The sequence below is a fragment of the Spea bombifrons genome, chromosome 11 (assembly GCF_027358695.1).
Source record: "Spea bombifrons isolate aSpeBom1 chromosome 11, aSpeBom1.2.pri, whole genome shotgun sequence".
Lineage (NCBI taxonomy): Eukaryota > Metazoa > Chordata > Amphibia > Anura > Pelobatidae > Spea > Spea bombifrons.
In genome coordinates this window covers 12696431-12825909 of record NC_071097.1, presented here as the reverse complement: position 1 = coordinate 12825909, position 129479 = coordinate 12696431, and the positions used below count along the sequence as shown (strand labels likewise).

The 129479-nt window shown below is 40.1% G+C and overlaps 3 protein-coding genes and 1 long non-coding RNA gene across 4 annotated transcripts in view; 2 read left to right on the top strand and 2 right to left on the bottom strand.

Moving 5' to 3' along the window:
- The window catches only part of MICU1 (mitochondrial calcium uptake 1), an 85923-nt gene extending 51422 nt beyond the window's left edge, over positions 1–34501 (top strand). The window contains exons 8-12 of the mRNA XM_053451320.1: positions 659–856; positions 11009–11146; positions 17401–17509; positions 27656–27745; positions 33043–34501. Coding sequence (XP_053307295.1) covers positions 659–856; positions 11009–11146; positions 17401–17509; positions 27656–27745; positions 33043–33203 — 696 coding nt within the window. The 3' untranslated portion in view covers positions 33204–34501. The remainder of the gene's footprint in view (positions 1–658; positions 857–11008; positions 11147–17400; positions 17510–27655; positions 27746–33042) is intronic.
- Positions 34502–49994: 15493 nt separating this feature from the next.
- Positions 49995–74342, top strand: DNAJB12 (DnaJ heat shock protein family (Hsp40) member B12). The gene is made up of 9 exons (XM_053450067.1): positions 49995–50196; positions 62919–63096; positions 63793–63938; positions 70437–70616; positions 70847–70920; positions 71414–71523; positions 72558–72730; positions 73363–73504; positions 73651–74342. Exons 1-8 carry the CDS (start codon positions 50064–50066, stop codon positions 73482–73484), a joined length of 1116 nt encoding a protein of 371 aa, XP_053306042.1. The 5' UTR covers positions 49995–50063; the 3' UTR covers positions 73485–73504; positions 73651–74342.
- Positions 70970–112649, bottom strand: LOC128468381 (uncharacterized). The gene is made up of 3 exons (XR_008345825.1): positions 112494–112649; positions 72610–72710; positions 70970–71239 (listed from the first exon to the last, which is right to left on the bottom strand). It is a non-coding gene; the product is annotated as an uncharacterized LOC128468381 (long non-coding RNA).
- Positions 112650–129383: 16734 nt separating this feature from the next.
- The window catches only part of DDIT4 (DNA damage inducible transcript 4), a 2086-nt gene continuing 1990 nt past the window's right edge, over positions 129384–129479 (bottom strand). The window contains exon 3 of the mRNA XM_053450070.1: positions 129384–129479. This exon is cut by the window's right edge and continues 1047 nt beyond it. The gene's annotated coding sequence lies outside the window, so the exon portion shown is untranslated.

Here is a 129479-nt window from a genome sequence, read left to right as displayed (position 1 = left end):
GACATTCAGCTGGCAGAGTCAGACTTTGGTGTAAACAACATGAAAGCATGGATCCATCCTGCCTTGTATCAACAGTTCAGGCTGGTGGTGGAATAATGGTGTGGGGGACATTTTCTTGGCACACTTTGGGCCCCTTAGTAGCAATTGAGCATTGTTTAAACGCAACCTACCTGACTATCGTTGCTGACCGTGTCCATTCTTTTCTGACTACGGTGTACCAATCTTCTGATGGCTACTTCCAGCAGGATAATTCACCATGTCACAAAGCTCACATCATCTAAAACTGATTTCTTGAACATGACAATGAGTTCACTGTACTTCAATGGAATCCACAGTCACCAGATCAAATAGAGCACCTTTGGCACAGCCGACAAATCTGCAGCAACGGCGCGTCGCCATCATGTCCGTTTGGATCAAAATAACTGTATACGAATGACTTCAGTGGTAGTGCTAATGAGCATGTGCAAGACATTTACATACTAATGCTTCCTGGTTTCACTGGAGGAAACAGAAGTCTATTCTATTTGCATGCAATAAAATGTTTTGGTATCCCTGTAAATTAAACTCCAATGTGCATTAGAAATAACATAAAAAAATGAAAAAGTATGGACAGTATGTCTCTGCTGTCAGTTTCCTGATCTGACATTTTATTTTTCAGGTTCAAAGTATCATTCGATCTCAGACCAGTATGGGCATGCGTCACCGAGATCGTTCCACTACTGGTAACACCCTTAAGACTGGATTCAGCTCGGCTCTTACAACCTATTTCTTTGGCGCTGATCTCAAGGGGAAGTTGACCATCAAGAATTTTCTGGAATTTCAGAGGAAGCTACAGCATGATGTTTTAAAGCTAGAGGTCAGTCTCTAAAACCAAAACGGTATTGTTCCAAGACATGACATGATGTGTTCTCTTTCAGTTGTGGCCGTTGACAAAATGAGAACATTGTGAATTATAGAGTTCCCAAGCAATAAGAAAGTCCTGTGAACTAGTCCTGACCCCAAACAAGTAAGATCTAGAAATATAGCCAGTTTCAGATAATATGGAAAAGGAGACCTTGTAAGGCCAGTTATGATGAAAGGTTTATGGATATCCTTACTTGAGGTAAGATGGGTCCATAAAGTGCCTTTTTATTTCTCAAACAGCTTTTACAACCAGTGCTGGCAATATTGACCAACAGTAAAGATACAGCAGTTTCAGAATATTGCTAATACATGCCAGTATTTTCCTCGTGAAGAAAAGTGTGTTTGTTTTTTAAGTCTCTAATTAAAGTGTTAAGCAAAAATGTAACCTAGGATCTGGCTGCATATGCCTAAACTAAACATGCAAAAGATCACATTCATAATCCGCTCCCTTTTTCAGTTTAGACAAACTAGAACTGCTAAAGCGGTTTATTTTACGGATAGGGGCTTTTCTCTGAGTAAAAACAGATGGCGTTGTACTGAGTGCCTTTTGTAACCTGCTGAACTGATGAGTTTCCAAAAATAAGAATTATCACAAGATATGTGACTATATCTGGAAAGTCCTTTAGAAAAGTAGTATAGTGCTCTGTGTATTTTTCTGTGAGAAAAATTAAAATAAAAGGTCTGCTGATAGCTTTGTTAGCTTGGCTTTTTATCTATCCTGTATGTCACGTTCACCTCATGTTTTAATTCTTCAGAATAACTGATGAGACCCACACATTAATGATCTAGAATTTTTTTTTCCCCCAATATTACATTTTCATGGTCCACAAGGCATTTTTCCGGTTCCGAGTACAATGTAAAAGAATTGGTATCAATTGCAAATACAAAATGAATGAATGCATCACTTTGCTTGCAGTTTCAGGGACTATGCAAAATGTAATTTGATTTTAGGATTTATATGGAACATATACTATATATGTTTTTGTGTGTTTTAAAATAAAAAATAAAAAAATAAACCTCTATTCACTAAACACTCTTAGGACGGTCATTGTACAGGTAGAGACAACCGGGTAAACCAAGAGTTTACATGTTTATTATTTGTTTACATGTTTACATATACTTTGGCTCTCCTCTTGGTTTATAGGATTGCCAGATATTACACCACATTTTCTGTAAATTGCATTCCATTTTCAATAAAAAAACAACAAAAAACAAAAACACATGAGTACAGCTAATCTCCAGTCCAGCTTTATAATGATTATCATAAAATCAAGTAATTACTGTATATACCAATCGCTTTATCTCTTTCCAAGGTGCACTTAGTTAAGATGGTACAGCCGGTATAATGTCCCCAGTGAGGTGCACCAGCTTCTATACATAGTACGACTCAGACAAGGAATAGTATATTCTTTGTCTTAATACTTATTAAATAGCTATGCACTTATAAATGCATGCATGCTCTGGGGTTGTTCATATTCACAGTTTTAGCACTTTTTAGTGGTGTTTAAAAGGAAATCGTTTTTAAGATCCCCACAGAACAATTTTATAGCCAATTATATGCAGAACCATTGAGTCATTCTGACATAGGTTTTGAATATTCATTAATGGCCTTTATTACTCTATAAATATTTAGAGAGTCTAAATTCCAAGAGGACCCTAGCATTACATTTTCACAATTAAATAATAACACATTCTTCTGCCTCCAAAACTGTTACTTTGTCATATATATGCACTATAATTTTAGTGTTTAGTGCTGATTTTTGTTCTTTAAATATGATAACTGTATATGCACCATCTATGCCCTCTGTCCATTGGCAGCTTATGAGGTTTCCTCATAATGCTGTTCAGCCACATTTGATTTTGATCAGACATCTGCATGATTATGAGCATGCTGCAAGTTTATAAGTTATACTCGCTATAGCATGTTAGACAAGGACATTGTGTTTCTAGGTGTTTTATAGATGCTGCCATAAACAAATACTCTGCGAGTACACATGCCAAAAGAAAAAGAAATTATTTAAAATGTATAGCGTATAAACTGTAGGAGGCTTCATGAAGAAAGTAACAGAAAAGAGTAATATATAATAGACCTGGCAAATGGCTTATAAATAATTCTGATTTTTTGGTTAATTTTTGGGCCATTCATTTTTGGGCAGCAAATTAAGTTCTGTGCCCATTTGGTTCAGACGAAAATCGGAAGAGTTTCAATTTGGGAATGAAACTTGTTGCCTGGTGCCCATGTTCACTCTCTCATTCTCGTTCACTCTCTCACGCTCACCTGCCAGACACTTCCGCATCTTCTTGTTCTTCATCTTCTCTCTTTTATTTTCTATCTTCATCCACATCTCAGTGGACATAACACAAACTTCCACCAAAGTGGCGTCTTCTCACCTGATCCTTCTATCGAGTGGGAGGGTTTCGACAGACGTTTACCTTAGGGTAAAATGACAGCACTGTTGGTGAGGTCCTCTCACCCAATTGGAGGATCAGACATAACTTTGCCTGAATCGTGGTGCTTTTGGTGACATTTCCCCCGCCTGATTGGAGGATCCCGCTAGAGCACATCACTGGAAATGCCACCCTTTCTGTGGAAGTTGGCACAAGGTTTTGTCCAATCCCCCAGTCGGGTGAGTGGACATTACCAAAAGCGCCGCTATTTTCCCATAAAGTGTGAGAGAGGGTTGCGACTTAATCTCACTCCAGCAAGCCATTCAGTCAATGAGTCTTTCCAAGCAAAATGGATTAGCATACTATTGGAATGTGCATATAAATGAATGGAATAAATACATTCACAGAAAGGAAAGACAGGATGTTATATCCTCTCAATTACCAATTGACAACCAAAACACCAAATGTTTTGAAACAGACAATAAATACTGGGGGCAATATGGAGCAATATGGGGTGTCCAAAGGAAAGATCAAAAATGCAGCAGGGGTTAAAAAACAGAACACTAACTATTGTATAAAGAACACAAAAAGGGAAGAAAAGTAAACCCTGCGCAATGATGACCAGAAAACCCACCAATGTGCTAATAATAAAGTGTGCACTTACTTGTACTTAATGGCAAAAACAAAGTTTACCATATGGCAGATCTAATAATAAAATAATATAAAACATAAAATAATGTGGAATATTAAAGAAAGATGATCTACAAAAGAGGATATCAAAAAATAGCGTAGTGTGTTCTGTAGAGTAAGTATAAAATAAATTATAAGGTTGCACTCACGAAATAAGCTCCATATTAAGGCGTGGAGCAGCGCAGCATACGTTGATATCTCAAAAAAAAACATACGTCGATCCGAATAAAAACTTCAGATTCTTTAAAGATAGCGAAATAAAGCTTTATTAATATAGATCCGATGCTTTGAAATGTAAATCGCTGGAGAAGACGAAGGAGGTGTAAAACGAGAGTGCTCCAGTCCTATACGGTCAAAAACACTCCGTCTGCAGCATCAGGACGAGCTACGGACTAGAATTAACCTCGCTGATTGAGCCAAATGAATTGGTCTTTTTGGACCCAACGATAAAAACAACAAAAAAACCTCAATGGATCATCCACACCTCTACATCGAAAGCAAATAGCCTCCTCCATGTACAAAGTTACCATACAACTCCCCTAAAAAAGGGCTAATATCTAAGACTAAGTAGAAATAGTTTAGATGTTAAAGACTTTGAGGTCAGGGAGACCAAGTAGGGAGTAAGGGAAATCCAAAAAATGGCTGAAAAAAAGTCTGCCAACATGCCCTAGGAGACAACAACAAAGAAAGTCGGAAGATGAAGCGATTAGATTCATTGGAACTTATGCCTGGCCAGTAGAAGAAGAAAAAATCAATTGTTCATTACCAACTGAAACCCACCCCACATAACCCAACATGGCTGCTACTACCAACAAAGGGTGCTTTAGATTTGGCCATTGGAAAGCAAGCATGCGCAAACATTCAAGCAGCTAAAACATTCTTGATACAATCCAAGAATGTCCCATCAACTTTTTCGTAAATGTGTAGTATATAGAATAACATGCATATGCCGAAAGCAATATGTGGGTCAAACAATCAGACCCCTAAAAAAGAATATTGGAGCATGCGTGCTCTGTCAAAAATAAATCTGACACCCCAATTGCAAAATATAGCCTTAATTGTCCCATTATGCCATAAGTTTACAGGCATTGGAATGACATCTTAAGAAATGACTGGCATAGAAGAGTCTTATTGGATATATATACTAAAACATTAGCACAAACAGACTGAACAAGTGCTTTAACTATGTAGCTTTTATATAGATATATCTAAACAAAATATAATACTTGATCAATATATGAATGGTTATGGCGCTGCTATACACAAAATATAATAGTCGTATTTTTAGTGATACGATCTAACATCATAATCAAGTCTTTTTTTTAAATGTATTAAACATATTACAGTTTGTACGAATTCTTTCATGTATTTATAATATTTAATTGGGTTAAATGTATAATACTGTGGGGTATCATTTATAGTTTATTTGTAGATAATTTAAAAAAAAAATATTTGTACATAAATGTACATTAAGTTTGTAGGTATTTACGGTGTAACAATAGACAGTCTTAAAATCAGTATTTCTATAGGTCACGGAGAGGAGTTAGGTACGTGGAAGCTGAGCCATTTAGGTTTTATTTTATTTAATGTTTTACAACCTAGAAAATTCAGATTCCCCTGACAAAGCTAGCATGTTGCCAACAAAATACTCGTCAAGCTTCTTTTGCTAACAGATTGATTGAATGTACCAAAAGGTCTTACTTCCCTGGTTAAGGATTTTATGCCGTGCCACCATTCACAATGGTGTACTGAACTACACTGTAATGCCATAGAGCATGTAGACATGTAGACTATCGCTTTTTTAGGCAGGCAGGGTAGGAACGCAGGGCTGTAGAATTTAACTATGTACATCCCAGATACTAATTCCTCTGATGCCTGATTTTGTTCTGCTAATGGCAATTAGCCTCCTAGTAAAGTATGAGGGAGAGGTGTAAATGACCTTAATGTTCTCTGATCTGGCATTTTCTCGTTTTAGTAGTTTTATTAAAAGTTAAGTTTTATAGATTTTTTTTGTTATTTTCTTTGTAGTGTACTTTAGTGGGTCCCACTCCAACTCCATTATACAGGGAGTAAGGCTAGTATACTGTTGTGGCTTATTGTATGTTAATTGTGCCTTTGAAATCTACATCTTTACATAACCTCTTTAATTGCTTATTAAGATGAAGAAAATGTCCTAAAGGGTGAATGCATCTTCTTTATTTATATTTATATTATCTATATTTCTGTATTTGTCTTTTTATGCTTTTAGGTTGTGCACTTCCTCTTTTCTGTATACATTTTTGTAAATTGCTTGGTATTTGTACCCATTGTACAACGCTACAGAATTTGATGGCGCTATATAAAACAATAAATAATAATATTATTCACGAGGATGTGTTCCAAATTTTCCAGGTTACACAGGGAGGTTTCCTTTTTCTTGTTTTATATAATAATCACACAGTGTGTGTTCAAAATTTTATAACAAAGCAAATGGGCTACTGGTATTCATAACAACTGAGAAATCATCTCGTAATCTCACCTCCCAATCTGCATATGAGATCATTCGTCCAGCTGTGTCCTAAAAGGTCTTCCTACTTCTGGCGCAACTAAATTGAAGTGACCAAATGTCTTAATGATACATTGTCTAACATTTCTTTAGTTTTCATAATTGCAGTATATTTGAAGCGATTCAGCAATTGTGTTGGTTGAAAGCCCCACAGATCTACACAATGACACTGTGTACCCTGTCATGTATTGAGTTGGTTTAGAGATTTGGGGTCTCAAACATGTATTGGTTAACAGTGTTAGGTTTTGAAGACGCCAGAGCCATTGGTTTCAGTCATCCGGATAATTACCTGAGCAGAGCATGCTTTGTTGACTGATTTGGAAAAGGGTCCTAATTTTGTCTGTGTGGATTTACAGTATAAGAAAACCATCACTGCTCAGTCTCGGCGAAATGCAATTTATGTGAATTTACAATTTACCCAAATGCTTAATTAGCAACACACGCGATATCCTTAACATTATTTATAAACAAAATTCTTATTAGACTATATAACTGAAAGCAGAGAGACGTTATTCACAGCATTGTTTGACACATTTTACAAGCTGATTTTTTTTCATACCGATTACTGTATAGTGCTGCTCCCATTAAGGTGATGTAGATGCAATTCCCCAAAGCGATCTGTTTTAAAATACAAAATAACTAGTGAGAATAGGGTAACATTATAAACTCATTGAACCATTGCTTGGAATACACTTCTAACTGTGTAAATGCCTTGTATAAGATATAAAACATAGTTAAAGTGGCTATTAATTGGTTGTGATATACTGTAAATCATTGAAACAACTTCTGTACTTGTAAGCTTAATGTATTCCTTTAAAGACAACATTTATGGTAGAGCTTGGTTCATACATATTCTACTTCTGCTATATATATATATTTTAAAAACCTGTAGATCAGGAAGCTGACATCAGTCGTGTGATATTTTGGGGGCTCTACGCAAACACCATACTGAGCTGACTCTTTATGGTAATGCTAATGAAGCCTGTCCCCCCCCCCACACTCTTTATATTACGCAGTATGTCCATCTGGGTTTTAAAGAATGAGTCACTCTATTTAGGTAAAAAATTTCAGGAGAAACTTTGTTGTGTCTAGCTGAGAGGCAACATAAGAGAAAACATTTAAATAATGAGGTAAAACTATTTTTTTTAAGAGGATACAACTAGAACAGCTGTGAAAGAGTATTTGCATCAGGTATACAAGAGGTTACCATAGTAATGGAATATAAGCCTGTAGAACATAAGACAAGGTCAAGACCAAGTAAGATATGAGGTCTCACAAATTATGAAAGGTCATCTCATCTTTCTAGCCTGCATGTGAAAAAATGCTGTAAAGTAAGAATGCTTTTTAAAGAAAACACATTCTTTTAGGTACATTAGCACAAAGACAGGGATTTTGTAGGCATATAGTTAGGTGTATGATTAAACAGTTATAACAAACAGGTACTAATGATCATCAATTTAATATGTAGGTAAAAATGCAATCATTAACTGAAACAGAAACAGCTGTGTAGGAGGAATAAAACTCACTAGAAAGAAATTTCCAGACAGACAGGTTTTCAGATGTGCTAATCAAGCTCTTTTGAAGAAGCACAAATAAATGGGCAATGTTGAGGACCATAGACTCTGTGGTCAGCCAAGGAAACTTAGTGCAGCATATCAAAGGCACATTTTGATGGGATCGACCCCCCAGCAGTTTCCACCAGCTCATCCTTGGAGGAAAATAGTGGGACCCTAGTACATTCACCTACTGTCCAAAGAAGTCTGGTTAGAAATCTGGTCATTAATAGATATTTGTACTGAGTTTAGAAATACCCAGTGTTTTTCAGAAGTAGCATATTGCTATATTAAAACCATTTTTTATCATACTGTCATACTGTTCCCATGTCTTCTTTGGAACATCTTTGAAGCCAGCCACTTCGCTTCACTCCATTAATCCATATATTTTTGAAAACTAAACACCCCAGGGTATTTCAAATGCTGGTATTTTAACTCTTTCCATGCATTAATTCTCCCACCAGTCTTTGTCAGACTTTGTGGTAGTTAGTTTTTTTGCCTTTTTATTCACACATTTTACTTCAGGTATGAATTTACTGCTCCTGGTATCACCGTCAAACACCTCGACATGTGTTTAGCAACATCTCCTGAGTACGGTGATCCCACCAGTGCATAGGTTTGCTGGACTAAAAGGCCAGATTTGGGAAGTGCCCATTTTTCAAATTTAAATTTTGACATGTGGAAAATTCTCCCCCATGTCCTATTTGGGAGATCTTTGAAGCCAGTCAGTTCAATTTTCCCGCATCAAACATATATAACTAGACATTGGTGGTATTTTAACTCTTTCCAGGCACACATTTTACCACTACACTTTATCGAAATTTTCAGTAGTATTTTTTGAATAATGTGTTTTAATCCTGACCTGTAATGCCTATTTTAAAGATGTTTGACACTAAAACTGTGTAAATGCCAAAAAAATAGGTTTATCATTCCCTTGTGCCAATTATCATAAACCCTTCCAACAACAATTGATAAGTATTTAAATTCCTGGTAGATAACTGGACACAACAAATGTGTGTGCACTGCAACTGACAGACCTTATTTCTAGGGAAGCCATACATTGAGACATCCAAAGGAATTTCTGGTTGAATACAGATGCAGATGTGTTTATGATATTAACAAAATAACCTAGACAGAGGAATTTTGTGAATTATGCAAAATAGCATTTGCAGCAAGTGTTACTACACAACAAACTTGTATGTTTTAAGACCCTGAAGTTCACTTTTTCCCACATTAAACTATTTGTGCTGATCCAGGTGTGACCCTACCAACACCCTTTTTAGGTTCTTACTTTAACTTAAATCAGCTATAGGTTGTTGCAGTGAATTAAATTTGTTAAACTATAAAGCCACAGAAATATGGAATGTGACTGCAAATAAGAACCATTCAGCCCATCTAGTCTAGCCATTTTCCTGACGTAAATCCTCATTTAAGATAAGTGGGACATCTTTGTTAAGGGCATGGTTAGTGGGAGGGTGGGTCAATTCTTTTACAGTGGGGTTATCATTCATATTATGCATTTTTATTAACATCAGCATGTTATACAGGCTAATATGGACAAAAGCTGTTTAGCCCTACTTGCTTGATTTTACAGTTTAGTGGCTTTGAAAAATCAGTATTATCGGGGTTATGTTTACAGTGCAGAGTCTTATATGCTTTTACCTCCGGTATGCTGTAGAATGTTTCCGCAGATTGCTAGATTTACTGGTTTTTATCCACAACATCCCTGTTTTCAGTCTTGATAGCTAAAAAAAAAATAATGGTCTAATCGCTTCCAAACTTTTTAGCGATAGCACCTAAACATTTTATACGGTCTTATATCCTGTCTTCAACATAAATAAATAATGATGAATGAATCCTTAATGAGTAAAGGTAATATTTTAGTCATTTGAATTTACTAGATTAATGTACACTACTGTTCTATATTTTTTTATCTTTTTTTTTCTGCTACACTTTAAAATTTTATACAGGTTTATCTAGCAGTGTACAGATCGATCACACTAGACTTTTTAGTATCGGTATCTCATGAAGACAACACAGATAAACTAACACCCCATGTGACATGGGTAAATTAAAAACCATAATTACGTCTGACGGCTATTGCATTTTTAATTAATACGGTTATGGTGGGATTGCTATTTTCTTTATTAAGAAAAAAAATCTCATGACATTTGAGCTAAATAACATATAAGCCTTATAAAACGGTGTGTGACTATTGATAGTAAGGCAGGTGAATAAACTATAGTCAAGACTTCATTTGTGACTAAATGAAAATGTAGAACTGTCCAGGACTATAGATCCTTGCTGTCAATTCAGAACATAAGTGGCTCCGTAGGAATATGTGATGCACTGTGTTTACGTACCTCAGCAAGAGGTATCCCTTATCTCATGCGACCACAGCATAGCCATCTGTGCACTCTTAGTTTCAAATGCTTGCTGACATCAATGTATTGATTTTTCAACACTAAACAATGTGTTGGAAAGCTGATCTCTCTATGATTCATGACTGTAAACTTGGTGATACTATACAGGAAGAATAACTTTTTGTTCATTTGGGACCAAAATGATGTCCTACTAAAATATGTATATTGTAATATTAAGCCTATTTGCGGCTATTTATTAGATACACCCTAATATCAGTTATGTGTTTTTTTTTATTTACTACACTCATATATTTTCTCTGCAAAGGTAGTATAGGATTTGGTGTAGCGTTGTGCACTCAATGACAGCTAAACCCTTTTATTTTAGATAAATACAGTCGAAAGTAAGAAATATGTCCTTTATTGGAATGCAAATTTACATAGGCAGTGACGCAAATGTACTTTATTGGGTTTTTTTTCGCATCTGTATCTTCAGTAACCATTTTAGTAGACACGTCTAACTCCCACTAAATCCTTGCTATTTTAACTCTTTTTATCTTACTCTACAGTTTGAGCGCCATGACCCAGTGGATGGACGTATCACTGAGCGACAGTTTGGTAGCATGCTCCTGGCCTATAGTGGAGTGCAGTCCAAGAAACTTACTGTTATGTTAAAGCAACTGAAGAAACTCTTTAAGAATGGAGAGGTGAGTAACTCAACAAAGTTACAAACATATAACATTGCCATAAATGGTCTCCAATCAAATTTACATGTTAAAAAACAAACAAAAACATAGCACCTTCACTTTTGCAGTTCCACAGATTTGTTAAGGTATATTAGACAAACAGTATAATATAACACGGTGTCATTGAAATTTAGTGTCACCTGCTATAAAAAAAAAGGGTCCAGCAGGGTCCAGAAGATTTTTGCTGGTTGGGTTGTCGACTGTGACAGTGATTCACAGTGTTATTAATGTGACAGTGATTGAAAGTGTTATTGAATTATTAGTTGAAGTATACAGGTCCTGCACTCCAAATGTAAGTAGTGTCAAGTATTATTTTATAATAATCCAGATGGGCCCAACTGCTTAGCACATAACACGTAAGGCAGTTGGTCAGCCTGGATTCTTTGGCACTTAATTTAATAAAGTAATACTTGACGTTACTTACATTTGAAGTGTGTGATCTGTTTAGTTCTTTGTGCTGCCTCTGCCTCTGTGCTTTGGAGAGGTCCCGGGAACCTGCCCCCAGTGGTGTATTCTGGGTTGACAATCCTAACCGATGGATTGCAAGAGTGAAGAGTTTTCATTAGTTGAATTATCCTCTAATCTGTTACATTTTTGTGTTAACCTGATTAGCCTTCTACATCATATATTGATTTATTTTGTTGCACAGATTATTCTTGATAAAGCAATAAGTATATATTAATGTACCATTCTTAATTTCTAACTATGCACATATCATATTCTTTTACTCTTCAGTACTCTACCTCTCCACCTTTCCCTTAATACCCTAAACATCCCCATCCCCATATTTCACTTATGTCACTTCAAAGTAAGCAGGGGACCAAAGTAAGCAGGGGAGCAGGGGTGTAGCCACTTGTCAAACATTGCTTTTGGAAGATCCTGGTTCACTTACCATTAATGGAAGCTCTTGGAGCTTATTCTGAAGAGAAAAGGTAATATTGTTAGAATTTATGGTTTCATATAAGAGATGAATGAATAAGTGATACTTTCCTGAACTCCAATAACTCAGGCGATTGAATATGGCAGTTACAGGGAAATAAAAATGTGTGTCTTGACATTCGGTAGCCTGGGGTCAGACAGGTTTGTTTCACATCCTATTTATGGATTACGATAATCCCTTTTATGTGAAAGCCTACAGCTTGATGTCCTTTTGAAACCTTTTAAAATCTGAAAGCTGCTGATATTACATAAATATGGAATTAGATTTCATTGCTCTCTAAAGTTATTATTATGCTTTAGGCAAGGAGGACTGAATAAATGTATGAAAATAGATATTCATAGTCTTCTGCTCAGTACAAAAATGGCTGTTTTGCACAAATAATGAAACCTTGACTTCTAAACTTTTAATCCTTCTAGAGGCAGGATGTCTGTGTTTCCACGTGTTAGGATGCCACCCTGCCAGCCTGGACTATGTAATATAGATACCTACTGCCATTCCTATCTGCAGCCACTAGTGGCCACCCTACTAGAGCCCTGCGCAGGACTGCTTTTTTAATCCAGCTCCCGCTGATTTTTTGCCCGATCCCGCCCGCAATGTGGGTGTTCTGCTGCCGCCACATTTGTGGCCAATCCCGCCCGCTCCTGCCACATTTGTGGCCAATTAAGCCCACCTCCTTACCTGAACTTCAGATTTCCTGCACAGTCCCGCAAGGCTGCCCTCGAGTTGCTCCCTCACAGCGTCTCTCCTCTTGCTCCGCCCAGGAACAAGGCGGAGTCACGGGAAGTGGCGTCACATCACGTGACTCTGTTTTGTTCCTGGGCGGAGCAAGAGAGGAGACACTGTAAGGGAGCAGCGAGAAGGCAGCCTTGCGGGATTACCGGGACCTGCTGGTACAGTGCCTGACCACCCGCTCCCGCCCGCAACCCCATCAAGACCGCCCGTGCCCGCAACTTTCTTGGCGAGTCCTGCGGGACCCACCTCCCAATTCAGTCCTCTACACCCTACCCTCTCTGGAGCACCCACAACTAAAATCAGCTGAGACCTGCTCTGCCCTTCAGTCTGGCCCTTTGCATTGTGGTGTATTACGCTTTGCTGTTTCTCTGCTTCCTGGCCCTGTTCTCTTCCTGGCAGTTCTCTGTTAAATGCTACCTGTTTTGACCCGGCTTGTCCTGATCTTTATCTTGGCTTCTGATTTGTCTCCTGTGATCTCCTGGTGTTGACCCGGCATGCCTGACTACTTGTGCCCTGCCTGAGGGCTCCCTGCCGTGTGCCCTGCCTGAGGGCTCCCTGCTGTGAGTCCAGTTCCCTGCCTGTGGTCTACAGGCTGTGTTCCAGCCTTGTACTATGTCAGAGGTCAAAGTCCGTTCTGTGGTCCCATATCCTGTTGTGGTGCCTCTGCCTTTTTCACACTTATTGACCAGTCTTGTTTTTCCTGTTCTGCCAGCACACTCCAATATAGATATGCAGCCTCTTGTAGACAGGATGGTGGCTGAAAGTGTTACAAGGAAAGGTTGTATGCTCCTCGAAAGAGGTGGGCTTTCAGAGTGCTTTTGAAATTTGCAAATGATGGCGAAAATCAGAAAACAGAACGGAGAAGGGAATTCCAGATAAGGGGTACAGGACGGGTGAAATCCTGGATGCAGGAGTGGGAAGAGGAAATCATGGTAGAAGAGAAACTAAGGTCATGAAAGGAACAAAGAGGACGGTTAGGAAGGTAGAGAGATAAGAGGGTGTGGAGTTGTCAAGGGCTCTGTAGGTCAGGAGTTTGAATTTGACTCTGAAGGGTATGAGGATCCAAAGGAGTGATTGGCAAAGACTAGTGGAGAATGAGGAAAGGTGACGGAGAAAGATTAATCTAGCTGTAGTGTTGAGTATGGATTAGAACAGTTTGATGGGGAGACCAGTTAGTAGAGAGTTTGAATAATTCGGACAGAATATCAAAAGGGAGTGGATTGGTATTTTGGCCGTTTCTTGTATAACGAATGGGCAGATTTGGGAAATGTTTTTCAGGTGAAGGCAGCAGGATTTGGAGAGGGTTGAAAGAGAAAGAGTCAAGCCATGGTAACAAATGTATTCACTATGGTTACCCTATTGCTACATGTTTGCCAACATACACTTAAAGCCTGCACAGTATGATATCATAGTGGGTATTGAGAAACTGCTTAGTTTAAGGTGACCTGATTTTTTAATTGGCAAATGGTAAAAAAAAACCCTATTTTGTAAGCATATTTTCAGTGTATTTGGTATGTGTTTATGAAGTGATAACACACACCCTAGGACAGGCTCTGCCACACTGACAACCAAACACACACCAGGACAGGCTCTGCCACACCAACACCCTTACATAACATAAAAAAGTATTTTCTACACTGTTTTGTCATTAACCCCCCTTTTATATTTTTGACCCTTAATGCCCCAGCCAGGCTTCCCTTTTGTAATGATTAATGTGTTCCCCCACACCTTTGTGTATTGATTTTTGTGAAGCCCCCCCATCTAGACCCCTCTTAGTATTGATTTATGTGATGCCTACCAGCAGCCAACCCTCCCTTGTATATTGATGCCCTCACCCCTTTTGTATTGGTTAATGTGATGCCCCCTATACCATTGTGTATTGCCCCAGCCAACCTCCCCTTTAGTATTGATTTATGTGATGCCCAACCACCCTCTTGTTTATATTGATTTTGTAATGCCAAAACCCAGCCACCTCCCCTTTTGTATTTAATTTTTAATGATGTCCCAGGGCAATTCCTTCTCCCTCTCACTTGAATATGGGTCCCCTTTCCTCTAACCCCTAACTATTTGTTTTTGGAAATACTTCTGTGAGCGTCCCATCTTGAAAGGGGGGTTGGGCAAAGAGACTCACTGAGGCACTGCACGCCGGCCACTTCAATTTTATTAGGTAGCCGGCGGAGGTGGTCTTATGGCCGCTTTGAATCTCGCCGCGCGACGCCCGCTCTGAATGTTGGTATGCCGGCCCATCCGGAAATTTCCCCGTTTCCTTGTGGGCCAGTCCGGCCCTGTATCCGGGGACATAATTTGTCCGGGGAAAGTGCCCTCAGTCCGGGGACTGTCCCTGGAAACCGGGGTTTGTCTGGTCACCCTAGCTCAGTGGAAGGTAGGGTAGGTGTTCTGCTATTTTCCTCATAGACACCAGTTGCCTGTATTTTATCTTTTGCTACACAATTTATTCCTACTGTTGACTTCTTTATTAGAGAAATGTCTGTCCTTTAATAAATTATCCAAAGTGATGACCTGTTCTGAAAAGTATTTTTTCCAGTGCACTCTGTGTTTATTCCTTGCACATGGATCTATAGCTTCATAGGAAGTGCAAAGTATTATCATTCATACTCCCCCCAAAAAACAGCTGATTTTAAACATGAATCCCAATAGTTTTAAATGTCTGCGTAGGCATAATAGGAGCTGTTGATCTAGTAAAATAGCATTTCTGCTACTTAAAAAAGAGTGATTGTGTAATTATTATTACGTATTACTTATTATGGATATAATATTGGAGCAAATTACCATATATACACAATATTGTAATAATAACACACAGTATAGAACTGAAATACCAAAACCTTGCAAACAATACATAACTCTTATTTCCACCATTTTTTTCTATAGATATTTATATAGTCAGGTGGTTACATAGCAATGTGTGCTAATTAGGTTTTTGTTCATATAAGCAAAAAAGCCTACAATAAAAGTTTGCATAGGTGATACCAGTGTGATTTACTGTACATTGCGTTGTTCGCTGCAGTTGTGTGTTGCCTTTCTTAGCCAGACATCAGACACTCAAGGACGGTACTAGCTGTTTTCCTTCACACCATATGTGAAGCTAGACTATTGTCGCAAATTGACACATCATGCTATTTTTGCTACAATACGTGGCTTGCGTGAGGATGTTTGATGTTTAGGGTTGTGTAGTTCTGTGACAAACACTACCCAGCAAACCTGACAAGATATAGGCTTATGTAACCAACAAGGGCTCCTGAGTGCAACTGGGTAATGGAACCCATCTCTGTAGAGCAGAATTAAGTTTCCTATCAGACTATAAATCAAATTATTACTTAATCCTGTTTTAACAAGCTAAATATATTTGTCAAATTGCCTTGAAAGGAATGAGGAGTGAGTAAAATGTGGGTGGTGAGTGGTTAAACACACTAAACTTGGAAACCCATCAATAAGTTCTCTGGTATGCAATTCAAACGCGCGCATGGAAAAAGTACACTGTAGTGTTGGAATAACTTAACATATAGGGAGTATGTCTGTAACTAACATATGTTACTGGCTAATAAATGCATCACTGTCAACCGGGCCTTGGGTCTGTGTTCACTCTCACTATGTCTTGCTCACTTTCCCACTTTTCTTATGGGCCATACGGATTTATGGATACTAGGTTTACTGACTAAGCAGTGTGTTCTAGGCGACACTATAAATTCAACAATGTCACCATCAGGACATCAATTTATTAACACATTGGGGATTAGTCCTGGTACTTTAAAGACAGTTTAAAAAGCAAAGACAGGGTTGCTCACTTTATGGACTGCAATAGTTAAATTTATAAGTTCATGAAAACTCCAAAATTTCAGTAAAATTAGATAACCAAACCTGATTGCATAAATATTAACTATATTTAGTTCCGACAATTAGTTTAAAAAAATAAAATTATATCAATTAAATACTAAGAGGTCCAATCAGTTTGGGCAATCCAGAATATTCATAGAAAATGCAGTTTTTGCCTTTTTAAAAGAATAGATGGGCATTTAATATTGTAAGCATTCTGTTTGTTATTCCAGTTAGGTTACGGTTTAGATATTATGACTTTTTCTTCCCGTAATATCTTTTAGACATATCCCCCCCCCCATAGTCTAGTTAGATTACAAATTTAAAAAGGAAATGGATTTATTAAATCCATGCCATATGGCTCATATGCTTAATATTGCTCCGATAAGTAGCCTTCAGTTATTAAAAATGAAATGGGCCATAATGCACTATATACATTTTCTTCTATGTGGATTGTTTAATGAATCAGTACAGAGGGCCAATTTGATTTCTGTGCTACATTGCCTAGCATCAACAAATATTGCATCTTCGGAACTATGAGAATTACATTGATTAAGTGCTACTCTTTAGAAGTTTTGGCTAACAGTTCCTTTGGCTGTATGTTATGTTTCGTTCATGTTTCACAAACACTGGTTACTTGTCTTGAATTTATATTTCACACCAAATTATTTCTTTCTGGGTAAATGAAGACACTTTAATTGTATTTCAGGGGCTGACTTTCGAAGAGGTGGAAAATTTCTTTACCTTCCTAAAGAATATTAATGATGTGGACACTGCCCTGAGCTTTTATCACATGGCTGGAGCTTCCCTTGATAAAGGTATTTAAAACCCAACTTGTTAAGTAGAAGTGTAAAGTGTTTGAAATGCAAAACAGCAAATTATATACATATATGTGTTTTTTGGGTGGTGGCGCCGCCTTGTAAACCTTTAATAGTAAGGACACTGGTCAAAACCAATGCTAGTATTCCCAAAAATTGGGTTGAAGTTTAAAAAAAGTAGTTTATATAAACCAACCATATAAAATAAAGTAAGTCATCATTTTAAAAATGGAAGGGGTATCTCAATAATGTTCAGTGTGAAAAGAGCATCCAGAAATTCAGAAAGTATAACTTTAACACTGTGAGGTCAAGCCTCAACTACACAATAAGAAAATCACATGGAAGGATACTGTACCTGGAGATATCCAAGACATGCCCAGAAGCATCTGACAAACAGAAGGGAAATCATTTTGTTAGAGAAATTGGTGGTATTTATTCTTGGGTTAGCAATATCTGTTACTTATCAAAATATTAAGTATCAGAACCTATTGTCTAAATAAATAAATTCTAGAAATCTGAAAGTACTCTGGGAAATGTTTTACTTTTTAATTAACATTAAGACTAATCATATAACGAATCAACAAGAGATTGAGATTTTCCATTGGTCACGATGGATTTTATACTAATGAGGTCTAAATTTAATGTGTTGGTTAGTCGAGGCACAAGTTGATGTGTTTATCACTAAGTGGTGTAGAAAAAAATAAGGTATAGAGAAAGAGGGGGTGATAGTGCCATAGATTAATGTGTGGGTTTTATTAGTGTCAGGTAAGATGGTTCTAGCTAAAAAGATTGTACGCTTCTCCGAAGAAGCTTTTTCTTGAATATTGGATGGGAGGGTGAAAGTTGGAGGTTAGGTGGAACTGAGTTCCAGAGGAATGGGGCAACATGACCGATGCCTTGAAGGCGTGAAAAAAGTGAAATGGGGTCATTTGTTATAAGGGCAGAACTGTATAGGGATCAGTATCATGGATGGCTTTGTTAGAATAAAGATTTTTAATGTTATTTAGAGATGACCCCCAAGGCATCAAACCTGGTTTGTAGGGGAGACAGTAATTGTTAATAGAGATTGACGATTAAGGTACTGTCTAGGAGAAAGGAGGGAATAAAAATGAGTTAAGTTTTGGAGAAAGAGTGTGAAAGAGTCCCAGGCTAAGGGAGCAGAAGTCAGCAGAGGTAGTCGGTCGAACTATCCAGCTCCATGACAGGAGGGATTAAGTTTTAGTTTGTGACATGCAAGGAGAAATGCCAGACAAGCAGTTGGTAATAAGAGACATAAGAGATATCAGGGAAAACGGGTAGATTTGAGCATCGTCTGCATGTAGGTGATAGTGAAAGCCAAAATAAATTATTAGTTATCATACCAAGAGATGAAGTGTAAAGAGAGAAGAGCAGGGGGCCAAAGACTGATCACCAATAGAAAGCTAGGGGTGAAAGTATCTTAATAATACTGTGACAGAATGACCTGTCATACAGGCCCCCAAGGTACTCAGAGATGGCTCCAGCCTGGCTACCAAACAAAGATAGCACAGGTAGGAACGCCATTGTTTAACTAATCCCATCAATAGGATTGCTGCCAGGGGAATAAAAGGTTGGGTTGAATACACATATCTGTTTATCTATGTGAATGCAATTCTGTGGATAAATGAGGTTATGTTTTACAACAATAAAAAGTGATTTCGGAGACAACCGGAGGATACATGTGGGTGATCTCTGTGAGTTACTACAGCTCTTTTGGTGAACCCTTTACAAATACAATGTATCAGCAGGCTGCACGTCTAGCAAGCTTTCAGGTCTTTACAATCGGCAAACATACCATTACCTGCATCACCCCATGTAGAGGGAAAGCACCGGTGACAAGAATCTTCAAAAGTCCCCTCCAAACAGGACCAACCGACACACAGAAAAACAAAAATCTTGTTGTGAAAATATCCTACCAGAGAAAGTGGCAGAGAAAGAACAATTAGAAAAATATGATGAGATCTGGGAGAGCGCTGTATCTCATTTACCTTTAGGAGAAAGCCTTTTTAGAATGTGGTGATAAACTATTAAAAACAGGAGATATATTGAGGAGTTTTAGCAAGGAGACATGACCTTTGGCAGAGAACAAGTCTTTGGATACTTGTGTGTCTTTTCAGTAGAGTGAAGGAGTCTAAAACAAAGACTAGAGAGGATCAAGGAGGGTCAATCAGAGGAGAGAACGTTAATTGATTGTACATAATCTGCTCAAGTAAGTCAGAGGCAAAAGCTAGCAGAGAGATAGGGCGGTAGTTATATAAGTGGGAAGGCTTTTTTAGAATGGGTTTAAATAGACCATGCTGAAAGGATGTTGGTACAACCTTTCCAGAGGATAGAGAAAGTTTGAATAGGTGGGTAAGTGATGGGCAATATTTATTTATTAGCAATATGGAAATATAATGTTATACATCGTCATGGCTCTGTGGAGCCTCCTGAGAACAGACACCTACAACATAACTCTATGTATTTTGAGAACTGTCCTTCATGAGATTGGGACTCTTTACCCTAGCTTTCTATGCCATTTCCAACAGAAGGGATTTCAATCCCTCCTATGTTGAATCATGTGGCATCTAATAGAAATAAAGATTTAAAGTGCAACCTGTGTTCAAACAAATCGAAAACACAATTGGCTACCAAATATATGTTCATTGTTTTTTTTATTGTCAATGATAATGTATATATAGTGGTGGAACATGTTATAGTTTTTTGGTCCCTACACAACTTCTGGTTTCTTCCTATCCTGGAGGGCTCATCCAGAGGTTCCTATCAGTAGCAAGGGGATACATGCCTTCATCTGCACAAATAGCTCTCTTTTATTTTGAAGCTATGTTTTTATTTTGACCCAGTCAACCGAGAATTGTTGCTATCACAGCTTTTAGCATAACATTGTTATATTAAACCCTCCTATAAACTGTGATTTTTTTTTTCTTTGCTGTCAAAATTAAATCACATAAAAACATAACAGTAGGGCTGTAGTAGAGCTACTGAGGGAGTGGAATAATCCTGAACAGCGAGTTAAGATGCTTAACTTTTCCAAAAATTTCAAGGGTAACTGAAGCCCAGGTTATAGCTTTCTGCCATAGATCTTGAGAAATGACCAACTAAATGTTCCCACCGCTTACTGCCAAAACCTGGAGTATATCCAAACAAATAGGACTTTTAGCTTTCATTTCTAAGGCTCATTTCATAAATTATGAAGTCACTGCTCCGCATTCTGGCACGCATCCTTATCCAGTACTCTAAAGGGAAAAGATGGAACTCTTAATTTGGCTGACAGCAGACCTATTTATTTGGGGCTGAAAATACTGCAATAGCATAGAGCCATCAGGAAATAAAATGTGGCTGTAAACACATTTATAGTCAAACAAGAATGTTTGCTTCAAGCACTTAATTAATACAAACCTCTTAAGAAATCTGCTCTGTGCTTACCTATCACAATATATTTTTTCATTAACTTTCTACTTTGTTTATCTCTTGAAAGCTTTGGTTGTAGGTACGGGTGTATCACGTTGTTCTACAACAATAAAATCACAGTAACGTGTTTATAAGTTAGCTCGCTGCTAAAATACTTTTTCTTCTAAGACTTATATATAATTATAAGAAGATCATCTAAAATGTTCTTTAATGTCCTTATCACCAATCACATGCCTAGTCACACCCTTGACAGTCAAAAGTGTGTCTTAAAGCGGGACAGTTTAATGTCCATGACACACTCATTAAAGAACGGTGCATAAGAAAATGTCATAAAACGCTTACCCGACCTAGAAGTTGGCCTATAGTTGCATCTACCCTCATCCTCCATGGTCTTGTCGCTTGGCAGTTGTTGCCAATGATTGGCTGCTTGAAGCAACACCTTGAAAATGAGAAAGGCTTGCACAGTTATAGGCATTAAAGAGCATATGATGGCTGGAGTGCTCCTTTAATTTGTGAGACATATGGTAAGTAACATATTCTGTAAATTCTCAGTTATGCTTTTATTTCAGTGGTGATAACTGAAAATCCACTGAATGTACTGTATCGGCACCTTATCTTGTACGGACAGTCTAGCAGGGATACAGTTTTATTGATACTCTATTACCTGTGCGTGTTTGTGTGTGTTTATATATGCACAGTACTGTGCAAAGGTTTTAGGCAGGTGTGAAAAAATGTAAGACATGTTAGTAGTTTATTTTTATCTTTTAATAAAATGCAAAGTCAGTGAACAGAAAAAAATCTAAATCAAATCAATATTTGGTGTGACCAAATATACATAATAATAAAAACATCATCAATAATGGAGGTCATAACTGAGACTGAAAAGCTCATGGCAGCCATTTTGGAGCCCTCCTGCCTAGGCTGGCAGTGTTCTGTTATAATATGGTCCCTATAAGATCTCTGCATTGCGATGCTGTTTGAAACATCTGCAAGCGGAAATGCTCCTTGTGTTTTGCAGCAATTGTGTAATGCATAAGATCCAAACTCAGGGTGAGGAAGAGGGGATCAGGAAAAAACCATGGCTTAATTAGTAATGAGAGGAGAGTGCAAGTACATTAATAAGATATGATATAATAACTTAAGCCTGCCCAGCAAGGAAATGCAAATTGACGTACACCAAAAATATCCTATTCTTGATAGATTGAGTGTAATGTTCATGAGTGAGAACAGTTACATGGCATGGCATCTCTTATGAACTTTATGAAATAAGCACAGCAGCAGAAGTCAATATCTGGAATTTTCCCCATTATGTTTGCCCTTCTATCTCGAGAAATGTTCAGAATCATTAGAGGTAGCCAGGGCAAATTTCTCCTTCCTACTAACCCAGCTGACAATCAAAGATCCATTCACGACAGACGCAGCCCCAGTTATTCTAGATGTGGAAGTGACTCAATGTGGAAAATATTATATTGCTTTAAAAAGTGACCTTTTCTGGTGTCATTCACAAAGCTGTATGCACCATAAAGTGTATTGGTATAAAAAAAGGACTTAACAGAAAAAATGAACAGCCTGTTGCACAAAACATTAACATCTGAAATGTTTAGCTTCCACTTCTGTTCACACTATTCTCACATAAATAGTAAAGACTTTACATGGAATTTGTCATTTTAAGGACCAGTGACCAAATGTTTATTACCATATTCTAGTTTGTTAATCATGTGCCAGGAATAACAGCAACAGTGATGTTACTAATAAATTAAATATATTAAATGTGACATTCACTGACTATCGAACAAGCTGATAAATTAAATCGACCTCATAGTTTAGTATGCATAAACCGCATCCCATATAATCAAGCTTGCAGGCTGTCCTTGGCTGACAACAAGATTCATGTTCTGAATTGTACTTGGTCAGTTCTCTCTATTAAGTTATTACTTACTCCTTAGCATTTTCATTTCTTACCCCCTCCCAATTCAATATCTCTGTAAATTGCAAATGTGCTTTGTTTTGTTTTAGACGTATTTTTTGTCAGATAAAAATATAGCTACAGACAGCCACACGTTTATCATTCAGTGAATCTGCAGTTAGATTTTTATCTAGGCAATAAATCTTAAAATGTAAACAGCATAAGATTGCCAAAAAACAAGAGAAGGTATTTCCCCAGACTCATTCTGGAAACATCCAGTGCTTCATTTTTTTTAATTTTTGTTTAGTTTTTTTTTTCTTTTTTTTTTCTCCTTTGCTGCAGCTGATCAACAGATCGACTACACTACAGAAACATATTTTCCTGCAATCACTAAAACGTGTTACTGGTTAATAGACCATATTTTTCAGCATAGACCTGCAGTGTTTCTGCTGCAAGTTGCTCTTGTAATATTTTACATTTCTGTTGGATAGTTAAAAGTGTCAAATTCTAGTGTTTACTCTGACAGTAAGGTCCTTTAACCCCTTAATGCCCAATGACGTCCCAGGCAGGTCAGACACAAACGGTCAGGTAACGACCAATGAAGTGCCTGGCATGTCATTTCATTAAACAAGCTTAAAAAGTGATCTATGATCACTTTCTTCGCTTAAACGCTGTTGCTGTAATGCCTCAATGTCAAGGCATTCAGCAACCCTGAGGCGTCAACACTGTATGCCGGTGGACGCCAGTTGATCGCCTTCTAAACTTCAATGGTGTTGCTGAAATGGCGTTCAGTTCTTATGCTCACGAGACAGTGGTCAGCATGCGTAGACAACCTCTGCTGCTGCCGGCGGTTTTGCTGGTGCTTCTACATCACACCGGTGCTCCATCATAGAAGCCCAGTGGAAGCGCCAGCAGCAGAATGCATGGAAAAGTCTCTATAGCGATGCACTATAGCAGCAGTGCATGCTGACATTTATATGTATTTATGTTCATCTTTTACAGCGCAGAAAGGAAATGTTTAGGGTGGGAACCTTTCCTTGTGGCACATTATCCTCTCCAGTTAACTCAATTTAGGTGTCAGCTGGCAGCCAGAAGCCATCTGCTGCTGAATCCAAATACATTTACATGGGCATCATTGAAGTAAAGACTTGGCAGCAGACATTGTGGAGGCTGCTTGTACTGTGTTACTGTGTTAATGCTACACTGTGTGAGCAAAAAATGCAAAATAAATAGCAAGTCTCATTACTCTTTATGCAGGTGCCTTTAGTGTTGGAGATTTGGGTCTGTCTCACACGCTCCTACTCTTTGCAACTGTTCTTTATATTTTTATTTATGTTACTATCATAGAACAAATAAGCTTTTGGTTGCATAAAATCAATAGAATAAGACTCCTAATGTATTCAGAAATGTCTAAAATATCCTGAAAAACATGACTGCCCATAAATGTGACATGCTATGTAAATAACAATGCAATTACAGTGTATTGCTTATGTATTAGTCAGTTGGTCGCATTTGTATCACAAACAGTGCTGAGTAATTAATAAGGTATCTGCAGAATTTACTGTCACCATTTATTCCTGCCTTGTGCAGAGGAATAGCTGAGCCTGGTACTACATCAGTTTATTGTGTTAGTATAATTATTAATCTGATGACAACATGAGATTTAGTTTTTTCTATGCGTACTATAGAACCGAAGACTAAAATGAACAGAGATTTGCACTTCAAGATAATCATATTAATACTTAATATTCATTTTAGACAATCCCCCAGGAAGGGGAAATATATTTCAAGTCTTACTGACAGATCTGCTTTCAGAACTTTGTTTTAATCAGTAATGTGTGTGTTGCTTAAATGTTGATGTGCGCTTTATCGTGCTAAAAGAGATGGTGCCCCATATAGCCAGATATCAGAGATTGCCATTACTTCAACAGGAGTAGTAGTCTAAACCTTAATGTGTTGGCTGACACCTTTCTTCGTGTCTGTAGGTAAGGGACATTTATTGGAACAATATAAAACAAAACCCACAATTGCTTTGTGTTGTGTATTTAAATCTCAAGATCTACCAAATTTCCCCATTAAATATTTTGGGCAAGCATAGTACATACAATTATGACTTCTATATATGTGGAAAAATGTTCATTTGGTACATTTTGAAACCCTATTTTCTTCAGTTATTCTTCTATGTATCTACTGTCAACGTAAGATATTTTTCAAGAGAACTTCCCTATTAAATAATAATAAATGTGAGGAAACATGATTTGTAAACACTACAACTGTTTTAACCCCTTAATGACAAAGCCCGTACATATACGGGCTCAAAATGCATTGTTTTCAATGGGTTTAGGGACCGCCCATTGTCCTTAAGGGGTTAATTCAAGTCCTTATTTGAACCCTGGAAAAGAGCATCTTACGTGATGTCATCATGGGTGGCCAACACCTCCAGTCCTTCCCATTAGGGAAAAACTGGTGATTAACTGTTTTTGATGTTACCGAGGCTCCAGAACAGACCCATTCTAGGACAAAAATGTTCCTCATTCCTGCCACCACCATCTTCATGAGTGATCAAGGGGAGGTCGAGTTTCATAGAGCTGAAGGGCGATATGTTAATGTGTAAATATAGCCATTGCGGTCAATTTTTGGCATGCAGATTTTAATGCATTTAGGTGTAGAACTGTATTTCCATATTTTATTTGAATAACTAAACTACCAATTTAACCATTTGTCTTGTTCACACAGTATCTTATATTTAAGGATATTATATATCTAAAATCTGGAAAAATGTTACAGAACGTTTTCAGTGTGGTTTGATTTTCTTTTTTGGTCATAAATCTTGGGTTGATTTGCATTATATTATACGCTTGGCTAGGAGTACTTTTTGCAGTTCAAATATTTTGCTTTCTACTGTCCTTTTTAAGCTTGGGTAGAAATTCCCAGAAAGTCAACAAGATGGATCCCCTGCTTAGGTTTTACAGCAGCACGGATCTCAGCAGTTTGCTTAAAAATCCACGAGGCAAACATGTCAGGAGCATATCAAGAAATTGATCTGTTCTGTTAATTAAACTAGACCTTTTGTTCTAGAAATGTCAGGATCGGCGGAAGAATATTTTCTAGTTTTGTTAGCTTTTGACTTTGAGGTTCTATCACCGGGAGAGAAACAATTAGGAAGCGTTCAGTGGAACAGAGGAATGGACAGTATGTGCACATGGTGGACGGGATGATATTTCTTACATATCAAAAATCTCTTTGTAAACGATATTTGGAATATAAACTGTTGAGGGTACCGAGCACCCCTGAATGGGAGCATGAAGAATTTTCACCTTGATTGTCTTTTCAGTAGTAGCTCTAGACATACAGTTGTCCATCAACTAAATACAGGTTGGGACAAATATATTCCAGTCGAACTTAGTCTAGCCCTGAGTTTTGTTTATGCTTGTTGCATAAACTGGAAATTGCCTTTCCTTTCAAAATTGAAAAAAAAATCACCATCTGAGAGTGCCAAATCGATGCTAAACAACAGTGTCGCCGACCACAGAATCTGTATCATTTGGATTATCTGACATTTGCAACAATGCACGGTATATATTTACATTCTGATTTTTTTGGTTTTTAGCCTAAAGGGCTAATCACGGTAAATATTGGTTCAAGGACATAAAGGCAAACAGCCTCTTGGGCGTGTCACTGGTTATCAACCAATTATATTCAACACCGTATTTTAATTTAAAGGTTTGTGGGCATTTTGCCTTTAATTCAGCTTTAGAAAGCTATTACTGAGCTCTTACGTTTGAAAACAATGCAATGACATACTGCGTTGCTCGCTTAATTACCCAAGTCTGTCATATTATAGAGTTATAGTGCAATACAACTACACAGATATCATATCAATAGTGTATGGCGTAAAGAGAATGTAAAAAAATTCTGTGAAATAAGACTTCTAGGTCTTCAGCACAAAATCCTGGTGGTGATAATCCAGTGATAATCCAGTTGTTGCCAAGCCAAATGATGACAGAGCATCATGGGACTTGTAGTTACAATTAAGAGAGCTGTCTTTTTACTACACCTGCTGTGCATCTATCTTCCATGCCTTTTTTTGTGTTGTAAAAAAAATAATTTTTCATAGTTGGTATATTTTGAAGCAATAGTCTGCTTTAAATAAAATAGTTTTCTCAAAAAGTAACTAAAGTGTGTCATTTTATCTTATGAAATTTCTAGTAGTGGTCTGCGAAAAACGTAATTCCACTTACAAAAGTGAATCAAGTTCTGTGACAAATTTGTATAATAACCAAAACATATTGAATAACACTCCAGCTTGTACTGCCCCCCCCCCCCATTTGAATGTGATTTAAACTGAGCCTATGTACACGATTATTCATGTTGATCCAGGGGGTTCAAAGTCCCCCTGACCTTAAGGGCAATAACCAGGCCAGGGTTTTTGAATATCCCACTTGAGCGATGGCAGCTCAATCAACATGGTTGAAACTGACTACATGTCTTCCATCCAAAAATTCTAGCTCTGCTTGTAGCCCTTGAGGCCTGGCGTTCGGCACCTCTAATGTATGCTGTATGTGCAGTATTTTAAGTAATAATTATTTAGATTGCAATCTAGTATATATTGTATGTACCTGAATTGTTTTTAAGGGTTAAAAAATAAGGGAAAATGTGCTAAAGAAGCAGTATTTGAGGAGAGTCTAGTGGAAGCTGTGTCAGATCACAATTTTCGGTTTTAAAAGGTACTAGATGCCTATGGGAAATCTGAATTTAATGGGTTTCACTTATTGTAGTTGTTTCTTGCGTTTGTGTCTCCATTTCCCTAGTTACAATGCAGCAAGTTGCCAGGACGGTGGCCAAGGTCGAACTCTCAGATCACGTCTGTGATGTAGTCTTTGCGCTCTTTGACTGTGATGGTAAGTGTGAATAATCTTAAAAAAATCATACTTATTACTTGCCTTCCGTTTCTATGGCACTTTATGGCTGTAGAAAATATACTGGTTTTCCTTAACTTGCACCTTTGTACCTGATGAACAGCAGTGGTTTATCTCTTCGGTCTAATGCTAAATTCACCCTTGGAAGGAGTGCTGTAGATGTGAAATCTCTATACACAGCAAACGTGTAGCTCACGCTTCATGTAATTTTACATTGTCGTGCCAATTAATTAAAATGAGTCACTGTTTCAGAGAAATAGATTCCGCCAATGAGGTTACCTTTCTTCCTGGGCTTTGTAATCAACCAATTTTTCACCCCCCAAACTATCGAATTCACTGTAAGAAACCTCAAAACATACTATTTGAAAGAATAAATAAAAGCTTCAGTGTTTTATTGTGTATTTAACAGGCAGAAAAGTCTTCAAGTACTCTTTCTGTTATGTAGACAAAAATGGATGGTAGCTTGAGAACTTTTCAAGTTAAACATTAAGAAAAAGAAGAACATCATGATCAGATGATTAAGTCAGGGGTGTTTGTCTAGTAGAACTAAAACAGATACAAAGGCTCATATGTAGTTGCATTATATTATGCAACAACATAAATAAATATGAATAAATATAATTAAAAAACGTGTTTTCAAAAAATATTGCACTTTTTTGGGGCATGAGTTTCTCTTCAATAACAATCATAAGCGCTTATCGGTAACGAGAATGAGGGGTAGGAGATATATGTATACACATACACTCACTGTCCAATTTATTAGGTACTCGTGTCCAATTGCTTGTCAAGAGAAATGGCTAGCGGGACAAGAGCCCCTGAGGAAGTTAAGTTTTAACGCAACGCGTAGGGCGGAAACTGCACCACTGCATATATTGAATATTAGTTTATTATTAATTTATGTTAACGGAGTTACCGGGAGGAGAGTCTCAAAAATAGTGACTTACCACACCTTTTTACCGAGGGGAATGCCTGCGCACTTCACAGAAAGCACCAGATTCTGCACTGCTTCCCGAAGAGCACTTTATCTTACGGAGTTGTTCGGTAACCCTAATTTTATCAATGCACATTTTGCACTTGAGCTGGTCCTCGGTGCATGTTTGTTTATTTATAATAAATGATATACAGAGACTTTTTATAGAGACGGTATTACACTAATGTTGTCCTTTCTTGCACATGCCAACCCGTGTCCCTGAGAGGGTCATCCAGTCCGGCTTTACCAAGAGAGCTATTTTTGTTACGATATTCTGTTTTTTGCTGGCAATGTTTCTTGGGATTTGAGGAGTCCTTGCAGATATCAACTTTAAGAAGAGTATTTTGGACTATTGTTTTTCTATATACTATTATAAAATTATCCATCAAAATTGTAATTAAAAACAGAAATAGTCTGATTAGCCATACCAGCTGGGAAAAAATAAATACAATTGTTTTTGCAGGTAAAGTTTTATTAGAATTTTGCCATCCCATGCATTAAATTATAAAATATTTTTCATCAAGCTTTACCTTAAAACAGGCCAACTTTAGGATGCCTTTCTGGTACATGTCATTGGGTTCCCCCAAGGGCTTAGACGAGGCAATCCTCCATGCAGATAACAGAATCCTGCTCTGTGAAGGTCTGAATATCGATATTTGGTTTTTTTAGACTAGATTTTCTGCAAATCTAGTATTATATTTAACAAGCAGTATAAATAAAAGCCAACAATCTGATTCAGTGCAATAAGAGATGTGGACTCGCGTGCACCTCCCAAAGAACCCAGAGGTGGAAGTTGAGGAGATGCATTTGGCGTATTAGCTGTGGGTTTTGCTTCTCAAATCTTAACATGTAGGGCAAGGGCAAGTTGCTGAGCATTGGCCAACCTCCTCAATCTTCATTGCAGTTTCCAGCAAGTAATAAAATACAGTAAACCTTGAAATGCCAGCCTTGTATATGGTCATTTCCGGAAACACACGAGGAGTATCCACCGGCACCGGTGTAATCTGTCTACATGTTGACTTCAGTCAATGGTGCAATGTAGTTATATGTAGTGCAAGTAGTTCTTTATGAAGTGCCCTGACCTTGCTGCTTCGGCAGCTTCCCAAACTCTTTAAATTTAAAGTACAGTTCAATAATAGTCTTTGTATTTAACTTTACAAATGAATTTAATCACTAGATTATTTTCACTGATATTTTAAAAATAATTTAAAAAATTGTCTGTCCAGACATGGTGTTTATCTGTATAGAAGTATTAAATTACAATGTAATTAAGCTAATCACATTTAATTCATGCTTTTAGTTACCACATGTAATTAACTAATCAAGACTATTTCATCAGCTCATTATAAGCTGGTTCTCCCTGTCTTTTGCCCAGTCGATTACTAGCAGTACATTTTAATATATATGGAAATTGATGCATTATACAAAACATGCATTCCTGGATGAGCAGGCATCATATTCAGTGGAAACTAGCAAGGAAGGAAATGAGGCAGAGCTCTTGCTTTGTAATCCTATAAAAATGAATACATGCGTCAATTTGTGTGCAATAACTTGCAAAATTGACTTCAATATCCTTTTTTACTTACGTTGGTGGATTGTTCCAGCAATTTTGTATTGTAAGTGATAGTCAGGACACTGCATCATTATTTTTTTCTACAACATCCTAGAATAAATGTGTAATATCTATCTGAGCATTAATAAAAGTATTATCCCTGCAACACCTTTTAGTGACTTTGCTTCCAGTCTAATTACTTGTCACATCCTTGGAAGCCTCTAACTAGCGGTACATTTGTCTGCTGTTATTGGACTCTATTTGAGCCGTTCCAAAGGTTTCTGCAGATACTTTCTACCACTCTAATAGCGCTGGTTCATCTTAGTTGCACCTGACCACAATTCTCTTTAAATATTTGGACAAATGTACAGTAGATCTGCAAAAAATAAAATAACTATTATATAATTCTGCTTGACCCAAGCTGTTTGGTAGATATCGGACATATATTTACTGTGCCATGGATCCCCAACATAAGCTGCTAATATGAGAGCCCTAAACCCATAGCCATGACTCTTTAGTTACACATTTAGAGTTGTTCAATTTTGCTGTCTCTGATAGCTGAGCTCCAACAGCTTCGTGCTAACTAATGTGTACTTGCAGATTATTGAGGACCATGCACAAGTGGCTCTTAGCACTGGATTCTACGAACATCCGGTACACAGAGCAAAAGTCAATGTATCTGCTCCATTGACGCAACAATTTTGCATCTGAAATATGTAATTAAATATATAATGTTTGCTTCTATGAAAAATATATTTCAATGGGTGCAGTCTTCAGAACATATTTTTCACAGTAGCATATACAAATTAATGAATTTACTTGGCAGAAGAACACCATTTTCCATCTTTATCTCTGTTGGGCTTTGATCAGTTGAAACAAAGCCTCTGCAAAGTGGTTTTCCCCTTCTGAATCGGGTAAAACTCTTTTAGAGCTACAACATTATTTATCTTTAGTATTGGTATTAGTCCAGGTTATTTTTCTTTCGTTCCAAATACTGACAGAGCTTGGTCAACTAACCTCAACAAGTTAGTTCCACAGCTCAACCTGGATGATTAAAAGATTTAGCCATACTTAAAAATACAAGAAGTTTTTGTTACAGAAATTATGTCTGACAATATTGATGCTCGACAGAGAAAATGATACCTAATAAAAGATTTGACTGTACAATGTATATGAGTCACAGAGTCATACAGTAAGATATACAGTATAGTCCTTTATAGTTTCTAATCACAGCAAAGTTACCGTATTTTCCGGCGTATAAGACGACCCCCAACTTTTCCAGTTAAAATATAGAGTTTGGGCCATACTCGCCGTATAAGACTACCCCTCTACCCAGTATACCACAACCAGCCAATCATGGCAAGCGATGTACCTTACCGTTGATTGGTTGGTTGTTGTATACAAAGCCTCCTTGGATTGGGTGGGACAGCTTTCCCTAACATATGCCTGTCCACACACACACACATGTATATACATACACTGCCCTCACACGCCCCTTCCTTTACACACATATACACGTACACACCAGCTTACAAACACACATATACACATACACTGCCCTTACACACACCTGTCCATACACATACACTGCCCATACACAGACATATACATACATACACTGCCCTTACACACACACACACACACACACACACACACACACATATATATATATATGTATATATATATATATATATATGTATATATATATATATATATGTGTATATATATATATATATATATATGTATATATATATATGTATATATATGTATATATATATATATATATATATATATATATACACACACCAGCTTACAAACACACAAATACCTACACTGCTCTTACACACACCTGACCATACACATAGACTGACCAACATATAGACACATACACTGCCCCTTTCTCCCCATCTCTTACCTTTCTCATCTTCTGTCTTCCATCCAGTTGTGGGAGCGTGAGGTCTGTCATTTCAGACCTCTGCTTTACTGCTCCCTCAACACTAAGCGGCGCCGGCAATTGATGCTGAGCGCCGGGACATGACGTCATTCACGCGCTCGGCATCAATAGCCGGCGCATACTGATTAGGGAGCACGGAAGCCCCTAATGCTGGGCTAGTTAGAGGGAGGTCATGATCTCCCCAACCAGCCCTGCTCATCGGGCGCCCGCTGATCAGGGCTAGTTGGGGAGATCACGATCTTGTAGCTACCTCGGCGTGGCCCTGAAGACCGGCTTCTCCGCTCGCCCCTCCCCTAGAGATTCCGGTCTGGCTCGGTAATTAAGTAAGTATACCCGGCATGTAAGACGACCCCCGACTTTTGATTAGATTTTCACGGGTTAAAAAGTCGTCTTATACACCGGAAAATACGCTGTAATTCCACAGCTCAGGCAGTGCACGTTACATGTAAATAATACATACATTAGAAAAAGGGAAAACGATAATTATGATTTTTAAATGATTTTTCACAGGCATATGATTCTGGAAGATTCATATAAGGCTTTTAACTATTTTTTCTTTGTCTTTTAAGTTGCAAAAAGAAGGTACAAACATTCACATTAAACTTGTGTATTAACCATGTCTTCCTTTTGGGACTGGAAGTGCTACAGAAATATATACGTCACACCATCTGCATTGTGTGCTTTTTCTCCAGTTCTTTTGGATCTGACTGTACAGAAAACTCGCTGCCTAATTGTGTAATAAAATACTGGCCATGATTTGGCTAACTGTATCCTGAAATGATTTGTCTAACGTTCTTTGACAGGAAACGGAGAGCTGAGTAATAAGGAGTTCATTGCTATCATGAAGCAGCGCCTGATGAGAGGACTGGAGAAGCCAAAGGACATGGGATTCACTCGACTAATGAGAGCCATGTGGAAATGCGCTCAGGAGACAGCCTGGGATTTTGCCATGCCAAAACAATAACAATGTGCATGTGGCAACCAAGGGAAGCTAGACCTATAATGAATCCAGAAATAACGTGCATACCACTAAATCAAAACAAACTACTCTTACAGATATACATTTATTTTCTAGAGCAAAATAAGATAAAAATGCTTCCAGAATGCAGATAATAGTCTGCACGAAACACTATTTTTGTTTTCAATTTTTCCTAGTCTTTGTGTATTTAGAGGAATAGTTAATTTCCCTGCTTGCAGAGGTCTTTCTAGAAATACTTTAACTATTGCAGACTACAGAGGGACATCAAGCAGTTAGACAAGTGCTAACACAGAGAGGTACTATTACTATACCAATTAAGGACCGCTGTTAGACTAATGTTAACACAGAGAGAGAGAATTACTTTACCAATTAAAGATTAGTTCAGCCTAACAGCCATAACACTTCCTAATTACATATAACCATCCTTCTATTTCAGGTTCTCTGCTCCAGTTGTAAATATTTTAAGCTGCAAATCAGGAAGTAAGGTGTACTCTTGACAAGTGTGTCCTAAGGAGCTTCCTGATGGCAAATGTTTCTTACAAAATATTTTTTTACCATCTTAATATGGCCTTATCGGAAATACTTCATGTGTAGAACAGTTAGGTCAAGTTGTTGGTAGAAGTTCAATGATTCACTCCATTACTCTATAAAATGTATTTACCTACTTTCTTTTCATAGCCAAGGGGTTACACAAAGACAGGTCTGGTGTGTTATGTTGTGTTATGTTATGTACAGGAAAATTGTAATTTATATAACAATTAAAATATTCTGTTTGAGGACAATTATCTTTAGTGTTTTCGGCCACAACAAATGCAACCTAAGCTACTTGCTGCAGCAGATTCTGAGAAATAGTTTGATTTCCAGATATTCATTTTTGATAGCAATAATTCATTTTGTTGTTTCAATTTCTTTTCTTTAAGAATTTGCTTAATATGGATATTCCACACAATGATGATTAAGACATGGTACTTAATTAGAAGCAAAAGGTCCAAATCTATAAAAGGTTGAAATATTTATAAGCCAGACAGTTTACAGATCGCATTATGAAAGCTTAAGATATCTTGATTTATTAAAAATAAAAAAACAAAATAAAATCACTTAATAGTTATATAGCTTTATATACAAATCACCATACTTTTGCTTAACCCTGTTACAAAATCTTAAGTGAATTCTACAACATTGTAAAACGTTTCAAACTGGTGTTAATAGATGCATGGGGTTAAGTTTAATTTTAAGAGCTGTTTTTGTAACTATGAAATAAATGCTTTATTGTTATTATTCAATTGTTTGTGACCACCATCATCTTACAGTGTTTGCAGTCCAAGAGATATTTTAACCTCTTTGTGACCTATGACATGTGTAGGTCAGTGCTTAAAATGTTCACACCTCATCACTGTTGCTAAACTCCAACTCCATACATAAGGTCCCTTTTTTAGCGAATCACATGCATGGGTATTGACAAAGGCAATGCTTGAACTATCTACACTTGAATTGGTTTCTTCTTTCCATCTTCAGGTGGAACACTGTGAATCAGGTGTTTCCAAGTAGCTGCTTTAGTTAGATAGCCTATGGTCATAGCACATTTCTTTTTCATGGAGCTATCTCAGCATGTGTTTTCATAAGTCTAATGCCTCTCAAAGTCCTATCTAGTTGTTGGTATAAAAACAATGTTTTTTTACTTCTTGGCAAAGGTAAATTAAAAGGGCCTAATGACATGAGACAAAACATTCTTCTAAATTAGCTCTGTAATTGCATATAGTTAACCAGAAGCTCTACCCATCTTATTCCTCTGTAGGTTGCATAAAATGTAAACTATTTGTGTTATTGGTTCCTATTGTGTCTGCCTTTTGTGGAACCAATAACATTCCTAACTGATACAATCAGAAACGCCATTTTACCAATGGTTGCCCCACAAGTCATTATTTTGTAATACAGAATTTTTTTGTAACTTCAGCTTTGTCACCGTTTTATATGTATGTCATTATTAACATTTAAGTGCAGTATAAAACTATCTTAGGTAGGTTTCTGAAGAAGGATGTTGTGACAGAGACCCGTACTCGGACTGAGTAGCTCCCCCGTAGAGATCTTCATAGTTACATAGGCTGAAAAAAAAAAAACATGCTTCCATCAAGTTCAGGCTTTCCCACATCTGTTAATTGCTTTTGCTGTTGATCTAAAACAAGGCAAAAAATCCAGTTTGTAGTTCTTTCCAATTTTGCAACAACTAGGAAACAAAATTCCTTCTCGACCAGCCGAGACTTAGTGTAGGGTACAAACAGAACTCCGTTTATTGAAGACATCACAGATATATATATATACACCAAACATGATAGGATTAGGGGCATGATTTCATCAACCACTAGACAGCCAGGCACCACCTCAGGGTGAACCTGAGGGAGAGGCATCATTCTCTGGGCTCCAATGGAGAGCTCAGGGTCTGAGGATGCTATGGTACATAAAGCCACGTGATCCGACATCTGGACTTTGAGCAGCAGCGCTGGAAACTTCCCTGAGAATAGTCCGCATGGTAGCCGGGCTAGAGTTCCATGGCCGTGGCTGGGTAAACCCCGGTCCTAAAGATTGGTAATAAAACCAGGGTTCCCGAATGAGCTCCCTCTCCTCAACCACCAGCGAGTTTTGCCCACCACGAGTTAAATGTAACCTAAAAAGAGCAACGTGGTGGGACGAAAGTCTGTAGCGACACAGTTACAATTGTCGTCATCGCCGTGTTTCCTATCCGCCATACAGTTCCATGAATTTGCGGCTAGGTCCTGGTCAGGTGCATCCTGGCTTTGTAGAGCCCCCATAGCCGGCTAGTTCATGGTGTTCTGGTTAGAGCAGACCAGATGGGGTTTCCTGTTCGCCCTGTGCCTCCCAATGAGATCAAAGTGATTAGACATAAGAGGGGACTGGGCAGGCAGGTAAGGAGTCTCCCCAGAAATCCACCAGTGCCCCTCTTCCAAACTCAAACATACCCCCATGTGTCCTCAGTCTCAGGGGGTTACCGTGACAGATGTAGTTACATCACAGTTCAATTATTCCGTAACTTTTTTTTATCTTCTGTTTTATGCTGCCAGCTTTGTAGTTTTTGATTATCCTCAGACCTACAGTATTTATTTATCATTTTACCTTGGTAGCCTGAGGTATCTTCAGATGTTCATTTTCTGCAATCCAAAATGAATAAACAACATATCTCATGGGAAAATATTATTTCTTTGCTGAATTACCTTGTATTGCTGTATTTATGGAATTTTCATACTGCTGACGTTCACCGGCTTCCAGAGAGGAGGATCCCCCACAGAGCTGCAGGGACCTGTATCCCCCTCTATGGCATCCGGTGAACGTCAACAACTTCTGCATAGAAGCCCCAGCGGAAGTGGCGAGCAGCAGCAGCAGAGGTTGTCTGTGCGCATCCCGCTAGACACCAGGAAGTCTGGGGATGCATTGGTAGGATGGGGGGGGCAGAGTGGCAAATCTGGGGGTCAGTAGCATATCGGGAGCAGAGTGGCATATAAAGGGGGCATAAAGCATATCTGGGGAGCAGAGTGGCATATAAAGTGGGCATATGTATAAGTAATGTGCATTATAAATTAAGGGGGGGGCCATAAAATGGCTATAGTTTTCAATATTTATTTTTCATGTTTGTATATAACCTATGCTAACTCCATAATACCAAAAATGTTAAAATACATGTATTCCTGTTCATTAGGTAAAATACTGTTTTACCATTCCACTAATCTTTTTTTTTTTTTCTTTCTCTTTAAAAAGACATTTTTCTTTAAAATAGCACCAAACTTTAAGGGTGAGGCTTATAATCGCTAGCGGCCTATAATCAAGCCATTACGGTATATGCAAAAGTTATTCAACAAAAATATAAGCACTAGGATTTATATTGTCAAGAAAAAAGTATTTTTAATATGTGATCCTCTTGAAGTCATCACAGTAAAACTTTCTCTTTTATTATCACGTCTTCCTTGTATATAATCCCAGCCTGTCAAGTCCGAGATCTATATTTCTGATAAAATGGGTTATTGGAACACGCAATGTATAATGCTGTATAATATTTAAAAGTAGGTTAATAATTGTAAATATTGCAAAAGAAAATGCAAAGTGAGTAACGTGATTTAAAATACTGATTAGTTATTTAAAGAGTCTTCTCTCTGAAAAATCCATATTCTGCACTAAAGAGAAAACCTGTATTGGTCTGAAAACAAATGAAACACTCATTTACTGATTTTAAAGTATATTGATTGAACATTCTGTGTAGTGAATCCAATCCCTTCCCTTTAGAGATCTTTGCTACTAGCACTAGTCTTTCTTGCATTATTATATATAATGCTGTTTTGTTATCCTACCCTGAACAACTGCATGCCTATACCAGGTTATAATTTTTAACTCTATTATTTTTTTTAAGGGACTACGCACCTCTAATCACAAAACTGCTAGGGCTAGGGTCTGAGGGTTTGCAAGCAAAGCATGGCCACAAACAGGCAACGTTCCACACTTCACAACTAGTAGCAGCCCTGTCAGAATTGTATGTAAAGGAGCCACATTTGGATGAGGGTTACCCTCTGAATAAAATACTATAAATAACACATTTAGAGTGGTCTAATTGAATTATATGTTAACCCCTTTTGATGGTCCTGGCACCTCCTTTAAAAATATTAGAAAGTTGCCAACGTTTCTCTGGCTCCCCTTGCAGGTTGAATACAGGTACTGCATTCAACCATACAAGGCAACGGAGCCTAGCTTTCAAATCACAATGGAGAGACCCTCTAGGAAACGTTGGCAACTTTCTAATATTTTTAAAGGACGTGCCAGGACTGTCAATTGTCGTTAACCCCTTAACATAGAATTCAATTGGCACAGTTTGGGCCCCTTAGTACCAATTGAGCATTTAAACGTGACAGCCTACCTGAGTATTGTTGTTGACCATGTCCATCCCTTTATGACCCCAGTGTACCCATATTCTGATGGCTACTTCCAGCAGGATAATGTACCACAAAGCTCACATCATCTCATACTGGGTTCTTGAACATGACAATGAGTTCACTGTACTCCAATGGCCTCTACAGTCACCAGATCTCAATCCAAGAGAGCAGCTTTGAGATGTGCTGGAATGGGAGATTCACATCATGGATGTGCATCCGACAAATCTGCAGCAACCGCGTGATGCCATCATGTCCATATGGACCCAAATCTCTGAGGAATGTTTCCAGCACCTTGTAGAAAGTATGCCACGAAGGTAAAAGGGGGTCCAACCAGGTACTAGCAAGGTGTACATAAAAAAGTGGCAAGTGAGTATAGACTGCTAGTCACATTAACCCTCTGCCCTCTTTCTCAACAATTACTATGATCGAAAAACATCTATAGGAAATGTTAGAAACTATTTCTGTGGCAGAGACCTCCTTTACACCAGTGTCACAGAATTCACATTGTTACTGTGCTGGGCGTATCTGTTGTGGAAACAACAGAGGAACTGGGGTACAGAAAAATGGCAGCAGATGGTCTAGACTGATGAGTGACAATTTGAAATATTTGGCTGCAGCAGATAGCAGTTCATCGAAGGGCTGGAGAGCAGTACAAGAATGAATGATTGCAGGCAATAGTAAAACATGGTGGAGGTTCCTTGTATGTTTGGCGCTGCATTTCTTTAAGGGAGTTGGGGGTAGAGCCCTGCGCGGGACTGCTTTTTTAATCCCGCTCCCGCTGATTTTTTGCCCAATCCCGCCCGCTCTCGTAATGTGGGTGTTCCGCTCCCGCCGCATTTGTGGTCAATCCCGCCCGCTCCCACCACATTTCTGAACTGCAGATATCACGTGACTCTGCTTTGTTCCTGAGCCGAGCAAGAGAAGAGACACTGCAAGGGAGCAGCGCGAAGACAGCCTTGCGGGATTAACGGGACCCGCAGGTACAGTGCCTGACCTACCGCCCGCAAGACCACTCGCGGGACCCGCCTCCCAATGCAGTCCTCTAGTTGGGGGTTCTGTCAAAATTAATGGTCTCCTCTATCATGCAACATCATCAGGGAAGCATATGATTGGGCCCAAAATCATTCTGCATAACGACCCTAAACATACAGCCAAAGTCATTAAACCTTTAACGACCAATGATGTGCCAGGCAGCTATAGTGTCCTATACTTAACCGGTGTTGCTTACATGCCTCGATAGCGAGGCATTCAGCGACACTGAAAAACCACCCGAGGTCGCACTCTCTCGCAAGATGGCGGTGCCTATTAAAAAAATAAACAAGGTTTCAAGAGGGTTTTTCCTGAGAACTTTGGGCTTCCTTGCAGGTTGAATACAAGTACTGCATTCAACCATGCAAGTCAAGAAGCCTTGCTTTCTAATCACAATGTGATTAGTAAAATATAAAAAAGTAATACAAATGTAGTAACATTTAAAAATAAATATGCAGTGGTGTCACCATCAGGGGAACAATCTGATTCCAATAAAAGTTTTTTTTAAAAGTCCAAAAATATATTTAAAAAAGTTTCTTTATGTGCTAGTGCTAAAATTAGCATTGTTTCTTCCCAAAACGTCTGGCATGGAAACTGTTCAAATACTAGCATTTAAAATACACATGGGGTGCCTAGGAGTGTTTTAAAAAAATGTATGGTTTGATGGGGTAAATTGAATTGGTCATGTTCAAAGATGTCCCAAATAGAACATGGGCGCAGACTAACCAGATGTCAAAATGAAAATAAAACAAATGTGCACCTACCAAATGGCTTTTAGCCCCCAAATGACCCAACAAACCTATGCATTGGTGTTATCACTATTCTCAGTTGCTAAACTCATATCGGGCTGCAGTTTGGCAGTGACACATACCAAGAGATGTAAATTCATAACTGAAGTACAATTTGTGTGGGGAAAAACCCCCCAAAAATTCCTACCACAAACTTTGGTAAATGCTGGAAAATGCATGAAAATTGTTAAAATACCACTATTTGAAATACCTTGGGGTGTCTATTTTTCAAAAGTACATGGCTTAATGGGGGTAAATTGAATCAGTCAGCTTCAAAGAATTTTCAAATAGGGCATGTTGCTGACAGAGTGGATGGATTATTGGGAGGGGCTGGGGAAGACCCGGCTGTCATGGTCCATATTGGTACCAATGACAAAGTCAGTGGAAAATGGAAGGTCCTAAAGAATAATTTCAGGGAATTAGGAGATAAACTGAAGAAAAGGACCTCCAAGGTAGTGTTTTCAGAAATATTACCTGTGCCACGCGCAACAGTAGAAAGACAGCGGGAGATCAGGGAGGTAAATGCGTGGCTAAAGTCATGGTGTAAGAAGGAGGGTTTTGGCTTTCTAGAGCACTGGGCTGATTTTGCTCTTGGGTACAATCTTTATAGCGGTGATGGATTGCACCTAAACGGAAGAGGGTCTGCTGTGCTAGGGGAGAGGATGGCTAGAAGGCTGGAGGGGTTTTTAAGCTAGTGGTAGGGGGAGGGACACAGAGATCTTGAAAATGGAGATAGCGCAGAAAGGAGAGGGGCTTCAGATCAGGAGGTGGAGATGGGGGGAGGGGCAAGATCAGAACAGAGGAGGTACGTATTAATAAAAACTCTCACAAAATTCAAGAGACTCAGGGTAATATTAAACGTATGCTTGCTAATGCAAGGAGCCTAAATAACAAAATGGGAGAACTAGAGGCAATAGCATATACTAAGCAATATGATATACCGTATTTGCTCGATTATAAGACGAGGTTTTTTTCAGAGCAAATGTTCTGAAAAATACCCCTCATCTTCTAATCGGGGTCGTCTTCTAATCAGACCTCAAATAGAGGTCTGATTAGGAGACTAAGATCCAGATCCCCCGCACCGCTGCAGGGGACCTGGATCCTCCTGTCTCACCCCCCCCCCATCATACACACACTTACCGGTGCTTCCTGCTGTTTTGCGGGGGCAGCGGGTTGACGTCTACGCGATCCGCGTAGACAACGTCCGCTGCAGCCGGAAGGAGGTGTGGCTAGCAGCGGGGGTTGTCTGCGTCCGTCGCGTAGACCTTCCCCGACTGTCAGAGATCAGAGTTCCCCGCACCGGTGCCGGGAACTCTGATCTCTGACAGCCGGGGAAAGTATACGCGACGGACGCATACAAACCCCCGCTGCCAACTCCACCTCCTTCCGGCTGCAGCGGAAGGCGACGTCAACCCGCTGCCCCGGCTGGAAGCACCGGTAAGAGAGGGCTGAGAGGGGAGAGAGGGGTGAGAGAGAGTGTGTGTGTGTGTTAGTTAAATGGGGGTATAGGGTGTGTGTGTGTGTGTGTGTTAAATGGGGGCATAGGGCATTTCTGGAGTGGCGTTAAGGGGGCATTTAATAGAGCACTCTGCCTCCTGAAATGCCTTATACCTCCCTATATGCCACTCTGCTCCATAATATGCCTTTTAACCCCCTAAATGCCAGAGTGGCATATAGGGGTATAAGGCATTTCTGGAGGCAGAGTTCTCTATACAATGCCTTTTAACTCCCTTAATACCACTCTGCCTCCTGAAATGCCTTATACTTCCCTATATGCCACTCTGCCCCATAATATGCATTTTAACCCCCTAAATGCCAGAATGGGATATAGGGGTATAAGGCATTTCTGGAGGCAGAGTGGCACATAGGGGGTCAAAAGGCATACCATGGGGCACAGTGGCATATAGAGGGTTAAAAGGCATATCATGGGCCATAGTGCCATATTGGAGTGGCAAGCCTGGGGGCAGATGTGCGTAACTGGGGGACAGGTTGGAAAATACAAGAAATAAAAACAAAAAAAATATTTTTCTCAATCATAGCTTTTATTAAAAAAATAGTTTACATGAATTAACATTTACTGGTTAAACTTTTTTCCTTTGGGGTCGTCTTATATTCAGCTTTTTCTTTTTTTCCTAAGTTAATATTCAGATTTTGGGGGGTCGCCTTATAATCAGGGTCGTCTTATAATCGAGCAAATACGGTAATAGGCATAACAGAAACATGGTGGGATGAGACCCATGACTGGGCAGTTAACTTAAAAAGTTATATGTTATATAGGAAGGACAGAAAAGGCAGGAAGGGAAGAGGAGTATGCTTGTATGTTAACAACGAGCTAAAGTCAAATATTAAGCATCTTGAAGACGACAAGGGAAATGTGGAAGCTTTATGGGTAGATATCAACTTGGGGCAAAAAAAAGGAAAAGAACTACTGGTTGGGATATGTTATAAACCACCTAATGTTAATAATGTTGAGGAATAGCAGCTGTTAGAGCAAATTGAGAAAGCTGCACATCGTTAATTATTGGAGATTTTAATTACCCGGACATAAATTGGGATAGAGGGACTAGTAGTTCTGCAAGGGGATTCAGGTTTTTAAACCTGTAAAATGACACATTCATGTCACAACTGGTACAAGCACCAACTGGAAAGGATTCTTGTCTGGATCTGGTGATAACAAACAATGTTGATCTTGTGTCTAACATTCAAGTGGGGGAGCACTTGGGTAATAGTGATCACAATATGGTCTCTTTTGAAATAAACTCAAAAAAGAAATTGTCCATGGAGAATACTAAAATGTATAATTTTAAGAAGGCCAATTTCAATAAGATAAGGGCAGCTTTACAACTTATTGACTGGCAAAAACTCTTCAGGGATAAAAACACTGAGGAAAAATGGAGTATTTTCAAACAAATATTAGCAGGGTACACTTCTCAGTATGTACCACTAGGAAACAAATATAAAAGAAACAAATTAAAACAAATGTGGCTTAGTGGGGACGTTAAGCAGAAAATTAAAAATAAGAAAATGGCTTTTACAGCATTTAAATCAGACGAATCAGATGTTTTTGGAATGACACAGCCAGAGCCCAGACCTGAATCCAATTGAACATCTGTGGGGTGATCTGAAGAGGGCTGTGCACAGGAGATGTCCTCGCAATCTGACAGATTTGGAGCACTGTCAGAGTGGGCAAATATTGCCACGTCAAGATCATGCCATGCTAATAGACTCCTACCCAAAAAGACTGATTGTTGTAATAAAATCAAAAGGTGCTTTAACAAAGTATTAGTTTAAGGGTGTGCACATTTATGCAACCAGGTTGTTGTGATTTTTTCCCCTCAAAGATTTCAGTTTGTTTTGCAATTGAATTGTTCACGTTATAGGTCACATTAAAGGTGGAAAAAGTTTTGACATGATTTATCTTTGTCTCATTCTTTAAAATCACAAGAACCTGGCATTTTAACAGGGGTGTGTAGACTTTTTATATCCACTGTGTGTGTGTGTGTGTATATATATATATATATATATATATATATATATATATATATATATATATATAAAAGCACAAACATAATGCATAATAATGTATTAGTATTTGTTTAACCACACCCACCCTGCACACCATGTTGCTGTTTTAAGGAAATTATAATATACAGTATTTCCACGGAATGTGATCTGTACTGACCCCTAGTGTTTGTACCCAAGAGTAAAGAAAATGTTGCATTTAGCCAATAATTAAAGATAATTAATGCTAAGTAGTTTCTCCTTGTGAACTGATAACGTTTGGTGAATATGTGAGCCTTAATATAATGTCATCATTAGTGGGTTAGTTTAGAAATCTGTTTCAATGTATTTAACACAATCCTATTCCTTCTCTTGCCTCACAACTCATGTGATAAAGGCTTGCATTTTAAGCTAAATGTCAATCTTATAAATTGTATAATTTATACAAAGCATTAGCTTTTAAAATTATTGGATAACATTTTGTTCACTGGTTTGACACATTAAGTATGCACCTATAAATGCATGCATTACTAAAATAAAAGTAGCAGTTGTAGCAGAAGCACATAATTTGGATCAGGATAAAATTGGATAAAAGGAACAGCAAACAAAACGTGAAACCGTCTAAATTCAATATCCAGTATGTATGTGAAGAGGAAATAAAGGGCACATCTTCCTTCTGCAAACATCTCTTCTCCTGCTTCTTCTGATAACATTAAAACCCAGTGTCTAGTGGCAGGGATATAAGTAAAAAAAGATCTACTATCTTCTATAGCTCCCTACTATGTCACTAGGTAAATGGCTAGAAGAGGTGGAGAGATGCCTGGTCCCCTGAACCCTGGGGCTTCTTTAATTATGCACTCCGTGCAGCTTTATTATTACACCAAAGGTGATTGATGATGAGTGATTAAATTAAGTGTCAAATTTCAAGCCATTATCCTCACATAACTTGGGCCCCTCAAAAAACTGTATATGTGTTACACTGATTGTGTTGCAGGGGTCCAGAATTTCACTCTTAAATCTAAGATGCATAAATCTGAGATTCAGTCACCCTGTATGGACTACTCCAATTGGGTTAATATGCATGCTATTGAGCCCTGAAGGATTCAACAACCTCACCCATCGTAGTAGAATTGTCTACCCTGGCTCCTGAACCCATGGAAATTGGCCCTCTTCTTCATTTATCTGATGCAGAGAAACACAGAAGATGTACTTTGGGACTTTGTATTGTGGGCAGAAGGGCCACATGCCTCTACTTCTCTGTCAGACACCTGATTTCTAGTACCCATGATGCTGCAGTGGAAAGGTCACCAAATCACCACACAAGCTTTCATTGACTCCCGTGCCATAGGGAATTTTATTGACCAGACCTGGGCTCTTCTCCAGGGTATTCCGCTGGTTTCTAAATCCCACAGCAGCTGCGTGGCAGCAGTGGATGGGACACCTCTCAGTCCCGGCATTATATCCTATGAGACACAAAGTCTTCGTCTGTTGGTGGGTCTCCTTTGTGGTGAACAAATTCATTTAGAGGTCCTCTCCAGCCCACACCTACCGGTTATTTGGGGATTACCATGGGTGAGGAAACATAATCCTACTATCAACTGGAGCAAGGGACAAATTGCAGCTTGGGGTTCCTGCTGTTTACAAACTTGCTGTTTATGTCCTTTAAAGGTGAACTCTATTCTTGAAAGTCCTTCTCACGATCCTAAAAGAATTGTTCCTGCACATTATTGGGACTAGATGGACATATTCTCGAAGCAAAAGGCTGGAACATCTCACCCCTCCCTTCGGACATATCTACCTTCTTGACCAAAAAATCAAGCCTTACCACTATACATTAAAGACAGTCTGGAGAAGGGATTTATTCACCCATCCTCCTCCCCTGCGGGTGCAGGGTTCTTTTTTGTTAAAAATTAAGATGGATCGCTTAAATTTAATCAGAATCAGAAAGGGTGATGAATGGAAAACCACATCTAATAACCGATTTTTGGACACTATGTGTATTTAGTTATGCCCTTTGGGCTATGTAATGTTCCAGCAGTATTCCCAAATTTTGTCAACGACATCTTTCGTGATATGCCATGGTTTACTTGGATGACATCCTAATTTTCTTGGCCAATCTCAAAGACCATCATAGGTAACATGTTTGTCAAGTGTTACAATGATTAAGAGGAAACTTCCTATGCGCCAAAGCCAAGAAATGTGAGTTTGAATGCAACCGTATCAAGGTCTTGGGTTATATAATAGACACTGGATTAGAGATGGATCCTGAAAACGTCACAGCCATCAGTGAGTGGAAAAGGCCCACAGAGCTCAAAGGTATACGATTCCTAGGCTTTGCTAATTACTACGGTCATTTCATTCGCAATTTCTCACACATTGTGTCTCCAATCGTGGCCCTAACCCGTAAGTGAGCATCCCCCACCAATTGGCCTTCCGAGGCTGTATCGGCTTTTGAAAAACTTAACAACTCTAGTTCTTCACAGACCTGACCTTTCCTTGCCATTTATTGTAGAAGTTGATAAATCTGAGAAGGGAGCCAGAGCTATTTTGTCTCAAAGAGACAGCAAAACCAACAGAATCCACCCTTGTTCATTAAAAAGTTTTCGGCTGCAGAGACTATGAGGAATACAGAATTGCTGGCCATCAAGATGGCTCTGGAAGAATGGAGGCATCTCCTTGAAGGAACAGAAACCCTGATCACCATTATTACAGATCATAAGAACCTACTGTACCTAGAAAAGGCTAAGAGACTCAATCCTCGCCAAGCAAGTCTTATTTTTTCCGACGATATTAATTACCTATTGCCCTTGGTCAAAAAACACTAAAGCTGATGCATTATCCAGACAATTTGAAGGCCCTCATACAGTCATTTAAAAAAAAAACAAAAAAACATCTGATCGCTACCATCTTGACTGCTGTTCTCCAACGCATCACTGATCTCCAACGCTACCGACCCAAAGATGTGTCGGTTACTCCTGGACGTCTGGACGTACCACCTCAGCATCGCAACAAAGTCTTGGGGACACAATTCTCTTTTAGCAGGATATCGCGGAATTCGTAACGTGCGTTTTCTCCTGCAACCACGTTTTTGGTGGCCTAACATGCTTGCTGATTTTGTTCAAGCCTGTGACATTTGTGCAAGATTCAGGGTACCCAGAAAGAGGCCTGCTGGCCTTCTCCAACCGTTGCCAACACCAACTAAGCCATAGACACAACTAGCCGTGGCCTTTGTTACTGATTTGCCATCTTCAGAAGGAAAAACTACCATTCTAGTAGTTGTTGACTGGTTCTCTAAACAAGCCCATTTCATTGCTCTGGCCTAGTTGCCCACAGCTGTCTCCTGTCACTTGCAACTATAATATTAAAAGAGATTATTAACCTTCATAGGGTTCCTCAAAGCATCACCTCGGACAAAGGTTCGCAATTTATCTCCAGATTTTGGAGAACCTTGTGTGCACACCTGGGTATTCGTCTTCAGTTGTCCTCACCCTGAAACCAATGGGCAAGGCGAACGGACCAATGAAATGTTAAAACAATAACTTTGTATTCATGTTGCTAAGGATCAGTCCAATTGGGCATTGTTACTCCATTTGGCAGAACTTTCCTACATTTGCTAATATCATGATGCTCTCAAGACCTCTCCCTTCTGTACAGCCATGGGATTTGAACCTAACTTATGGCCACCGAACTGTTTACCATCTGATGTTCCTGCCGCCTATTCTCATCACAAGAATCTGCAACAACACTGGAAAGAGCTTTCTGAATCTATCACCAAAGCCAAATTACTACAAAAAAGGTCTGCAGATAAACGATAGGATCTCAGCTATCTCCTGGGGACTCAGTCTGGCTATCTACACAGAATCTACATCTCAGACAGAATAAAACGACCTAAGGACCCAAACACATTAGTCCCTTTAAAATCCTAGTGAAAATTTATGATGTATCCACCCGTAGGTAAAGGGTGGATAAAGATCTGAAAAAGTGGCAAAACCAACTCTCTTCCTGCTACTAATGATTCTACCAACACAACCCAGCATTCTGCTTGCTTTTTCCAATGGTTTATCGCAGGGCTCGACAAACCCTCGCCATGGCGACTAGATATATGTCTTCTTGGGGGTGCGTGGTATAGTGGGTGCCATGAGGCTCCCCGTGGGGGCATATTATAAACATTACGTAACCCTGCTGGGTGGCTCACAGCACTCGCCTCACCACGGCCTTGCAGGAGGGTGTCGGATTCAAGGTGGAAGAAGACAGGCAGAGGGTGGGAGTAGTGTATGTGAGTGTGTGTGCTCCGAACTTTTTTGGCTGGCTCCTACATCCAAACCAAATTTGTTGACTCCTGTGTTACTTCATTGGCTGCTAACCTTTAAGACTTCAGAAATAATTACTCCCAAGTCCCTCTCTTTTATTGTCACTGACAGAACAGTGTCCCAATGCTATATTTTATTTTACATTTATCAACATTAAACTGCAGCTGACACACTCCACACCATACTTGTAATTTACTTAAACCACTTGCCTTTTGACTTGTTTAGCCAGGAATGTCTACTCTGTTGCAGACTCTTATATCACCTGCAAAAAAGGCATACTTTTTCTTTAAGTAATATCATAAATATCATGAAACTGTTAGTCCAAATACTGATCCCCAATGTACCCCCCCCCAGTAAGACCTTCCTCTAAACATACACCATTAACTACATCCTTCTGTCTCCTGTCACTCAACTGTTGCCTCATCCATTTACAGGTAATTCCAGGTAACCATGAAGCTAAGAATATTTAGTAGGCATCTGTGTATGACTCTTTAGCCCATAAATAACAATTTGTAACAGCTGGAAATGTGTTTCTAAATTAAATTTTGCACATAAAATACATTGTTCTAATTTGAATAAGAACTGCTCTTTATTAACATAGTGAGATTTTCTAGTTTAACAATTTTAATAGAAAATAAATACTTTGCACTTGCCCTGCACTGGTATGTCCTGAATTTCTTCCAGCAGCAGGGATATCTCCCTTCCTGGCTTCCTGCTGACAGATTGCTTGTAATGGGGAAGTATGTCTATAATCAAAGGATGCTGCTGAATATAAATTGGGTCATTGTTCATCAGTGGCACCTACCACACAGAAGAAATTATAAGAACATTGCACACATACACAAAAAAATAAATAAATACACACACACTTTTCAGTCGTAACATAATGGCCACCTGCCTAATATCATGTAGGTCCCCTATTTGCCTCCAAAACAGCCCTGACCTGTTGAGGTATGGACTCCACTAGACCTTGAAGGTGTGCGGTGGTATCTGGCACCATGATGTAAGCAGCAGATTTTACAGATCCTTTAAGTCCTGTAGGTTGCAAGGTGGGGCCTCAATGCATGCATCCTGGTGCCTCCATGCATGCATCCTGGTGCCTCCATGTATGCATCCTGGTGCCATGTCTTCTCCACGTAAGTGATGCACACACACTCGGCCATCCACGTGATGTAAAAGAAAATGTAATTCATCAGACCAGGCGACCGTCTTCCATTGCTCCAAGGTCTAGCTGTTACGTGATGAACAGGGGTCAGCATGGATACCCTGACTGGTCCAAAGATGTGCAGCCATATATGCAACAAACCGTGATGCACTGTGTGTTCTGACACCTTTCTATTAGAACCAGCATTAACATTATCAGCAATTTGAGCTACAGTAACTCGTCTGTTGTATTTGACCGCACAGGTTTGCCTTCATCTCCCCATGTATCAATGAGCCTCGGCCGCCCAACTTGTCGCCGGTTCACTTTTGCTTCCTTGGACCAATTTTGATAGGTACTGATCACTGCAGAACGGGAACACCCCCCAAGAACTGCAGATTTGGAGACTTCTGACCCAATCATTTAGCTTTTACAATTTGACCTTTGTCAAAGTCACTCAGATCCTTATGCTTGTCCATCTTTCCTGCTTCTAACACATCAACTTTGAGGACTAAATGTTCACTTGCTGCCTAATATATCCCACCCACTGACAGGTGCCATGATAACAGGATTATCAGTGTTATTCACTTCGCTTGTCAATGGTCATAGTAGGTGCATGTATATATATATTATTTACTTACTACCATGTTTCTATAGTTTTTAAATAAAAGCCTTATTTTTTCCGGGAAAAAGGGGATGTATTATTTGTGCGGGTAGATCAAACACAGAAAAGCAGAAACTTAATTAAATGCGCATATGGTAAAAATGGTAAAAACCATTTGGTATACGGGATGCTGAAGGGGATTGCACTGAGCGCATGAATCAACACTTTCATTTCACCTTTATGAGTAATTTTTATTACTCTAAGATTACACCCAGCTCTCAGCAGATCACAAATAAAAAAACATGCCCCTTTTATAACAATTTGGACATTGGAAATGTTGGGAAGCATCCAGCAGTTCTTGAACATATTAACACCTCAAACCCCCAAATAAAATCTATGCATTCAATGATTTGCTCTCCAGTGATTGGTCCACGGTAACCATCCTGAGGACGGTCTGTGTGATGACATCAAATAGCGACAGAATTGTGATGATGCGTATTGAGAGCGCCGCCCACTAGCCCCTGTTAGCAGCGATTCCGCAATGGAATCAAACCGGGACGAAGCGGAGCGCTGCATTGCCATCGCCCTGGGTGCCATCAACAACCAGAACACCGAAAAGGCCATCCGCTTCCTAGAGAAAGCCCAGAAACTATTCCCCACGGTTGAGGCCCGAGGTAAGAGCGAAGAACCGGGACCGGAGGTTGAAGGCGGGTGGGGGATGGCTAGTGCTTGGGTAGTCTATGCATCGTATGCTCTAATTGGGCACGCGCAAAGCTTTCTTCGCACGCATTGCATGCTGGAATTTGTAGTCCTTTATTTGCCGTACAAAACCGTTTCCACCTTCTTGCTGTTATTATGACAGTAAGTTATGATCTCCACTCGCGCGACAAAATCCACACGTTAGCATTATTGGGGGATGCCCGGGGGCTCGGAGACTGGGACACGATAGAACTGCATTGACAAATATTTTCGAAACTACATGGCGCTTCCGCTGTGCGGTTAATATGGCCGCCACCCATTGCATGCTAGGATTGTAGTTCAATATATTCTTGCTTTGTTGGTTAAATGGCTCATGGGTTAAATGGCTTGTTGTACCTTGGTGTATATTGGGGCATTCCTCTACTATGAATGTTATTCAGAATTGGCAATCTATTGGTTAGCGAGGGATTATAGTGGACGAAGCACATAATGGACTACGTTTCCCATGATGCAGTGGGCGCATGTGCTGTATGGAGCAAAAAAAAAAGACTAAAATATCAAGGGTTAGCAAAATCACGTATTTTCCTATGTGTTGTAAAGTAGGCCGCGAAGAGCCACTATACAACCAACATACCCCTTTATTCCTAAAGCTACAAGTAAATCATTCAAGATTGAGATGCTTGTGTACAGTAGCTTATAAAAGGCCAAAATAATAATAATCTGTTTGTAGCAGTCGTTGGGTATATATGGTTGTTGTGAATGGTGTTTGCTATATATTTCGATTTTGTCTAAGAATTACTAGACAAAAGTACTTTGTGCGCTATAGAGCACGTTGGAGATTATAAGTAAAAGGTGTTGCGATCCCAAACGTTTGGAGAAGGATCATTTGTGATTGCGACATGTGCCACACAAAAACTAGATCTGTGAATGGAAAGCAATAAAATATATCCTGAGTAAATATTTGGCATTCCTTGCTCGAAAAACATGGCTTGGTTAACCCCCTTTTTACTGAAGTGCTCAAAAACCTGTTTCAGCATTTTAACGCAATGCTTCCTTAACCATTATTCTCCTTTTTGATCTTTTTTCTGCACCCATACACATATTTTGTTTTAAAGGACAGCTAGAGCTTTCTTTTGATGCCATTTTTAATGTGTAGTCCAAAACGTATCATGAGTAATACATTTAAATTTTTCACATTTTTTTCTAATATTTAACTGTCCCCAAACCAGTTTAGTTGACCGAAATACCACAAAATATAATAATGTAAGTGCCTTGAATTTGAAACGTTTTTTTTTTTTTTTGTTAATGTTTTTTGGAAGTGGCACAAAATGGAGCATGCCTGTTCCCTGTTCCAAGCTTGAAATTATTATTTTCAGAAGTCTGTCTCATTTATGATCGTTTAGCAGTCCACCAGCTCTAAATATACCCACAAAGAGAAGACGACTTATTATGGGGCTGTTTGGTCAACAATCCCTGGCAAAGAGAGTGATAAAGTAAATTTTTGTTGCTTTATTCACCCACTGATTACATGCAACTGCAGAGAGAGCCACAAAAATATATTCAGCTGCATCTCCTATGTGCCATGACGTTTGATCTCCTGCATGACAGCAGGAATCGTACAGGTTTTTCATTGTGCGATCATTGTGTAGTGTATAATGTATAATGGCTGGGTGATCAGTTTATAGTATACAAACCTTTATGTCCATTTTTTTGCATCACAGCTATTGTGTGCTTGCAACATCTGTATACTTATTAATAATATTTCACATGGGTTTTAGTGAAGGCAGCAGACCATCACATTAAACCGGTCAGCAAGACTAAGAAAATGGAAAAGTGGTGCGTATGTATTAAACAAGAAATATAAGCAGAATCCTTGGCTTAAGGAGCCAAACTGCATAATTTGAAGCATCGAAGTAGACAATCTTGAAGCCTGTATATAAAACCACTGCCTCTCCCAGTTCATTGACCTTAAAGTCACCCATATGGTTCAGCTTTTTATGGTTTAATTTCTGCAATATATACTACATATTTCTATTTACATGTGAGCCCCATCTTGGTTATGGGTACACATCTTTGTAGAGCAGCTGTCCACAACTCTGTTTCCAGCAGTGCATGTCTTCAGGATGTACATAAAAGTCCTCAATAGTACAATTGGATCTGTCAGAAAAGCTTGGTGACTAAACATTCCTATGCAGACATGGGTTGATGTTGAAAACAAGCGCTGCCTGAGAGACTCAAAATATAAGATTTATGTTTTAGCCTATAAAACCCAGAAGGAGGGGCACTCCTTTAGTCTTACGAAGGGTTCTTTACTGTTAGGACGGAGGAATAGACTGTCATCTGATGTTTTGGCCAATGTTTTTCAAATTATGATATACTTTTTCATATGGCTTCTCCATTTTGGCTTTGTTTTTGTTGAATAAATCATGACACGGTGTAATATGCCATGTGTTGTTCATCTGAGGTTGTATTTACCTAATTTTTTGACCGGCTAAGGAACAGATAATTGTACTTAGAAAATACTTTAATATGCATTTGTTAGCTGAAAGGGAAGTGTTCACTTTAAGTTCAATGGTACTGTCCTTTGCCCATATCGGGTGTCGTTAGACCTCATGGAACTCTTGTGTAAACCTGCCTACCTGTAACTCCAATGTTTAGAATACAATTCACTAGTAATTTTAGGATTTTACTGGGTTTCATGTAAATTGGTAGCTTAGTTTGCCCAGCATGTATTGCTTAAGTGATTATTTGGGGTACCTCAATTGAAATAAATAGTTGTAAGACTTGAGTTTTTAGGACAAAATAATTCTTGTATGTATATTGATTTGATTTTGCGTTACTTTATTAAAGCTTTAATTTACCTTATTTGTCCGAATATAGGCCAACACACACACTTTAAGTCTTTAAAGTGGAGGTGCGGCCTATAATCGGGGTTTAGCACAAGGCAGGTGTTGTTTTTTGTAGAAGGGGTTAATGCGGTATGGACTACGCAGCAGCTTTGGCACCAGGATTTTAAATATCTGTACGAGCAACTCTATTGGTCGCCTGTACTTTATTGGTTGATTGAAGACAAGCCTTGTGCTCCTACAGACTTTTAAAACCCTGGTGCCGCAACTTGGCCTGGAGAGATCACTGGTCTCCCCGCTCAAAGAGTTACAAATCCGTATGAACAACCAATAAAGTCGCTTGTGCGGCCCTTTAACTCCTGACGGCGAACCTACGGATTTCCGATCCATTATCTACGCAGTATCACAGGGGTTAACCGCGGGAGCGGAAATCCTTAGGTTCGCCATCAGGAGTTAAAGGGCCGTGCAAGCGACTTTATTGGTCACCTGCAGGGGCCACCTTTCGGCATAGGCCCTGCAAGCATAGATAAGGTAGGCTAGATGGGGAAGGGACCAGGGAGATTAGTAGACGAAGATTCTTCGTGTTGTGTGTCTTCATACGTTTTGCCGCCATCATGTTCGTTTTCATGTTCGCCCGAATACGAATGCACAAGTCTAGTTGCCCGCAGCGCTGGATCGTCCTCTCCGGCAGCCGGTGAACGTTTGCGCAGTGCGCGTAGATAACCTCCGCTGCCGGCAGCGGGGCATATCTATAAGTAAGGTGCATTATTAATTATGAACCCTATAATCGGTTGCAGCCTTTATTTGAGCCAGTACGGTATTAAGGTAAGGCACTGCACTGTGATTGTTTGTGAAGTATCCATTGCCTGCTGTTACATCACCCTGTAGAAATCCCTGTAAAGCATTGTGCTTTAGTCTTTTGCTTGGTTCACAATGCCCCTGTTACAAGAGAGTATGCAAGACCAGACGATGTCTGATAATTGGTATTATTATTATTATTATTATTACAAAGGGGCATTTGTTGGTCTTGGATAGAGAAGTAATGATGCAGCTATAGTAGTTTTAAATGGTCTTTTTTCTTTTCTCTATCACCATATTTGAAGCGAGAGTTACTGTAGCAGAGGCACATTAAATTCTGCAGGGACACTATTACACTCTTAAGAAAAATGTCTTGCAAGATAAGGTGAAAAGATTTGCTTTCAACTGAGAATGCCTTTGAAAAAATACAGCTGATAATGTTTGGCCAGCGTTTTCCATTTTAATGCTCTGGTTAAAGCGGTCATCTGGTTTGAATAATTTGCTGGTAGATGAGACAGAATTGTAAAAACACAGTAGGATTTTATTGCATCTTGCTCTTTCAAGACAAGTGTGAAAAAAGTTCTGTGAATAATGCTTTCAAAAATAGACAAGGTTAGTTATTTTTATCATTTAATCAAATGCAAAGAGAATGTAAATGTAAATTAAATCCATATTTGGTGTGACCACCCTTTGCCTTCAAACCAGCATCAATTCTTCTAGGTACATTTGCACAAATACAGGCATATGGTTTGGTGTATGACTTAACAATTCTACCAAACAGGTACTACTGATCATCAATATAATATGTAGGTTTAAAAACTGCCAAACTCCTTAACAAGGTGAGGTCGCTGGAAAGTTTAATGTCAAGTCATATACCATGGCAAGACTGGGCATAGCAACAATGTAGTTATACTCCATCAGCAAGGTCTGCCTGAAGCAGAACACAGTTTATTTGCTGAAGGACTGGAGAGCGGCACAAGAACGAGGCAACAGCGAAGCATGGTGGAGATTTGGTTAGAATTAACGGTCTCCTCAATGCTTTGAAGTATAGGCAGATACCATCAGGGAGGCATCTGCAGCATGACAGCGACAGCCAAAGTCATCAAGAACTATCTTCAGCGTGGAATGCACAGTATGAGCTCCACGGAGCCCCAATCTCATATTTGAGTCTGTCCGGGATTACACGAAGAGAGAGAAGCAACTGGGGCTGCTAAATCCAAAGAGGAACTGTGGTTCTCCAAGATGTTATGAACAACCCACCTGCCAAGTTCCTTCAAACTTTGTGAATGGTACCTGGAAGAATTGATGCTGTTTTTGAAGGCAAAATGTGGTCACACTGAATTGATTTCACTTAAGGTTTTTAACTTTTTTGTCTTTTACTTTGCATTTTGTTAAATGACAAAAATAAGCTATTAACATGTCTATTTTTTAAAGCATTTGTTCACATGTACCTAAAACATTTGCATAGTAGTGTAAATATACAGTATAAATATAAATTGTACACATCCACTGATTTGTGGAGTATATTCTGATTGTTACTGATTAACATCCTTCCTTGCCTTATTTCCTAAACCTCCTGAATAACAGGCAGATCTCAAATGATTAACATACACATTTGTCTATTAAAGAGATTACAAACGTCTTCCTTTAGTCAGCAGGTTTAATGTCCAGTAAGCTTAGAGGCAGAATGGCTAAACACTGCAAAGGTTTAATCACCCGATAGCCATAAAATTAATGAAGCAAATATTAATTTTAATTTGAAGTCTCCTTTCCCCAACTGATACTCTGCAGTTTACTCTATTTTACAACATCAAGAAGTTTTTATTTCAGTTTCTGTACTTTGGTACCTTAACAAGTGCCATCTTGACTATCGTAGGAGTTATTTACAGCTTGAGTTGAAATTCGACACTGTATCTTCCACTTTCTGGACTCACCTTACAGCAGTACCTTAGTGCTTTGGAAGAGATCCAGACTAGGTTATACATGGTGGAAAACCAACAGCAACTGCAGTAATACACTAATGGATAGTGTCACGGACACCCCTTGTACCCCGGCTGGGTACATCTGTTGGTTCTGCAATACTTCCTGCCGCGATCGAAATGGTTAACCGCTTCTAGCGCTAGCCGATACTAGCGGAACAGGGCTCACGAGCTGGTCCAGTGACACTAGCTTCACGGCACCGCAGCCCGCTGAGGCGTAGCTGAGAACAGTGCTGTAATTGTCCTGACAAGGAAAATTAGTGGTCCAGCGGGCCCCTGAAGCATTAGAGGAAACTAATGTTCCAGGGAAAACCCCCTGCTTTGGACTGTCTAACTATTAACCCCTTCCGGACCGGGATGTACCTGATACTTCCTGGTCAAATGTCACCACCAGACCGGAACAAAACCGCCCCCACATCGCCACAATTGCAGGCAGACCAGCAACAGCAAAAACGAGCCCCCACAAGCCCTTTGATGACTCCTGTAGGCATGGAAGCCTACAGGAGTCATCAAAAAGACTCCCCCTGCAATGGCTGGTCTATAGACCAGCAATTGCATCCCAGCTGTCAGAAGCAGCTTCAGGGACAGGGGAAGAGGGTTCTTCGTGAGTGTGGAGACCAGCCCCAACCCTCCGCTGCTGCCTGATCGCTCCCTGAGAGCGACAGTGCAGCGTTAACGCCTTCATTGCCGCAATGTGTATGGGGACTAAATATCGGTCAACGCTGTGCTCCAATGGAGCATCAGCATTGAAAGAGTTAAAAAAAAAAAAAAAAAACAGCACTGACCTGAAAGTCCAGGGCCCTTCCAGGTCAAATGCTGTGAGTTTAGTAAGTCGCCTGATGATGATCAGCTCATTCCTGGCCAATAGGAGTGATCTGATCATTATGGCAGCCCCTGGATGTGGAAAAAAAATAAAATATATATAATTATTACCTGATCACTTGTTGGTGACATTTTAAGTCACTGATTATTGATCTGTCTCCCTGGTCAATGTCAGTGGCCTAAACTTGTCACTAACAAGCATGAAAGCTGTCAAAATTACCCTAGTTGAGCACCTTGACTTGTCTACTGTTCATAAACATATACTTTTATGGGGTAATTTAAATTGGGGGGGCTTCCAAAATGTCCCAAGTGGGGTATGGGCCCAGTAAACCAATTTCTGAAAATTTGCGCATATTCCAGTTATGGCCTCATGGCTTCCTCACAAAATGCATGAACTATGCATGTGAGGCCTTGTTGGAATCATGGGATGTTGGTGAACTAAATATGGTGTTTTCTTCCACTGTTGCACTTATGGTGTAATTTACAGTGGGGGCTTCCAAAATGTCCCAAATGGGATATGGGCCCAGTAAACCAAGCAGAGGTCAGGATACCAGGGATCAGAATAAATGAGAATACGCCTGGGTCAGGATACCGTAGAGTCAATGTTGTCGAGGAAATAAGCAGAGGTCAAACACAAAACACTGCCTGTGATGGAGACCCGTACTCGGACTGAGTTGCTCCGCCGTAGAGATCTCCCTTGCCGCTGAAAGCTTTATTGCTCAAAGGATTAACCCTTCATATTCCCCCAAGCACTCGTTGAGACTTAGTGTAGGGTACAATCTGAAGTGAGTTTATTGAAGACAGAACAGATGTTTATACACAAAACATAACCGGATTAGGGGTATAATCCCATCAACTACCCCGACAGCCTGTCATACAGTTCTATGGCCAGCAATGCCCACCCGACAGAGACACTATTTCAGGATGATCCTGAGGGAGCGGTGTCAATCCTAGGGTACCAATGGAAAGTTCCGGTTCCAAGGATGTTATGGTCGAAATAGTGATCTGAGCGACAGCATCGGAGACTTCCCCGGAAATAGCCCACGTGGTAGCCGGGCCAGAGTTATATAACCGTGGCTGGGTAAACCCCGGTCCTAAAGATTGGTAATAAAACTAGGGTTTCCAAATGAGCTCCCTCTCCCCAACCATCAGAGTGTTGCCTACCAAAGGCTTAATGTAACCTCAAAAGAGTGACGTGGTGGGACAGCAGTTGTCCGTAGCAACATACTTCCAATTGTCAGCGGGCATCACCGCGGTTCCTAGCTGCCGTACAGTTCCAAGAATATGCTGTTGGGTCCCGGTCAGGCGCATCGAGCATTTCCTGGCTTGTAGAGCCCCCCCATAGTCGGGTAGTTCATGGGAGTCTGGTTAAGGAAGACCAGACAGTTTCTCGTTCACCCTACGACATAAGAGGGCAATGGCCAGGCAGGCAAAGATTCTCCCCTGGAATCCATCAGTGCCCGCTCCTAAACTCAAGCATATCCCCATGTGTCCTAAGCCTCAGGGGGTTGCTGTGACAGATACCTGAAGTATAATGTATGTTAAAAAGAAACACACAAAAAAATATCTAATTCAAACTTTCAGAAAGGCTGGTGGTAGAATTAGTGCATGGAAAGAGTTGAACCGGTCAGCTTCAAAGATGTCCCAAATAGGACAGGGGGATGATATTACCAGATTTGGAAATAAAATGGTTATGAAATGGCAAAACACTGCTTGTACTTATTGCCCTTTAACTTTAAAAATTGGTATATGGGTATTTCTAAACTCAGAACAGATATTAGAATCTCTTTAGCAGTTTTTTTTATTTTCATTGGCTTTTATGGATGAGTGAAAGACTTTTCTAATAAAATGCAAATGGTAAATGGAAACTCTTCTCTTTCTGGGAATAAAAAACAATATCTATCTTATGTGAGTACAATAAACAAATCAGGTAAGAAGTTTTTGTAAGATTATGTCCGTATGTGGATCCCATACACTTATCAAGCAGCTTAGTAATAAACAATACCGCTGCTTGCCTTAATCACCCAGAGGACTCTCTGTCGTAGAAATCTATGCAGGAAAAAGGTAAATTAGACTTCATCTGCATTGCTGTTGGAATGAGCTCAATGGTCAGTAGTTTATTTTACATATCTTTGGGGTTTTTTCCCTAGGAAGTACCCTTCCTAACTTTGTTAGCAGACTATTCTTCAAAATACTTAATTCCTAAAGCTGACCACACTCCCAAATGTTTGATTGGTAACAAATCTTAGGTAAACAAAAACAATGGCAGATAATTGCTCTGAGATTAAGAACTCCCTTCACCTTTCCCAGACTGTGACTCATATTATGTTTGTTACTTTATAGTTAATTAGTGGGGTAATAATAATTCTATCTCATTATAAGCTTGTTTTGTATTAGGTAGTAGTTATGACTATAGTCTGTCCATTCATGCCAGTGCAAATCAACCATGTGACAGGATCTGACTACACTTGGTGAAGCTGACATAACCTTGATGTAGTCTAGAACAATGTTGTTACTCTGGCCGATGAATTGCTTCATAATGGTCATAGAAGCATAGAATTGGATGACCGATAAAAATCAGCCCATCCAGTGTGCCCTTTTCCTTCCTGCTGTAGGGACTCAAACCTTTAGCAATCCTTGGGTTTGTTTTAGCATAAGGAGAGCCATGCCCATACAATACATGTTTAGATTTCCTTACTGTAAAGCCTCCACTGTCCCTTCTAAAGTGATGCTCCACCACATATCAAATATTTGTAATTTCTGTAAATAGAAACTATTTTTTAAATAAAGAATGGATAAATACATAAAATATTTGGAAAATATATACATCAATGATCCATTTAATAAAGAATTGATAAATTAGTTAAAACAATCCATTTAATAAGCTGATTAATACAATTTTCTGTTAGTTTATAATTGATAGATATTAAATTGCAATGTATTGATAAACACATTAAATTGGAGAAAAATCAAATTTAAAAACAGTAGAATAAAAAAAAACTTTGAAAAAATGCATTTCTTGTTTTTATTTCCCAACCTGCCCCCCTCCAGTTATGCACGTTTTGAGCCCAGGCTTCCCACACTTCCTCCCACATATGCCACACACCCCCAGACCAGCACAGCCACCCCGAGCCTTTGATCACTCCCATGGAGTGATTCTGTAGGCTGGAAACGCGATTGCCAGGAAACTAGCAATTGTGTTTTCAGCTGCCGCAGACAGCTTCAGAGAAGGGGGTTGTGTGTTGATTGGGTCCCCACTGACACAACATCCCCCTGCTGCCTGATTGCTCAATGAGAGCGACAGCGCAGCGTTAATAAAACAAGCCCCACAAGCCCTTTGATCACTCCTACAGGAGTGATCAGAGACTCCTCCCACCAGATGCTGGTCTACCGTCTGTGTCCTGGCTGCCAGAGGCAGCTTCAGGGACAGAGTGAGAGAGGGCCCCAACCCTCCCCTGCTGCCTGATCGCTCCATGAGAGCGGCAGTGCAGTGTTAACCCCTTCAATGCCACAATTGTGTATGACACATTCGTGGCATTGCAGGGGACTAACTATCAATCAATGCTGTGCTCCAATGGAACACCAGCAGTGGGGGGGGGGCACTGACCTGAAAGTCCAGGGTGCTTCCAGGTCAAATGCTGTGAGTTTAGTAAGTGGGCTGATGATGATGATCAGATCACTCCTGACGAACGGTTAGTTTAAAAAATCCTGGCTCCTAACTTTTAGCTGGCGCCTGGATTCACAACAAATTTGTCAAGCCCTGCTTTAGTTAATAAACCCCCTTGTGAGAGATGAGGTATGTGCCAGGACCAGAATTATTTAATCAACTTCTTGGCCTTCTCCTCACCTACCCTTGCAAAGGCTCCATGAACCACAATCAGCAAGTTTATTAATAAGGCAGAGTAATAATGTGGTGAATACTCTTGAATAACATTCACTTGTTTGTTGCAATTGTTTTCACCAACAGATTCAGTTGGGATAGTCTCGGTTGTGACATTCACTAGTTTTTCTCTGAAAAGTAGCTTGTCCCAGAACACCGCACATTATTCTTGGCAGCAGTGGGGTAATAGGAGGCTGTTTAAGGTAGAATGTGTTCCAAGTATAGTCCTGGGTGTTGCAGAATCCTTGAGTTTAATTGCTATGTACTTATAAGCATAAATACCGTATTTGCTCGATTATAAGACAAGGTTTTTTTCAGAGCAAATGCTCTGAAAAATACCCCTCGTCTTATAATCGGGGTCGTCTTCTAATCAGACCTCAAATAGAGGTCTGATTAGGAGACTAAGATCCAGATCCCCCGCACCGCTGCAGGGCACCTGGATCCTCCTGTCGTCGCCCCCCCCCTCCCCACACACTTACCGGTGCTTCCGGAGGTGAAGTTGGCAGCGGGGGTTTGTATGCGTCCATCGCAAATACCTTCCCCGACTGTCAGAGATCAGAGTTCCAGAGTTCCTGATCTCTGACAGCCGGGGAAGGTATTTGCGACGGACGCATACAAACCCCCGCTGCCAACTCCACCTCCTTCCGGCTGCCGCGGAATGAGACGTCAACCCGCTGCCCCGGCAATACAGCAGGAAATTGGAAGCACCGGTAAGTAAGTGTGTGTGTGTGTGTGTGTGTGTGTGTGTGTGTGTGTGTGTGTGTGGCATTTCTGGAATGCCTTACACCCCTATATGCCACTCTGGCACTTAGGGGGTTAAAAGGCATATTATGGGGCAGAGTGGCATATAGGGAGGTATAAGGCATTTCAGGAGGCAGAGTGGCGTTAAGGGGGCATTTAATAGTGCACTCTGCCTCCTGAAATGCCTTATACCTCCCTATATGCCACTCTGCCCCATAATATGCCTTTTAACCCCCTAAATGCCAGAGTGGCATATAGGGGTATAAGGCATTTCTGGAGGCAGAGTGCTCTATATAATGCCTTTTAACTCCCTTAATGCCACTCTGCCTCCTGGAATGCCTTATACCTCCCTATATGCCACTCTGCCCCATAATATGCATTTTAACCCCCTAAATGCCAGAATGGGATATAGGGGTATAAGGCATTTCTGGAGGCAGAGTGGCACATAGGGGGTCAAAAGGCATACCGTGGGGCACAGTGGCATATAGAGGGTTAAAAGGCATATCATGGGCCACAGTGCCATATTGGTGTGGCAAGCCTGGGGGCAGATGTGCGTAACTGGGGGACAGGTTGGAAAATACAAGAAATAAAAACAAAAAAAAAATATTTTTCTCAATCATAGCTTTTATTAAAAAAAATAGTTTACATGAATTAACATTTACTGGTAAAACTTTTTTCCTTTAGGGTCGTCTTATATTCAGGCTTTTTCTTTTTTTCCTAAGTTAATATTCAGATTTTGGGGGGTCGTCTTATAATCAGGGTCGTCTTATAATCGAGCAAATACGGTAATACAAGGAACTTCGATGGACGGCTGCATAACCCTGTACTGCAAAATCCCAAGAAGCCATAAAAAATATCTCATTTTAGTGGGGGTTTCTGACCTATCTATGATATTGTTAAAATTGTTTGCATAAATTTTTTTTTTCTCTCCAGTATATGGTGTAATCATTAATAATGACGTTTGTGTGTGTGTATGTGGAAAGATTAAAGCATAAAGAATGTTAAATCATGGGAACGTTACAATGAAATATGTTACCCATGAGAAGAAGCATCTAGATCACAAAATATTTATGGACAATACAATAAAAAAAAAAATGAAAATTTCAGTTGATTTTTTTGTTAAAATTCTTAATGTGGGGGCTAACCCTGGGGAAGTGTGCTAATGAAGTTATTTTCCCTCCATATACATTTATTGGTCCCAGTCTCTAGCTTGGTGATTAATATTCAACCATTCTGTTTATGATAAGGAGGCAGGGTGTTTAGCTGACTTGGCTAAGAAAATACAGCTACAACGCACAAATTACTAATGTACACCTGCCTGAAAAACATTACATTATGAAAAAAACTAGAACATTGGAAATGCATTTTTTCTTATGCTAGTTTTTTTTTTTTTTTTTTTTTTTTTTTTTTTTTTTAAATTGTGATTAAAGGATAACTCACACTTACCACCAAGAACATGAGAAGTTCCAGTCTAGGTAATCTTATATCATTTCTCTGTTTTCCAAATGTAACACACCATAGGTGTATTTTCAGCTGTGTCTTTGCATATATTGATAAATGTGCCTTTCATACTGTGATTATTTAAATGAAAGAGTACACATTAACCCAAATATTGTTCATTCCTTTGGTAGAGCTCCTAGAATCCCTCACGAAAAACAGCCATCCTAACGGCACCCAGTCCGACAGCACAGAACCTTCAAGTCCTCGTCGACGGAAGAATGCAAGTGACTCCACTCCTTCTGCCAACGGGGAGGCTGGGGGTGATACTGGCAAGACCTATACGCCAGACCAGCTAGAGGCAGTAAAAAAGTGAGTTATAGGCACAGATGCCAAATGCCAAACTCCTCTACACCCTAGTCATCAAAGTTCTGCTTTCTAGATCCCCATGGCAAAACCACGAGCGTTCAATAGGAAAGCATGATGGAGTGCGTTGTGGATGCACCATGTTGGAGTTTGATGTGCTTCCTCATGTTGCTGCCATGTAACTTTCCAATGACACATCAAATCACACAAAGACTCAACAGATTTATTTAATGCATCAATTCCATAGTTCTTGCACAGCATACCAGAATTTAGATATATAATGTACGTTTTTGTAACTTTGATATGTATCTGGGTATGTCACTCTGAACACTTTATGCTATTGCACGTGTAATGTAACGTTGCCACATGATGGTGCTGTTCCACACGCAAAAATTAAGCGTAATGAAATCTGTCTAAACAACTGCTTCTGTATACATGGTTTAACAAGGTTCCACTGTTGCATGTTATCGACTCCTTGCCATTTCATATGTCCGATAACACATTAACAGACCTCTTAAATCGGTCATTCAATAACTAAGAAATTCAGCCAGACACTTAATCAGCCGTTTTCTGTAAAGGAAAATGTTTCGACACAAAGACCGATATATTCAGCTATTTTCAGTTTTATTATATAAAATGTTTGAACTGTGTCTTTTAATAGATCCCCCTAATACTTATGCGTTCACTTCGTTTTCTCCCCAGAATAAAACAATGTAAAGACTACTATGAAATTTTGGGTGTGACCAGAGATGCTACAGAAGAGGATCTGAAGAAATCTTACCGAAAGCTAGCACTGAAATTTCACCCAGATAAGAACCGCGCCCCTGGAGCTACGGAGGCTTTTAAAGGTAAGTTAGGCCATACTGTATAGAATGTAGTGAGCTTGTCATGGATTGCTTTACATGACACAATTGTCTTTAAATGTCTCTATTTCGAAATGGTTATTTATTGGTTTATATAGCGCCATCATATTCCACAGCGCTGTACATATGTATCATTTTGTATGGCTCTGGGATTAGACCGCAGCCTATAATTCCTAAAGTGCCACGGTAATTTCATTTAAGAATATGTGTCTATTGGTGGCCACATGCACACATTTGTTGCCTACACAACCGTACGGGACTGGGATATGTGCTTTTGGTCTAAATAGAATGGCCTTGTAACTGGTGAGTAGTCTGAAGGGGGCTTCAATTGCTATAATTTTGAAGCACTCCTCCCGATAACTAAAGTATGACAAACACACAGAGCATCATAATTATGACAAATACACATAATAGAACTCTGCACACAGACAGCTATTATAAACAGATTTCCAGAACCTGTAATGCAGGCTCTGCTAATAATGCACTTCAGTTTACTGATTATAATAACAAAATTAATGTCCGCATGCTTTTAAAAGACATATGTCTTCATCTGAGGATGTATTGCTTAGATGTAGGAAAAAAAAGATATTGGATCCAGTCTGTGAAGCTATGTTGCCTGTTTGCACCTTATAACATGGAGCTCTAGACAGACAATTTGTCACCTATAACAAATTAAAAATCTTGCTTGCAAATCTTCTGGCGTGTGCATATGCAACCTGCCAAAAGTTTGCCACGGAGTTGAACGTCTTGTGTGAGATATGATATAAATACGACTTGTACTTCAGAAAAGTATACTGCAGAATTACACATTATTAGTTATAATAACGGTTTTCTCTGCTTTGTGGATGCACTAGCCTAGCACATTTATATTCCAATGGACTGGTTAACCTTTCCTGCTTGGTGCTGCAGACATACAGGAGATAAAATAATCCATAGCTTGACAATTAATAACCAACTGGATTGAGCGATAAGACTTCTGTTGAGTATCAGGAGGGATCAATTAAAGCGCTTGTGTAAAGGGCCTGCAGAGCAGGCAGCGATGTCATGCTTGTGTCACAAGATGCATACATTGTACTTACCAACATTAAACAAAAGGGTTTTTGTGAAATTAATCTACGATACAGACATATGAAGAGACTGCCAGAATATTATAACGTTTAATTTAAGGCTCATTGGGTTCTAAGAAAACCAGAAACACCTTGATGCGTTATAAGTGATGACTACCTCTCAAACAATAGCTGTTATGCAAAACTACTAGAAGATGTGTGCCTTAAAATAATTAATTGCCTAATTGTAATTTGTTCTTCCGAAGACATGTAAGGTATTCTGCTTACTGTGAGAATTAAGCATTGGTTTGGACAATGCCAGTATGTCCCATTTCATGTATTGATGACAGCTGCATATAAATATATAATTCTCTACAAACCTGTAGAAGGTCTATCATTGATGCTTGTCTTGCCAACATAACTGGCATTCGGTGTGCCCATAACTCAGAAAACCATCGTAGGGGGCACTCTGTATTGTTTCCAGGGAAGTAGAATCTTTGCCGTTTGCTCTGTTGTATGAACCTGCTGACATGACGTTGGTCCAGAATCCCACCCTTTGTGATATACTGTATAAGAGCAGGGATCCAGCTACAGTGATGATTCTATGGAAATATCTACTAACCAGACCTTTACAAACCTCAAGAGCAAGGAAACCCATGGCACTTTACATGGTGTAACAAGTGGCTGTGTCTCCGAACACACACACACACACACACACACACACACACACACACACGAAATAGTTGTTTGCAGTTGCAAAGGAGCAAATGAATGTCCAGATGCATGCCAGCATCTGTGATGAGTGGCTTCTAAAGTCCCACTCGTGTATTAAGGGCCTTTTGGAACCTCAGTACCTCAGTAAGCTGGTGCCACACACACATAACAGAAGCTGTGGGTACCTGTTTTACACAACGGACCTAATCATGTTACAGTTGTCATGTGTATAGTATCTCACAAAAGTACACCCTCACGTTTTTGTAAATATTTTACTATATCTTTTCATGTGTACTCACTTTTGTTGCCAAGGACATTAATGGCTGTGTTTTCACAGTAAATTTACACTGTTATACAGGCTGTACACTCACTACTTTACATTGTAGCATTCTTCAGTGTTGTCACATGAAAAGATATAATATATTTACAAAAATGTGAGGGGTGTACTCTTGTGAGATACTGTGTGTGTGTGTGTGTGTGTGTGTGTGTGTGTATATATATATAGTTTGTTCTAAGCAAACTGCCTGTTTTTGAAATTCCTTGTCATAGCGTGTTCAATTTCAAAACAAACAAAAGAATATTCTTTTCTTGCGTTGAATAGGTTTCTTCTTTTCATATGAGTCATATATTTGTTTGCATAGTATGTATACATTCTTATTTATACCCAACACGTGTTCTGAATCTCATTATTTCTGTCATGCACTAGTTAAACCATTCTACAAACATCCAGAACATACCAGGTCTTTACCGCAAACACACACTTTAGTGACCAGTAGCAAGTACATAATGTTCTCCTTGCCTGAATTAGGTCTGTTTACTGAGGGATTTTAAAGATAATAAGGACCGCAATTGGTGAAGCAATTCTGCGCTGTATAACACTGATTATCTTTGCCCCAAGCACTTTTTTCTATGTCCCATTGACCTAATTAATGCGGATTTTAAGAAAGTGTGTACACGGCTCAGGAAGTCTGAGTTAATTTTTTGCTTGTATTGACGTAATAAGAGACCCTATAATGCAATGCAATGTACCAGGTACATATCTGCCAAGCATGCTTAAATGCTCTGGAGATCTTTAGTTGAATTTTTTTTTGCCTCCCCTGATAACATTACACCATTATAAACTAGCTAGCTCAAGTACTTTTTTTTTTAACAGGCTAAACCCCACTTTTTTATTGTCTCTGTAGCCATGTTAATAATTAAACATTATTTGCCCTGTTTCATGTGTGATAAATTAAACCACTAATACCTGTTGGCCTAAAACATGAATACATTGTATTTAAAGTGTCGGCATATTATCCGCTGTAATGGAGAGGAAATACAAAATCGACAAATATAAGCAAAATACATACTGATGCAGTAGCAGAGGACTGCGCTCTTGCAATTTACTTGTTTACAATTTACTCCGACTTTTTTTTTTATTTGGTTTTCCCCAAGTTATATGAATGAGTCTGTTCACAAATTAGGTACATTATGAGGGGACAAACTTTACTTGCAAGAAGGGCCTTTTTATAATACAACGGTTAATCAATAAGTAGAATTAAAAATAAATAAATCTCCACATTGTCCATTATATAATAGTGATACAAATAGACAGCCCTGGTGCCTCCTGGGCCAAACCTGCAGGGTCACTTTCAATTTGGACTGATGGCTTTTAGGTGTACTTGGTAGGTTAGGGGAATATTTTACATCCATAAACTAGTTCAGATCCTGAAATAACTTAATACCGAAACACACTCTTAAAGAACAAAAATTGTTTATTTCATCAATGACAACACAAAGCATATACAGTGAAGGAAAATTTTATTTGATCCCCTGCTGACATCGTACCTTTGCCCACTGACAAAGACATAAGTGTATAATTTTAATGGTAGGTTTATTTGAACAGTGAGAGATAGAATAACAAAAAAATGCAGAATAACGCATTTCAAGTAAGTTACGAATTGATTTGCATTTCACTCTGTGAAATAAGTATTTAAGCCCATTTGCAAAACATGACTTAGTACTTGGTGGCAAAAACATGTCAGACGTTTCTTGTAGTTGGCCACCAGGTTTGCACGCATGTCGGGAGAGATTTTGTCCCACTCCTCTGTGCAGATCCTCTCTAAGGCATTAAGGTTTCGCGGCTGATCTTTGGCAACTCGAACCTTCAGCTCCCTCCACAGATTTTCTATGGGATCGATTTTGGTCTCATCTGGCCACAGCACTTTCACCCAGTTCTCCTCTGAATCATTCAGTTGTTCATTGGCAAACTTCAGACGGGTCTGTACATGTGCTTTCTTGAGCAGGGGGTCCTTGCGGGCACTGCAGGATTTCAGTCCTTCACGGCGTAGTGTGTTACCAATTGTTTTCTTGGTGACTATGCCCCAGCTGCCTTGAGATCATTAACAAGATCTTCACGTGTTGTTCTGGGCTGATTCCTCACCGTTCTCATTATCATTGAAACTCCACGAGGTGAGATCTTGCATAGAGCCCCAGACCAAGGGAAATTGACAGTTATTTTGTGTTTCTTCCATTTGCGAATAATCGCACCAACTGTTGTCACCTTCTCACCGAGCTGCTTGGCGATGGTCTTGTAGCCAATTCCAGCCTTGTGTAGGTCTACAATCTTGTCCCTGACATCCTTGGACAGCTCTGGTCTTGGCCATGGTGGAGAGTTTGGAATCTGATTGATTGCTTCTGTGGACAGGTGTCTTTTATACAGGTAGCAAGCTGAGATTAGGAGCACTGCCTTTAAGAGAACAGATTAATACAAATTATTACAGTATGGTCAGGCTGCTACACAGTATAATGTTTGATTAAATAAACAGAGCCACTTATTATTGGTGGCTTGGGGTGGGGAAGGGTTTAGCTTTTTCTTTTTCTCCATAGCATCTTATTTGTATAGCAGCAGATGCATAATTGAAAAACACAGACCGCTTTAATCTTTAATATGGTTATAAACAAATGTTTAGTGCTTACGGTACAGTGTAGAAAATGGCAAATTGTGCAGCCTTCTCGCTGGTTGCCAAGTCTCGAGATTCCTGAGAATCATAGTCTGCATAGTTTGAGACTTCTGGACTATATTACAGACTGCATATCACAAGACACTGTAGAGATGTACAGTAATATATGCAGTATTAGTACATGCATTACGGATAGCATACATTACAAAACCAGGTTACAGTCCAGCGCACTGAAGCTCCTTTTGTTTGTTCCACGTATGATTTACTATAATCTGTGTTGTGGCTAAAGGTTCAGAGGGTCCAAGGTTGACCAAAATGCTGCAAGTGAGAGCTTAAAGGATTAACTGTTTCTTGCTTTGTGCTCACTAACTCATTTTTATTTGTCTTTTATCATGTAGTTGTAAAATACATTCCAGACCTAAGTCTACTGCAGGTGATGAATGTATTCATAGGCGGTGAATTTGGCATCGCTAAAACCTTTTCTAAGTGATTTTAAAGCTAGGAACAGTAATACATTCTACATGCTGTTAAATGTAAAATAGTAGTACCTATCCATGAATGAATCTGTGTCCTGTAATAAACCTCATGTACTAGAAAGTTGCATATATTTATTTAGAATCGCTATTCAGTAGGGTTGCGCTAAAAGGGATAGTCTACCTATCATATGCACTTTAAGGCATATGCTAGCTGTGTGGTCTGTGACGGAGAACAGTATTCAGACTGAGTAGCTCTGTTGCAGAGATCTTCCTTTCCCCTGAAAGCTCAATTGCTCAAGGAACTTAGGATGCAAACAGAACTGGATTTATTGTGAACAGCACAGACATTATCTGGTCAACCACCATACAGCCGGGTGCCTCTATACAGTTCTGCGGCCAGAAATGCCGACCCAACTAAGAGTCACTATTTTGGGGTGATCTCCAGGGAGGAGCATCAATCCAGGGGCACCAATGGAGAGCTCAGGGTCAGAGGATATTGGGTTCCAAAAAGCCAATGATCCGTGATCGGACGTGATCCGACGTCAGGACCCTGAGCGACAACATCCGAAACATCCCCAGGTATAGTTTGAGGGGGAGCCAGGCCAGAGTTCCATAGCCGTGGCTGCGTAAACCTCAGTCTTAAAGATTATAGGTAATAAAACCAGCCTTCCCGAATGTAGTATAACCTCAAAAGAGCGACGTGGTGTGACAACGGGTGTGCATAGCGTCGCAGTTCCAATTGTCGGCAGGCATACACTCTGTTCCTAGCCGCTGCTCCATTACATGAATTGGTGTCTAGGTCCTGGTCAGGCGCCAAGCGTTTGTTGGAATCCGACCAGCACAAGGGAAACACAGGGTCTGTGAGCCCTTAAGTTTTGGGAATGTTGGTGAATATAGCCCTTTGGTAAAACAGGTGGTACAACACAGGGATGGAGGTACAATACATGAAAACTAGAATGGGGCCAAATAACATATGGGACAAACAGATGTGGTGTCACATGGTCCCTTTTAAAATTTGAAGGTGCACCCCTTATAAATACAAAGTATAGAAAATGCTCCTGAACGCTTTTGCCCCGTTTCCCCACAGAATACATCCCCAAGCATGCTATATACTTTCCCCCAGTCCGCTCCGGCACTGGCTTGTTGCATGCTGCGGACAGGAGTCTGTTCACGCCAGTACGGTCAGTCGGCCACTAGAATGGTGCTCTCTTCCTCTATTGCTTAAAGCATGATAGTGTGTTTAGTTGCTATATAATTGTAGACTTTTTGTTTTTTAGTTTCTAACTTTGTCTAATTCCTGTATAGCCATTGGGAACGCCTATGCAGTGTTAAGCAACGCAGAGAAAAGGAGGCAGTATGACCAGTTCGGAGAAGAAAAGGTTAGTGCCTCAAGACATGGGCACTCCGATTTCCACCGAGGGTTTGAAGCAGACATCTCTCCTGAAGACCTCTTCAACATGTTCTTTGGTGGTGGATTCCCTTCTAGTAAGTACCTATGTAAACATTTAATCAAAATGCAAACCAATAGGGCACATGTGTATTCCACCAGCCTTTCAAGTAAAATTCCTTTATATTATGTTACATCATCTGGCCACACGCATGCATATTTATGTAGTTTTATCACTGTGACACACTATGGTGCCGGATATTCTGACCATTTATGTAATATGGAAGGCAGCTTCCAGTTAACTCATTTTGATCCTTAATACTTGCAGGTAATGTTCATGTATACAGTAATGGACGGATGCGTTTTGCACAGAGGCAAGACAGGCGAGATCACCAAGCAGAGGTCAGTAAAAAAAAAAAAATTTTTTTGTTCTTGAGATTTAAAGAGAACAAAATAGGTCTGGGAATGAACAAACTTATGAAAGAAATCAATTAAGAAATATCTTGTTAAAAAGTCAGTCTGTCTTCAAAGCCAGGCTTAAAAGCAAGTTAGGCCAGAAATCCATTGTGGCTGCCACCTTGACAATTTGGTTGACAAACTCAACGATTGACCCAATAGCTGTTCAGTGCAATTGAACTGCACCAACTGAACTTCTTATGAATGGACAAGTTTAAACTAGCTTAGTTTAGTGGTTTCAAGTTCAGCTAACTCAACGGCCGCCCTGCATCAAAAATTTTATTGGCATTAGAAACAAAAAAAAACAATGTACCTTGCCCCAACCACACTCAACTGACTGTGGGCACACAATTTCTGGAGATGTGAGCATGTCAGACCCTTCAAGTAAATCATTACTTTCTTTTTGTGTCAACCATGTGTATTTTGCTTGTCTCTTTAGGGTAGTTTTGGAATGTTTGTTCAGCTGATGCCCATTCTAATCCTCATCATAGTCTCTGCCCTCAGTCAAATGATGGTGTCCAATCCACCTTACAGCCTGAGCCATCGACCGTAAGTACTCTTATTGTACATAAAACTGTTTGTTCATATACAGTATGGAACTAGAATTAATTTGTCAGCTTGGAGAGCTGTATACATTTTGCAAACAATTCTACAAAATGTTTAGCTGCTTATTCTAGTACAGATGTCGCACAAGTTGTAAAAGTTAGATAAAATTATACCATGTTGCACTGCTTTAAACAAAATGTGAAATCTGAACATTCAGTAATATATTGCCTCATCTACAGTGCCTTAACAGACACAAAAGTATAAAAAAAACCATAAAACAAACCATGAAGTTAGATTACATTTTTAATAGAACAATGTTTTAGGCTTTTCAGATGTTTCTTACTCTTTAATACTTTGCTGGGTAAGTTCTGTCTTTATACAGAATGCCTTATTTTACTATTTTTGTTTATTTTGGAGCAGTGATTTTAATGTTTGTTAAAATGCAATACCACATATACGCCATATAGGGATCACTCCCTTTTACAGCCATTACTGGCACACTGTAAACACCAAACAAAGGGACAATTGTGCATTTGGAAATGTGACTCTTCACTACAATACACTTGTCATCTATGTCGGACACAGGAGTAGGATGTGTATTAAAAATTCAACTTGCACTTAAGTAATCTTAATAATTTGATTTTCAAGTTAGCTACATGATTATATGGTGTGCCAGTATAAGGGATACACCTTGATTATCCCTGGTATATACATCTAGAGATGTTTCTCCCCACTTGTTTCGTTGTAATACAGCCAACTATGCACAACAGATGTCTTTCTGTCGTTAATTTACATATTGGCGTGCAGTCTGTCACAAGATTGGGCCAAGGGAAGACAAGGTTGCTACACACACTCCACAGCCATTTACCCGAAAACAAATTGATTCCTGTATATCTGTCTTGTTTCAGCAGTGATTATAGTGACGCTGAGGTTTGTGGTTACAGGTGAAGTCACTTGAAACACACAACCTCACACAAGGGCGTTTTTTATGCTCACATGTAAAAGTAATCTAAAATTCTCTGTATTTTTATCTACAGGTCTGTTGGTCACATAAACAGAAGGGTCACTGAGCAGTTGAAGGTCCCTTACTTTGTATCAGATAGTTTTGATGAGGAGTACACTGGGTCAAATTTGAGAAGCGTAGAGAGGAGTGTAGAAGAAGACTTCATAGCAAACCTTAGGAATAACTGCTGGAAAGAAAAGCAACAGAGTGAGTACATTATTTTTATTTATTGACTTGCATTGCACCATTATGTTATGCAGTACTTTCAAATCTGTAAAAGGGGCATAATTTGTGTACCACACAACAATTGGGACTTACAGAAATAAAAAGTGAGGAATGCAGTGCCCTGCTCAAATGAGCTTACAACACAGAAGAGGGTGAAAATCAGGCACACAACTATGTATATACTGATTAAATGAATAACGTAGCTAAACATATGTAAAGACCGAAGAGGGTATGGTGGGACATTCAAACATTGGACCAGGACATATGTGAGGTTTGTGGGATGATGGAAGTTAACTTGGCAATAGTCTTCCCTGAAGAATTGAGCCTTGAGGGATTTTATTGAAGGACTGAAGACAGGGGGTGCAAATTAAGTCATTGATCATTTTGTAACATTTTCACATCTTGTGTCGTGAGATGTAGGACATGTGATGTTTATGAAGGCTAAATTTGATCCACAACCGGATCGGTTTATTTAAATATAGAGCTGTACTTCTGCGTTTCTTCTCTGCCCCTATGCCGTGTTCTTGTTTGGTTGTTAAGTCATGTACTCCGTTTGCTTTATATACAGTTCTAACTTACTTTATAAAGTATTTTGCTTTTTCTTTTAACATCAGAGGAAGGATTGCTGTACCGAGCTCGTTACTTTGGGGACTCTGACCTGTACCAGAGAGCACAGAGGATGGGCACTCCAAGCTGTAATCGACTGAGTGAAGTTCAAGCCTCAATGCATGGCTAGTCCTTGCTTAGAAAGCACAGGTAAAATCCTTCAATTCATAGTGTAAACAGACAGATTTGCATATGGTTTATGAACTTCCATGTCTAACACTTGGATGATATATGCATTTCTCTTAAAGGTAAACTATTAAACTGTATTAATCTAAACCTGATTATCTGTTTTGCAGATTTTTGAAGTAGCTGAAATCTTTTGGCAGTTCCTAACAAACCAGGAGGACGAGCTAAATGAAAACCACCTTTACTTCTTCACTCCCGGAGGGACTTTCAGCTCATTGATCGCTAAAACTTTGCAGGCCCCGATAACAATGGAAATATATATACATAAAAAAAACTTTTAGAAATGTCAACGCACAACACCTCTGACGTTATTTGGCTTAGTTCAATGTTAGGACCGGATTGAAAAGCTGATTTTTTTTCCTTTACAGAATTTCTTCTGCTACCCATGCACTGGTACCTTCATTATAACCCTTCTGTATATAGGATGTAACACAATTGTCATGACAGTTTGCCAGGAAAAATACTCTTTATCACAAGTCTGGATTTGCCACGGGACAGAGGCCTGATTTACTTCTTTAAACTGTACTGAAATCAGAAGACTTTTAGAACAAAGGAAAACATTATAGCAAGAAAAAAAGAAATCTATTTAGAATTAATTTATAGCTGTATATATATTGTACTTTTAAAGCAAAATAATTATGCAGGCATTGGATTACATCTCTTAGCCAGTGTTCTGCCCTGATAATTAAAACTGTTGTGTGAAATCTTCTGTGTATTGGCAAGTGACCAAGACCTGGGTCTTTCATATTTAAAATAATTGCATCTGATGGAATATATTTAATAAATCTAGAGACATTTTAAATGTGTGTTCTTTCCACTGAAGCCAACAAAAATGGTATGGTGTTTTTATTGGCATTCTAAAAGGACTCATTACTGTTAAGAGTAACTGGCCATGTCGGAAGGATATTCTGAGGTGGCAGTAGATATTAGGGGCTCGATTCTTACTTGGTGTTAATGAGTGGTTTGAAAATGGGGGAGAAAAAGCTACGTAGAAGGCAATACGAAAAAGTACTGGCACAACTTAAATCTTACGTGCCAGATAATAAAAAAAAAAACCTAAAGTTTGAACTAATTTGTTTTACTGTAGAAAGGCAAGACACACACACAGCAGATACAGAGAAGTTAACATGGACAATTAAATAAGTGCCATACTTAATTTGTGAAACTTACAAATTGAAAAAGTTACATTTAAAAACATTTTACTGGGTTTAAATCAGTATTTTTGTGTCCCTGATATGGTTGACTAATATAGTTTTTTTTTGGGGGGGGGGTTATGTCTGAAAATTAATATAACCACATTCGGGTTATTTAATTGAACTACTTGCCACAACTATATCAGTGCTAAGCTTCTTGGGAACTCCATGTACATTTTCTTTGGGGGAGGGGGTTAAAAAAAAAAAAAAGACAGACAATGTCCAGACAAGTAAGTATATAGAATGGGGGACGCACTTGCCAACTCAGCAAGGATCGTGTGCACTAAGGCACACCTTATCTCCAGGCTTGTCTAGGGTCATGTATGTGGAAAACCAGGCAGCATTTCCAGGTAAGATATACTACTAACTAGCTAAGCTCTTACTGCACTGGCGTTGGTCCTTCTGTAGTGTATGTTAACATAATGCCAAGGAGGAAAGGCATCAGCAATGATCTTAGAGAAGCAATTGTTGCCCATCAATCTGGCAAGGGTCATAAGGCCATTTTCAAACATCTTAAAGTCCATTGTTCTACAGTGAGACTATTAAAAAGTGGAAAATATTCAAGACGATTGCCAATCTTCCCAGGAGCGGCTGTCCCAGCAAATTCACCTCAAGGTCAGGCACAGAAACTGCAGAAAAACATCTCAGATTCTACAGACTTCAGTTAGCATGTTAAAGTTCATGACCGAAGAAAAAAAAAAAGAAGATTGAAACTGTGCTTCCTTCTGCAGAGACACTAGCGGTTAACCACTTTGGTGCCAGAGAGGACCAGTGTTGCATAGAAGGGGTTTCTTCTCTACAATGCAGGTTCTGTCTGGCACTGAAGGGGTTAACCGCTGGTGTCTCCTCAGAAGGAAGCACAGTTTTGTGGGAGTACCAGTCAGGTTACAGGTCACTCTGTCACAAAAGTTATCTTTTGTTTTTGTAGATGATATAAAGGTCTGCAACAGGGTAGACATTCTCAGTGGAACAATTTAAACTGCAAGTGATTTAAGTAATTTAGAAGAATGGTTGAGAATGTGGCAGCTGCAGTTTATAGCATTGAGGGCATTGTTCTGTCAGTGATAATAGAAGAGAGGGATTGGGGCTAATTAGTTCTAAACAGACCCGGACTGGCCATCGGGCGCACCGAGCATTTGCCCGGTGGGCCGGGCGGCGGCAGGGCCGGATTGACGCACGGGCTGATGGAGCTGCAGCTCCAGGCCCCTACCTTAAATATGCGGCCGTCCTTAACGCAGGGCAAAAGGGGCATCCGCCCCTTAAGCCCGCAGCAACTGCGACCGGGCCCGCCACTTACCTGGCAGACGCGCGCAAGCAGCGTCTCTTCTACCGCCAGGGGGACGCAGGAATCCAACGAAGTCACGTAACGTACGTCACATGACCCTGCTGCGCGTCTGCTTCCCCTGTGCAGTAGATCTGCGAGCCGCGCATACATCATCAGTTCAAGTAAGGTGCTGAGGGAGGCTGTATGAAGGAGTATGTGAGATTGACTTAATTAATGAGTTTCTGTGAAGGAGTGAGTGAATAAATGCATTCTAATTCTGGGACTATACATTATGTATTTATGTATGAGTATATGTCTAGTGGCATGTGTATATGTATATGTATTCCTTAGGGCAGTTTTTAAACTCGGTTCTTAAAGGACACCAATGGTCCAGGTATTATGAATCTCACAATTTCAATAGATTGTAATAATTAGTAAATTCTGCATTGTTGGTGTGTCTAAAGGTTGGAAACTACTGCCTTAAGTATATTGTGCAAAGATGCCACAGGCAGGCTGTTTTGGGGGCAGCGACCATCACATAAATCAATACCAAAGTGAAACCGTCCGTGGAAACCCTCCAGATGCGGGTGTCAGTGTGGCAGAGCCTGTCCTGGTGTTTGTGTTTGGGTGTCAGTGTGGCAGAGCCTGTCCTGTTGTGTGTGTGTGTGTGTGTGTGTGTGTTTGGGTGTCGGTGGGGCAGGGCCTGTCCTGGTGTGGGTGTCGGTGGGGCAGGGCCTGTCCTGGTGTGTGTGTGTGTCGGTGTGACAGAGCTTGCCCTGGTGTGTGTGTGTGTGTCGGTGTGGCAGAGCCTGTCCTGGTGTGGGTGTCAGTGTGGCAGAGCCTGTCCTGGTGTGGGTATCAGTGTGGCAGAGCCTGTCCTGGTGTGGGTGTCAATGTAGCAGAGCCTGTCCTAGTGTGTGTGTGTGTTTGGATGTCGGTGTGACAGAGCCTGTCCTGGTGTGTGTTTGGGTGTCTGTGTGACAGAGCCTGTCCTGGTGTGTGTGTTTGGGTGTCGGTGTGGCAGAGCCTGTCCTGGTGTGTGTGTGGGTGTCGGTGTGGCAGAGCCTGTCCTGGTGTGTGTGTGTTTGGGTGTTGGTGTGACAGAGCCTGTCCTGGTGTATGTGTGTATGGGTGTTGGTGTGACAGAGCCTGTCCTAGTGTGTGTGGGTGTTGGTGTGACAGAGCCTGTCCTGGTGTGTGTGTGTGTGTTTGGGTGTCGGTGTGGCAGAGCCTGTCCGGGTGTGTGTTTATGGGTGTTGGTGTGACAGAGCCTGTCCTGGTGTGTGTGTGTGTGTATGGGTGTTGGTGTGACAGAGCCTGTCCTGGTGTGTGTGTGTGTGTGTGTATGGGTGTTGGTGTGACAGAGCCTGTCCTAGTGTGTGTGTGTGTGTTTGGGTGTCGGTGTGGCAGAGCCTGTCCTGGTGTGTGTGTTTGGGTGTCGGTGTGGCAGAGCCTGTCCTGGTGTGTGTGTGTTTGGGTGTTGGTGTGACAGAGCCTGTCCTGGTGTGTGTGTATATGGGTGTTGGTGTGACAGAGCCTGTCCTAGTGTGTGTGGGTGTTGGTGTGACAGAGCCTGTCCTGGTGTGTGTGTGTGTGTTTGGGTGTCGGTGTGGCAGAGCCTGTCCGGGTGTGTGTTTATGGGTGTTGGTGTGACAGAGCCTGTCCTGGTGTGTGTGTGTGTATGGGTGTTGGTGTGACAGAGCCTGTCCTGGTGTGTGGGTGTGTGTGTGTGTGTGTATGGGTGTTGGTGTGACAGAGCCTGTCCTAGTGTGTGTGTGTGTGTGTGTTTGGGTGTCGGTGTGGCAGAGCCTGTCCTGGTGTGTGTGTTTGGGTGTCGGTGTGGCAGAGCCTGTCCTGGTGTGTGTGTGTTTGGGTGTCGGTGTGGCAGAGCCTGTCCTGGTGTGTGTGTGTTTGGGTGTCGGTGTGGCAGAGCCTGTCCTGGTGTGTGTACGAACACAGAAAAGAATCCCAGCACTACAATCAGCTTCCAATCCTTAGTTACTTTATTCAGAGAAAGCAAAAAAGCAACGTTTCGGCCAAACAGGGCCTTCGTCAAGCTCAAAAGGCCCTGTTTGGCCAAAATGTTGCTTTTTTTTGTTTAGCTTTCTCTGAATAAAGTAACCTAAGGATTGGAAGCTGATTGTAGTGCTGGGATTCTTTTATGTGTTCGTATACTTCAAGAGGGTTTATGTTGTCCCTTTTTTCCTGCTAGCACCCAGCTTCCAGGGAGCTGAGTGCTGAACCATTTTTTCTTTTTTAACTGACCTGGTGTGTGTGTCTGGGTGTCGGTGTGGCAGAGCCTGTCCTGGGGTGTGTGTCTGGGTGTCGGTGTGGAAAAGCCTGTCCTGGTGTGTGTTTGGTTATCTGTTTCCTTAATTTACAGTAGGAACTATTTCATTTTTACTTATACAGAGAAAAATGCCTTCCTGAACTTGCAGTGACTTCAGGGGACAAAACATTCAAGGCCCTGAAATCATTTAGAGTAATAGATAAGGTATTGTGTTATTTACACTATAATATTTATTTCAAGGATTAGTCGCACTAAATGGTGGCTTCAGGCTTCCCGTGTTGAATGACCAAGTATTATGCATGTGTATGTACATATGTTTTTTTCATAAAAATGGGCTGCTCAGTCTGAAATGCCCGGGCCTATATTTTTGTCCCAGTCCGGGCCTGGTTCTAAAGATATAAAAGTTAGCAGGCAATGCAATAAAGCATCAGAAAAAGTATGTTGCATGTTGGGTTGTATAGGTAGGCATTAGTAGCAGAAGGAGATAGATGGTTGTGCCACTTTACATATCTCACCTAGAGTCTTGTGTACAGTTCTGCATACCTCATATTCAGAAGTACATTGTCATGTTGGAGAGAGCTCCGGGCTACTAAAATAATTTTTATCCTACAAACCTATCAGCGATGTTTATAGCTTAGAGGAGAGACGAAAGATGGATGTGATAAATTCCTTTAAGTATTTAAATGTTTCTAACAAAAGCAAGGAAGTGTATTTTAAAGGAGAAAAAAAATGTTAGAACAATAGGTCACAATATAAAACAAGAAAGTCACAGGTTTAGATACAATGTAAGCAATTTTGATTTTACAGAACAATGTGGTAGAGTTAATACAGTGAGGGAATTTAAATCCATAAGTCTTTACATCAGCAAAACAGGACAGACTAGATTGGTCGAATGGTTCTAATCTACCGTCATATTCTATGTTTCTCACCTGATCTTGCACATCTGTGCACCTGTGCTACACTCTGCTCTCTGTTCATAGTATGTATTTTTATCTTTTTGGGGGTGACATAACATAAAATAATGTATTGTGCAGGGTGTCTTAAGAAGAAAAACAAAACCTTGATGCAAATACATTTGCAAGTACACAATTTTCCTAAGTACTTGATAGTCCTTTTTGTATATAACCTCTTTACTGTTTGAATATGTGTGTGATTGCATGGATGTGTAAGTGGGGGGGAGCATTGTACTGGGAGGCTGTTTGAAGATACCACAGGCAGGTTGTTTTGGGGCAAAGGTGGGAAGTCCTATGCTTCCATTCTTGGTGTTGAGCAGATCCTGTGAGTGAAATCTGGGTGATGGCTGGGGGCATCACATAAATCAATACCGCTGGGAGGTGGGATAAATATATAATGTGGGGCAATACACAAGGGTGTGGGCGCATTAGGGTGACTGCATTGGCCATGTTTTCCAGGACACATATAGCTTTTACATTCTGCTGACCAGCCCAGATAAAATTCTGCCCTGTATAGACTCATGGAAGGAACAAACTAGTCAGAAATACATCCCCCATACTGCAGGCAGCATTTTATCTATGCTGGCGGCATTAATACAGAAGGGTAGCAACTGGGACCATTACACAAAAGGGGGCAAAAACACTACAAGGTATTTCAACGACAAAGTAGTGTGAAAAAAATCTTTAGATATACTCAGACCTGTCTCCTCTGACATTGTAAAGGCGCAGGAAATTTGAACTCATTACCTCGGCAATACAGAATCAAGTCCGTACAATATAGATGAGGTTTCCCTGTGAGGCTCAAAAAATGGATAGATGACAGTGATATCTATGGTAGAATAGGGCATGCGCTTACTTCGGCAGTGATATGTCCCAGTCCAGGATGCTTCACTCTTACCTAGGCCCAGAAAAATCACAAAAGCGAGGAAGATCTGGATATGTTAGTGTGTGTCTCTGGGTATTTTAACGAGTGAAAATGTCTGGGTATGTTAGCATGTGTTCTGGGTATTTTAGTGAAAGTGTGCCTTGGTACAGTACATTAGTGTGTGAACATGTGTCATTAGGTACCCTGACTGAGTACACCCTCCAAACGTTGCTTCCTCCTCCCCATGGGTTACCAGCGATTAACCCCTTCATCGCCAGACAAGACCAGCGTTACATATAGAAGGGGGGGACGCCGATGCAACAGAGCTGTTCTGCCTCTGTGGCTAGCGAAGCCGAGCTACACAGAGTGGCTAATGTCCTGAAAAGGACAATAAGTGATCATAGCAGCAGCCACAGCTCTTCGGGAACCTCGGCGGCACTGTAGTATACAGAAGTATAGCAATACAGCGCTCTACCGCCCTGATAAGGGCAGCACCGAGGCTTACCTCAATAACAAGACGAGACTCGTATTGAGGTGAAACACACACACACACACACACATCTTCCCGCTCAGCCCAGACATTCCAGCGCCCCACTTAGGCCACCAACCCCCTGCAATATTCGTATATATTTAGTCGCCGTTCTCGGGGTGATCCCAAAGGAGTGGCCTCGATCTTGGGGTACCGATGGATAGCTCAGGGTCCTGGGCATATTCTGTCCAAAAAGCGATGCGATCAGCCAAAGGGACCCCGAGCAGCAATAGTTCAAAGTTCCCCCAGGACGGACCGCAAGATCACCGCGCTCCTGGCGGTCCCAGCGACTGGGGATCTGTAGGAGGGTCCCTCTCCAAACCACCCCTGGTCCTTACCTCACCCCCGTGGGCTAACTCCATGAAAGGGGTGCACCGGTGGGGTTGATGGTGTCCAGGCTATACAGGGTTAAAGTCCGTGGGCAGTGCATGTGGAATATGGACAGGGCAGTACATGAGGGAAACAAAAAGCACAGCAATAATCACACATATATTGAGACATACAGAAATCAAACAATAGCTTATTAATCTTGGGCCGTCACAGGTATGTTAGTTAGTGTGTCCATCTGGGTATGTTAGTGTGTTAACATGTGTGTTTGGGTACATTAGTGTGTGTCTGGGTAAGCTAGTGTGTCTGAGTGGGTATTTTAGTGTCTTGCATTACCCCGGAATGAGGAGCCTGAGTGAAGGAGGTCTCAGCCAATCAGGAAAGACTTCTCAACTCTCCTGATTGCCTGAGAGTTCAGAGGCCTCTCCTGATAGGAGTCCCTCCTTCACACCAACTCAGAGTAAGCTGCAACCAGCACCAGGTATGTGTGTTTGACTGTGTTTGTTAGTTTGTCACAGTATTTGTTTGTGTGACTGCGTGTGTAATGTCTGGTAATAGAGGAGTCAATTCTCTGAATCTACTCATGCCTGGGTTTAGAGGGGTTAACATTCTATATCTACTCATGTCTGTAATGAATGTATGTATACTATTAAATCTGAAATCAACATGGTTTCCAAGGCTTCTTAATAATTAATATATTATAGTATATGTGAATCAGTGTGTGAGATATTATATAATAATAGATATCTATGTATAAGTGACTGTGTGTGTATATATATATATATATATATATATATATATAGATACACATATATACACACACACACACACACCTGTGAATGTAATCTCATCTGCTTCATAGTGTGTCCCTGAATGGGGCAGAAAAAAATGTGGTCACCCTAGTGTATGTTAGTGTGGGTATGTAAAGTGTCTGGGTACATTAATATGCCTGAGTACATTTGTGTGCCTGTCTGGTGCTTGGGTATATTAGTATGTGTGTGGGTATATTAGTGTGTGGGTGTGTGGGTGTGTGTGTGTATCAGTATGTGTCTTCGGGTTTGCCTGGGACAGTCCCGCAATGGGACTTTAAGTCCCAGGCAGCCTCCATCTGGGTCCCAATAAAAACAACGTCCAAGCCAAGGGGAGCCAAGCGGTCACTCATGAATATGTTTTCAGCAACTGCTCAGTGCCCCTCACTCTCCTCCACGAGGCCTCACGCTCCCACCGCAGGACCTCTATAAGGCAAGTGAACTACAAAGAGGAAGATGGTAGATAATGAGAAGGGGGAGAGTAGATAGTGAGAGGGAAAGGAGAGGGGGTAGCTTGTGAGGAAGGGGGTAGTAAGAATATTGAAATAAATAAAGAGTGAGAAAATGAATGAATTAATGTGTGGATGAATTGTGTGAATGAGTGAGAGAATGAATGAATTAATGTGGGTGAATTGTCTGAATGAGTGAAAGTATGAATTAATGTGGGGATTGTGACGGGAATGACCTGTACCCTGACTGGGTACAGCCAGACGATGCTTCCTTCTCCCAGTGGCCACTGGGAACACAAAACTTCAACCGTCAGGCAGGAATAGGGTCGAAGACAGCAGGAAACATAGCTCTTCGGGAACCTCGGTAGCACTGTAGTATACAGAAGTATAGCAATACAGTGCTTTACCGCCCTGACAAGGGCAGCACCGAGGCTTACCGCAATAACAAGACGGAACTCATATTGAGGTAAAACAGGAACTAACTTTGTTTCTTCAATAATCACTACCAGCCCCCAAGAGCCTTTCAATAGGTTACGACCAGCATGCATCACACCATATGTAAAACGCAATATGCAGTTCATATGCAAATTAGTTATAACAGAAAACCACACCAATTTACATAATCCTGCCATCAGAACCAATAATATTGGTGAGGCAGGCAGGGGAAAGGGGGAAACTGGGACCTAGGGAGCTCTGGCTCTCTCACTGTTGCCATCCTGTAAACCCTACTCAGGTACAGGGTGACTTAAAGATAAATCCAAGCAAAACAACCAGATATTGCAATTAGGGTCCACTGCTACTTGCTGGAAGTATGGAATGCAATCCAGGGGTCCACCGTCTATAATGGGAAATACAGCCTCCAGGCGCATCCCAAGTCACGGAGGCTTCTGTGACATTTCTACCCTCTAAAGAAGAGACTAACCAGTAGGGCTGAAACAACTAATCGATAAAATCGATAATGAAAATTGTTGTCAATGATTTTCATTATCGATTAGTTGAATCGATTTTTATCGATTATAAAAAGAGGTTTTTTTCAGAGCAAATGCTCTGAAAAATGCCTCTCCTTATATAATCTGACCTCAAACAGAGATCGGATTATAACACTAGAATCCAGATCCCCCGCAACGCCGGTCTCTCACTTCCGCCTCTCCCCTCCACTTCCATACACCCCTCTGACTCCTCCCCCTCCCATACACTGCTCTGCCTCTCTCCCGACTCCCTGATGTTTTGTGAACCTCCGTTGCTGACAGGCACTTTCAATGCAGCTTCATAGAAGCCTCCGTTACTGCCCTTCACTTACGCTGAGGCTTCTATGAAGCTGCAGTGAAAGTGCCCGTCAGCAATGGATGTTCACAAAACACCAGGGAGTCGGGAGAGAGGCAGAGTGGTGTATGGGAGGGGGGAGGAGTCAGAGGGGTGTATGGGAGCCACCCTCCCATACACCACTCTGGCTCCTCCCCCTCCCATACGCCACTTTGCCTCTCTACCCGGCTCCCTGGTGTCTTGTGAACCTCCGTTGCTGAAAGGAGGCAGAGTGGAGTATGGGAGGGGGGGGAGGAGCCAGAGTGGTGTATGGGAGGGGGAGGAGGCAGAGTGGAGTATGGGAGGGGGGAGGAGGCAGAGTGATGTATGGGAGGGGGGAGGAGGAAGAGTGGTGTATGGGAGGGGGAGGAGGCAGAGTGGTGTATGGGAGGGGGAGGAGGCAGAGTGGTGTATGGGAGGGGGGGAGGCAGAGTGGAGTATGGGAGGGGGGAGGAGTTAGAGTGGTGTATAGGGGGAGGTAGAGTGGTGTATGGGGGTATAATGAATTTTAGAGTGGCATATCTGGGGGAGGCAGAGTGGTGAATCAGGGAGTATAATGAATTTCAGGGTGGTGCAGGGCACTTATGGGGAGCGGAGTGGCATATCAGGGTGCACAGTGCCACAGGGAGGTATAAGGCATAAATGGGGGCGAGTGGCATATTGGAAGTTATAAGGCACATAGGGGGTATAAGGCATTTCGATATTAGTCATATCAGGGGGCATAAGACATATCTGGGGGTAAAAGGTATATCAGGGGGCTCAGTTGCATATCACTGGCATATAAGGAGTATAAGGCATATCGGGGGCACAGTGGCATGTCAGGGGGCACAGTGGAATCTCTGGCATATAAGAGGTATAAGGCAAATATGGGGGCAGAGTGGCAAGCTGGGGGTCAGATGTGCATAACTGGGGGCAGTTTGGTAAATAAAAGAAAATATAAACAAGGCTTTTTTCTCAGTTTTTATTAAATATGAAAAATAGTTAACATATGAATTAATATTTACTAATAACTTTGTATTAAAACCTAGTTTGAGAAACACTGTGTTTGGGTGCTTGTAGCTTTTATTATTATGTCAGTAAAATAAGAAGGTGTGAATAGAGAGAGGCCGTTGCAATAAAGAGATGAAAGTGTAAATTGTACGTTTTTGATTACATTATTTGAAATAAAAAAAAAAATTGCATTTTTTATCTGATTAATCGAAAAAATAAAATCGGCCAATTAATCGATTATTAAAATAATCGTTAGTTGCAGCCCTACTAACCAGGCACAAGTCCTCAAGCTAGTGTGTGTCTACTTTAGTTGAGCAGATGTCCCCACAGGTCCTGGACTTGTCATCCTCTCCCTGGTGTTGTAACTGCCACTGGGGAAGGAGGTCAGGTTCCTCTGGTCCCGGAATTGGGTTCTGCCTCCTGGGGAGATGGACCGGCTGCTGTATCTCCCTGAATCCCTGCAGCTTTGGCAGGTGCTGGGCAGAGGCCATCGATGCTCTGCCCTGTTGCCAGCGCTTTAGCTAGGGCTAGGGAATCTTCTGGGTCGGCCTGCCACTGCGGAGGGAGGACAGGTTCCTCCACTCCCGTTCTGGTGAGCTGCCGCAGGGAAGATGGGCCAGCTGCATTCCCTTCCTGGTCCTCCTGCTGCTGCTGGAAAGAGGAGCCGGCTGCCACATCTCCTGATTGCTCCCAGCTACCCAGTATCCCTGTGATTCAATGGTGGAGACCGCAGTCCCATCCACCCCTCGCAGGCCAACATCCTCGGATGAATAATCAATAAAATCCATGAAGTCCATGGTCACTGGGTGTGACGGGCACACCCGTCGGTCCTGCGATGCTTCCTGCCGGGACCAAAGGGGTTAACCGCTACCAGAGCTAGACAATACTAGCGAGGCAACGTTCAGGAACTGGCCCGGTGTCCTTCCAAATATAGCATTGTAGCTCGCAGAGATGGTCCTGAAAAGGACAATAGGTGATATAGCTGGTCCCTGAAGCATTAGACGAGACTAATGTCCAGGGAAAGTAGAACACTTTATTGGGGAAACACACAGGCTTATATACAGGTTAAGTGTGAGGAAGACCATAAATTACGTCCATATCTTCCCAGAGCAGCAGCAGTTAAAAGTTTCCCAGTGATGGACCGCGAGATAGCCGGCATGCACACGATAACCGCGCAGGCTGATCTCCGCTCTCCTGGCAGCCCCGGTGGCCGGGAATCCATAGGAGGCTTCTTCCCCGAACCACCCCTGGTCTGTACCCCCACCACCCACGGGGTTTCTCCGTGCAACCGTGCTGTGGTTGGACCAACGATGTCCAGGCTATACAGGGTGTGACCCTGCACCCACACAGGGCACCAAGTCTTTGCAAAGGGTATTAAAGCTACAGTCTCGGTGAGGTAATCAACCACAATTTATTTGTAATCCACATATGCAGATATTAACAGAATTATACAGAACACAAATTCCCTATAAACAAAAGCCTAGCTCGTCTGAGCACTTACTAACATAGAAGTCCCTCACTTATCAGGGTCTAAACTAAACAGAATGTAATCTCACCAACCTTTTTGATGGTCTCTTTTGCTGCTTCCAAACAAAACTCTCTCTCCCCCTCTGTCCAACAGGTAAGGCTTTATTGCAGTCAGTGCAGCTAATTACTTGCAGCTGACCAGTGCATTGGAGTCAGCCTAAACTCCTGGCCTGGATCCTGTGTCAGTCCAGGTGTATGTAAACTGTGGGGTGGAACACCAGCCTGCCCTACTCTCAGTATGCTCCACTCCAGGGGCCCTTATAGAAACGTAGTATAATCTGGCGCAACTCACACTCCCTCTGGGGCTATATATCATACAAAACCCTGCAAAATCGAGGGGGAATGTATACGCCATCTGCAACAACACCCTGCACCTTGTTACAAGGGTTAAAAGTCCGGGGGCATGGCATGTGGCACATGGATAGGGTAGGACATGAGGGAGAACGAAGTACACACAAATAAACACCACGTATAGGGAAAAAACATAAATCACCAATAACCAATATATCAGTACATTTTAACCCCGGATGGTCATGACAACTGCTACAGACAGCACCGGTTAACGCGGGCCCGTCACACAGGGGCATACTGTTGAACCTGGTCGAGCAGTTTTTTTTATATGCCTTCTCCAGTTCCCATTTCTGCGCCAATAAAAAGTCTAGATCACCTCTCAGTCCAAGTGCAGCGGGGAGGTCCAACTTTCTGAGATCCCGGATGTGCTCAATCCGCTTTTTTGCTGTACTGCCAAAGTCCGGATCCTTAAGGAGACTGCGTGGTTTCTGTACCCTCCAGCCACGAACACACCTGGGCTGCATACCATCGTAACGCTCTGTATCAGTCATCCCATATCATCTCTGTTTGGACCAGCCGGTTCAACTTGGACACCCATTGCTCTCCCAGGAATGGCATTCGTGCGTCCAGCTGGAACCGGTACAAGTCCTCGCTGGTTGGGAGGCACTTACCCTGGTAGTCCTGTTCCCTTTGAAGAGACAAAGAAGAAGACAGAAGAACAAGTAGAGGCAAGAGAAGAGCCGGAGCTGTGAGAAAGTAGACAGCAATCGGCAGGAAGACGTTACGTGAGTGAGAGTGTGAGAGAGTATGAGCGTGGGTTTTGGTGTTTGTGGGGGCAACTTTTCATGCTCGAACCCAGGCAGCCCAATATATTGGGCCGGCCCTGTCCAGAAGTCACTGCTGAGGCCTCCCGGCACTTAATATTACAAACGGTAACACACTAAAGAGAACTATGTAACGCAAGGCCTGGCTATGACTAAACTAAAGTATGAGTGCGGGGCATACTTTAGTCCAAGACTATTCATCAGGGGCTAGGTGCTGATTGGGGAGGCAGGAGCAGCCTCAAGTGTATCTATGGGGTAAAGTGACCTTGCAGTTAAACGTGAGGCTGTTCAGAAAGCATGCAAGAAGATCTGCAGACTGCTGTCGAGCAAAGGGGTGAGTAAAGAAGGAGGTAGGGGGGTAAAGAGGAAAGAAGGCAAAGTTTATGTGTTTGTGAGCATGTATGTATGTATGTATGTGACCAGGAAGGTGTATGTATCTTCTGGAAAACATGGCTGATGAGGTCACTGATGCAAACACCGTCAGAAGTTGCTCCTTACACCCAGGACAGGAACCAAAGATCCAGCATACGGAGGATTAAAGAATAGAGGTCTTTGCATATTACCCCACGCACCAGACTGTACTAGTGTTGAGGTAAAACAGGGAGTTTTATATACCAACTTATATACATACATCATAATCTTGATAAGAGCATGATTCTGGCCACTATAGCCAGCAATACTCAAACAACACAAAGTCACTGATTTTGGGATGTTCCCGGGGGTACAATCCCAGGTACAGATGGATAGCTCTAAGTCCCAGGGTGTCGGAGCACCCTGATCCAATGGCGCGTCTCCAAGGGACAGCAACGGAAAGTTACCCAGGTGCGGTCCAAAATGTAGCCATTCCAGAGTTCCATGACGATGGCTGCGGCTACGAAACCTTGGTCTTCAGATGTGAGGGAAAACCAGAGCTCCCGAATGAGCTCCCTTTGTGGAACCACCCCAACCTGTACCCCATTGTGAGTCCAACATATCCCCAAAAGGGTGCTGGGATTGGGCAACAGGTAGCCATAGAGACCTTGCTCAAAGTTCAACAGAGCCCAGTCGCAAAACCGATCCAGGAAATTGCAGCTAGGACCTGGTCAGGTGAAAAGAATTGGGAAACAGGGCAATAAAACAACAGGGAATGTATTGGACATAATATCATGCTCTTATCTTTTATAAGTCTCTTAACTAAATTTACATAAAGAAAACACTATAAATATATGAAATAATAAAGGAAACCACAAAATTGTCTCTGAAGCCCTATATCTGTGACAGTCTACAAATCCTTTGAGTGCAATTTGGGTGCCAGGACTGGCCTCTTGGTTGCGCTACCTGTGATCTAAACCTGCAATTTAGGATTTCCATACATTATTTTTTTGATTTATACCTTCAGTGCTCAGTTTTTCAACAGTGTATTTTACTTTGAAGGTACAGACGTTACTGAGCTCTTCCGTTGACATACTGCACTACTCAGTTAGTTACCTATTTTCTTATTTTTCTTAAGAGGTTCATTTGATGATCTGAAACATTAAAAAGTGAAAAATAAGCAAAAAATAGAATAATTTGGAATGAACTGTACCTTAGTTAAATTAATTTTTTTTAAAAGAAATTGATTCTGATAGAATATTGCTGAGTAGTTTTGTAAAGGAGAATGGTCCAAAGTTTCTCCTGACTGTTGTTCAGGTCATAGCCACAACTACAGGAAACATTTGATTAAGGTTATTGCTACCAGTTATTGCTACCAAGTCCAACCAGTTATTAAATCCAAAAAGTCTACATGCCTATTCTGCCTTCCACTGTGAATGCTTACACAATATGTTTAATTAAGGCATGAAAATGTATAATTGTTTGTGTGTTATTAGCTGAACCTGACTGTGTCTGTCTATTGTTGTGTTAGAAGAACAGATCAAATATAATAACCGACATATGCAGAAATCTGGGTAATTCCAAAGGGTTCACATACTTTTTCTTGCAACTGCAGTTACAACACTGTCATTGTCACCTGATGCTGACAGCCATATAATTCATTTAATGCTGAAATAGGCCCGCAAAACCAAGCATCCCCATTAAACAAGCAGGGCGGTGGAGCGTGGGGCTCTGTTGTTTTCAGTTGTGTCATTCATTCCTGATAGAAACACAAACAATGTAAATTGAATGGAGCTTGGGTGGGATTATGCAGGAAGCATTAAATGCAGATCTGTTTTTGTTCGGATCTCTGGTATTGCAAAACATATTTAAGTGAGACTAAGGGATTAAAAGAACTGGACGCTGATATTTACACCTCACCAAATGAACTCATGAGATTTCTAGCATTTTATACAGAAAGGGAGAAGATACCTCTTTTTTTGTATTATTCAGTTTCGCAAAGTAAATATCAATGAACAATGACAGTTACCTCTCAAATGAGACTCCCAGTGGGATGCCAATTAGTTCTGCAGGTGTTGTACACACTAGTGAAACTCAAAAGATTAAGATTATGCAGACCACATCTACAAAGTGTCCCTGCTTTTTTGAACCCAAACCAATCCATGCCTTTTTTCATACTCTATTTTAAACCATTTTTATTTGATAAATTAGAAATAACACTGAAGAAATATTTTTATTTGATTATCAAAGAGAGTGCTGCATAAAGTACTGAAGTTTGGCACTGAAGAAAACTTGTTTTTTATTTTGTTACATTAAACTCTGCAGACCAAGGCGTCCATACATGGAGTGAGAGAGACTGAACCATCCACTGCTGAAGGTGCAGTGCCAGATCTCCTGGCAAGCAGCCCAAAACTGTGTTCTTACAACCATCTAATTCATTGATCCGCTCAGCTTTCAATCTCACGGGACCGCGGGAACAGACAGCTATTGGAACAGGCCTCATGCTCCGACCATAGGAACACAAGGGGTTAAAGCAAGTATGGTGACAAAGAGAAGAGAGAAATAAGGAGGAGAGAGAGTGAAAAGAAACAGAGTGAGAGAAAAGGAAGAGATAAAGAAATGAAAGGAAGAGAGTAAGACAGTAAAAAGGAATGGAGTGAGAGAAAGAAAAGGAAGACAGTGAGAGAAAAGGAACAGAGGGAAAAGAAGGGAGTGAAAGTAAAAAGGAACAGAGAGAGAGAGAGAGAGAGAGAGAGAGAAAGAACAAAGAAAGCAAGCGAGAGGGAGGAAGAGAGTGTTTTGAAAGTGTTGATCTAAAAGAAAGTTTGTGTGTTGAAGCAAGTATGTCTGTGAAAGGACAAGTAAGTGTGTGTCTGCTAGGACGTGTGTAAGACAAGCTTGAACAAGGGCAAATGCATATGTGTGTATCTTGATAGTCTATCAATTACTGTTTCTGTAAAGGGAATATGGGATTCGAATAGGATGATTCATTCTAAAATACTGTAACTAACACACTGCTCTAGGAGAGCTACTTAGTATTATTCTAAATTAAATTGATACTGTCCTTCACTTTAAAAATGCAATCCACTAATCATGTCCATGCTTATGCTTGCTTATGACATTATTAATGATGTTCTGTGTGTCCAATAAAAGCTTTTGCTTTTCATTAAGATTTTCAGTAGGGACACAATAGGTATATAGGTTGAACTTGATGGAACAAGATACAAGAGCCACAACACATACAAATAGTTAATTGCAGTTTTCTGAATATATTATATTATACAAAAACTGGAACGGTTTTAAACAAACAACACAATACTTCCCATATAATGTTGTATACTGATTACATGGACATACTCAACAACATTTCTCTTCTGGATCCCAGGACAAAGGAGCAGAGGCCACTCACTGTTTGTGAACCTGCAGCATTGAGCTTTAGGCTACGCAGTACAGATAGTACCGGGGTAGTTTGGAGCTCATTTACAAGTGTTAAGGCTGTGCGTGTCATGGGAAGTATTTTTATGTCGGGACAGAGCCAAATTTGAATTGGAAAAAATGGACTGTCCAGGGAAATTCGGGACTGTTGGGAGATATGTATGGAATAGCTTAGGCAATTCTGCCCAAGAAATTCTAATTTCTTCAAGGTTAACAAAATATACATGTCGTTTAAACTTTATTGAAACTACCGGAAACACACCTCGATCGCTAGAAAAAGTGGTTTATAGTTGAGATACAAAAGTACGGAATAGTCCATAAGCACGTGACAGACATCTTTTATCACTCCCGATATGAAGTTTCCCCCCACTTGGAATAGCTTAGAGATCATATAACTGCACACTCTGCAAGTTTCCAGGTGATTGATAACAGCCCTGCGATGGCTATGTTTTCTTCCAACAATCACCATACAGACCCCAGCTTTGGCAGCAGTCTTTGTGCGGCAGAGGCAGCCAAAACCAGTTCCACTAAGCAAACACCGAGGGGGAGGGTACACACCACCAAGAGGAGAAACACATGAAAACACAAGTACAAGGGGCCATGGAAAGGTGAAAATGGAAGAATCTTATTGTATTAAAACAAGCCTAAAACGAGATAATAGTCAACTATTAGCAGATAAATGTTGGTTGCGAAAACCAATGAAGACAAGTCTAAAAATAAATTTAATTACTATAATGTGGTCAACAATATGGTAAAAGCCAGATTTCATACTTGTATAAGTATTTATATGAACAAATACAATAACATCTATAAAAAATCTTTTTTTTTTAATAATCCATTGTCCATTGCATGTACATATTAACCCTTAACCCTCTTATACCCAATAATAAAGCTACGGCCATTTGTATCCAATTTAAAAACTGTGTCTGTGGTTTCTTTAATTTATTGAAATTAAAGAAACCGCAGACACAGTTTTTAAATTGGATACAAATGGCCGTAGCTTTATTAGTGGGTATAAGAGGCATTAACAAACATTAACCATTTAACGTAATGACAAATACTATATACTACTGTATATAGTAAGGTAGTTTAGCATTAAAGACAATGTCTTTCGTCTGCAGACCTGTAGATTGCGACTGGAGATAGACATGTGATGTGTTGGGTGATTTTCTCTGCTAAAACACCACGTTGAGCTGATTCTTTATAGTGATGGGAAGTTCGGATCATTAAAGTGAATCGGATCATTTCGATTCGTTCACTGAAATGATCCGATTCATGATCCGGATCTTCGGATCACTCAGTGTGTCTGCACGGAGTTACTGTTTTCCAGTAACTCCGTGCAGGCACACTAACGATTGGCCCCGCCCCTTTTATTATGAATCCTCCCCCCTGCCTCCAGTGATGTCAATGAAGGCAGAGAGTCGTTCAAAGATTCGGATCTTACAGGGATCCGAATCTTACAGTGATCCGGATCACTGTAAGATCCGGATCATTGTAAGATCCGGATCATTGTAAGATCCGGATCTTTGAACGACTCTCTGCCTTCATTGGCATTCTAATCATTAAGAGAATGTCACCATACTGTTATAAATAAATATATTAATAATCACTGCCCCCAGGATTTACATTCCCCTTTACCTGCAACTGCACCTTAAGCTAACTTTATTAAATTAATTAAATTAACCCTCACCATTAAATTAACCCTAAACACCCCATCAACCATGACTGCCCTAAAATTAACCCTTAACACACCATCAACCATGACTGCCCCTAAAATTAACCCTTAACACCCCATTAAGCATAACTGCCCCAAATTAACCCTAAACACCCCATTAAGCATAACTGCCCCTAAATTAACCCTAAACACCCCGTTAAGCATAACTGCCCCCAAATTAACCCTAAACACCCCATTAAGCATAACTGCCCCCAAATTAACCCTAAACACCCCATTAAGCATAACTGCCCCCAAATTAACACTAAAGACCCCATTAAGCATAACTGCCCCTAAATTATCCTTAAACACCCCATTAAGCATAACTGCCCCCAAATTAACACTAAAGACCCCATCAACCATACCAATTTATTAGGTAATTTATCTGGAGTACATGCAATTAATTTAGGGGTAGTTATGGTTAATGGAGTATTTAGGGTTAATTTCAGGGGCCGTTATGGTTAATGGGGTCTTTAGGGTTAATTTCAGGGGCCGTTATGGTTAATGGGATCTTTACGGTTAATTTCAGGGGCAGTTATGGTTGATGGGGTATAAGGGTTAATTTTATGCTGATGACTGAGGGTTAATTTAATTAATTTAATAAAGTTAACTGTAGGTGCAGTTATAGGTAAAGGGGGGCAAACTCAGGGGAATCTAAATCCTGGGGGCAGTGTGAACATTATTAATGTATTTATTTATAAAAGTATGGTATCAGTAATATTCTCTGAATGATTCGAATCTCTGTAAGATTCGGATCCTTGTAAGATCCGGATCCCTGTAAGATTCGAATCATTCGACTCTTCGGTTCATTCGACTCTTCGGTTCATTCGACTCTTCGGTTCATTCGACTCTTCGGTTCATTCGACTCTTCGGATCATTCGACTCTTTGAACGACTCTCTGACTCTATGAGTCATCGTTCCTATGAGAATTAATGAGCTGTAACCTGACCCCAGAGTGCTCTGCAGATGACTCACAGCTCTAGGATCAGGTTACAGCTGCATGATGATTCACAGACTGAACCGCTACAAACGAATCGTTCAGTCTAGTGAACCGACTCATCCGGATCACTAAAAAGAACCGGATCAAATGAACGATTCGTTCATGATCCGGACATCACTAATTCTTTATGGTAATGCTAATAAAGTCCTCTTTATCTAATGTGTCCTTGCCCCTGAAGACTTTTGTGAGTCAGGGGGTGCCTCTGAGTGAGGTAGTATGTTGTTTACAAGGCACTGTGATAACGAGTTAGTTTGTGTGCTAGCTCTAGAACACATACACATAAAAAATACACTGCTGTCTTAAAACATTACAATATTTTTTATGTGGTTTAAACTTTTTTGTGAGGTTCTCATTCAACGGATTAGTCTACTAAGGAGGCATTCTAGAATGACCTAATCTTTGACAGGGTCTTGGTTAGAAACTGCTCAACCAGTTTCAAATATATTTTCTGTCATGTATTAAACATAATTTCTTTATATTATTTATATTATTATATATATTATTATTATTATTGTTTGTGTAATATGTAGGTGTTGTTTTTGTCCCCTAGTATCTCTGTTAAAGGTGTAGTCTGATGGAAAAATAAAAAAAAATCTCTAAGCATTAAATATACTGCTACATACAGTAATATAGTTTAGCATTAAAGAAAATTAGGTTTGAATTATTATTATTAAATAGGGCCAGGCGAAAAAAACACATGGATCGCTGAAGTAAAAAATAAATACAGTATTTTTATTTGCATTACTTTGCAGCTATGAGACACAGGGCATGAGACTAGTGACTGCTGGCGTAGGAGGATACTGCGTTACCAACTGACCTCAATCTTACGTGTTTAGTTCATCTGCTGCTTTTCTCCTTCCAAATTTATACCTACATCTTCACACTCGGCCACTCTTGAGTCCAAACTAATCCTTTCATACACATGTTGAGTGTTGATGTTATCTCCATTGTGTGCCTGAGCCTTTCATGGGATTATACTATGATAACTGTGTATTTTGACCAGATTAAGTGAAATTACAAGATCAGAAAGAGCACACAATTCTTAACTTTTTTTTCTTTGTGTACTTTTCCCCCTCATTATTTCTACACACTGAAAGCCACAAATAATACATTGCAAACTATGATTTACAAAAAGTGGTAGTAAATCTAAGTGCTTCACAATTGCTTCATAACTCAACTGACTCAAGAAAACCAACTAATTTTACACTTCCAATGACATACATTTCTGGAACCTTTTGCTCCTGCCACTTCGTTGACATCACAGGTTCAGGGAATAAATTCAGCCAGGAGACCATGCTTACACATCAATATACAATCATAAACATATGATCCAGTCTTCCCCATATCTAGCAACAGTCCTGGCTTTCATGGGTCAGCCTTGATTTTTTGGAAAATAGAGAGCATGGGATTCAAACTCAGTTACAGTATATGGGATTCTGGGTATATGGAAATATACAAGACACACGGTTCAAGTTGAAGTTAGCCAAAAATCCATATGAGGTGTGAATCTAAAAAAAAGTGTCTTTAAAAAACAAATTACATTTCATTTTATATCATCAGCAGAGACGAGAATACTCATCTAGTGTTGCTTGTAAAAGTTATTATAGCTGCAGCTATAAAAAAGAATATACAAAAGAATCGTATTAAAAAAACACATTTGCTACCAGTCAGCCTGACTCAATATACTGAACAGATTCCAGGCTTTTGCTGACTCGGTTGGTATCCAGGGTTTAGCCATGAGAGCACAACTTTGGGTCATTGTCAGCTGGCCACAATCAAAGTGTGTGGACCTGTGGTGTGTACATGGGGTCTGTACTGGGTATGCAGTGTGAAAAATGAACAAGCATTTCAATTGCATTGATTAAACTGTCCCACAGGGTCTTCCTTGTATGGCAATTACCCCTTTGAAGTTCATAAACTTAAAGGAGGGTTTACAGGAGAGTAATGGTCTCAGCTAAATGACTTTACTATTTATTATAAAAGACATCACTGGTAAATTCTCCATCGTATTTTCATATATTGCAAAGTTAGCCATTGTAGAATATACTCTCAAGTAAGAGAGAGTTCTGTTCATGAGACAGAAGGAAAAGGGTGCTGGGGCACAAAATAGATCAGCATGGTAGCCTATGGAACATGCAAGATGAAAAGGTAAATCATAAAAATCATTTCAATTCAAATAGGAAGATGGTGGAGGTGATGTTGATGAGTCAGCTTAGCTCATCCTCTATAGCTAGAGGATCAGGGAATGTGAAAATGGGTGATGCCAGCGCCCTTCTTGCCACAAGTTAGACACACTCCGGCCATCCACATCCATTCATGACTTTAACAGCAACAAGCGCATGTACAAGCATCTTTTAGGTTCAATCCCCAGATGTCTCATTAAAAATCAATATAGTAATATAAGTAATATATGTTGTGATACTTTGATGTGGGGTTCACAGTAGAGCCTTGCGCGGGACTGTTTTCTTAATCCCACGGGACCCGCATCCCGATGTAGTCCTCTAGTTCGCGGCACTAGTATTTAGCTTAGCGTACGTAGATATTTGTATTTAGTGATTTAGAGGAGCCTCTTCTTCGGGATCACCCCGGAATAGTGACTCTTTGTCAGGTGGGCATTGCTGGCCATAGAACTGTATGGGGGAAATTGATGGGATTATAATCCTTATCTGATTACATCTGTGTATAAATATCCGTGTAGTTTTCATTAAACCTAGTTCTAGCACTCTACACTATGTCTCGACTAGTGCTTGGGTGATCATAAAGGGCTTTCAGCACCAAGGAAGAACTCTACAGGGGAGCTACACAGTCGGAGTATGGGTCTCTGTCACATGTATTAGAATGTATAAAAATGTCAAATTAGCATATTATATATATATTGTGATCCTGCACCCACACAGGGTACCAAACAGCACGGTCCTCTAGGGTATTAACGCCACAGCTCAATTAGGTAATCACCCACGATTTATTTGTAGTCCACGTATGAAGATATTTACAGGATTACATAGAACACAAATTCTCTACAAACAAAAGCCTAGCTCGTCTGAGCGCTTACTAACATATAACTCCCCTCACTACACAGGGTCTAAAACTAAACAAAACGTAATCCCACCAACCTTTTTGATGGTCTCTCTTGTGCAAAGCAAGCCCTGCTGCATCCAAAACAAACTCTCTCTCTTCTGTCCAACAGGTCAGGTTATATTGCAGCCAGTGCAGCTAATTACCTGCAGCTGACCAGTGCATTGGAGTCAGCTTAAACTCCTGGCCTGGATCCTGGGTCAGTCCAGGTGCATGTAAACTGCGGGGTGGAGCACCAGCCTGCCCTATTTGTCATATAAAACCCTGCAAAATGGAGGGGGAATGTATACCCCTTCCACAACAACACCCCGCACCTTGTTACAATATATATATATATATATATATATATATATACAGTACATATACAGTATATATAGCACTGTTATGCCTAAATTACATCAAACAATATCAAAACATATTTCTTCTCAAGCTTCCAAGGCACATTGGCTTCTGCCAAAGGTGCTAAAAGCTATCATGAAATCTGAAAAAACACTTGGTGAGGATCTGAGAAAATAGCATATCTGATCAAAGGCTGATTAAACAAAAGGGTGCATGGGGCCCTAAAAATGGTAGGAATTGTAAGGAGAAAAATCTATGACCATTTAGTCTAAGCTTGTATTTGTTGAGAAACGAACAGAAAGAAAAGCTATGTAAACAGTTATGGCTAGCCTAAATAAGCACAAATGTACTAAACCAAGGGTGATAATTTGACTACAGGCTTATAGCCACATACCACAAAAAAAACAGGAACTTGAGACTGCTCAGCCACTGAGAATCCCGGTCATGTTGGAATTCACACACAGCTGCCAAGCCAGAAGAGAACGCAGAGTCAGCCAGTGATTTTATATAGTCAGCCTGGCCATTTACTGTGCGTTGGGAAATAATGCCTGTATCACATTTCCTTTAGCTGCTATGATGCGTTAGAATTTATTGAGTTACATATAGGAAAAGCCCAAAAAGAAGATATGGCCTCTTTCAGGTGGAACCTTTACTGCTACTCAAAGAGCAGGGCAACCTGAAGCAAGTAGCGGGTACAAATTGCCTCATCCGCTGTACCAGCACTACGGTTCCAAACTGCCTCTGGAAGTAACATCAGCACAGGCAGTGTGCACTAGGAGCTTCATGAAATGGGTTTCCATGTCTGAGCAGTTGCAAACAAGCCAAAGATTAATGGGGTGGTGTAAAACACACTGCCGCTGGACTGGAGCTGTAGACACAACCAGGAAATCTGATGGACAAATTAGGGTTGTGTGAATGCCAAGAAAATGCTACCTACTGGAATGCATACCTACCGGAGCCATTTTTCAGATTTTAGGCTAGGTCCCTTAGTCCCAGTGAAGGGTGATGATAATGATACAGCATACAACGACATTTTAGACAATTGTATGCTTACAACTTTGTGGCACCAATATGGAAAAGGACCTTTCCTGTTCCAGCATGACTGTGACCTTGTGCACATAGCAAGGTACATAAAGACATGACTGGTGAGTCTGGTGTGGAGGAACTTGAGTGGCCTGGACACAGCCCTTACCCTATTGAGCACATTAGGCATGAATTGGAATGCCGATTACATGCTAACATAACCAGACACATATGGAGACACACACGCTAACATGACCAGACACACACACACATAACAACATAAACTACTAACAGACCCTGACACATAGACTAACATAAACAGACACACACAAACCCAGACAGACTCACACAAACCCAGACAGACACACACACATACATAGCCAGACAGACACCTACACACATAGCCAGACAGACACACGCAAATCACTTGCTCTGTCTTCTACTTGTTTTCAATGCAGCTTGCACAGTGCTACTCCCGCAGGGTCATGCAACGCAACAATACATGTTCCTGCTCAAGATAGGTAATAGTGTGGTATATAAATATGTAATTTAACAACACAAACTTATACATATGAATATTACCTACAGTATATTAAACAAAAGTTAATGTACATTTTTTACTTACACATTTAATTTAACAAAAGGTTGAAGCACTCCCACTTACCCTATAATGTACAAGGTCATTGTGGTTTAATATATTAAACACTGCCCTTTAGCATAATAATTTTCAAAGCCCCATTGACCCTTGTGACACTCTTTTTTCTTAAAGCTAGTCCGATGACAAAAACGTGTCAACAGCATTTTTAGTTGGGATATGTAACACAGAAATATGATCTTTTTCCATGAGAACGAAAGGAACATTTGGAGAACAGGGCATTTTTAAATTGTTGTTCCTATCCCTTTAAATGTTCAAGCTTTCACATTACAGTACATTTATAATTTTTGTGCAAATTAAGTTTTTCATTCAGAGCAATTTATTCTGTATTGGAAGAAAAATTCCCTCAATGCAATTTTCAGAGTAAAACAAATAATTATATAGTGTTAGAGAATAAAAAAACAAACAGTCTTAATGTAAAAAGTAATAAAAACAGCTTAAGCCATGGCAGCCAACAATATAAGTCTCTGTATTTCAAAATTTTCCATTATAGCAAATAATTTTAGTGCAAGTTAAGTATTTTCTATTGAACAATGTATTTTGTATTGGACTATATAAATCTGCCGTATTAGTCATAGGCCTGTGTAGTGATCTTATTTACTGTTTATGCCCTGGTGAAAGGCAGTTTATGTGGAGCTGTCTCTTTATGGTAATATGCAACTCTTTGAAACACGGCAGGAAATAAAGAGATTAGAATGAGAAACTATTCCCAAAGTCTACTGGAAACCAGCAAATATGATTCAAGTATGCATAAAGTGCAATCAGAAAAGTGATGCAGTCGCCATACCATTAATGCAACGTTCCTGCTAATTTCTCCACTTATACTTTGCACCAGAATTGCTCTTCATACATTGCCACCATTGTGCAAAGAATTACATTAACACTTATTGACCTCTCGGTAAGCAATCACTCGCTACAATCTGGTTGGAGATTTCACCACAAAGGAAGCAGCCACATATCATATGCCTTAATAACAGACAAGCGGGTTAAATGTTAAGCGAGGCATGTTAAACTTAAAGCTAAACTGCATCAGCATTTGAACACTATGTTTCAGATTCTTGTATAACGTATTTCTTTTAATACAAGTAATTTTAATTCACTGGATGATTTTGTGGGACTTTACACTAACAACTACATTCACCAGAAAAGGTAGTCACATTTAATACAAAATGACCATTAACACAGAACATAGGTGGATTTTCCTCTTATTTGATAGCAGTCAATCTACAATCTTTAGGCAGCCCTAATAAGCATTATAGAAAAGGCATATTCTTTAGACTTGCTGTACAAATGCGTTTTTGTGCCGAATTTTATTGTTTAATCCATTTGTCCGAATAATCAACGAACACAACATTGGAAGAAATAAAACAAATGCATGCAATGCGAAAATCTTCATCCATTTAATTCGGTTAGCCGCCATTTTAACTACACTAAGAATCTTGCCATTTTAAAGGACAACTGTAGTGAGGAAAAAATACTTAAATAATAACATTCGAGCTGCTGTAAAACTACTCATCTGCTCAGCTATTCAAATGTGACAAAGTAACTTTATGATAATTAGCATAAAGCAGCAGTAGACAGGGAGTTTTCCAGCACATATTTATAATATTAAATAAAAAAAGTCCTTAAGGTGCAACACAGGTGCAAAGTGGGTACGATTAATGGGGGTGCAAAGTGGGTGCAGTGGCAAGTCCATCATTTTGCAATATGGGTGTCACAGTGGCTGAGGACACATGGGGGGTATGTTTCAGTTTGGGCAGGGGGCACTGGTGGAATCCTTACTCCTTACCTGCCTGCCCAGTCCCCTCTTATGTCTAAGTCCCCCTGTGCTCATTGGAGGGCGAAAAGGTAAACGGGAAACCCCGTCTGGTCTGCCCTAACCAGTCGGCTATGGGGGCTCTACAAGCCAATAAATGGTTGATGCGCCTGGCTGGGACCTAGCTGCAAATTCATGAAGCGGAAGTTGTCTAGGCCCACCATGCAGATGTTCTGCAGGGGACCTGGATCCTCCTCTCCGGCAGCGTTGAATATCTGCGCGATGTGCGCAGACAACTTCCGCTGCTACTCGGCACTTCAACCAGAGCTTCTATGACGGAGCGCCGTCGTGACATGACCTTCCAGTGCTCAGTCATAGAAGCAGAGGTTGTCTATGTGCATCGGACAGATGTTCACAGGCTGCCCCCACTAGACACCAGGGAGTCTGAAGCACGGGTGACAAGTCTGGGGATGCATTGGTAAGTCTGGGGGGGCAGAGTGGCATATCAGGAGGCATATTGGCATATAGGGGAATATAAGGCATATCAATGGGGCAGAGTGACATATCAGGGAGGCAGAGTGGCATATAGAGGAGTATAAGGCATATCTGGGGGCAGGGTGACATATAGGGGAATATAAGGCATATCTGGGGGGCAGAGTGGCATATAGGGGCAGATGTGCATAACTGGGGGGCAGGTTGACAAATAAAAAGAAATAAAAACAAGAAATGCATTTTTCTTAATCATAATCTTTATTAAATATGGAAAATAGTTTACATGTCAATTAATATTTACTAGTAAAACTTTTTCCCTATAGCCTTTAAATGTTGTGGGGTCATCTTATAATCAGGGTTGTCTTGTAATTAGGCAAATATGGTATATCAAGGACTAAGTCACCTCAGAAAATTAGACATTTATTTTAATACAGGGATTCATTTTAAAACTTTTTAAAACAATAAAATATTATAAAATAATAAATCTTGAAAAGTTGTATGTATGAATTCTTCAGGCTTCAAAAGCATTTATTCACACTGTTTTCTCACTCTGGGGCTCTACTGACTGACATAAAATTGAAGAAACCATTATACATACATATTGAATAGTGGACAACCTGTCAGAAAACAAAATTATGAAGTAGTTGGCATCCTCAAACCTTGGTGAATCACATTGACACCTGAGTTGAGTAAATTGGGGAACGGTCCAGATAACTAAGGGGATTCTCAACAGAAGTAAAAGATCCTCACCCAATGAGTTTATCGTCCAAGGCTTACTGGGTTCTTTATAATGACGAGATTTAGTCAACGTAGTTATGAAAAACATTGTAAACCTAGACCATTTAAATGACCCTGCTTTGGGATGTGCAGAGGTCAGGTGATATGACCACAGGTGTTTCCTGTGTGCTATTTTCCAGGCACTTGTACATAGCCTCATAATGTTCCACACAGCAACAATCAGAACAGAGGAACAACACATGTCACCACAAAGGAACAACTTATCTGACAGCTTAGGGCGTTTTTTGTAAGTTTATCGTATTTGTTTCAAACAATGTATGTTTATATAACAAATAATAAAAGTGACCAGTAATGTATCACATGAATACATTCACCATAATATGTACACATATGTTTTAATTCAAGAGTGCATTTAAAGGAGGTTGCAATATGTACAGAAAGTATACGGAACCTGCGTAGATTTTAACCCATTCCGCACAGGGGTTTTTTCATGCCCTAATGACTGGAAACGTTTGTCTTTTTTTTGGTCATTTTTACCATACATTTGTTAAATCCTGATTTCCTTCTTCCATTGTAAGCCATTCAGTGAGTTTTTCATACCCTAATGCCTGGAGTTTTTTTGTCATTTTTTGTCAATGTTATATTAAATGCCTAGAATAAAACATTTTTGCAATTTCACTTGGGATTTGTTCTACACAGTAGGTGCCACTGCTTAACAATTACTAGCTTAAGGGGTTTGGGTATAATTATTTTTTTTCTATATTTGTCACTTGCAGCAGTAGGACTAAGCAGGGGCCTAACTAGAAACCACAGGGCCCTGGTGTGCAAATTGCCCCCTAACTTTACCAACCAACATGTCCCACAGTGCCATCTTTGCCCTAAACAGATTGTGAGTGTCACCTTTGCCACAAACAGCTTGTGAGTGCCACCTTTGCCAAAACCAGCTTATGAGTAAAATCCTAACCCCCAAACAGCCTGCCTATGCCATATTTGCCCCTAGCTTGTCAGTGCCCCAAAACAACTTATCTGTGCCATCGTTGCCCCTTGCCAAACCCCCTCCAACAAACACTCTAGTACACATATGTAAACACTCTTACACAAATTAGACATGCTAACACACACTTACTCATGCTCACTAACACACATGTACACATTCATTTTAACACAAACACGCCATCTCACACCACTTAAACATCCGCGCTCACACACAAACACTTACACATCCATGCTCACAAACACTTTATACATAGGCATTCATGTTCACATGCGTTTATATATAGACATTAATGTTCACATGCGTTTATATATAGACATTCATACTCACATGCACTTATACAAAACAAAAATGATAATATTTTTACCTTTTTTGTACTGTTCCCGGTGCAATATGGATAGAGATTTCTTTGAGGATCTCTCTTATATCTTAAAGATGCCAATGATGTTACTGGGTTTCCCATGAAGTTTATTTATCATTTATGTTCCTTTTTTTATATTTCATTTGTTACATTCTTTCGTTTTTTAAATTGTCTGTTTAATGGAATAGGATTTTTGTTTCTCCCCCTCCTTCCTCTGGCTTCCCCTGCACTAATCACACTATGATTTGCAAGCAGGGCTCCGTAGCCCTGCACTGTTGTTGTGTGATCCGCAAGTAGGATGAGGAATCAACGATCCCAGGAGGGTCTGGAAGCAACTGCATTGTGTCATCACTCCTCCAGTGACTTTCAGGTAGGTGTCAACTACACGACTGGGCAATCATATTGTAGCAATGTACTGGAATTTGCGTCAAGCAATGCTGGTGTCTGCTAACAGGGGAGAGTCTAGGCTGACATTTCCACTGCAAAAATGTCATGATGTACAGGTAAATCCTAAACTTGCCGCCTTTTCTTTCGAAAGCCACCTTTTCTTTTGGTTGCCCATTAGGTAGTAATGATAGATAGGTTGGGGATGGAAGGAAATACTTGAAGGGAAGCAGATAAGGAAGTAAAGAGGAAAAAAATGGAAACAGAAAGTCTGGGAACGCAGGATAAATAAATTACAAAGATAACACCAAATAGGCAAACAACAACTGCCAACTTGAAAAGGCCCTCGATGGGCCTCACCAATCTGTCTAACTACGTCATATCTCTCTACTTCCACTCGCCTCCAAGCTTCTTGAACAGCTTGTGTATACCTGACTAACCAAATGATAGAATTAGGGATGACATCCGTAATTAAGGAAGAATGCAGAGTGAGGAGAATTATTATTTAACCCCTTAATGACAAAGCCCGTACATGTACGGGCTCAAAATGCATTGTTTTCAATGGGTTTAGGGACCGCCCATTGTCCTTAAGGGGTTAAAAAGTTAGCTAAAGGTAAATATATGATCCAGTCAATTTGTAAATATGTAGTATAGGAACTGATACATATTGTTCAAGTATTTGATTAATTCTTTCCACTTGCCGATTTGTTTGTGGATGGAAAGCAGTGGACATTTTGAGAGATATACAGAATGTGTACAAAAACTTGTACATACCACATACCAAACAAGCTTATCTTTTAACAATTCGGATAGCCAGAATCTATATTGATTTCTTAGAGCTGCATCATTCTATCTGGTTATCCTTGCATGTTTGCAAAAATGAATAATAAAATCTTCAACAGATCTTTCCTTTGTTTTAGTGTCCAAAAAGTGGCCTCTGTGGTAGCAACTCTATTTGGATCATCATAATGCTGTAAAAGAGCTGGATCATTATTTCGAATTAATTGATGAGTCAAATTCATGGGTTCTCCATCCAGAAGGGATATAACAGTGTGAATCTGAATATCCTCATTATGATACATCCTAGGACATAAAAACAGTAACCAACATTAACTTCTTAAATCCTCTCAATTTAGTTCCATCTCCAGAGAATTTCTTGAGGAGTGCAACTAGGGCTACTGGAGAATATCACTAGATTTTCTGTAATTCATCAGTTTGGAAATATAAATTAGAAAAGAGAAATAATGTTGTGATTGAAACCATCAATACAGCTCTTATAGTTTTTTTACCTCTTGTTCAACTCTGACCTTTCAACTTTTTTGTCTTCTAAAAACCCACATAAATCTGGCAAATTTATGGTAAATGTGTCACACTCCAGAAACAAACACTTTGTTTCAAGTTGAATTCTTCTGTTTGGCAAATGCGAATTTGTGTTTCATATGCTTTCTAATACTGGTCTCCGAACATGTCACAAATAGCAATCCCCCAGTAATGTGGAACACATATGGCATCCTTAATAAAGCATATATTGAGGCAGCTAATACGCTAACACTAAACTTATAATACTGTGTTCTACTTGTCAGCTGTGGCATAGTCAGCCTAAGGTCAGTCTTCAGCAAGCATGACCCCCCCAAATTATAAAGTTTAGGTTTTTCAGTCACATCCACTGCTAATTGTATAAAATCAAGCACATATGCATGCCATCTTTATAGACAAACACTGGCAGTGGAATGGGTCATATTGAAGAGCTCAGTGAGTTTAAATGTGGATATGTCATAGGATGCCAGCTATGCAACAACAGCTTGTCTGTGCCTTCTTTTCCCCTTGAAACATACATTCTTACACACATAAGTAAACACACTTACACAAATTTACACATGCTAATGTACATACATATGCTAATACATACAGATACTCACTGATTCCAAGACGCACACTTATACATCCACATTCATGCTCACACACACTTACACACACATGCTGGCACAAAAACACATACACATCTATGCTAACACTTACACATTCATGCTCATACATACAAACACCTTCACATATACGTTTATGATCACACACATTCATGCTCACATACACTTACACATAGACATGCATGCTCATATACACGTATACATAGACATCCATGCCCACATAAACTATACATAGGCTTTCATGCTCACATACACTTAAACATAACAATTCATAATCACATATACATACCCATTAATGCTCACAAACACGTATACATACCCATTCATGCTCACAAACATTTATGCATACACATTCATGCTCACGTACACGGAGTGGGATGTCCAACAACCTTATATAGGTGTGATGGTTGGATGTACACATACTTTTGGTCATATAGTGTACAGTTATATAGATAATAAAAAACAGGAAAAAATAGTTGTTATTCCAGAAAAAAAATGTGGAGTAGTTTTACAAATTTAAAATCATTTTGTTACATTGGGAACAGGAAATGCAGTGTATATAAAAGTATCATGCTTGAAATTAAAAGCACAGCTTATTCAGTAAATAATAAACTAAATTTGCTTTTTAAATCTTTATTTTTGTTGCAAATGGAACAACAAGGTCTGTATATGTTAAGAACATTTCAACTATACATGATAACAGGTAACCCCCTCTTTCCCTCAAATGCAACAAAATATATGAAGAAACCATTAAAAAAAAACCCAAAAGATCTCCGGTAATCCTCCTACATATATTATACTGGGAGAGCAATCAGAATTGTCCAATCAGATTTGCAACTTCAAACCACTGCACTCAAAATGTGGTCTCACAATTTGTGAAAAGACCAGTCTTCAAAGAAGACTCTAATTTTCAAGATATATAAACATACATTTGATGTTATGAGTCCATAATATGATATTTTTATTATTATTTTTTTACTCCAAAGAAGCAGTAGAATATTCCAGCAGGAACAGCACAAAGTATCATCACCACCCAGCTTCCTCATGTTCTGGGTGACTCACAGCTGATTTTAAACACGACAGATTTTAGGTTTCCTTCTACAATAGGTAGGAAAAGTGTAACCCAAGAGCTTTTTAATTTTAGGATGTGTTGCTTTCCTTATGTAAATAGCATTCCCTGATTCCAGGAAAATGAACAAAACATTGGCCAGGCTGTTTTTGGATGTTTTCCAATATCAGAAAATTGCCAGGATATTTTAAGAACCAGAGATATTATTTCATAATTCACTGGCTTAATATGTAGATAGATAGATAGACAGACAGACAGATAGATAGATAGATAGATAGATAGATAGGTAGATAGATAGATAGATAGGTAGATAGAATTGTAAAGAATTTAGAGGAATTAGCAGTCATAATAATACCACTGTAGGACAGCAATAAAAAGTAAAGCAACAAATGTAAAACATGCATCATAGAAAGTGTCGGCACATAAGAACCATTCGGCCCATCCACTACCCTTTCAGTAAAGTAATATTTCCTGATGTTACTTTTAAACCTTTGGCCCTCTAGCTTAAGACTATGTCCTCTTAGTGTGGTAGTATTTCTCCTTTTAAACAAACTCTCTTCCTTTATTATGTTAAGATCCTTTAATGTTTCCTGGTAACTTTTATCCTGTAATCCTTGAACCATTTTAGTACCCCCTTTCTGAACTTCCTCCAACATATATTTATCCTTCTAGAGATATGGTTTCCATTACTGTACACAATACTCCTGCTGCTCTATCGCATTGTCTACTTACCTTTAAGTGCTCACACATTGAGGTTAGGACGGTATCAACTATTCTATACTCTGTCCTTTGGTTTTTATGCCCTATTATTTTGAATTTATAAACATTAAATGCCAGTTGCCCCAGATCTATTTTTCAAGTTTTCCTAAATAATTTGCCATTTTGGCATTTCCATCCAGGAACATCAACCCTGTTGCAAATCTTTGTCTCGTCAGCAAAAAAGACATACCTTACTACCAATACCTCCTGCAATATCACTAATAAAATAGTAAAGAGAATAGGTCCAGGTCAGGGCAGGACTGGGAATGAAAGGCAGCCCTGGAAACATTCAGACACCAGCCCCATGTATTTTATCTCGTGGTCGAGTTCTTGTACCCCACGCACCCCTCATACCTATCTAAGTCTCTTTATAAGTAAAAATTAAATAGTTAAATTTATTCAGAAAGTTAAGTGCCAGGTTGGCACTTAAGTTATACAGAAAGTTAAGTGCCATGAAACAGATGACACACACACAGCAGCACAGGCTCTGCCACACCGACACCCAAAAAAAACCACACACACCACCACAGGCTCTGCCACACCAACACCCAAACACACACACAGGACAGGCCATACCACACCGACACACAAACTCCAGGACAGGCTCTGCCACAGCGACATCCAAACACACACTCCAGAACAGGCTCTGCCACACCAACACCTAAACACACACCAGGACAGGTTCTGCCGCACCGACACCTAAACACACATCAGCACAGCCTCTGGCACACTGCCACCCAAACACACACACCAGGACAGGCTCTGCCAAACAGATATCCAAACACACACTTCCACAGGGGCCACTGCTTTCTTCTGGCCCCTGGCCATTATCCCTCCGCCACTTTACAGTGGGCACTATCCGTTCCAGTAGGTAGCGTTCTCCTGGAACCTACAAAACTCATATACATCCATCAAAGTTCTAGATAATGAATCATGATTTATTACACCAGAAAACACGTTTCCAATGCTCCAGAGTCCAGTGTCGGTGTACCTTACACCATTCCAACTGACATTTGGCATTGTAGTGATCCAAAACTTGTGTCCAACTGCATGGCCTTGGAAACCCACTTCATGAAGCTACTAATGCACAGTGCTTGCGCTGATGGTGCTTCCAGAGGCAGCTTGGAGCTCTGTAGTAAATGATACTACAGAGTACAGGTGATTTTTCTGACAATGTATCAGAATTTGACTAAAATCAATTCAGTATCACTAGTTCTAAGTCTACTTCCAACCCAGAAGTTAGTTGCAGGATTTACCCCATTGAAATGTCTAATGTGACAAAGCAGAGTCGTGACAACACACCAAGTGAGTCACTTCAAGCATTTTTGACTGCTATGTTGACATAGTCCTAATGTAAAATGGACCCCATTTGTTACCCAACCTTTCCCAAAACTATGCCAGGTATAAGTCACTGCTACAATGTGTGCACTTTACCCACAATACCAGGTGCTCACTCAAAAAAGATCCCCAATATAGCTGGCTTCAAAGACTGTATCTCGTTATCATCTATACAGGATTTAAGCAGTACTTGACACCTAAACATGGCAGAGTTGGAGTGAAACTGCAAAAGAGGTACACGGAACACTGTGGCCTTCAGAATATATAAGAGGAAGTAAACAATTAATTTGGTTGCTACCAGTACCTGGTTGCCAGAATTTATGGGAACCAATGAAAATATATTTTGCAACAAAAGGGTACCCTTAACAAAAGGGTATCATCTGCCAATGTCCGCTTTACATGGATTCCATCTCATTGAGTCTAACATGCATTTAAACACATGTTGACTAGACTGCTCATTATATTTGTGCTTTACGCTGTGGAGACAAAATGAATAAAATGTATGTTTCAGCATATGACTTTTTGAAAACATCTAGCAAATAATACCTCTTTGCACAAACCCCTCCCAGGGCAGTGACAGGGCAGTCAATTGGTGAAGCCCCTACTTTCTCTATGTTAGCTATGGGGAATGGCAACCAATGAGAAAAGTGCCTACACTCTCCCTGTTGCTCTAAAAGGAATCAGCACAGAGCAGTCAGGATTAACCCTTATTGCATGCGGCCACCTGATGCTGACCCCTGAAAAGCTTCCCCAACTGGGCAGAGCCACTCTTATTCTCTCTTATCTGAAAAAATCCGCAATAGTTTCAGGAAACCCAGGCGAATCTAACAGACATTGTCTTACAGCTGTCTGTTTAGGGGTTTTGTTATCTGGACAGTTTATATGTGTTACCTCTTCTTTTCTTGGTGATAATATATGGTTACATTTAGGGCTGCAAGGACAGCTCCAACACAACCCATTGTCCCCTGCAACCCGCTTTAACCATGTTGGGGGTTATGAACCAAAGAAATAGGCTGCACAAAGGGATTCATGTTTTCAAATAAAACTTAATGTTTATTATGACCTCTAAAACAATCAATCTATCATTGAACAGATAAGAGGAACAAACTAGCTTGCCCCAGCAGGATGATCAGAAGCAAAGTGTCCACTCATTTTTCTTTTGTGCAAACATGCACTTAATCGCGGGTGCCTGAAGTCCTTCGCCTCCATGGTCCTAACTGGGAAATGAATAAGAGAAGACTTGTACGTCAGCCTACACATAAACCCTGCATTTGGCACAATAGTTGCAGGCACCCACCAAGGATGTCCTTAACACCCCACCCAGGCCGGGGGTAATTTTCCTCATTCCTCATTGGTCCCTTTCTCTGACACTAGCGCTTTGCCTTTGGCCCTCTTCAGCAACCCAGCCACTTATGTAGATTGTGCTTACATGCAATACACCAAACAACTACTCAAGTTGATCACTCTCCTTCCATATGAGCTGCTAGGAATTTACAACCAGAGACAATGTACAACAGGTTACCTTTCTAGCGCTCAGACGGCATGCTACAGTCCTAGAGAAATATCTCAATATTATAACTTCTAAAGCATGCTTATCTATTTGTAAGTGATCCTGTGCCATTTAAAAATCCTGTATGTAGACAAATGGTTTTGTTTATGGCTGAAAATCTCAACTCTCCAACACCCAAGCTGTGTCACTGAGTTTATCAGAACCTGGTGTTACATCATTGCATCCTTTAGTCTTCAGATATCCAGACTGCTGCCATATATCGTGTGCACTGTACATTAACTTCCTTCCTTTTACAATATATAGACTTGATAACAAATGTTGCAGTGTTAAAGTAAATATTAAAAAAAATCTTACATACCGTACATAATAATTACTTAGCACTTATAAAGTAAGCTTTCACATTGTTGTTTGTATAGGCAACATTGGGATGTATATATTTAATATTATTATAACCCTTTGTAGCTCAAAATAAAATAAAAGGCATAATATGTTCCAGTAGTGTGATTACCAGCCTGAAGTCCAGTCATTGACTCCAGTGTTTGAAAGTGAAGAGTGAACCATGTTTTTTTTTGTTTTTTTTTTAATTGCATGCTCTGTTCTGTTTTATTGCCCTATGCCGGTAAATTAAATATTGTCATGTTGCCAAAATAGGCTGCTTGGTTTTGAACAATGCTCCATTTGGCTTATAAAGCGTAGGTTTGGATGAGCCAGGTGTTTCTCATCCGAGCTATTATGGACTGCGGTATAGTTCTATCTTTAAAATGTGTTCTTGAATATTTTAGCTAAATGCAGGAGATTGTGTAGTTTTTTTACATTTTGCAAAAACAGACTGCGGTTTGTCAAAGGCGAGCTAGAGATTTAACCATTACATTTCACACCAACACGCCAACAACACATTTGCATTTCTTTTTAAAAGGAATGTAATCTCAATTCAAATCTTGATTTGATTTAGTGCGATTTTATATCTAAAGCAAATTGCTGATAACTGAAAGATGTTTAATTCAGCCATTATACCCACTTTAATTTGTGTGATAGCTGGAAGGTCACTGTAAATGCATTCGGATATGGAGGTTCTGCAGAATTACTCCTTATTCATTTGCTTCTTCTCCATCCCCCCAACTATTTTCTGTTCTAGTTTAAGCCCTAAATATCTCCTGGCACATTACTTACTGCCACTCAACTCCAACGGGCTTGGCAAGCATCGTGGGGGTGAGCCTCACTCCAAGTGCGTATGCGTGGAAAATGATCCCACTGCAGTGAGTGTTTTACCATTTGAAAGAATGATTATAAGATGACCCCCCCAAAATTGGAATATTAATTTAGGAAAAAAAAAAAAAGCTTGAATATAAGACTACCTTTTAGGGGAATTTTTTTTTTGTAAATATTAATTCACATGTAAACTATTTTTTCATATTTAATAAAAACTATGATTTTGAAAAATGCATTTTTTGTTTTTATTTTTGTTATATTTGCTAACCTGCTCCCCAGTTATGCACATCTGCCCCCTATATGCCACTCTGCCCCCCAGATATCCCTTATATCCCTATATGCCACTTTGCTTCCCTGATATGCCGAATATAGGACATGAAGCCTTCTTTGGTGAGGCCAGAGGATGGCTGGCACCTTCTAGCCTAGAGGGCAGTTCAAAACAAGCGGCCCCTTGATCTCCTCTGGTAACTAACATACACACTGGTACACACATACCCACTCATACTACAAACACTAATGCACTCATGCTAACACAAATGTATACATATACATTCATTCTAACACACACACTTACACACTAATGCTGACACACACTTACACAGCACTGGCCAGCCGGCAACTGGGTGAGGTTGTTGAGTACATTATATTGTGCCTTTAAGGCATTTTATAGCAAAAATTACACCCCAGGATCTAGTGAGCATGATGTGCACATATACAGAAAAATGCCTTTGCTTCCATACATTGCTGCAAGCAGCCAATCAGTGACATGAAATGTCAGATAATGGAGAAAGAAGGCAGTATCGCAGCATGGCAACAATTCTGCAACTTTTTTTCTTCGCTTTTTTTAAGAATTGATATTAGTACTCAGAGTACATTCTTCTATAGTAGGAGTGTCTGTTTATTGTCCAATACATACTCACTAATGAAGGGTACATATTAAAGTATATATTAAAGTCACTTGTGGCTCTCTGAAGCAGCCAATCAGTGGCTCACCAATCAATGCCATTGATTTCAAAAGGAGTGCAGACCACGAAGGCGGAAGCTACTAATTTGTGCGGTAAGTGATATATTTTTAGGGTAACATTTTTGGATGCCGTGATTCAGTGATTAATCTGTGTGGGTTATTCGTGTTATGGCATCAAACATGCTGTCAGCCTTATACTAATTCAATAATGCGGGATTTAGGACCTACAATAGCTTTTTATGTGTGGAGTACCTTCTTTTTGGTCATGTGGAGGCTCGGTTTTTGACGTCACTGACCAGACTGCGACTGCTGACTCATTCTAAATGGGACCGCGGTACACGCCGTGCGCCCCGAGGCACGTACTGAATCCTCGCTTACTGTAATAGAAGACACGCCGAGGCACGCCCACTTGGGCAAGGTGCCCAGTTGTTTGCAGCACTTCCTGTAGCAGCCCTGCGATAAAGGAGCGAACGGGTGTCTAGTGTGGAAGAGGAGTGGGATGTCATGCAATTGCCTTCTGGTGCTGCATATAGCTGTGCATATCATAGTCAAACAGTAAGGAAACCCAGTCACCCCACTGACTCAGATCCAGCTGATGCAATTTGGGGCAATATTTTCACAGAAGGAAAAGTCAGAGACAGGCTGTGATGATGCAATCAAAATGTATATTTTTACACTGCCTAAAGAAAGTTTGATTAAACACGTTTTACATGTCCCAGTTTCTGTTAAACAAATGAATAATGTACACCCCCCTCAACAGCATACTTAATAATTGTCTCACTCCCTTCCAAACTAAGGATACTCAAAATAACATGAAGCTATATGTAAAGTACTGGACTTTAGTACTAAATGTAGCATTTGTATTATACATACTGTACACAAGATGGTATAGAAACCTATATCTACGGTACTGGTACTTACAGGACTGGCTAAAAGTTATTGGCTCCCCACCTACTTATTTCTCCCTCCGCATCTACAGCATGCTTACAGAGCAGTGGATGTCAAGGCCATCGGTTGACAAAGATCTCAATTCTCATGATCACTAAGAATCTGTGTGTGGGAAGAGAATCAGTCCTTGGGTTATGAGATTTAATTTGGAATCAGGTCTTGTGTGCAGCTTATCCTGATGTGACTCCTATAAATAATAGGTCATGATTCCAGAAACCTACTCTCCCCAAATTGCACTCTCTTTCTCCTAATTTGAGGTCGATGATGTCTGGCTATCCTATATCTTTTAATGCCACCCCATGGCTCTGCAAATATCTTTCTTGACCACTTCTCCTCATGGCTTCCCCATTTCCTCCAGAAAACTCTCCAGACTTTAATCCCATAGAGAACTTGTGGCCAATCCTCAAGAGGCGGGTGGACAAACAAAACCCCACAAATTCTGACAAACTCCAAGCGTTGATTATGCAAGAATGGGCGGCCATCAGTCATGATGTGGTCTAGAAGTTAATTGACAGCATGCCAGGGCGGATTGCAGAGGTCTTGAAAAAGGGTCAACACTGCAAATATTGACTCTTTGCATAAACTTAATGTAATTGTCAAAAATATCTAAGAACACTGAAACAGCAAACATTGTGAGGAATAATACTTGTGTCATGTGTATATTCCATGGGATGTATGTGTACTCTGGAGATGGGCTTGGGGGTTCCTTTGTACTTCTATCTTATTTAAATGGAAGGAGATGTATCACTGTGATTCATGTTCATAATTGGATTCAAAGTTATAATAAAAAGTTGAAAGATAAATAATGCTTTTTTTCTTTATAGTCTTGAAAATCAGAAGCAAATAACCATTCGGACAAAAAAATGCTTCCTGTTGGGACCGAAGGATTGTCACATCAAATTACTCATGTTGTTTTCATCCATGTAGACAGAGCTGATTCACCTGTGCTCACCTGATGTCTGACTGCTAAGAGTTGGCTCACTTCCAGTGGGTAAAGGTCTATTTTATGTGCAGTCTGTGTGAGTGTCGAAACATGAGTAGCAGAATTTGTAAATATGTCCTGGGGCTTTATATCCTATATATATCCTATATTAAACTTTTTTATTGTTTACTGTAACCAAAATACACTATCATTATAATTATATTATACAAATGTATTGCAAAAAAGGTGCTAAAGTGACATGTAGCTGCTGATGAAAATACTAATGTTCAACCTTGGGAAAAACAACTGATTGCACTTGACCCATGCAATGAAAAAGCAGGATTGTTATTCTCAATATGTTGACATGTGTCTTGCTTGGAATTCATAATTCCAGCCAACAGTTCAAGTCCAAGACACTGAAGCTTTTCTTGTGTGGCACTTACTGGCAAACGTGTCAATGTTCATTGCCAAGCCACGATAAAGTATCAAGCTTTACAGTGTGTTTTGAGGCAGGAAAATTGCCAAGACCTCTCCTTCTTTGAGTTTGTCAATGAAAAACAAAGTAACCTTCTTTCAAGTGCAGGAACTCAGAGTATAGCTTTATTTTGCAAGCCAATACATCCCTCACTTATCAGCCACATAAACAGGAGGTTATATGTTGTCATGTTACATGTTTGTTACTACAAATTTAATTTTGCATTGTAAAGATTTGTAGTGCCATACATGATCACTTCTAGTTCACTTTGTGCTTTAATTGAAACATATTTTTTCTACTTATTTTTGTGCTCACTTTTTTCTAATGCACCTTTCCTCTTTTATCCTGCTCTCTCACCTTACCGCATACTCTTTCCTATTCCCCCTAAGTATGCTACTGCTCCTCTCCATTCTCTCCAAACCAAACCAAATATTTTGGCTGGAGCATGCACAAAAGAAAAAAGGTTGAGCCGCACGTGAGCATGTGCTAGAAATTTGTAGACTTCCTTCACTTTTCTCTCCTCTCTCTTTTCTTGACCCTCTCTGGGTGCTCTTTCTGTTTATTTCACACATTCATGCACTTGCACATGTTCACACACAAACACGCATCCATGCTCACACACACTTACACGTAATCATCCGTTCTGACACACAATTATACATACACATTCATGCTGACACATTAATCATACACATTCATGCTTACATATAAACTCTTAAACACTCTAACTTACATCTCTCAAACTTTGTCCAGGAAATGGTGCCATCTCTAATTTGATGTGGTTCATATAAAATGGGCTCTCCATCACATATGTTTGATAATGTGTATCTTTGTTTATCAAGCCCAAAAATGCCAATAGCATGGTATGAAATTCGAATTCAATTAATTAAAGTGCCATATTATTTTACAAGTCATTTATGGCACTATCTCTCCCTGAGTCTTTCTACATCCCATCCCCTCTATATTTAACTAATTTATTCTCTCATTCACAGATACTCATTCATTCCCTCAATCATGCATACTCGTTCATATACCCCCACCCCCTTACCTGAGCTGCAGATGTCTCTGTGCTGCTTGCAAACTTCCGCAGGGGCCGCTGCTTCCCTTTGTGTTGCTCGCAATCTGTGCATACAACTTCTCTTGTACCGTTTGGGGGAAGCAGGAACGGAGCCGGGTCATGTGACGTGACGTAAATTCATGTGACTCCGCTGGGTTCCTGCTTCCCCTGGGCAGATTCAAGAGACGTTGCTGCCCCACACTGTGAGGCATATCATGGGGCACAGTGGCATTTAGAGGGTTAAAAGGCATATCATAGGGCACAGTGGCATATAGGGAGTTTAAGGCATTTATGGGGCAGAATAACAAGCCTGGGGGCAGATGTGCATAACTGGGGGGCAGGTTGGAAAATAAAACAAAATTCAAAATTCAAAACAAAATATTTTTCTCAATCATAGCTTTTATTAAAAAAAAATAGTTTACATAGTTTACATGAATTAACATCTACTGTTCAGATGGTGTCAACCGTGTGTGGTGGCAATTAGGTGAGGAGCACAAAGACAAGTGTGTCTTGCCTACAGTCAAGTATGGTGGTGGGAATGTCATGGTCTGGGCCTGCATAAGTGTGGCACTGGGGAGCTACAGTTCATTGAGGGAACCATGAATGCCACAGTGTACTGTGACATACTGAAGTAGAGCATGATCCCCTCCCTTCGGAGACTGGGCCACAGGGCAGTGTTCCAACATGATAACGTCCCCAAACACACCTCCAAGACGACCACTGCCTTGCTAAAGAAGCTGAGGAGAAAGGTGATGGACTGGCCAAGCATATCTCCAGACCTAAACCCTATTGAGCATCTGTGGGGCATCCTCAAACGGAAGGTGGGGGAGCGTAAGGTATCTAACATCCTCCAGCTCCGTAATGTCGTCATGGAGGAGTAGAAAGAGACTCAAGTGGCAACCTGTAAAGCTCTAGTGAACGCCATGCCCAAGAGGGTTAAAGGCAGTGCTGGAAAATAATGGTGGCCACACAAAATATTGACACTTTGGGCCCAATTTGGACATTTCCACTTGTACTCACTTTTGTTGCCAAGGTTTAGACTTTAATGGCTATGTGTTGAGTTATTTTTAAGTTATTTTTACACTGTTATACAGGCTCTACACTCACTACTTTACATTGTAGCAGAGTGTCTATATCAGGGGTGGGCAATTAATTTTCCCATGGGGCCACATGAGAAATTGGAATGGTTTTAGAGGGCCAGACCTCTACAAACTACAAACTCCGAAGCCTTGTCCATTTTGTTAACTTATGTGCTGTTTAATAAAGTTATTCAAGCCTACGTCATTGGTAGAGGTGCTTGAATAAGTAAGGCCTGAATAACTATTAGCACAGCACAGAAGTGAACAAAATGAACAAGGCTTCGGAGTGCATACCGTATTTTTCGCTCTATAAGACGCACCTGCTGATAAGACGCACCTAGATTTTAGAGGAGAAAAAAAAGGAAAAAATATTTTGAGCTAAAAAATGGGCTAAAATATTTATTACAATAACTGAATAAGCTATGAACACAGTAAGACACACGCAGTAAGACACACACAGACACAGTAAGACACACACAGACACAGTAAGACACACACAGACACAGTGAGATACACACAGACACAGTGAGACACACACAGACACAGTAAGACACACACAGACACAGTAAGACACACACAGACACAGTGAGACACACACAGACACAGTAAGACACACACAGACACAGTAAGACACACACAGACACAGTGAGACACACACAGACACAGTAAGACACACACAGACACAGTAAGACACACACAGACACAGTGAGACACACACAGACACAGTAAGATACACACACACACAGTAAGACACACACACACAAACACAGTAAGACACACACACACAGTAAGACCTCCCTCCCTAACCCCACTTCTCAGTATCTCCCCTCTAACTCCCTAACCCCCCCTTCTCAGTATCTCCCCTCTAACTCCCTAACCCCCCCTTCTCAGGATCTCCCCCCCCGCCCCGGTCACTTACCTTAAACTCCTGTGTTGGAAGCGTGAGGCGTTTGTCTCGGGTGCCGGCGCTTCACTGCTGATCGCCGGCGTCTGACGTCATATGCCGGCGCCCAGCGTAAAGCGCCGGCACCCGAGACAAACGCTTCCAACACAGGAGTTTAAGGTAAGTGACCGGGGCGGGGGGGGGACACCGGACTCATTGGTGAGTCACCAGGACACTCTTTGCGGGCCGGTCCGAGCTATTCAGCGGGCCGGATGTGGCCCGCGGGCCGTGCTTTGCCCAGGTCTGGTCTATATATATATATACTGTATATTTATTTATTGTTTTATTTTTTTACTAAACATTGATGAAAGTATACCACTAACTAAACTCTGGTGTGGAAAAGTTTAAAATGAGAAGTAGAGAAGTTTGCCATCTCTGAAATTGTTACTAAAAATAAATTCATCTTTTTTTTTTTTTTTTAATGCAGATGTGAACTACTGACACCATGTACAAGTATTTATTTTTTTCCGCTTTCTGTACTCAGCTTGTTCCGGAAGAGATGTGGTTTGCAGTTAGAAAAATAATGTTAAAGTGGATGGTTGGCTTTTCTTGTAGAACTTGCTGAAGTTCAAACTGGTCTGATGAGTCTCAATTCCAGGTGCGACATTCAGATGGCAGGGTAAGATTTTGGAGCAAACAACATGAAAGCATGGATCCATGTTGGCTTGTATCAATGGTTCAGGCTGGTGGTGGTCTAATGGTGTGGGGACATTAGTGCAGCCAACAAATGTGCAGCAACTGCGTGATGCCATCATGTCCATACGGAAAAAAATCTCTGAGGAATGTTTCCAGCACCTTGCAGAAAGTATGCCATGAAGAATGAAGGCAGTTCTGAAGGCAAACGAGGGTCCAACCCGGTACTAACAAGGTGTACCTAATAAAGTGTATATATCTTATATTTTCTTTGCAGTGCAACACTAGGCTCGAGGAAATTTAGGGCCTCACCTAGATACATGTGTTGAATATCTTCTGTTTCCATTACTTCAGTGATTTTGGGCCCAGCACAAGTTTCAGCTCAGAACATTAAGAATACAGAAGTGTGTGTGTAAGCAGATGCAGAGAACTATAAGGGGAATTAGAACAGGGCCCTCTCCAATAAATGTTAGCCCAGATGCCTGTGCTGGTTCCCTGGGTTCAGTAAGGATTCACTGATTAGGTGTACAACTGTGCATTCAAAATGTCTCATCTACTAGCAATGTGTGCCTATTGGTTGTTTGTCCTCCCCTCGACCTACACCCTATTTCCTAATAAATCGTATCTACCTAATCCACTCCCTTGTGATATCCCACCTGGATTATTGCAACTCCCCAATAACCGGTCTCCACCTCTCCTGCCTTTCACCGCTTCAATCCATCCTCAACACTGCAGCCAGATTAATTTTTCTCTGCCACCGTTCCTCATCCGCTGCCCCACTATGCCAATCACTTAATTGGCTCCCCATACCCTCCAGAATGAAACTTAAACTTCTGACCCTGACCTATAGAGCCCTCAACAACTCTGCTCCACCTTACATCTATATCCTCCTATCCAAATACACCCCTACCTGCCCCTTCGCTCCTCTCACAACCTACAGTTATCTTCTACTGTTACCTCTTCCCATTCCCGTATTCAGGATTTCACCCGCACCGCTCCCCTCCTGTGCAATTCCTTCAGACTTTCTGCCTCGTACGCAACTTTCAAAACCTCTCTGAAAACCCACCTGTTCAGGGAAGCGTACAACATTCCTTCCCAGTACTCCCAACCATCATCATCAAGCAATCTGAACAACAGCTTCAACGCATCATCTGAACCAAATCAACTCATCCCCATCCCAGCAGTCATCTCCTATTGTCTCACTTCCCCCTCCGACTGTAATCTCGCAAGAGCAGGGCCCTTTTCTCTTTTGCACCAGTTTGTTATTGTATGTGTTATTGTATGTGTTTCTAAATTGTTCTTCTGTCTGTAACAGCGCTGCGGAATCTGCTGGCACTTTTTAAATAAATGTAATGTAGTTCTAGGGTAGGTTTTCACTATTTGGAAAAGAGCTAACATTGCATTGCTTCTTCTGGACCTCCAGAGCAACAGGGCTCTAGCCCACCAAGGAAGAGGAGCAGCAACTTGGAGCCCCAAAATGCCTGGTACCGTCACAGTGAGCATTAAGGAAAGCATTATGTTCTTTACGCTGTTAAATAAATCAGCTTGGCTTGACAATTCTGCACTTAATAGAAGAAACTGTAGTTCTAAACTCAAACACCTGATCGCAGAAATGTGATTTGCAGAAATTACATAACAACTTTCAAATCCCCCAAGGGTATATTGGACATTAACAATTATACAGGTCACACAAATATGTTACATATAAATCTGGACATAAGTCATTAATGAGCCACAAATCACTAATATATAAAAATGTATTATTATTTGCATGTAAACATCACCAAAGTTTTATTTATTTATGATTTGTGTTAAAAGATGATATGTATGTAAATGTTCAATGATTCTTAACTAGATTGATGGTTTCACTAGGCATTGAGCATGTCATGGGTTTGTCTGGCTGACTAGCATTGATGGTTGGGACTCCTTAATGTCAACTGCTTGGAAAGCTTTCAATGGCATTACCATGAGACTTAGAATGGTTTTAGGTTTATAATCAATCCACTGCTTCCAACTGACAGGAAAAATAACCCCATCGAAACAAATTAGAATAAAGAATTGGGGCACTCAAAGTTTAAGGAACAGACCATAATTGCTCATAACAATGTTTTGAACAATTATTAAAAGTGGAAAACATTCAGGTCAAAAAAGAAAGAAGAGTAAATAAAGTTGGAATTTGGAGTTTGTCTAATATTAAGGTAAATCATTGCTACAAGATTGTACCGCTGTTGTTATAACAAGAATGATAGATAAACGTTGAAGAGTCACATATGGCACACCATAGTCATTACCAGGCTTGGGCTGGTCATCTGGCAGAGCGGGCAAATACTTGGTAGGCCACTGGCCGACAGCAACGCACACTAATCCCATATGCCGCTCCAGAGGCAAATCAAATGTGACCAATTACCTCCCTTACCCGTTATCAGATAATCAATATACTTGGAATTTGATTTCTAGGAGAATCATTACCCTAGTATATCTCAAGCCTGCCAAGAATCTAAAACGAGTTGGCATCACTGTCATCCAAAGGATAAAAATAAAATTTGGCTCTACACGTGTAACTACATTAGTATCTAATGCAAATGCAACCTTTTGTTTCTACACTTATTTACACCACCCTCAAATAGTCAAAAACTTGGATTTACAACCAGAGTAGGGGCATTTTCTGGCACTGAGACTTTTTTGATACCGTGTAAATTTTATTTAAAAATTATATATACACGTTTTTGATGGTGTAAGTCTCTGCAATGAAACCGGAAATATATCTAGCTTCTTTACAACGCAGGTAGCATGTGTGTTGAACTTACTCAGGACATACATGCAAGGTCTGATTTAAAACTGGCTTTACTCCACACCATTGGAGGACTGTAATTGATCCATGTTGGTGCGATACCAAAATATGCAAAGTTGCATCAGTCAGTCACAACTCAATAGCAGGGCTACTGATAGACGTGGATATTGTGCCAGTTATATGGAATGAAGAATTGGCTGGAAAGCCTTTTTGTAAATGGAACTTAGATATAATAGACCATGTTTAAAAGTTTCCACCTAATGGTAAAATATGGGTGACTTTGAGTGATAAGAACTTAACCCACGAGTGATGTAAAGGCAGTGAATGCCCTCTTATTTCAGTAAACAAATTATGTAATGTAGCATAGGTAGTCAGAACTGGATCTGCATCTGCAATTAATAATGACATGTGATTTCATAACACACTGAAGTCACTTGTGCAATAGTTTCATCCAAGGCATGTCAACTGATGCCACACACATGTGCTCACGGAAACCACGTTTACTGATCCGTACTTTCTGATGACTCCTTATTAAAGTTTTATCATGCTTTGGCAAGTTATATCAGAAGAAATCCTTGAAGCCGGGAGTAATGGAGTTAGGCGAGGGGGCACTGTCTGTCATGCTAAACTGGCCAGCCTTTGATGGGAGCCTCTCCATAATGTTTCTATTTTTATACATATTTAAAAATGTCACTGAAGAATGAACACTGATTTGATTTTTCTCCAATGATTTAATGTATTTATACGTTTAATACTTAGCAATTATTAAATGTATTCAACCAACAACTTCATGTATTTGTTTATCATCTTATTAAATGGATTAATGTTTTTCACTAATCTATTTATCAATTCTTTATTAAATGGATTTCATTAATACATATTGCCAAATATTTATAATATACTTAACCTATGTATTGATCATTATTTTATTTAAATAGTTTTTCTATGATTTATTGCATAGATTTTGTGAAATATAGTATCTCTATTAATTATTTTTTTTGATTGCACATGATGATATATAATATATATTTTATTTTATTAATTGAACATATTATGATGGCACATCACATGTGATGGGTAGATGTGATCAAAACTTTAAAAACCGTATATGAAGAGGTTAAACACAGTTCAAGAGTGGTGTGCTTTAAAAATAAAGATATAATATAACAAAAACTCCAACATTTTTTGGCTGGCTCATAGATCCAAACCAAATGTGGCAAGTGCCGCTATTGTTACATTTAATGGTTTAAATGATTTGAGCATTATGGTATGTACACTATTAATATCCATCTAGTACGTTGCGGAACTCAATGTATGAACAATGAAAGTATTTCATGTGCTAATCATAAATATTACATAAAACAATGCTGAATTATCGGTGTTTTTTAGACTCAACATTTCTCATCCAACACAAAGCTGAAGTTGCTTTATCTGTAGTAGAGTATGCTTTATTGTTATGGCAGTTTTTTAATGAGGATTTGTACAGAATCTAAAGAAAAAAAATATGGACAATACTGCCCAGAGATCAGTAAAGAGTATTACAGAGTGTCAATGTGTCATGAGTGGAAATCATGAAATAACTCAGCTGTGGTGTAAGCGAGTGAGCTTAAACTAACAAAACTGAGAGTTAATGCCATCAAAATCAACTCTTCTTTTATTTGGTATCTTTTATCAGTTTGGTTCATTCACTCAAGGACTTAATGGCTGCCTTCCACCAACGAGAGGCAATAAGTTACAAGCGCTGCGTAAATTGTTGGCGCTATATAAAGAAAAGATAATAATAATTGATGTGTGCTTAAATTTGAGTTTGTTTATTATTCATGAGATGTTGTGTGAGGCAGCTGCTCATTAAAAAAAAATAATTCATTAGTAGCATTCCCTCCATGCATGAAAAAGCCTGCCGGAGCATTGAAAATACCTCCAACTTCAATTCCATAAGCTCTATGTCTGTTATTATCTAGCCCCTAACTCATAAGTTACTAAACACACAGAGCATTGTAGCACATACACTCATCAGCAGGTGGATAGATTCAATAACCTTAACTCCTTTTGGCAAGATAATGGAACTACATGCTTGTTTGGTCAGTTACTAGTGGTTCTGGTTTCCCCTGTACATACCATCTACTATTTTCTTTCTTGTGGTTTTACCTTAAGGTTTAGCCATGGATATCAGATTATAAAAGCATACCCCAAGGCTGTCTACATAAAGGTGATTAGCTACATGTCATTCCCAACATCCTCCTCCTGCACAAGAGCTGCAATGTAGGAACCTGACCGCTTGCAATAGCCAGGTGTTAAAAGAGCATTAAGATACTTCTGAAGACTTGCGATTACTCAGTGATGTTTAGGAGGAGGAAAGCTTGGATGTCCACCAGAAAGAAATCAGCCTCCCTGTGTAGATTTAAATACATTATTATTATTATTATTATTATTATTATTATCTTTATATAGCGCTAACAGTTTATGCAGTGCTTAATACAATATATAAATTCAAGGGATATGACAAGACAAGAATTGACAGACTAAGACAAATACATTAGGATACATAATATAGATTCCACCTACCCATGACCAGAAGTCAAAATTCCAAGTTGAAAAACGGAAACACGAATGTCCCAAAAGCGGCCTTTTAGTCCCCAAACAACAGAACAAACCTAGGTAGTTTCACCGTACTCGTAAGATGTTGGTGAACACATTGGGTTGTTGTTTCTTAGTACATTTATACCTGATTTGCAATTTGTGTGAAACAAATCAGTAAAACTTTTAGCTCTTTGGCAAAGTTTGGCAAAGATTGGTGGTAAAGTGGCTGCATGAAAAGTGTTGAAATACCCCAAGTCGAATATCCTGGGTTGTCTACTTTTGAAATGTTACTATGGCTATTCAGATTTTGAAATAGCAATATCCTCTGTGTACTTATTGCCCAATAACAAAAAAAAAGCAAACAAAAACATAAAAACATTGGGTATTTCTAAACTCAGGACAAACATTAGAATCTATTTAGACGTTTTTTTTCAATTGCCTTTTTAGACGATTTTCAAAAAATCTTTTTTAATAGTAAAGTAGATAACATGATCAAAGTAATGGCATCTAAAGAAAGCCCTGCTTGTCCTGAAAACAACAATATGCTGTATAACTTGCGTGGGTACATTAAATGAGAAATAATAAAATGACTCATATTTTTCTTCTTTTGTTGGACCTGTAGTTATATGACAGTGCAGTTAACATTTATGTCTGCAGGAAATGTTTTTTGTTGATTTAATTAATCAATATAACATGCAATATCATTACCATAAGTTTTATCTCTAATTAAAGTCCCCATAAATTTAGGAATAACACATCCCATCAGTTATAGGAGGTTACCATACCACAGCGTAAACTGAGTGGGGGTCAAAGCTTGTTTCCCCCTTGATTGCACAGATCCTTCCAAATGTTCTATTGAGTAGGTTCAAGGACACACAGTCTTTTCAGTTTTGATATACACTGCCTTTCAAAAGTTTGGGGTCGCTTAAAAAAGGTTTTTTTTTTTTGTTTTTTTTTTTTAAAGAAAGGTTAATTTCTTTTAAATTTCAAATTTTAAATTTTAAATTTAAAATAACATCAAATGTATTTAGAGCAGACATTCATTTGTACTTGAGTTTTTTTGTTTTTCTTTTTGTAAATATTATAATATAATAGGTTACTGTTCTATTTGGTTGCAGAAAACTGAGAGAAGTCTCAGAAACGGTAGATTTTAAAAACATCGTAGTAAACTGCTGATAAAATTGTTCCATAAAGGAAGCAAAAAAAAACATGTATTTTCCCCATTACACAACCCCATTTGTGTCACACCTGCATGATATGCATTCCCCCTTTGCAGCTGTGTTCTGTTCAAACCCAGAAGTTATTTGCTCATGCCATATGCACCCTACTTTGCTAGACAGGCTTACACGCCAGATCAAAGAAAGGGGAAGGACTTAGCAGTTCTACAAAGTGTTTCACATTTGAAGACTCTATAAGCTACAATGAGGCTGAAGAGACTTTCATTTTTAATACTAATTACGATCAAACGGAAAACTCCCGCCATCATATGCACTTTAATGTGCGCAATTACCATGTTGTCCCCCTTCAAATACACAGGTGGCTCCCCTTCTATCTTCCATGCAGGAGATATGTTCAGCCAAACACATCTCCTTGAACGTGATATGCTTACCGCCATTTTTAAGAATGCGTATTAAAATACTTTAATATTCATTGTTCTTTTGTGAGGGTGGCAGGAACATTGAACTGTCCCTTTAACTGAATACACCCTACAGCGTTCCACAAGCTTGCATTAGTCACCTCTACCAAGAGTTCAATCAAGTTATACTTGAACATAAACATGATTGGCTTACAGTGCCCAGCTGTTCAGAATAGACAGATACCAATTTTAGATTCCAAGGAAATCCAAGTGATATATTTTACAAGGATATAACATCTTACTCTGGTGTACTGGTGTGTACTAGGACAACACAAAGCTTGCCAGAGACATCTTGGTGCCTAAGCACATCATGTGATGTTCTTCATACAATCATTGCATGAATACCAGGATGCAGCGGCCAATGACCATCTGCTCTCATTTGTCAGAGCCTAGGTCAAGACCCATTCAGCACTGTTTATTTGTACAAATGTTTTGGATCCAACAGCTTAGCTCCAGTAGCCCTCCTCCCTTCCAGGATGGACAACATCCAAGAGTTGCCCACAAGGAAAATAAAGGAGAGTTGTAATACTTCAGCTGCCTTATACAAATGTATTATCAAGGACTTCAGGAGATGTTTCTTAGACTATAATCACATTGACCATTCCTAAGTACTATGTGTGTTGTATTTGTAGGTAATCATTCTAGAGTCTATAACTCCAATTGTCAGGGCCACATCCATTACAGGATTTCTGGGTAACATTTTTCACATAGCTTGGTACTATAGAATGTTGATTGATAACATTGGCAAAATTAAATGTAAAAAAAAAAAAAGCTCACAAACAGCTAAATTTTAAGGACTATATGGTAACAAAAATATGGTAACAAAAACGTAAAAGTTAGTATAGCAACCAATTCTATTATACTCTAACCTTATGCTTACAAAAAGGGTTAATTTCATGCTTCAGATTCATCTATTTTTACATTTGTAGTAATTTAGCACCTCAGGCTATTCAAGTGTAGTTCATGCATCACATCTCATAGTTTAGGATGCTGAAAATGAATTTATCAAATTTATTTTTTAATGCATTATTGTAAAAAGAAAGATTTCAGCCCAGTTTAAGTGTTATTTAATATTTAAATATATAAATCATGAAAAAAATAGCGTAGCCAGGGGAGGGCTGGCTGCCTACGTCCTGGGGGCTAGTCTAGTCAAGTGGCCCATTGTACCACCGAATCAACCCACCATCCATGCCCATCTTTTCCTGATTTTCACGTTGATGTAATGTGATGGGATTGGGAGTACGTCAGTACACTAAAAAAAAGTACCGTATTTGCTCGATTATAAGACGACCCCCCAAAATCTGAATATTAACTTAGGAAAAAAAGAAAAAGCCTGAATATAAGACGACCCCAAAGGAAAAAAGTTTTACCAGTAAATGTTAATTCATGTAAACTATTTTTTTTTAATAAAAGCTATGATTGAGAAAAAGATTTTTTTTGTTTTTATTTCTTGTATTTTCCAACCTGTCCCCCAGTTACGCACATCTGCACCCAGGCTTGCCACTCCAATATGGCACTGTGGCCCATGATATGCCTTTTAACCCTCTATATGCCACTGTGCCCCATGGTATGCCTTTTGACCCCCTATGTGCCACTCTGCCTCCAGAAATGCCTTATACCCCTATATCCCATTCTGGCATTTAGGGGGTTAAAATGCATATTATGGGGCAGAGTGACATATAGGGAGGTATAAGGCATTTCAGGAGGCAGAGTGGCATTAAGGGAGTTAAAAGGCATTGTATAGAGCACTCTGCCTCCAGAAATGCCTTATACCACTATATGCCACTCTGCCATTTAGGGGGTTAAAAGGCATATTATGGGGCAGAGTGGCATATAGGGAGGTATAAGGCATTTCAGGAGGCAGAGTGCTCTATTAAATGCCCCCTTAACGCCACTCCAGAAATGCCCTATGCCCCCATTTAACACACACACACACCCTATACCCCCATTTAGCTAACTAACTAACACACACACACACTCTCTCTTCCCCCCTCTCTCCCGCGCTCTCACCGGTGCTTCCAGCCGGGGCAGCGGGTTGACGTCGCCTTCGACTGCAGCCGGAAGGAGGTGTGGCTAGCAGCGGAGGTTTGTATGCGTCCGTCGGATCTCTGACAGTCGGGGAAGGTCTATGCGACGGATGCAGACAACCCCCGCTGCTAGCCACACCTCCTTCCGGCTGCAGCGGACGTTGTCTACGCGGATCGCGTAGACGTCAACCCGCTGCCCCGGCAACACAGCAGGAAGCACCGGTAAGTGTCTGTATGATGGGGGGGGAGTCGGGTGAGACAGGAGGATCCAGGTCCCCTGCAGCGGTGCGGGGGATCTGGATCTTAGTCTCCTAATCAGACCTCTATTTGAGGTCTGATTAGAAGACAACCCCGATTAGAAGACGAGGGGTATTTTTCAGAGCATTTGCTCTGAAAAAAACCTCGTCTTATAATCGAGCAAATACGGTAATCGTAGACGGGGTGCCTGAAGCCACAATTTAACACAACTAATCCTTTTTAATAAAATATGCAGATTGAAATAGATTAAATAACACAAAACCTTCACTTTTCTGCTCACTGATTTCTGGGCCTAGAAAATGTTGTCCTTTAAAGTGACTCTAGTTCAATTTATTCCTACAGAAAGTAAAGGAAACAGATCATCAAATACACACCAGGACAGGCTCTGCCACACTGACACTACAAACACACACACCAGGACAGGCTCTGCCACACCGACACCCACACACACCAGGACAGGCTCTGCCACACCGACCCCCCCCACACACAGCAGGACAGGCTCTGTCACACCAACAGCCAAACACACACACACACCAGGACAGGCTCTGTCAGACCAACAGCCAAACACACACCAGGACAGGCTCTGACACCCACAAGAGGGGCTAAGCTACAACAATTAAAAAAAATAAAAGTATTTTCCACACTGCTTTGTCGTTGACCCCCTTTTAGTGTTTTTGCCCCCTTTTGTGTAATGGCCCTAGCAGCTACCCTTGTTTATTGATGCCACCATCATTGATAAAATGCTGCCCTGCAGTATGGGGGATGTATATCTGACTAGTTTGTTCCTTTCATGAGTCTTTAAATCCCCCATACTGCAGGGCAGCATTTTATGTGGGCTGTCAGCAGAATGTAAAAGCTATATGTGTCCTGGAAAACATGGCCAATGCAGTCACCCAAACAACCTGCTTGTGGTATCCTCAGACAGCCTCCCTGCGCAATGCCCCCCCCCCTTACACATCCATGCAATCACACAAGTATTCATTCACTCATTTCCAAATACTCATTCATTCACCCATTGATAAATGCTCATTCATTCCTCATTCAGGGGGTGGCCATTAACGGAACTGCAGATCACTCTGTGCCACTCGCAGACTTCTGCAGGAGCCGCTGCATCCTTTTGCGTTCTTCTATTGTACCGCCCGGGAAAGCAGCAACGGAGTGGTGTCAGGTGATCCCGCAATCCCGCTGTCTTAGTTTCATTCTCTAGTGTCTGGGAAATTTGATAACGCATACTGCGCAGAATTTTCCTGGCAGTTTGAGTGACATGCTACCTTCTAAGCTCCAACTCCCATGTCCCATTTAACCAGGGGTAAAAGTTGGAAGGTATACAGGGGTACCCATTAGCAAATACAAGTTCCAAAGCAGAGTCTCACAGCCATTCTCCAGCATACCACTTAAGTCAGCAAATTCTCAGGTGAGCAGAGGTGAATCTGTTAGACACTGATTGACCCACCTAATTAATACGTGAAGATGAAGTGTACAACTTTTAAATTATGTCCCTCAGTCACATAGATTAATATCATTGCCAGTAACTTAACACGTCTGTGCTCTTCTAAAGAAGTGTGATTTTAGCTAGGCCTGACATAAAAATACATGTTTAATTAGCTACTCACATTAAGAGTATTTATGTAGTGTAAGAGCAGGATGACACTTTAGAATTATTTTCACTATAGTAGTCTTTCATTGCAATGTGATACACGACAGCATGTTGGATGGATAGTATTCCCATGTAATTTGGGGGTGGCATAGCTAAACCCAATAATTGGCAGTAAGAATACCCAGAGACCAGGCACTACGGTTAACCGTTTATTAGAAAAGTAAAAAAGGCACATTGTGAAAATTCCAACTTGAACATCAAGTTTATCACTGTAATTCAGTATATTGATATA

Bases quoted from the DNA above. Each gene is read 5' to 3' on its own strand.
- DNAJB12 (XM_053450067.1), top strand. From the start codon at position 50,064: ATGGAATCAAACCGGGACGAAGCGGAGCGCTGCATTGCCATCGCCCTG. The intron at 63,939-70,436 runs GTAAGTTAGGCC...ATTCCTGTATAG, and splicing joins AGCTACGGAGGCTTTTAAAG to CCATTGGGAACGCCTATGCA. The intron at 72,731-73,362 runs GTGAGTACATTA...TTTTAACATCAG, and splicing joins CTGGAAAGAAAAGCAACAGA to AGGAAGGATTGCTGTACCGA.